We start from the raw sequence: 144,179 nt of genomic DNA, 5'->3' as shown, positions 1-144,179 counted from the left end.
TGAGGTTGCCAGTTTTTCTATTCAGAACCAAAGAATGGTGAGGGAGGTCTTCCATTCAGTGCTACAGAGCTTTGTCTTTGGTCTTATTTTGTTCCACACTTTTATCAGTGCCTTGGATGAAGGTATAAAGAGTATGGATGTCAAATTTGCAGAGGTCATGAAGTTTGGGAGGGACAGTAAAAACAAGATCTTCAAAGAGCCCAAGAAGGTAGAACAATTGACTAAAACAAATAGGATGAAATCAGATAGGAATAATATAAAATCCTATCCTTAAAATCTACACATTCTGAATCTCCAACCACTTTAGTTACACAGTGAGTGCTTTAAAAAAATCTTTAAAATGTCTCTTTTAAACTCTTTTAAAAAATCAATGATCAAGTATAGCTTGGGGAAATATTAGCTAGACAACAAATTTATGTGAAAAAAATACTAGAGGTTTCAGTGAACTACAAACTCAATATAAGTCAGTAGGATATGGCAGCCACCCCCCCCCCCATCTTCATTATAATAACAACTAGCATTTATATAGCACTTTAAGATTGGAAATGTGCTTTACAAATGTTATCTCATTTTATCCTTATGATAAGCTGGAATGTAGGTGCTAGTATCAAATTTTATAGATAAGGAAACTGAGGCAGAGGTTAAATGACTCCCCTACTATCTCATAGCTACTATGTTTATGAGACTGGATTTGAACTCAAGTCTTCCAGATTCCTGTTCCAGCACTCTATTCCCTGATCCACTAATTGTCTAATACAATTTTAGATTGTGTGAATAAAAATAAAGTGCCCAGAACAAGTAAGGTGATGGTCCTGCTGTACTTCCACCATGGTCAGACCACATCTGGAATACTAAGTTACATGCTGGGTGCTACATTTTAAGAGGCAAACTTGGGGGGGGGCAGCTGGGTAGCTCAGTGGGTTGAGAGCCAGACCTAGAGACAGGAGGTCCTGGGTTCAAATCTGGCCTCAGACACTTCCCAGCTGTGTGACCCTGGGCAAGTCACTTGACCCCCATTGCCTAGCCCTTACCACTCTTCTGCCAATTGACTCCAAGACAGAAGGTAAGGGTTTTAATTAAAAAAAAAAAAGAGGCAAACTTGAGTAGGTCGAGAGGAGGGCAACCAGAATAAGGTAATTCAAAACTATACCATTTCTCTAGTGGCTTCCAGAATAAAATGCAAACTCAGTTTGTGATTTAAAGTCATGCACAATATGGACTTTACTTACCTTTCTAGCTTGACTCCATAATACATGGGTTCATGATCATTGTCTTCAAGTATGTGAAAAGTCTGTAATATGGAATAGATTAAATGGAATAAGTTAAAATTTTATTCTGTTTGACTCCAGAGGGTGGACGTAGTAACAATGGATAGGAATTATAGAAGCATATTTAGATTTGATGTCAGGAAAAACTTAACAATTGGAGGTATCCAAAAAATGGAATGGACTTCCTATAAAAGTGGTAAATTCTACTTTCTTGGAGGTCATCAAGTAAAACTGAATGATCATTCTTCAGGTTAAGTCATACAGGGAATTCCTCTCACATATGGGTTTGACTTGATGGCCATCGAGTTCCTTTCCAGTTCTCAAAATCTGTGATGAATTACCAATTCTAGCCAAACTAGCTCACTACCTCTGTCCCCTTTGCTTTGTAATTACATCTCCATCTTTGTCTTTAAACAAACTACTGTCCCCATCTGGGACGAACTTTCAGATTCCTTGTTGACCTTCAATATTCAACCCAGCCACCATGTCTTTTGGGAAACCTTTCCTGATTTCCCCAGGAGTTCGTGTTCTCTTTCTATTTCAGTTTTTCTTACGCTATATTTGTTCCTGCACATCTTGATCTATCTATCCTCTCCTAGCAGAATGTAAGCTCCCTGAGGGCAAGATCTATTTTCTTTTTGTTTATGTATACCGAGGATCTAGCATGGAGCCTTGCACATAGTAGGTAGTCAAAGTTTGTTGAATGGAATTGAATCATCCTCTTCAGGCTACTTTAGCAAAGTCAAGCTTACATCGATCCAGTGTTGTGGTGGAGTTTATAAATGTAGATCATGCTTAAACATCACATAAATATAGCTGGCAAGACTTTTCCAGAAGAATTCTTGAAAATGTCAGTTTCTTTTATTAATTAACTTGACTGTTGGTGCCCCCTTGTGGTGACCTATTACTATGAAAATATAATAAAGAAAGATCAAAATAGAATAATTCAATTCAAATACATTTTGACAGCAGAAATCCCAGTGTAGGCCTAGTTATTCTTATACAGATTCTTGTAACAACCCCCTAAATAGCCTTCCCACTTCCATCTTCCACCCATTCCCACCAACCCTTAACAGTGATGCTAGATTAATTTTCCTACTGCCCAGATTGATTCATATTTCTCTGCTTTTAAAAATTTAAATCAATCAATCACTATTCCCTACTTAAATAAAGCCCATTTATCTTAGGTTAGCATTCAAAGCCCTTTTTAATTTGGTTCCTGTCTACCTCTGCAGCTGTTCTACTCTTCTTACTATAGTCCAGTCAATTTTGACTATTTTCTTTATTCCAAACATTGCTTTTTGTTTCTTTTTTGAAGAGGACCCATGACACCACAGGGTGGTGTCTTGGCTTATGAATGAGTTGGATGGAAGTGAGGCAGAGTTATTCAGAGATTTCATCTCACTTTCTCTTCCAGAGTTATCAAAGTCTAATGGCAGGACAAAAGTCAGGATGACTGGTGATGAGTTGGGATGCAGTGGAGGATCTTGGAGTCTTCTGTGTCTGACCAAGCTTTAAGCATTCCACAGTGCCTTCTTCAGCTGCCTTCATGATTGTTGGAACAAATTGTCCTCATCCACCCATTCTTCCAGGGGAAATCTTCATATGCTTTGATTAGACGTTGCTCTAACTCATCAATAGGTTAGTTACCCTCAACTTGGGTTAGCCCGTTGGTTCTGCCAGGGTGTGGGCACTGTTTGTGTTTTGGGAGAAACACTCCAAAGTTTGTAGCAGGTCTCTAGAATGCAAGGCTCAAAGCTCTATTACTGTCCTGAGGTATGAAAGTCTTTATTGAAAGAAGAAGAGTTTTAGGGTGATGAAATAGCCTCAGGACTGGTGAAAAAGCCTCAGAGCTGATGGAAGAGTCCCACCTTCCCCATCCAAGTGGAATGGCCTCAGGGCTGATGGAGTAGCCCAAGGAGTGGACCAAGGTTTGCATATTTATTGAATATAGTTTTGAATATTGAATATAGATTCAGTAAAATATTGACTATAGATTCAATAGAATATTGAATATAGAATCAATAGAATAGTGAATCTGCCCTGTGTGCTTTGGGGCATTCTAGGCAGAAAACCCCAGCAGAGGAGAAGCCTCACTATCTCCCTGGGATGTCTTTATCTCGGTGCAAAATGTAGGAAGGGTACAGTACAGTGTAAGACCAGCATAACCGATGTAAATGCAGAATGGAACTGTGTGAGACTAGAATAACTCATTAATAATATACAATAGTTAAATGCTTAGCAATACAGATTTTGCAATGTACGCTTAACTAGTGCTAATTGGTGAAAAAATACAAGATTTTGAGTAGCGGGGACCCACTTCTATCAATGCCCATCTCTGTCATGTAGATGCTACCGCATCTTGGAGCCACAGGTGAGATTTGGGTAAAAGGTGGACACCAAAGCTCAAGGAACATCAATGAAAAGGGCTTAGCAAGCCCTCACACCAGAGGTGCTAGTTCTCCCTGTATACCTCTTATGTCTTGCTTTTCTACTTCTTTATCTTTGTTTATTGTGCTTCATCTGTTTGGAATGCCCATCCACTGAAACTCAGCTTAAATATCTGCCACTTCCTTTTTGAAATCTTCTCTTTTATTTTCTGAAGGAGATGGATTCTCTGCCTCCTGACACCTTTCAGCATTTTTCACCTCTCTTATTGCATTTTTTCCTAGGATGATAGGCTAAAAGGGACACCAGAGGCCATCTAATCTAAATTCTCTCATATTGAGGTCCAGATAAGTGAAGGTCACAGAGATAGTAAGCACCATTCTGTACTCCTTCTCAGATATAGTAAGAATCTTAAATCTGAACACTGAAATGTCTCTCATCTGTCTACCCGTTTTTCTATTTTTTAAATGAATATTGCCTAGAGTCATGAGGACTTGAGTTCAAATCCTACCTCAGACACATACTTGCTTTGCAACTGTGGACAAGTCCCTTAACCTCTGTCAGCCTCAATTTCCTTGTCTATAAAATGGGGATAATAATGGCATTTGCCTCCCAGGTTGTTAGGATCAAATGAAATATTCATTGTAATCATTGTAAACAAATAAACATTGTAAACACTTTGTATAGTATTTGGCACATAGTAACCATTATATAAATGTTAGCTGTTATTGTTATTTTCTCTCACCATACAAACAAGCATTTATTAGGTGCTGTGTAATGAGCCAGGCAGTATGCTGGAAGTATGACAAAAATAAAACAATTCCTCCCCTCACTCCATCCAAATATCCCAACAAATTAAAACGATATAAGATAATAGATTATTAAAGTTGGAAGGGACCATGGAGATCATCTATTCCCAAGGCTTGACATGACATAAATTGTTACAGATGTTAGCTATTTCTCCTAACATCTGTATTGTAACTGACTCCTACTTGGAAGACCCTTTGCAAAAATTAAAGGCTATATAAATAAATTATTATTATACTCATCATCTCATTCTTCTCACAATTTGAAATGGTGTGCAAATAGAAATAGTACAGGGACAAATCACTAGATGGATTTTTGTTATATTTAATATTCTACAGACTATTGTACAGGTGGATAAAAGAATTGCTTTTTTTAGTAGTTGGATAAAAATATTAGGAAGTAAGCTAATTCATCCTCTGTAGGCTTTCTGAAAGCATCCTTGGTTTAGCTCCAAAAGCAGATAAGACAACAGGGATGATACTTCTCTTATCCCCCTCCAACATGATTTTTATCTCTTTTGCTTGGTTTCTATATTTTAATAGCTTTTGTTCTGTGTAGCTTGGAGATTATGAATATTTGGCAGGGCAATATCCATTCAATGTTCTTAAGTTTTAAGGAATCAGTGTAAAATCCAGGTGTTTGAAAACAACAATTCAATTTGTAATGATGCCCTGGCTTCTATATAGTTTATTGTTTAAATTCTCTAGCATATTTTGAGCAATGCATTGGTAGTATGATGCAGCAAGGTGGTACAAACTGATAGACTTAGAGTTAGGAAGACCTGGGTTCAAAACTGGCCTCCAACAATTACTAGTTGAGTGTCCCTTTAATTTAATCTTCCTCAAGCCTCAGTTTCTTCAACTATAAAATGGGGATAGTAATAACATCTACTTCCTGGGATTGTTTTGGGATAAAATGAGATGGTAGTCATACAGTACTTTGCAAATCTTAAAAGTATTTGCAAAACTAGCTATTGTTGTTGTTGATCATGTTATTGTTACCTGTCAAGTGCCAAAGGATAGAAAGCCTCTGATGCTTCACTAGGCATTCAGTAAGTTCCCTTCCTTCCTTCCTTCCTTCCTTCCTTCCTTCCTTCCTTCCTTCCTTCCTTCCTTCCTTCCTTCCTTCCTTCCTTCCTTCCTTCCTTCCTTCCTTCCTTCCTTCCTTCCTTCCTTCCTTCCTTCCTTCCTTCCTTCCTTCCTTCCTTCCTTCCTTCCTTCCTTCCTTCCTTCCTTCCTTCCTTCCTTTTTTCCTTCTTTTTCTGTCTCTCTCTGTCTCTGTCTCTCTCTGTCTCTCTCCTCCTTCTCCTCCTCCTCCTCCTCCTAAAGAGAACAGATTTGAACTGAACCTAGGTCCTCCTGTCTCCAAACCTGGTGCTCCCTAGGTGCCCCTAACTTTGGGCTACTTAAGGATAATGTGTTCCTAAATTCTAATAACATTGACCTAATCCTGAATTGCTTTAACAAACCCCTCCATTTCCACAAATTTGCACATGTCAGCCATTTGTTCAATGCAGCTTTGTTCATATTTTGTTTCCTGAGTTCACGTGGATGTCAGCCATAGAGGACCTTTTGATTCCATTCTTGGATCTTAGCCAATTCACAGGCTCCATCTGGAGGCAAATCCCTTTCAGTGCACATTTGATTAATCAAATGGCATAGACATTAACAACCCTCACTATTGTCTGACAAGAAATTTTCCACATTTCCCTTCAAAGTTTCTCTTACATTTTATATCTTTACTTCTCAAATCTTCATACTAAGGTATTTTAAAATGAATCTTCAATTGTTTGCTTTGATCTTTGCTCTATTTTGACTTCTTATACTACCGTAACTTTTAAACTTTTATTTTCATTTGCTATTCAAGGTGATTCTTAATTTCCAATATGTTTTCCAAAACCTTCCACATTTTCTTTTTTCTTTACTTTTACTGGAAGCATAGCATTCAAGTTTTCTATTGAGTGTATCAACTAGATATCGATATCATCTTCCAAAGTCTTTCCTCTTCAATAAGTCTGTCAAACCACTTCTGTGTTATCTGATTCCTGTCCTTGGGGGTATTCCTTGAAAACACTAATGAAATTCTCTTTTATGGCTTTTAGTATGGCAATTTAAACTGTGCATAGACCCTGAAATGTTTTTATATTTTCTGTCAAAAACTGTAAGAGAATGTCCTTGATCATGTTGGTTTCAGTAAATAACTAGCTTTTTAAAAATTGTGCTGCTTTGATATAATTTACCTCACTAATGATATTTATGTCAACCTTGAAAAAATGTTTTTGAAATTCCAGTCTACGTTTGCTCATTCAAAATTTCAAAATCCTTTGAGAAGTCAGTGCTATTTTTGTCATCCATTTTATTACCACATATAATTTCTTGAGCTCCTATTAATTTTTTCCATGACTTTAGGGTCTTAACTTTTCCTTCTTCAGATTTCAATAATTCTTTATTTTTATCTCTTATTTAGTTTAAACAAAGCCTAGGGATGAAGCCATTTTTTTCTGATTAACCTGCACTGATCACTAAGGGTACCATTAACAAAAAGTAATAAGAAGACTTGATCTATACTTTGTTGCATGTTTCCATTTTTGTTGTGATACAGTATTGGAACATAATGAAAGGATTTATATCTTCATTCATCTCATGCTTACTTGTGCTTTGTCCACTATGGTGGTCAGTGCCATCTGCATGGAATCATTTCTAGCAGGAGGTCTACTGGGATTTCTGATCTCTATTTTTCTGGCTTGTATATCTGAAGCAGAAAGAAACACCACTCACTTTGTTGTACTCTTACCAAGCTCATAATCCTAATGGTTTTGATCAGAGCCAACCAACAGCTATATGCCATGCAGCCTATTTCTTAGAATCATAGGAGCAAATTCACCACATTGCGGGGGGAGCAAATCCATTTGGTAGCATTTCCAGAGCCCAATCAGCCAATGTTTCAAGTTGTTATGCCTATAGCTAATGCAGCAGTTTCAGAACCCACCCCACTGTATGTTATGGCATCATGATTGGCATTCTTTACTTTGACTACCTGCTCCCTCACACTATGGACTGAATTTATTGTAATCATCATCATTATCACCATCATTGTTAATAATAACATAATTTATATCCTGCTTTAAGGTTTGCAAAGTACTTTGCATATATTATTTCATTTGATCCTCACAACAATCTGGGAAGTAGGTGCTCTTTATTATCTTCATTTTTATAAGGAGAAACTAGGGCATTTAGAGGTGAAGTGACTTGTTTAAGGTCGTGCAGCTAATAGAATCTTAAGCAAGCCTTGAACTCAGGTCTTCCTCCAAATTAAGCTCTTTCTCCATCATACTACCCAGCTGTTTATTATCATTCTATTTGACTCATCTTTTTGATGGAGTTTAGAAAGAAATGGCCCTCAGACAAGTCACCATCCTACTATTATTCTGTTATGCTTAATGTTTGTTAGACAACTGTGCATAAGGGGTAAAAATTATTGCTCTTTATAATTTAATAAAAGTGCTAGAATCTAAGCTTATTTTCTATAAGGTCATGGAATTGTGAAGATTAAATTAAACCTCTCCCCTGACTGTGAAAATGAAATTAACTTCCCTGCCTATCTTTTTAGATTTAATCACCAAAAGTGTAAACACCCCATTCACACGAGTGGGGGAGGTCTGTGACCCACGTGTGGGATAATGGGTGATAAATCAGAATCAAACTGACTGTCCCCTGGGCAGTCGTAAGTAAAGCTTCAACTATAATTGGTAGACATGAAAGTGGAGAAAGGCACAGGAAGTGACACAAAAGAAAGTATCTTTAAAAGGGAGTTACAACTTCCTGGGGCAACTTTGGCTTTTTCTGGAGTTCTGTGTTCCAGTTGGAGGCTGGTGATGAATCTGCTGACTGGACTTGAGATCTTTCCTGGTGAGAATTTCCTTGAATCTCTCCCTTTGGACTGACCTGTGGTGAGTGAAAAGAGCTGACTCCTTTCCTGGATTTTCTGGAGAGACCTATCCTCTTGAGAGAGATTCCCTGCATCCCCAGGTCCTAGGCTTAAAAACTGAGGTCTCTCTGGCTAAGGACTTAACTCCCCTGCCTGGGTTGAGCCAGGGGTCAGAGCAAAATACTTAGAGCTTAGGCTAGATATCTTACCCTATCCTCTCTCTGATTTCTATATTTTGTAAATAAATTATAAATAAAATCTCTTTGGAATTTCATAAAATTCCTGGCAACCCTATTCTTGAATAATCCAGTCCAACCTTGATATAAAAATCCCTCTTTCTCCCCCTTACAGAATTAATCTTCAGGACAACCCTATAATCAGAAAGAGCAACTTGGATTATATATGTGTATACATGTGTGTCTGTGTATATGTCTGTGTATCATCTTGTTCTCACAAGACTTTGATTTCTTTTGATTGGTTTCTGTATTTTGGGAACATTTTTATTCCATTTAAATTGGAGGTTTTGAATGTTATTAAGGTGACACCTAACAAAAGCATTGTCTTGAGTTTATATGGATCAATGCCAAGTCTAGGCATTGTCAGCATCAGTTTTGTCAGTGATGATGCCCCAGTTCTGGTACGGTTCAAGGTCTCAGGACTCATTTAAGCTTGAAAAAATTATTGAGCCCTTCACCAAAAGCTATTTTTTATGTGGATTATATCCATTCATTTTTTTACTATATGAGAAATTAAAACACAGAATTATTATGAAAATAGTTTTGACCTGGTGGACTCCCTTTAAGTCTCTCTTGGGGATCTCACGGGATCCCTAGAGCATACTTTGAGAACTACTGCTCCAGGATGTTTTGGATCTACATTTGTAGCATGGAGTTCTGTCATCTGTTTATTTATGAAGTATAGATAATGAACTTCTGGTATATAATCCTGGCTTTCTGGTTAGATTTTTCTAGATATATTTTGGGTAGATGTTAAATTTTTGCACTTTGCTATGCTATGTATACAGTTTTGTTACATAATCTCCATCAGTCAATAAGTCCAAATTCCTTATGGACATATAACCTCTTTGTCTTTAATTGCTATCATAATTCCTTCTGTTCCTGTAAACAAATCCTCATAATTCAGCTATTTGTTGAATGCTTCTTTGTTGTGTAAAAAATGGACTCGAATACAGGACTACAATCCCCACAAGCCTTTGCTCCACTTCTCCAGAATGCCTTGTAATCTCACCTGGGCCGAGATCGAGAAGGTATTTAAGTTGATTCAAAGGCTCTCTCGGGTGCTTGGACTTCCGTTTTGGGACAGGCCTGGCTTTTTTCATAATGTAGGTAAGGTTGTGTCTAGGCCACTCTATGGCCTGGACGCGTGTTTCTTATCCTGTATTTTCTTTAATCCTTAATCTTCAATAAACCTCTAAAAAATATAATACTCCTTGCAGAGAGAGAAACTAGTTTCTACCTGCCTCAGTCTCCCCACAGTCTCCCCTAAATTTTAATCTTTACAGTTGATGTATTGTTGGTTGAATTTGTGTTGATGTTGCCCTTGGAAGAAGTTGAGAGATATGTTGGCAAGTGATGTATTTGGAATGATTAATAATAATAATAATAATATCTAGCAATTTCATAGTGCTTTAAAATCTAAAAAGTGATTTACAAATACTATCTCATTCTGTTCTTACAACAACCCTGGGGGGTAGATGCTATTATTAGCCCCAGGATTCAGATGAGGAAATGGAGGACAAGGGAAGTTAAACAACTTATCCAGGATCACAGAGCTTGTACACATCCTAAGGCAAGATTTGAATTTAGTTTTTTTTTAACCCTTATCTTCTGACTTAGGATCAACAAGAAATATTGATTCCAAGACAGAAGAACAGGAAAGGCTAGGCAATTGGAGTTAAGTAGCTCACTCAGGGTCACACAGCTAGGAAGTATCTGAGGTCAAATTTGAACCCAGGACCTCCTGTCTCCTTGCTTGGCTCTCAATCCACTGAGCCATCTAGCTGCTCCTAAATTCAGTTCTTTTTGACTCCAGGTCCAACAGTTTCTAATACTTATTACTTGTGTGGTCTTGGGCAAGTTACTCAATCTCTCTGGACCTCAGTTTCCTTATCTGTAATATGAAAATATTAGATGGTTTTTAAGGTCCTTTCAGGCTCCAGGACTCTGGTTCATAAGAATCTAAGAAGCTAGTTTAGATCAATATTCATTCATTTATTCACTCATTTATTAAACCCTGACCTTCCATCTTAGAATCAATTCAGTGTATTGGTTCCAAGGCAGAAGAGTGGTAAGGGCTAGGCAAAGTAGATCAATATTTAAACAGTTAATATGTAAACTATGAAAATAGAGGTAGAACCCAGGCATTCTTTCTGGCCCTGTACATTTCATGAGAAAAAGAAAAGGGTCGATTTTTTTTAGTTGCTTTCTACTCATGTGCTCGAGCACAGGTTAGGGTTAAAAACAGGATCTATTTCTTGCTAGAAGGTGATTTGGGAGAAGGGCCAATTGTAGCTGTTGCTATGGTCACACACACATCCATTTAGCATGCATCCACAGGGAGGTTGATGGATGCTAGGTCTGACAATCATAGCGCATAACTGAGTTGTAGCTCTGCTCCTAGAATTTGCTGAAAAAGTCTCTCTATGTGCCCCCACACTGATGTCAAACACATGGTCCTCCTCATCTCCTAGTTTTCTACTCTGACTTCACTTTTTGCAAACCTCTTCTTCTTCAATCCATCTCATTATTGACATCTGTATCTCTAGACTCTTTTGCTTTTCTTGAACAAATAAACCTTGATCTTTGATTATTCCTTTGGTTTTTGCCCTCTTCTCCCCTAAATCCTCTCCTTTACCAAGCTTTATCTGTTACACATGTTATATATACACTGGTTGAATTGGGAGAGGGGCATCAGTTAATCTTCCATATTGCTACAAACAAGAGTATTGAGAACAAGGAAGGACATTATGATGCAAACCTGGGGAGGTGGAGGTTCATTTTGACCCCAGGTGGACTAATTGGGATCCAGGTTTCCACTCTCTGGGCAAATGGTGCATAAAACCAGTTTTTTGGTCTTTGCAGGGGAGCTTTTGAGAACTCAGAGGAATTCCTTGTTGACTTTTAAAATAAAACCTGCTAGAAGTTTTTATCTTTCTGGAATGCTTTTAATCTCTTGGGTACTAAGTCAAAGAGGAGTGTTTGAGCCATCAAGTTCTGGGTGATCCATTCCATCAGACCCTAGACCTAGACTCTGGACATTGTATAATTGAAAATCTGTTACCCTAAAAAAGAACTACATTTCTCGGGAGCCCACTGACTTCCTATTGTTATGTACTTCCTATAGACAGGGGTATTAGGTGAGGATGTGGAGGGTCCCGGCTCTTGGGCTTGAAGGCAAGGATGGTAAGTGTGGGGGTTTTGAAATGACTGATTAGCCATGGGCACATGGTCTTTATTTTGTATTCCTTCTATTCCTTTATTTCTAATGATCATTAATAAATATCCTAAAATATATTTTTATTATTGAGTTTCATTTAAATTTTTACATTTTTGGCAACCATGAAGGGATTTCAAAAGTCTGAGACTACTTCATCTCATGAGTATTTTAAAGAAGTACAGAGAGCAAAGGTAAGGATTCCTCAGGCAATTCCAGTGATATGGAGCCATCTGGAGAACAAGTTATTGCGACTCTGAGCTTGCATAGAAGATCTCTCCCCAGCAAATTTATAGGGGAGCCAGGCATCAAGAGGAAAGAATGCTGTATTTCTAGGGGTCCTACAGATACCATTCTAGGGGAAAGCTTTTTAACATTTTGGGGTGTCCCTAACACCCCCACTACATTCACTGAGCCAGTGGAATTGCCATCTGAATCAGGTGTATTCTTTAATACAGACCTGGAAGCCCCAGTGTCCAAAAGATAATCATAATAGCTGTTACCAACCTTTTAGGTAACGTGGGGCTCATCAGTATGTGGGGGAAGTGGATAGGGACAACGAGTAGTAAGACATCAGAGTCCAGAAAATCAAAGGTTGTATCCTCTGATTCCTGTGCCCTAACCCTTACCCTCTTCCCCCGTACACCTTCATAATTTTGGGGAAATTCTTTGGGCTCTCCCCTGAGGGGCATGATAAGGCTTCTTTGGAACTATGAACCAGGTAGACAACAGAGTTGATTAAACAGGGACTTAAAGTCAGAAGAGAGTTCAAATCCTTCCTCAGATACTTGGAGTGTATGAGTGTTTTGGGAAGACTAGCACCTCTGGTGTGAGGGCTTGCTGAGTACTTTTCAGGACTGCTCATTCCCCTTGGGTATCCACTCGCCACCCAATTCTTACTCACAGTCCCCAAAAGCTGTAGCAGGTACAGTGGCCACTGTGAATTTTAAATTACTCTATCCTACTTAGATCTTACCTTATGGGGAAGATAAAGTTGTAATCTCCTGATTGAACAATGAAGATACTTAGCTCTTACCTTATAGTGAAGCTAGAACTTTAATCTGTCTATTTTAAGATCTTAATACAAAAAGGTGTTAAGTAACTATAAAGGTTAAATTAATCACAAAAAAGTTAGGTAACTTGCAAAAGGAGAATTTAACAATGAAGTGTTAAGTAACTCTAAAGATAGAATCTAATCAAAGGAGATGAGAACTAAAGAATGGGCATTTAGATGAGGAGACATAAGAGTAAAAGGCTCACTGGCTCTCTCCAGAGGGACCTTCTGACTCTTTCCCTGGAGAGGTGACTTTGGCTGATCACTTCCTATGAGCAGGCCTGGGCACCAGTTCAATCATGGAACTCGAGCCTGGAGGAGCTACCTCAGACAGCTTCCTTGAGACAGTCATGTGGTGAGTGATAAGATTGACTCCTTTTTCCCTTGGCTCTCAGGAAAGGCCCCCTTGTCCAAGGCCTTGAACTCCTGCCTGGCTCAACCTGAACTGGAGCAGTTTAAATAAACTCTTTTCCTCTTTCTCTTTCTTAATTTCTTTCCTCCATATTAATTAAATTCACCATAAACTTCCAGCTGTCTTGGGTATTTTATTATGGGATTTTCTTGGTGACCAAATTAATTTAGTTTTTAAGTCACAACCCTAAAAATATCTTTAACAGTCTGGCTAATCCACAAAGGGTGTGATGAGAACCCTCAAATTTCTGTGAAATCTCTTTCCTTTCTCTCTTTATTACTTGCTCAAGCCAATCAGGAGATTACAACTTTATCTTCCCCATAAGATAAGGTCTAAGTAGGGTGGAATAATTTAAAATTTACACAAACCCCAGCAAACCATCTTGCAGATGGGCTAACCCAAGTTGAGGGGAACCAACAGGTCTTAAACCTCTTAGTGAATTAAGGGAATGTCTCCCCCAGGCATTCGAAGACTTCCTCTGGTGCCAGGGGCAGATGAGAACAGTTTGTTTCAAAGGCCAAAAAAATGGTGGAAAGAGGAGCTATAGAGTGCTTAGAGCTTGATCAGGCATTAAAGAAGCCAAGATTATCCACTGCATGGGGCAGCTGGGTGGCTCACTGCATTAAGAGCCAAACCCAGATATGGGAGGTCCTGGGTTCAAATTTGATCTCAGACAATTCCTAGCCATGTGATATTGGGCAAGTCACTTAATCCCCTTTGACTCTCCCTTACCATTCTCCTGCCTTAGATCCAATACACAGTATTGATTCTAAGATGGAAGGTAAGTGTTTTTTTTTTTTTTTAAGATTATCCTCTGCATCCATCACCAGTTACTGCTTTTTGTCTTGCTGCAGGACTTTGATGTCTCTGGAAGAGAAAGTGAAGCTGATGACTTGGTACAATTCTGCCTCATTTCAATGCAATTTATGTTCCAGTAAGCAAACATAACTCAGTGATGTCATTTTGGTCCTTTTTGAGTATGAAAGACAATGACTCTGAGCAAGTCAACAAACCTCTTAGTTAATCATTTGTAAAATGGGATTAATATTAGTGCCTGCATCTTAGGGTGGTTGTGAACATCAACCAAGATGATAAAGTGCTGTGCCAAGCTTAAAAAGTGCTAGATAAATATTAGTTGTGATTAATATTATTGTTGTTTGAGGGTAGCAAATTATTTGCTGTTGTATGTTAGCTTCTCTTGCTCTATTTAAAAATAATCTTTGTCTTTTCCTGACCCTCTTTTTTATTACCTTAACTTTTTTTTTGGTTGTGTCTAACTTTGTCACCCCATTTAGGGTTTTCTTGATGAAGATACTAGAAAGGTTTACCATTTCTTTCTCCAGCTCATTTTATAAATGAGGAAACTGAGGCAGAGTTAAATGACTTGCTCAGAGTCTCACAGGTAGTAAGTATCCAAGGCCAGATTTGAACTCAGAAATATGTCTTCCTGACTCCAAACTCATCACTCTCCATTGTGCCACTTGCCTGCCCATTGTAATGCTGTCCCCATTCATAATCTGATTTTCTTTCACTCATCTTAATTCATGGTCAGAAATACTCTTCTCATTACTTCACGTAGCTTCTCTCTCTACTCTTCTTCACCTCCTTCACATGGGTCTTTCCATATTGCTATTTTGTGGGCTCTCCCAAAATATTTATTAGCTAAGAGACTGACCACTCCCTAGGAAATGGACATTGCACAATGTCTAAGAGTCACAAGATCATAATATTTATGGGTGAAAGGTACTTTATAGAGATTATTTGGTCTCATTTTCTCATTTTACAAATGAAGAAACTAAGGTACAAAGAATGAATGAATGAAAAAAGGATTCATTAATCACCTACTTTGTGCCAAGCATTGTAATGAGCCCTGAGGAATACAAGAAGAAAAAGGGAGCTAGCTACTGATCTCAAGGAACTCCAACTGTTTAGGGAGATAACTCATAAGAGAAAGTTTAGAGGCAGGACAGATAGAAATGTCTGCAAGTCCTCATGCAGCAAAGTCCAGGAATGTTCAGGTTGTATCAGGGAAGGAATTTGCCCAATGTCACAGAGGTAACAAGCAGAGCTGGGGTTTGGTCTCAGGTCTCAAATCCAGAGCTCACTCTCATAACTACATAAATTAAACTTGAAGAGTATCTTAGAAGAGAGGAGTCTTGGGAACTATTAGACTAAAGAAAAAACCTACAAATCCATGAGAGCAATAGTTGAACCTTGGAAAAATAAATTCATCTCCCTGGGTCTCATTTTCCTCATCTGCAAAAGAAGAGAATTAGATTGGACTTGTAAACTTTTAAAAAATAATATTTTAATCCTATGTATTTTACGTGTTAAGTTCTATTCTGAGAAGTTGTTCATATATCCCTGGGCATTCCTAGACTGCCAAAGGGGTATGATATAAAAAAAAGAAAATGTACCCCCTAGACTAGGTGATCTTTGAGGTACCTTTTAGCTCTAGACTCCTTGATCCTAAATTATTTATCTGCATATGCAGAGCAACCTTAGTTTCATTTTCTTGAAGTTTTTATTTTAAAACAACAAAGATGTGAGCAAAAGGAGAAAAAATCTTACGACTGCTCTAGAAGTATAAGAAAAGAATGAGGCACAAGCTGTTCTCTCAGGGAGTTGGGTTCCCTTGCCAGGTCCCTTAATTATGGTTCTATTCATTTCTTCAAGTTTAATTTTTCCTAGACTTTGACTAAAAAGCAGATGATGCCTCATAGAGAACTTGGCAGGATTGATTTTTTTTAAAGGAGCCAGTCTTCATGGTCCCAGTCCTGGTTCTGTCAACAACTTGCTATTCAATTTGGAGAGAGTCATTTATGGTTTCTGTGTGACTTTCTCAAACTGGAAAATAAGGATGATGACATCTGCCCTGGACTGAGCTCCTGGGAATGCTGCAAAGGCAGGTGGTACCTTGAATGCACCTGCAACCTTTCAGGAGATTTTCATGATTTCAAAATGACTTGAGGGTCTTAGGGCTGGCTATGGTTCAACTTTCTCTGTAAATCAAGAATTTGTCTCTCTGGTCTACTTTTCTCTTCCAGAGTCATCATTTCCTTTTGGGAGCCTCTGGAATGATTTTCTCTGAAACAGAGATGTCATCAATTCTCGATTATCTGTGCTATGGAGATGAGTAATGATGCAGATAGTTCCAAGGAAAGGGAATTATTTCCCTTTTGTACTGCTAGGTTTTTTTTCCCCTATTGCAGGCTTATTTTACTAATTATGTTTTATTCATGTTGAGATGGAAAAGAACTGAGTATAACAAGTAGGTAAGAATAATGGCCTCAAAGTGAGATGGGTCACAGGAAGCCAGTTAATTAAATATATCTCATATTTTCTACTTCTCTGATTTCTGCTTTAGAATCGTGGCATACCAGAGCAGAAAGGGACCTTAGAGAGAGGTTCATAGATCTGGAGTATGGAGGGACCAATGTCACAGATCATCTCGTCCAGCCATTTTACACATGAAGAAATCAAAGCCCAGGGTGGATTTTAGGTGTTGTTCAGTTGCTGGAGGCCATCATATCCTGACTGGTTGATAAGGTCACGGTCTGAGGAAGGAAGGTCAGCAAAGCAGACCCCCAGAATGAGGGCCCCCCACTGATCCCCCTCTGTGACTTCTCTCCCCAAATTTTCCCCACTAATGGACTTGTTATGATTATTGTTCTCTCCCCAATACAGGAGAAATAATATGAGAGCAAATACTTATAGGATCAATAAACATATACTCTACTTTAAGCCCCCTAGGTTATTACTCTGAAAAGATTGTAGTTACAGAATTAAAGCCTAAAGATTACTGCCCATGACCCCTCCTTTCTCAAGCACAAGACATGCTCCAAGGCCCTACAATAAACACCGGCCAAAAGCTTGAGTACTATAATGAATCTTCTCCTACAGTTACCACACTCCAGTGAATTTGTTGGAACAGGAGCCAAGCAGCATTGCTAGGCACTTTAAAGTAACACAAGAAAAACAGAACTTGTAAATTTGAGGAAAACCCCCAAACTGGTCTGCTTTAAGTTCTCACACCTAGATACGAATATATTTTGTTGTTCATCTCCCAAGCAATTATGATGGATAGTGAAAGCTAACCAAAAGCACAATGATCCTCTCAGCTGGTCAAGGGGTACTAACCTACAAATGGTTGTATTCACATTAATCGTATCTATCACAGAGTGTTGTAGAAACCTAGTAAATGATCACAGAATTCTTTGTTGTAGTAACATCATAAGTGTTGTTTAAGTGATTTGATAATATCCAATCAAATTGTAGAATGCTACATATGTAGAGAATTGATTGTGTGTATGTATCTGAAAACCTATATAATAAACAAACCACAATACTATGGCAGAGCACTGTGTGTGATGCCTGCATATGTGGGTTGAATGCATGGTGTTTCTCATCTTCATTACTTGACCGTGACACCACACCTGGGTAAAGAGACCCTGGGTCCTCAGAGAGGCTGCTGGATGGAGCTCTGTATTCAGTGATGTCAAATTCTTCATGACCTCATGTACCTTAGGAATCCAGTGCTTTTCATGGGGTTTTCTTGGCAGTGATTCTGTAGTTGGTTTTCTATTTCCTTCTCCAGTGGAGTAAGGCAAACAGACTAAGTGACTTGCTCGGGGTCATAGAGCTAGTAAGTGTCTGAGGCTGGATTTTAACTCGCATCTTCCTGACCCCAGACCCACCACTCTATTTTCTGAGTCATTTAGCTACCTCCAAAGTTTTTAGGTACCTCGACCCAAAGATCTAGAAGGGACTTCAGAAGCCACCTCATTAAATCACTTCATTTTACAGATGTGGAAACTGAGGTCCAGGGAGGTTAAATGTCTTGCCCAAAGCTAAACCTCTAAGAAGTGACTTTAACAATCATATTGATGCTCTGCCTGAAAGGATGATTTCAAAGCAACTTGTTCTCATCTGCCTTATTGGTCCTCATCTTCGTATCTTGTCAGTCACTCATCAATACTACCATACTCTGGAGTTTATTTTTACTTGATACTTCACTTGGAAATCTTAAACTTGTTGGTTCCTGTCTCTGATCACAGCATCTCCCATCCCCCAAGTCTTACTAACACCCAGGACTCCTATCCCTTGATCTTTTTTATTTATATTTAGATGTTCTGATCTACGGACCAAGAAGATGCAGTACTTAGCATCCTGGTGGTTATGATTGATTCCTGCTTTCTTTCTTCTTGCTGGCTTACATTCTTGCTGCAGAAATGAACAAATCTGTGTTTGCTTGTCCCTGTGCAAATGAATGCTTTTTAATATAAGCTGAGTCTTTGCTGCTATGTGGAATTTTTTATCCTTTTGTTCATTCCTTAAGAATACTCCACACCTTTCCCCTTCTCCTCAAGCTTCTATCCCTTCTTCCACTTAAGCACTTCTCAGAAGAGCTTGCTTCATGCTTTGATGAGACTAAGTCCCCTTAACTTCTTTTTTTCCATACCTCAACTCATCTTTATCTTTCTTATTGTCTGAGTAAAAGATGCCACTTCTTTTTTTCTAAGGTTGCCTTGGATTCTTCATCACACCCATTCCTGCCCCCTGAATATGAGTTCTGTACTGACTTTTATCTTTGCCATTTTATAGAAACCTCCCTCTCAAATGTCACTAATGATTTTCTTTTTTCCAGTTTAGGAATTCTTTGTTTTTTAAAATTAAAAAAAAATTTAGAATATTTTTCCATGGTTACATGATTCATGCTGTCTCCCTCCCTCCTCTCAGAGCTGACAAGCAATTTTACTGGTTTATACATGTTATTATTACTCAAAACCCATTCATATTTGTAATACTCTTTTTAAAAATCACAACCCCAAATCATATACCCATATAACTGAGTGATAAACCATATGCTTCTCTTTTGCATTTCTATCCCCATAGTTCTTTCTCTAGATGCGGGAAGCATTCTTTCGTTGATTTTCTTTAAGCACCAAATCTTTTCACCGTCCTTATTCTCCTTTATGTCACTGTAACATTTGACATGATTCAAACCTATGCTCAGGTGCCTTCTTGAAACTTCCTCTTAGTCCTCATTATCAATCAATTAATAAACATTTATTAGCAATATAAAACATGCCAACCACTGGGCTATGATGTAGGCATACAAAGAAAAAGAAATTGTTCCTGCCCTCAAGGAGTTTATACTTCATCAAGAGGGATGACATGTAAGTGCAGTCACTTCTGCTGCAATGATTATTTTTGAAAGCATGAATTGGTTTTAACATTATTAATATATTAGGGAACATTTTGAATATAATATGAATTTTGTTTACTTATGTTCAATTTTGTCCTCAAGAAAGTAATAGAACACAGAAAATGACACTAATTTATAACAACTAACAAGCTGCAACTTGCCCAACTTCCATGACCAATCTTTTGAGTTTTTAACAGGTAAAGTGCCATATTTATTGTGTATTTCTAGTGTAGTAGGAGCTATGGTCTGTCTTCTTCCCCCTCTCCTATCTTCTGCCATGGGTGGGTTTTGGCACACGGAGGCTAGGCTGCCCTCTTGCTCTTCACAACTTGACTTTGCCCCAGTCAGATAAGACACTGCTACTATCTATTGTAGTATTTATGTATTTCTTTTTTTTTTTAAACCCTTACCTTCCGTCTTGGAGTCAATACTGTGTATTGGCTCCAAGACAGAAGAACGGTAAGGGCTAGGCAATGGGGGTCAAGTGACTTGCCCAGAGTCACATAGCTGGGAAGTGTCTGAGGCCAGATTTGAACCCAGGACCTCCCATCTCTAGGTCTGGCTCTCAATCCACTGAGCTACCCAGCCGCCCCCTATTTATGTATTTCTTAACCATTTAATATTTATAAAACCATGCTACCATTTTTATTAGGTTCCTATCTTTTTTGTGTCACTTAAGTTTTCAAATGCTACATCCAATCTCATCTTCCCCATAAGCCCTGTGGTTTGTGTTGCTTGATTTTGCATGCCAAGATGATTTGGGGGGAACTCATATGCCTTGTTAAAATGGTACTGTATATATATATATACACACATATATATGTATATATATGCATATATAAAATAAATGCAAGATAATTTGGGAGGGGATGGATAGCAGCTGAAGGGAATCAGGAAAGGTTATATTGGTTCTCCTCTTAGATTGCATTCAACTGGAATTCTCTCATTGGAATCTCATCCTCTTTTCACCTCCTCACTTAAGATGTTCCCCACTATGCATTTCTTGGTCCAATGCTTTTCTTAATGCCTTTTCCCCCCAAGTTTATCTTGCCTCCCTTCCCTACTAATTCTGCTATTTATCAAAGAATCATAAGGTCATAGATCTAGAGTTAAAAGGAACTTGAGAGGTAATCTAGCTCAACCACTTTATTTTACAAATGAAGAAACTGAGGCTTAGGGAGTTGTAAAGTGACCAACTCAAGGTCACATGGGAAGCGTGATAAGAGATTTGAACTCAGTTCCTCAGACTCCAGAGCCAGCATTCTTTCCTTTGCCCCATGCTGCCTCCCTAGGATCTATGGTTTCATTTATTTAGGCACCTGTTCAAAGATGGCAGCCCTTAGCTAGATTGTCTTATGGAGTAATGATGGACTGTGTGTCAAAAAGACCTGGCTTCAAACTTGCCACAGACATTGACTATGTGATTCTGGGCAAATCACTTAACCTCTTTATGATTCTGTGCCTTCACCTATAAAATATGATTATGTTATCTATACCCTTCACAGGGTTGTCGTAAGAACCAAATGAGATAAAGTATTGGGTACACCTTAAGGCAATATATAGATGGAATTTATTAGGCAGATGATTTTCTAATTCTCATTCCTCAGTCCCTACAGCCTGGACCTAATTATCTTTGTTAAATTTTTTTACTGAAATTTTCTATTTTTTTTTACATCATAATCATTTTCAAATGTTTCTTTTCCTGCTCAGAGTATGGGGTCAGGAACACTCCCTAGAAATAACAATTTTTAAAAAGCAGAAAGGGGAAACAAAGTGTAGCAAAACTAAACTTCATATTTGAATTCTCTCTCCCTATATAAATCTTTTGTTCTGTTCAGGCTCTAATCAAACTGAACTATTCTCTGCCCCCCAAAATGGCCTTATACTTTCCCTTCTCCATGGCTTTGATTATATCCTTCTGCCTAGATTGTCATTTCTTAAGCCACTCCTTCATTAAATGTCTCACTAAAAACCTCTAAGCACAGATCTTGTCCATGCAGTCTTGGGCTAGTCCATTTGCTTTTCTTTTTCTCTTCCTTTTTTAAAAAAAATTTCTTACCTCCTGTCTTAAAATAGATACTGAATTTTGGTTCCAAATCATGAGAGCAGTAAGGGCTAAGTATCTGGGGTTAAGTGACTTTCTCAGTATTGTATAGCTAGGAAGTATCTGAGGCCAGATTTGAACCCAGGTCCTCTTCATCCCAGGCCTGGTGCTCTATCCACTGTCTACTTCTTTTTCTAATCTTTATTTTTAAATGGATATTTCAGCTTCTTTATATATTATATTGTAAAAATTAAAATTAATATACAATAACTTAAAATATTATATTTTAAAGGATTTATTAATGATCACTAGAAGTAACAAAATAAAAAGGCAACAAAATAAAACCATGTGCCCATGGCTAATCTACCTGTTCAAACCACTCACTCCACCAATGTCCTGACACAGGAAGGAAAGAGAGCTAGCCAGGAAAGACCACCCTATTTATTGTATTTATGTTAGTACAGAATGATAGGAAGTCAGTGGACTCCTGGGAAATGTAGTTCAAAGGTACAAGATTTCCATTTACACAATATCAGGGTCATCATTGTAGAAAGTAATCATGCGGCAGCTGGGTTGCTGCAGGTTTGGATTCAGGATATCCTGGGTTCATATCCGACTTCAGACACTTTCTAGCTATGTGACCCAGGGCAAATCATTTAACCCCAGTAGTCCTTGCCACTCTTCTGTCTTGGAATTGATACTAAAACAGAAATAAAGGGATTATTTAAAAAGTAATTATAGAAAATCTTGGCAGATCTTTTTCATTTGTTGTATGTTTGTTGTCCTTTCAGTTTCATCTTTAAATGTTCTAGAGATTATCTGGGTCTTTTGGGTCTCACAGAAAGCTTTCTATAAATATATTTTTGCTTCCTACTTCTCATTGTTTTATGAGACAATAATATCTAAGGAGTCATAATCTCCTTTGCAAATCCAGCAGTGGAGGGATGCATCATGAATATAATAGATATAATGGATAATCATGGATATAATTAAGTTCCATCTTTTATAGTATTTACATTTTGTCTTATGGCTGTGTATTTTTCTTACCTTGACTCTTGGCTGGGAGTAACTTAAGGTCAAGGACCATATTTTTTTTTCACCTTTGTATTCTCCATAGCACCTAGTACAATGCCTGAGTGAGTGATTTCTCACATTATGCTTTTACAAATAAGGAAATAGTTTTGGAGAGGTCAAGTGATTTTCCCAAAAATCACACACCCAGCATCAGTAAATACTAGAGTCAGGACTCAAACTCAGAATTTGTGATTCCAAGCATTGCATTTTTCCATCATCCAATGCTGAATCTTAACAGGTTCTTGGTAAATATTTGATGAATGATTAAATAGATGTCTTCCTGATTACACGGAAATTCTTTGAGGGAGGGTAGACCATTTCTTCATTTTTTTCTTCAATTCTTTAGATTCCAAACATGTACTAAGTGCCATATACTAAAAAACAAATGAAAAACACCCTTTAGCTTCTGTTTTAAAATTGACACTAAGTATTGATTCTAAGGTAGAAGAGCTAGGCTATTGGGGTTAAGTGACTTGCCCAGGATCACATAGCTAGGAAGTATCTGAGATCACATTTGAACCCAGGTCCTCCCAACTCTGGGCATGGCTCTTTATCCACTGAGCCACCTCTTGGGCCATATACTTTGTAGGCACTCAGTGGCTATTGTTGTTTATCCTTCGTTTTTGAAGAGGACAAATGATATCATGGGTGATGTCTTGACTTGTGCATGAATTAGCTTTAAGTGAGGCAGAGTTGCACAGTCATAAACCTCACTCTCTCTTCTAGAGTCAAGGAAGTCCAGCAGCAAGATAGGAAGGCTGGTGATGGTCTGGAATGCAGTGAATGATCTTGGCATCTTGGATGTTTGACCAAGATCCAAGTGCTTGTAGGTACTTAGTAAATAGTTCTTGACTGACTAACTGCCTGGATATCCACATATTCTTCAATCCAGCATCACAGTCCTTCTGGCTATTCCTTAAACAAGATATTCCATCTGACAAGCATTATCCCTGGTTTTCCTCCATACTTGGAATACGATCCCTTCCCACCTCTGCTTTCTGGTTTCCCTGACTTCCTTCAAGTCTCTTCTAAGATCCCACTTGCTATAGGAAATTTATCCTGATCCCCTTTCATTCTAATGCAATCCCATTTGTCAATTATTTCCAATTTATCTTGTATATGTATACAAGATAAATATATATATATGTATATATTTCTTGTGTCTCCCATAGGTGGAGAATTCCTTGAGAGCAGGGACTTTCTTTTTATTCCTAAAGTATAGCACAGTACTTAAAACATAGCAGATACTTAATAAATGTGTACTGACTATACTGGTGGACAATGGAAAACCGATTCCAGTGGTAGATTTATCAGCAAGGTTGATTAAAGTTAGGTTTAGGCACAAGTCAACCCTTTGGAGCCAGGCCCTAGAGGACCTCAATTTCCTTAACTATAAAATGAGGTCCCTTCTAGCCCTAAATCTATCCATAGAAATGTTTGGGATATCACAACACAGCTCTCAGAATTTTGACTCTTCCCAAGATATCCAGAAGGGGTCACTAGGTCACTAAGTTTGAAACTAGCTTACAGGCCTGAAAAAATCCCTATTCAGAAGGACTTTTAATTTTTTAAACCTTTCTCTTCCATCTTAGAATCAATACTGTGTATTGGTTCCAAGGCAAAAGAGTGGTAAGGGCTAGGCAATGGGGATTTAGTGATTTGCCCAGTATTATATAGCTAGGAAGTGTCTGAGGCCAGATTTGAACCCAGGACCTCTTATCTCCAGATCTGGCTCTCAATACACTATGCTACCCCCTAGAAGGAATTTAAAAAGAAAAAAAAAATTCTAGAAATAATAATAAAAAAAGGTTTCATACACCTGCTAATCAATAGTCATATAAATGTTTACTATATTCCAGGCTCCCAAGAAAGAGCTGGATCTGCCCATAAGAAATATCATTGTGAACCATGGAAAAATATTTGAAATTAATTAATTAAATAAAAAATTTCAATAAAAAAAGAAATATCATTGTGGCTGCTATATGGAAGAAGAAGAAATGAGCCAGGGAGACCAATTGAGAGACCATTGAAATAGTTCAGAAGAGAGACAATGAGTGTGAGGACAGAAAGGATCAGATGTGAGAATTATTATGGACATAGAAATAAGATTTGGCATCCGATTGAATAAATGGGGTGAGGGAGAGTGAGCAGTTTAGGAAAATGCCAAGGTTATAAACTTGGAGGATTGGGAGAACGTTATTGTTTTGAATAGACACAGAGAAGATGGGTAGAGGGAAAGGTTTTGGGGGAAAGATAATGAGTTCTATTTTGGACACGCTAAGTTTGAACTGTCTTCTAGACATCCAGTTTGACGTGTCCATTAGGCACTTGGTAATATGGGGCTCAGGGGAGAGACTTGAGCTATTTATACTTAGAAGCATTCCCCAAGGAATAATCTATGGGTGTTTCCTTATATTTCTGTCTCAGATAAGACTCCCTCCTATTTGTAAAACCCAAACTCACATTCGCTATCTTTTCCTGCAATGCCTTTGGCCATATGCTATTTTATAGTCTCAGACTGCTTTGATATCAATTACAATCTTCATAATTATTTTAGCACATAGATAAGACCAGAATTATCACTCTTTTATAGCTACAGGTTAAGAGCCCCCCAGATAAGATGGTCTCTAAAGTCCATTTTGGATCTAAATTTATGACATTTTCCAGAAGAAGAAGGAGAAGGGACTTGCCCAAGTTTACAAATGCAAATTGGTAATGGAATTGGGACTAGAGCTGCTAGTCTTTGACCTCTAAGCCAGTGCCATATGTTTATATGTTTAGAAAGAATATCGTGGTCCTGATTCCTATACAAGCAAACCAGCAGCTTTGCACTCCCAGCTGTCAGTCTATTATCTCCCAGATACCTGGAAAAACCTTAAAATAAGGAAGCTAAAGAAAGGTGTGGTCAGGGTGAGATGGGTTGTTATTCTGCTAATGAGTCCTCCATGTAGAAAGGGACACAAGGAGACAGAGGTAGGATGGGAAGGAAGGTGGAAAGAAATTTGGGGTCTGAGAAAGAAGAAATAGAGATAAAAGATGGTCTGGGAATCTTGGAAATTTGGGGAAATTGTTCTATTGGGGAGAGGGTTAATTGATAATTACAAAATTGGATCTCTAATTTTTTTTATCTTCTAAGTGGATGGTTCCATTATAAATGATACATGAAAACAAATTCAGGGTTGGCACTAGAGCACAGTGGCCTACTTCAGTCCCTGAGTCAGATGATAATTAAGAAGAGAGCTCATGCCTCTATGGTGGTGATGCTAGTCTACTCATTCACAAAATCTCTAATATGTTTTTTTTTTAAATTTTATAGTATTTTATTTGATCATTTCCATGCATTTTTCATTAAAGACAAAGATCATTTTCTTTTCCTCCCTCCCACCCCCCGTGGCCGACGCATGATTCCACTGGTATCATATGTGTTCTTGACTCGAACCCATTGCCATGTTGTTAGGATTTGCATCAGTGTTCGCTCAGAGTCTTTCTTCTGTCATGTCCCCTCAGCCAATGTAGTCAGGCAGTTGCTTTTCCTCGGTGTTTCTACTCCCTCAGTTTGTCCTCTGCTTATGGATAGTGTTTTTTTCTCCTTGATCCCTGCAGATTGTGCAGGGGCGTTACACTGCCACTAATGGAGAAGTCCATTACGTTCTCTTGTACCACAGTGTCTCCGTCTCTGTGTACAATGTTCTCCTGGTTCTGCTCCTCTCGCTCTGCATCACTTCCTGGAGGTCGTTCCAGTCTCCATGGAACTCCTCCACTTTATTATTCGTTTTTGCACAATAATATTCCATCACCAACATATACCACAATTTGTTCAGCCATTCCCCAATTGATGGACATCCCCTCGTTTTCCATCTAATATGGTTTAATTGGGGGAAAAGTGAAAAAGTTCACAGCTTTAGAGCTAGAAGGCACCTTAGAGACCATTTGGTCCAGCCCCTTCATTATACAGGTGAATAAACTGAGTCAAGAAGAAGGCTAAGCAACTTTTCTTTATATTAGAGATAGGATTTCAACCCAGGTCCTCTAATTCTAAAGCCTGTGTTCTTTCCATCATTCCCACACTGCCTTTGTCAACCTGGAGAAGATTTCAAGGGGATATAAATGTTGTAATCAAGTATTTGAAAGGCCGTTTCATGAAACGTGGTTTGGGTTTGTCCTACTTGGTCTGGGGTTCAGGAAAAATGGGTGAATGTTGCAGAGGCAGGTTTAGGCTAGAACTTTTTAAAAATTAGAATTCAGAAGAAGTGTGATCTCCCCCTGGTGGCAGTGGGTTTTATATCACAGGAGTACTTCAAATGGACATTGGATAACAGGGATGTACCACAAGGGATTTCATAATAATAAACAATAACAATAGCTAAATTCTTATAGTGCTTTGTGACAGAGGCTGGCTCTCCCAGATTCGCTCATGTCCCTCTTGTCCCCCCCTCCAGTACTCGAGACCAAAGGGTCTCCCCTTGATCTGTTCACTCACGTTTGTTCACAGCTTGGGGAACAGATAATTATTTTAATGTCCACTCAATCAGGATAATACAAAGGAATAACTGGCAGTAAAAAATAGGAAAAGAAAAGTGGGGAAAGGGGTCCCTGTCTATCTAAACCCTTTCCCTTTCCTCCTTGAGTTTGGGGAGAACTCAGGCTTTGGCAGCCTGAGCCCCCTGAGAGAAAGTCAGGTTGACTCCCCCCTGCACAACAGGAGCTGAGGTAAAGTCTGCTCAGGTTTCTCTTCCGAAAGTCCCTTCAATTAGGAAGTGTTGGGGGGAAAGATTTCCAATCAACAGCACGAAAAGTGGGTAACCCTCAGGAGAAAGTCTTTTCCCACTTTCTGTCTTCAGCTTCTCAAGACTGAGAGAGCAACTCCTCTCCCAGCCAGTCTTCTCCTCCTCCAAACTCCCCCTCTCCTGGGCCCCTCCCCCATCAAGGTGATCAGTTTCACACACTCTTCAGCCTGGCACTTTTACTTTAGTGCCAGCCTCTGTCACAGCTTTAAGGTTTGAAGTAGTTCATTTGCTCCTTCCAACAATCCTGGGAAGTAGGTAACAGTGTTGTTATTATTATCCCCATTTTACAGAGGAAGAAACAGAGGCAGACAGATGTTAAGTGACTTGTCCAGGGTCATATAATATCTAAGGTCACATATGAGCTTGGATCTTCCTGACTCGAGGTATAGTGCTCTATCCACTGTGTCACCTGTAATTATATAGGCTGAACCCCACAGAGTCCAAAGTTCTTTCTAAACGTGTGGTTCTGGGATTTTACACCTGTGTATCTGTCTGTTCTCAAGTTTCTATTTTTCACGCTAAAAAAAAAAAAGGTATTTGGAATAAGCAGATTATGCCTAAAAATTTCCTACTCACAATAAAAAATCAGCATGTTGGCCTTACTAATAATGCTTTGTTCTGGTGAATGAGAAGATGTTTAGCACTTTCTTTTTTTAATTGAAAACTTTTATTTAATTAATTAATTTAGAATATTTTCCCATGGTTACATAGCACTTTATTTCTGAGGAGAGTGGCTGACTGAGTGGAAGAGAAAAGTATTACCAGAGATGTGCCAAATGACCCCAAGCTCCCTGCCCAGTAGTGAAATCATTGCTGAAATCCTCCAGCATGGCTTTAGCTATCCGAGGCTCTTGAAGCATTAACTGTAGAACAGGAACAATATTTACATCCATTAATCGATGCACCAGGGACTACGCTAAGTGTTAGGGATCCAAATACCATTCATTAGAGAATCCCTGCTTGCAGGCTCACGGTGTAAAGTAATGGGAGAACTGGGCTAGAATCCAGGTTTACACACAGATACCATAAAGACAAACCCTGAAAATTACCCTGGAGGATTTAATCACAGAATCTTAGTGGTGGAAACAACCTCAGAGGCCATCCAGTCCAACACCTCCTTGAATTAGAATATCCTCTTTACCATAATCCTGAAAGATGGTCATCCAGATTTCATTTGATACCACCAGTGATGGGAAACTCATTACCTCCCAAAGCAGCCCATTCTGTTTTTTCAGTTCAGTCATGTCCAACTCTTCTTGCCCCCAATTTGGGGTTTTCCTTTCTTTTTCTTTTTTTTTTTAACCCTTACCTTCCTTCTTGGAATCAATATGTATTGGCTCCAAGGTAGAAGAGTGGTAAAGGCTAGGCAATGGGGGTTAAGTGACTTGTCCAGGGTCACACAGGTGGGAAGTATCTGAGATCAGATTTGAACCCAGGACCTCCTGTCTCTAGGCCTGGCTCTCAATTCACTGAGCTACCCAGCTGTCCCCCCCCCCCCCAATTTGGGTTCTTTTTGGCAGAGATATTGGAACTGTTTGCCATTTCTTTCTCCAGCTCATTTTATAGATGAGGAAACTGAGGCAAATAGGATTATGTGACTTGCCCAGGGTCACATAGCTATTAAGTGTCTTATGACCAGATTTGAACTTGAGTATCCCTGATTCCAAACTCTCCATTATTCTACTTCTCTGCCCTCTTAGATAGCTCTCATTGTTAGTAAGTTTGTCTTTATATCAAGGCTTTAACAGACATTGAGAAGTTCTACTGATTGATCCTAGTTCTGCCATCTGGGGTAAAAGAAAACCATTCCAACTCCTCTTCCAAGGGCTAAGCCTTCAAATATTTCAAGATGGCGGTGTGCCAGTAAATGTTTAACAATCAGCTTGAGATGGGAGAGGGAATGCACAAAGAATATTCCTTGAAGTTTAACCTGCATGATTAACATTTTCTCCACTACTTTCTTAAGACTTGACAATCAACAAGATAAATAGGGGGGGGGGGGGCGCTGGGTCGCTCAGTGGATTGAGAGTCAGGCCTAGAGATGGGAGGTCCTGGGTTCAAATCTGGCCTCAGACACTTCCCAGCTGTGTGACCCTGGACAAGTCACTTAGCCCTGCTTGCCTCAGTTTCCTCATTTGTAAATGAACCAGAGAAGGAAATGACAGACCACCCCAGTTTCTTGGCCAAGAAAACTCCCAAAAAGGGGTCATGAAGAGTTAGTCATGACAGCAGGAGAGGGGAAAGGAACTCCTCAAATAAATATTCCGTGTTAGCTAAGATTGCTCCTACCAGTTCTAAATCTTTGATCCTAGAAAGAAAAATGAAATTAAAAAATGAGTAGATTATTTATTTACATAGCAAAAAAGATGCTTCCTCTCACAACAGGATTTGTCATAAGTTTATTTTAAATAGTGAGATCTCTTACTGAATTCAGAGTAGAGTTCCATTGACAGATGTTAAACCCAGACCCAGCTTTTCAGGCACGAGGCAGTTCTGTACAGCCAGATCCATCTATTTAAAGCAAATGAAATCAGAGGTTTTTGGTGTGTGGGTTTTTTCCCCTACTAGCATGGGAATTGCATATTCCAGGCCAGAGCAAATTCAAACTGCTCAATAATAAAAGATAAGCAAAGAAATAACCAGCAGACTCAAGGCCACAATTGCTTCTCTGCCCTCACATAATAACAAGAAAACAAAGACTCGTTTCAGAAGGCAGTGCAGCTTCATGCTTTGTGGCAATTTCTGAGTGAGGGATTTCAGGGCAGTGAAGAAAACTCTCTGATCTTCTTAAAAATTTTTTTTGATAGCTTTTTTTTTTTTTGCATTGCCTCAATTTCTTGCCCTTTGAAGAAAACTAAAGCTATTACAAAGGATTTTTTTTTTTTGTAGCATACCAGGCATCTTGGAAATGTAATTGATGTATTGATATTGTATCTTATGTATTCATTTACCAGACTCATGGTCAGGTTACTTATTGATCATGGTATGGACGAATCTGCATTCCAAAGGACAAGAGAATTCCTGAGCAGGGCATTACCGGCCACAGTGTCCTAGCTCACACCTTGTCGGACCACATTTCTTTCCAAGGTGCATTTTGGATTAATCTCCTCCTTTTTGATTTCATGATTGTCAATTCAACCAATGTTAAAACCTATGCCATGTCACGTATTCAATAATTATCTCCCACTCCACATTCCTAAAATCTTCAATAAAAGTTGGGGAACATGTGTGAGGCTCCCTCTTGCCTCTCTTGATCTTCTAACTGTTCTGGATCCTCTTGTCGCTCTAGCTTCTATTGCTCCTCATGTCCACTTGGTTCTCGAAAAGCTATTGCCCCCATACTGCTCATTAATCCTCTGGCTTTCTTGCCCATGAGAAATATTACCGGAGCTCACGACTCCCCACGTGTTTTAATTTGTTGTCTTTGAGTATTTATTCCTGCTTTTCTCCCTGTATCACTATTATCTATTCATCCATTTTCCTTTAGCCTCCATTCTCCTTCTCAGGTCACCACCCACTAGTACACTGGGTAGGGACTGCAGGCAGTTCCATCACTTGGCGCCCAATGTGGGGTCAATGAGCAACCTGACCATGAGTCTGGTAAATGAATACATAAGATACAATATTAATACATCAATTACATTTCCAAGATGCTAATATGCCTGGTAAGCTACATTTTTAGAGGAAAAAAAAACATAGCAAAGTTGAGCAATACATCAAAACTATGCAAAAACATATATAGTATTCCATTCTCATGGAACTGCAGCCACTGGAAAGGAGTGAGGGAGGCGAATCTTCAAATCTGTCTTTGGGGCTTCTTTGTTCTTGATAATTCTGCAATGTTAACAGAGCTATTTCTCACAGTGGTTCTTTCCATTTACATTATGTTATCACTGGGTAGTTTGCTTTCTTGGCTCTGCTTCCTTCTTCAGTTGGAGTAAGTTTTTTCCATATTTCTCCATATTCATCACACTCATTGTTTTTTTTTCAGAACAGTAGTATTTCATATATTCAAGTTCCACAATTTGTTTAGCCATTCCTCAAATGATGGGCAACTACTTTGTTGCCAGTTCTTTGCTACCTACAAAAAAGTGCCATTAAAAATATTTTGGTGCATATTTTTTATCAATGGCCTTTTTTTTTTTTGCCTAGTATAAAATCTCTGGATCTCACTTTATTTGTAAAATTCTAAATTGCTTTCCAGAATGGTGATAAGGGTTCTGAAGAGCACCAACAGTTCGGGATAGAATTAAAACTGTAAATTAACCGGCAGTGCTCCCATTTATATTATGTTGGCTTGGGCCAACTATGAGCCCTGAACATTCCTCCAGCTATTTAAATTGTTCTTTATTTCTTTAGAGAACATGCTGTAATTGAATCTATACAAGTATTTTGTGTATGTTGATAAACTGATCCCCAAATATTTCATGAATTTTGTAGTTATTTTGAATGGGATCTCCCTTTACATTATTACCTCTTAAATTTAGTAATTATATAGGAATGCTGCTGGCTTTGAGGGGTTATTTTGTAGCCTACTGATCTGCCAAAGCTGCTATTTCATTAATATTTCTGTTGATTCGCTGGGGTTTTCTAGGAAAATTCATCAAAAATAACATTTATATGTTACTATGTGTCAGATAGTCTACTATGTGCTTTCCAATTATCTTATTTGATCCTCACAATCACCTTGGGAGGTAGATGCTATTATTATCCCTACTTTAGAGAAGAAGAAACTGAGACAAAGAGAGGTTAACTGATTTGCCCTGGTCACATGGCTAGTGTCTGAAGCTTTTTTGGAATTCAGATTTTCCTTACTCCAGACCCAGCATTCTACTCACTGTGCTATTTCGTGGCTATTAGGAATAGATTTATCTCCCATTTGGCTATTTTAAACTTCTTTTTATTATTTTGTTGCGATTGTTTTTAGAACTATACTAAGTAATAGAATGAACATGCTTGCTTTACACATGAATTTATTAGGAAAAACCCCATTGCATGATGTTTTTGGCTTTAGGTACTTTTTATGATATTTTTCTAAAAAGTTCCTTTATGCCTATAGTTTGTAGGGTTTTGTTTTTTTCATATAAACGAGTACTATATTTTGTCAAAGGCTTTTCCTGCATCTAATGAGATAATCATGTGGTTCTGTATATATAGATATGTATGTATATTTATATTTATATCTCTATCTTCATATATATAATATGTACACACACATATATATATACAATATATAGAATTACTTGTGTTGATTTTTCCCCTCATGTCAAACCATTCTTACCTCACTTATATAAGTCCAACTTGGCCATAATTTCTTGGATTAATCATTATTCTCGATTTTACTTAATTTTTTTGAATTAATATTTGTTAATGATTTGAGGCTATAGTTTTATATTATAGGATTATTTGCCTTATAAAAGAAATCTGGTAGAATGCTTTATTTCTCAGTTTTTTGAGGTAATTTATATAATATTGGTATTCACTATTTTTTAAAAGTTTGATAAGGAACAAAGAATAGTTTATCTACCAGACCTATGGATAAAGGAAGAATTTATAGCCAAATGAGATATAGAGAATAGCCCGATATGTAAAATGGATAACTCTGACAACATTAAATTGAAAAGGTTTTGCATAAATTAAATCAATGCCACCATGAATAGAAGGAAAACAGAAAACTGGGGGGAAATTTGTATAGCAAATATCTGTGATGAAGGCCTCATTTCTTAAATATGTAGAGAATTGAAAGTCAAATCTATAAGAATATGAATCATTCTTCAGTTGATAAGTGGTCAGAGGATATGAACAAGCAGTTCTTAATCGAAGAAATCAAAGCTGTCTATAGTGTTCCAAGTCACTATTGATCAGAGAAATGTGAATTAAAAAATTAAAAGGAAAATGATAAATGTTGGAGGGGATGTAGGAAAATTGGAACATGAATACATTGTTGATGGAGTTGTGAACTGATCTAGCTATTCCAAAGAGTTTGCAATCACGCCCAATGGGCTATCAAACTGTACATACTCTTTGACTTGGCAAGACTACTACTAGATCAAAGAAAGGAGAAAAGGATCTATTTATACTTATATCCTATATACTATATTAGGGGGCAGCTGTGTGGCTCAGTGGATTGAGAGCCAGGCCTAGAGTTGGGAGGTCCTGGGTTCAAATCTGACCCTAGACACTCCCCAGCTGTGTGACCTTGGGCAAGTCACTTAACCAGCATTGCCTAGCCCTTACCACTCTTCTGCCTTGGAACCATTACACAGTGTTAATTCCAAGACAGAAGGTAAGGGTTTAAAAAAAAATATATATATATACATTACATTATATTATATATAAAATATTTATAGCAGCTTTTTTTGTGGTGTCAAAGAATTGAAACTGATGAGAGCATGTTTATCAATTAGGGAACGGCTGAGTTGTGGTATGATTATACTGGAATACTATTTTGCCATAAGAAATGATGAGAAGGGCAATTAAAAAAAAAACCCTTGAAATATATGAACAGATGCAGAGTGAAGTGAACAAAACCAGGAGAACAATCAATATATAGTAACAGTAATATTGTATGATGATGAACAGTGAAGGACTTGGCTATTCTCAGCAATACAATGATGTAAGACAACTCCAAAGGACTCACGATGAAAAGTTCACCAGCATGAATGCATGTTGAAGCAGACCATTTCCCCCTTTTTTTCCTTCATAAATTTTTTTCTTGTATGTGTGATGTCTTCTTTGAAAACATGAAGAATATGGAAATATGTACTTCATGATAGCATGTGTATAACCTATATCAAATTGCTTACCCTCTTGGAGAAGGAAGAGGGGAGAGAGGGAGGGAGAGAATTTTTTTTTTCCAAATTCAAACATACCATTCTTTTATTTTTTTTTTTAAGTTTTGGAAAATTTTATTTAATTAATTAATTTAGATTTTCTTTCCCATGGTTACAAGATTTATGTTCTTTCCCTGACCTCTCCCTAACCCTCCTCCCGTAGCTGACACGCAATTCCTCTGGGTTTTACATGCGTCATTGATCTGGACCTATTTCCATATTATTGATATTTGCACTTGGGTGATCGTTTATAGAGTCTACATCCTGAAACATATCCTTATCAACCCTTGTGATCAAGCAGTTGTTTTCCTTCTGTGTTTTGGCTCCCACAGTTTTTCCTCTGCATGTGGATAGTGTTCTTTCTCATAGGGGAGAGAATTTTGATCATAAAATTGCAGAAAACAAATGTTAAAAATTATTTCAATATGTAATTGGAAAAACAATATAATAAAACATTACTGGAGGGACAAAAAGGTTCGATATACCATGTGTAGTGACACATGTGTAGCCCCTTTCATGTATTATCTTCATCCATTAGACTGTAAACTCCTTGAGAGCAGGGACTGTCTTTTTTCTTATGTGTGTCCCCTAGCACTTGACATAGTTATCTGGTACATAGGCACTTAATAAATGTTTATTGATAGTTGGCTAATATTAAAAATAACAAAAATAAAAATAAATGTTAGGTGGAATTCTATGAATCCATCAGGAACAGATTTTTAAAAAAAAATTTAGTTGTTCCTTTACAGCTACTTTTATTTCCTTTTCCTCAGATTAGACAATTTAAATTCTCTATTTTGTTTTCTATTAATTGGGGTATATTTTTATTAGCATTTATGTCTTGAATGTTCTCAATTTTGTTAACATTTAACTACAAAACAGGTTGTGATCATTCTTTTGCTTTGTTCTTTTTTTTGGTGATTACACCTTCTTCATTTGATTTTCCTATTCTTAAACAGGTTAGAGAAAGGCTTATCAATTTTATCATGTTTTCAAAGAAACCCAGTTTTCAGTTTTATCCTTTCTATTCCAATTTATTTCTCCTCTAATTTTTAATGTCTCATCTCTTGTGCTGCTTTAGGTTCATTTTGTTGGTTTTATAACTTTTAAAAATGCATTCAATTAATTAATTCCTTTTTTATATTATTAATGGATACATACAGGGATATAATTTCTACCCTAAGAACTACTTCAGCTGCATCCCCCAAATTTTGATGTTATTTCATCATTCTTATTTTCTTTCACATAATTCTTGTAATTTTTCCTTTGACGTACCCTTTTGTAGTTATTTCCTTTTAAAATCTCCATTTGGGTCTATGTCTTTTGTGCCTTTGAATTGATTAGTTTTTATTGTGGTCTTATTATAAATGATTTGTTTATTATATCTGTCATCTTACATTCATTTGTAGTATTTTTTGTGTTTCAATAGTTAATTTCTGTAAAAGTGACATGAGGTGTTGAGAAATAAATGTTCTATAGCAAGACTATTTAGAAGTGCCTTGTCTTTTAACTAATTTGTCTAGAAACTCACTAATTTTATATTTCTGTTTTGGTTATCTTCCTTAGTTCCTCGTCCCCCAAACTGAAAGAGTATTAAAGTCTCCTAAAATTATCATGTTTTTATATGTTTTATTTTAGCTAATTTTTTTCCTTATGAATTTAGATGCCATTGCATTTGGAGCATGAGTTTAATATTAATGACAGTGTATTGTTACATGGTCCCCTTTCAGCATAATATAATTTCCTTTTTTATCTATTTACATTGTAAATTTTGCTTTTGCTTTGTGTGATAGCATGATTACAGCTCCTAATTTTTTGGATTTACCTGATGTATAGTAAATTTTATTCCAGTCCCCATTTTTATTCTATGCATGTCATTTCTTTTTAGTGTGTTTCTCATAAGCAGGATATTATAGAATTTTGTTATCTAATCTCCAATAAATCTACTTCAATCCAACTTTGTTCCCATAGGCTTGTTTCCTCTCCCCCAAAACACTGCTCTCTTTTACTTGTCACCTCTTTTCAAAGTTTTGGTGTTTTATTTTATTAATTCTATTTTTTCTTCTTTTTTTATCTATTTATCAAATTCTCCTCTTTTCTCTTCAATTAATTAAAATTCTCTTTCTACTCCTCCCCATTTTCTGGTAGTCTCCAGAAGCTCTAGTTCCCCTTATCTACAGGTTGGATGCTATAGATGGAGACACAATGCTCTATGAGATAGTGGTCTCTCTAAACAGATGCCTGAAGATTACAACTATTTTAAGGTTCCTATCACCATTATGGAATCCATTTCTTCTACCATAGGAGTGTCCTCTTCCCACCTCCAAATTAACATTTTCCTCTTTCCTCCAGTCCTCCCTCTGCTATATCATCCATTATTCTATTATCATTCCTCTCTGAGAGATAATAAAAAATTTCCCTCACTAATTACCATTGATTTGATTGGAGTACATTATACTTTGCCCTCTATCTCCTTACTCCCTCTTTTATGCACCCTTCCAATTTCAGTTTAGTGGCCCCCACCATAAAAACATCAATTCACTTGGAGGCTGGGCAGATATAGGTTTAGACCATGAGCTTCCTTCATCATCATTTCTATCTAAGTTCCACTTTCATTTTTATTCCGGTTTTGTTGTTATTGCTTTCTAGCTCTTTAGCTTTCTCTTTCTAGTCTATTCCTCACCTCCCACTTTCTCTGAGAATAATTTTGTCTCTTACACAGTACTGACCTTTCTTGTATTTTCTGTTTTCTGGGTGTTTGCAAAGGGAATAATTTCTCATGCCTATTTTTTTTGGAGGGGCATGAATTTTTTTAAATGCCTCTATTATAGAACATTCATCTTTTAAGATTAATAATTAGGTTTGCAGAGTAAGCTGCTTTGAATTGTCCTGAGCTCCTTTGCTCTTTAGAACACATTATTCTATTCCTTTCTGTGGTTTCTGGTAAGTGCTGAATACAGTCTTCCATTATTCAAATTCAACCATTTCATCTTTAATGTGAGTGATCTGATTTTCTTCTCTTCTATTATTTCTTACATCAGGGTTTCCAGGCCAGTTCTTTAACCTACAGACTACACAATCTTTGCTAAAAGTGAAGGCAAATAATAGAGGAACCCCAATAGCACCAGAGTAACTCCATTTATGTTGAAATTCCAATCTAATAAATGATACAGATTCCTCACACATTTTCTGAGAACATTTTTTGTTCCTCAAAGAGGTAGATAAGAAAACACTTTAGGTGGCAAATGAATACCTGGAGGAATAATATAACAAATGTTATTAGAGCCAAAGAGGCTCTGCAGATAACAGGTTGTGAAAAGTGTCAAACTTTTGTAATGAGTCAAAGGCTTTACTTGATGAATTTGGGCCTAAGACCAAGGTTACTTTAAGTAGAAAGTGAATGTTCCTATTCATTCTGAAATCTAAGTGCCATTGTGACAGGCAGGCAGGAAGGACTTAGGAAGTCAGAAGGCCATGCTGGTTCTTATAATGAATTTTGGTAGTACTTTTCTGGCTATCTTACAGAACAAACTTATTTATATTGAAGAATCAAATCTGATAATCCCAGGAGAGACCCTGACATTATTATGAATTTCCCAGTTAATCTGAATCCAGGCAAATCCTTAATCTCAAGTAAGCTGGGAAGAGGTAACAGTCCTGACAGGTCAATGAGGGCCCGCTTAGATATTGGCATCAGTGTTGTATGCATGTGGTCCAAAATACTTTAAAAAAAGAAAAAAGAAAAGCAAAATATTTTCCAGGAAAATTTAGTGTTGAGTGAGAATTGAAGTGATCCCAAGTTATAGGGCTGTCCTTGAGCGCACACACACACATTTGCTAGCATTTTGGTTAAAATTCCTTTCTCTGCTTAGCAAGGCAGCCTCTTATGACATGGGCCTCCTGATATATCAAATATCTTTATATGAAAAGCTTCCTTGACTAAAGGGCACCAAACCATTATCTACAATTTCCCTTAAGTAGCTGCTGGATGAAAATGCCTATTGATAAGTATTCATTGAAGATACCATTTCAATTATTCAAAAGGATATTGGGAAGTTCCAAACAGTAGAGTATTTATTTTCCCCCTCATGCTGATTATTGAAACAGAGAGGACTAGAATGAGAATTATAAATTCTACATGAACTCAAAGTTTTAAAAAAAAAGCAAATCCTTCATTTTGGCATTGAGCTAACTTAGAGACAATGGGACAAATCCAAATTACAGTTTTATTCAAGACTACAGCAGGATTTTCCATAAGTTTTAGTGGTTTTTGACAGTGCTACTTTTGAACAGAGTAAAGGAACCCACAAAAACAGTAATATATTAAAACAAATGTACACAGGAAGAAATCAGGCATCCAGATGTATGAGAATCATGCATACAAAAGAGTGGTCTGTGGTTGCTGGGACTGGGGCCTGCTTCAGATCATGTAGTTTTGTTTACCACCTAATACTCTAGAGATCTTCTGCTCATTCTTTCCCACATAATTCACACAAATGTGCAGAGTTTTTAACTTATTAAAATAATGACAAAATTTATCCCCTTTGAAGCCCACACCAAGAAAAAAATTAAAATTGACCATATTAGTGAGCCTAAAGTAGGTTATCAACATTAAGTAATTCTCACTGATCGGGCCCATTCATGGAAAACAGGCAATACCTGGAATCAATGCTGAAGGCAAGAGGTTGTTTCATTATTAAAAATAGCAACACGAAATACCAAGTGAAGGAAGCAACAAGAGTATCAATCTTAATATAAGACATTGATAGGAGATTAAGACAGGATACAATAACATGCTAAACACGCTATCACCATGACATTGACCCAGGAGTGGAAACATGGGTTCTGGGCTCATGATTTCCAATCCCATAATGTTCAAATACTTTTAATAAGAGGAAAAGGGAAAGAATATTGAAAGACAGGAGTGTGAATGAATTGACGCATCTAATCATACAAAGCAAATTCTCAAATTTCAAATGGGAAGAGAGAGTCAATACTAATGCTGAACTACATTGGCTTAGGCAAGGACCAATTTAATTCCATCATAATCTTCAAGGATTTTCAACTGATGGTTAACCCAAACCCATGAATACTGACCTGATGTAAAAGTCCCCTATCCATCATCATCCAAAGGATCAATCCCTGAAGTAATGGTGATAAAGGCAGAGGGAGAGTCAAGTCTCCATAAAAGCTAATCAAGTCAAAAGAATTTTTCCAATACTAGGAGACTACATTAGGTCAAGTGTCTGAAGCAGCATTGAATTCATAGATATAGGTTGGCAGGCAAGTTTTGAATCTGTAGTTTTAAAAAAATTGGCAATTATTTGACATAATAAAATTGCTAGAAGAGGTAAAATGTTTATCAGTATGTGGAATGTTGACTGCTGGTTGCAAAGATTTGCAACCTAGATGAATGAATAACTGCATAGATGTCTTATCAATGAAATTCTTTAAAAAATTTACAAAAACCTAAAGTTTTCATTTAAAAATAACCACATTATGCCACAATGAAACATGGCAAAAAAAGTAGTCGGAGTTCTATCCATGATTCTTCCCAAAGCTAATGGATAAAGTGGTAGAAATTATTTTTTAAAAAGAAAAAAAGAATTTGTTATTGCACTTAAGCACTGACTTCTTACATCTTAACTTACTAATTTAGAAAATCCATGCAGTAAAATTGATAAGATTAAAATACAAAATTCTCATTTGTAAATATTCATTGGCCATTCTATACAGAGTATTTCATGAGGGTGGAATGCAATAGACAATTAATACAGTATCTTTTTTGCTGAGGGGAGGAACCCACCCAACATAGATCATAATTTCAGTTCACAGTAATTGTATTTTTTAAAAAATCTAGCAAAGTCAGTGCAGTTTTTTTTTTCTTTCTGTGCAGTGGTCTGCTCTCCTCCACTCCCATTCCACAACTGAAGTAATACTGGTTTGGAGACCTAGCACAGGTTTGATCATAAGTGTCGGATAAAGTCTGTAGGACTTCGGTAAAGGTATTTCCAAATGGCATAGTAATGTACTGCTGCTGCTGTGGCCACAAAAAGGTGCCAAATGGCATGGGCGAATGGAATGATGCCATCACTTTTGAAGAACACGACTCCTAAGCAATAAATTATGCCTCCGTAGGCAAGTTCTTGTAGCCCATCAGTGTTATTCTGTCAGAGGAAGAAGAAGTTTCAACATTAATTACTATAATTGTAGGAACTATCTGGTATTATTTCAAAGTTACTGAAAGTTTGAATGAAGAGTTCTAGTTTCAGAACTCAGTAAATGTAAAAATGGAGACTTGAATCCGGGACTTCAAGCCCCAGAAGTCCTTACTCCACTTTCCCAGAATGCTTTTAATCTCACTGAATTCTCACCTGGGCTGAGAGCAAATTATTATTTAAAGGAGTTCTCCGCCTACTGAGGTCCTCTTTTCTACTTCTGCTTTGGAGCAGATGCGTCTCTCATGATGTGAGTGAAATTGAATTGGGCCTCTCGGCCCACCTAGCACGTGCCTTTCTTACTTGTATTTTTTAAAATTCTCAACCTTTAATAAAACTCTAAAAATCGAATACTCCTTGCAGAGAGAAACTTATTTCTACCTGCCAGCTTCCCCCCCCCCCCAATTTTTAATCTTTACATAACCCAGGTCTAATCAGTTATCACTTTGCAGTCTTGGTTCTGATCTGATGAAACTCTACTCTGCTTTTGTGCAGCAACTCCAAAGCGATGCTCTCACAATTCACTTCGTGTGTTCTGTGCTCCAGCCAAACTGAACTTCTTGTCATACCTTTCCAAGGTATACTTTATACCTTCCTACCCTCATGCCATTGCTCCCTCTGCTATCTCTGCCTGGGACACCTCCACCTCCTCCTGCTGAATTCCTATAAGCCTTTAAAGTCTAAGTCAAATGCCCGCCCCTCCTCCACTGGTTGGTGACGATTGTTGCCTTCTTGGACCTCACATAATACTGTAGTTGGACCTGGACCTCTCATTTAACCTCTCCCTTCCAAAAGTAAACAAACAAACAAAAAATCCACCTCCCAAAGCCAACCCAAATCCCAAGCCCCTCCAAAAACACACCAAAAGTTGTCATTAACTCATTCTGAGACTCTGAGCTTCATAAAAGCACAAGAGGGTGTCTGATCTAAACTTTATCTCTTCCAGCAGGCTCCACAGGGCTTCCCACACAGGAGACAATAGATACTGCTGAATTGTATTTTGTTCTGAGAAATATATATGCACTGGACAAACTAGTCTCATCAGACACTGGCATCCTGTTTTAAATACGGCACCATGCTCCATGGTTTTGAAAATCCAGCTTCTCTTCTACCACATACAGTAAATAACATGAACAGAACTCTTGTAAATAAGACCTTGGCCTTGGTTCCGACCAGACACCTTACCTACACTCTTCAACTTCACATAGCCTTCTTTCTGGCTAGTCCCCCAAATGGCATACAATAGGATGCCTCCCATGATATTCTGCTAATAGAGTCCATCGCCACCAAAGCAGAGAGTAGGGTGGTCTACTTAGTCCTTAATTTTGATTTAACAAACATAATTGAATATACTAGCTATAGACCCCTAATTCTCAAAGACAGAATACAATTTTTAGAATACACTAACTAGAGGGGCAGCTATGTGTCTCAGTGGATAGAGAGCCAGGACTGGAGACAGGAGATTCTGGGTTCAAAACCTGGCCTAGACACTTTCTAGCTGTGTGACCCTGGGAAAGTCACTTAACCCCAACTGCTTAGCCCTTGCTGCTCCTGTGCCTTGGAGTCAATACTTAGTATTGACTCTAAAACAGAAAGTAAGGGTTTTAAAAATACACTAAAGACCAAAACCATAGAGAATATTTATATTAGTTTTTTTTTTCCTTTTGGGTGAATTCAAAGGCATTACAGAAAACTACACTGAACCTTAGGGTCAGCAATATCAACACCAATTATTGTAATGAATGCAGTGGAAATCTCTGGTTGACAGTTCTATATTCAGATACTGCACATGGAACAGATTATACCAGTTATGATTATAAAGGAAAATTTCTGTTATAAAGATTGCTGCCCTTATGCATGCGGTTTGCCCTAGCTTGGTACTTTAGGTGTCCTAAGAGCTCCTTCAAAGCAGATTCATACCAGATTTCTTTGTTTTTCCCCCCCTTCTAACCTTCAACCTCAAATGATATGTGTTCAGAGAGCCAGATGAATCAAGTACTCCTACAAAGTCAGGAGTTCAAAGAGAAATGCTTTTAGAAAACCCTATAAAAATAGACTCTACACCCTTCTAAAACCACCCCAGCAAAGTGCCCTGAGGAAGGGAAGAGGCAATATGTGCCAGCAGAGTCAAACCACCACCACCCCACTCAGGCCCTGATGGAGACAGCCCAGGACCCTGAACCAATGGGCATTAGCAATAGCACTGCTTTCAGCTCAGTGGCCTCAGCCATCGTCCGGGGCAGGAAGCCCTAGGGAGATGTGGCCTGGTGACTTCCTTCAGATGCGAGAGCCACAGCTACGGGTAACTCAGAAGAGACAGTACATGCTACCACAGCCTTTGGTACTGCAGATTAGTTCAACCTCAGAAATGGATAGGATTTTATTGCTGGAAAAGATACCACAGAAGAGGCATTGAGGAACGACCATGAGATTTTCCCCATCTGTCCTCCAGCCCAATCTTTCCTTTTCTATTTAAATGTCTCCAGTGCTTAATATAGTGCTTTTGCACCTAACAAGAGTTTTTAGTAAATGCTTCCCTTCTTTCACCAGCCCCCCCAACCCTTCCTGTCCCCCAAAACAAACAGAACTTCTACTTTTAAGGTGGCTGAGAAAATTCTGCCTTCGGTGGCAACTGCACTATTTCCTGCGTATTCATGAGGATATACATGACTCAACTGAAGTTACAGGCATGATTTTCCTGATCAGGCCATAACTATGGGGAGAAATGAAAAACTATATTCTGCTCTTTGTGGTGTCAAAAAATTGAAAAATGAGGGGGTGTCCACCGATTGGGGAATGGCTGAACAAATTGTGGTATCTGTTGTTGATGGAATATTATTGTGCTGAAAGGAATAATGAACTGGAGGAATCCCATAGTAATTGGAACAACCTCCAGGAAGTGATGCAGAGTGAAAGGAGCAGATCCAGGAGAGCATTGTACAGAGACTGATACACTGTGTTACAATCAAACGTAATGGACTTCTCTACTAACAGTAATGCAGTGATCCAGGATAATCCAGAGGAATTTATGAGAAAGAATGCTGTCCACATCCAGAGCAAGAACTGCAGGAGCAGAAATACTGTGACATGGAAATCACATTAAAAGACTGATATATATTAATTTAAGGTCACCAAGGAATTCAGCTATGTAATTCCTAAATGAAAACTTAAGTCAGCAGTCAACCTTTTATGGAGTTTTTAATTACTAATAGAAGGAAGAAAGGCATTAGAGGGAGAGAGGGAGAGGGAGAGGGAGAGGGAGAGAGAGAGAGAGAGAGAGGGAAAGAGAAAGGGGAGAGAAGGGAATAGGGCTTAAATACCCCCTCTGCTTAACTGGGCCAAAGGCCCAAGCCCTTAGATAGCTGAGGCAAAGAAAAGAGATCAGTCCCTATCACTCACATGACCAAAATGGAGAAACAGTCTCAAGGCCTCCAGTCCAAGCACCCAGGCTCCAACAACCTCCTTTCCTCCACCCAGCAAGTTCCCAGACTCCTCAGCTCTCCTCTACCTCACTTCCTGTGTCTCCCCTGTGCCAATGGTGGCTCTAGCTTAACTCAGGAACGCCCAGAGGTCTGTCCCCTTTGCACATGTCTGTTGAAGGTCATATTCTCAAATAATTAAATCTTGAGCTTTGCTACAGCCCTTCCTAAATCCTGTTAGGACTGAGTAGGGTGGAGAGAAAAATGGAAGGGGGATAGAAGGCAAATTACTTTCTTTTTTCCCCCTTTTAAAAATGTTATTTAATTGATTTAGAGAATTTTTCCAGGATTACAAAAATCATGTTCTTTCCCTCCTCTCCCCCTAACACCCTCCCATAGCCAATGCACAATTCCACTGGGTTTTACATGTGTCATTGGTCAAGACCTATTTCCATATTATTGATATTTGTACTAGGGTGATCATTTAGGGTTTCTATCCCCAATCATATCCTCGTTGACCCATGTGATCAAGCAGTTGTTTTTCTTCTGCGTTTCTACTCCCACATATCTTCCTCTGAATGTGAATAGTGTTCTTTCTCATAGGTCTCTAAGAATTGTCCTGGATCTCTGCATTGCTGCTAGTAGAGAAGTCTTATGTTTGATTGTACCACAGTGTATCCATCTCTGTGTACAATGTTCTCCTGGTTCTGCTCCTCTCACTCTGCATCAATTCCTGGAGATCATTCCAGTTCACATGGAATTCCTCCAGTTCATTGTTTCTTTGAGAACAATAGTATTCCATCACCAACATATACCACAATTTGTTCAGCCACTCCCTAATCGAAGGTCATCCCCTCATTTTCCAATTTTTTGCCACCACAAAGAGCGCAGCTATGAATATTCTTGGACAAGTCTTTTTCCTTATTATTTCTTTAGGGTACAAACCCAGCAGTGCTATGGCTGGATCAAAGGGCAAACAGTCTTTTAGTGCTCTTTGGGCATAGCTCCAAATTGCCCTCCAGAATAGTTGGATCAATTCACAACTCTACCAGCAATGCATTAATATCCCAATTTTGCCACATCCCCTCCAACATTTAATACTTTGCTGTCATGTTAGCCAATCTGCTAGGTGTGAGGTGGTACCTCAGAGTTGCTTTGATTTGCATTTCTCTGATTATATGAGATTTAGAACATTTTTTCATGTGTTTATTGATAGTTTTGATTTCTTTATCTGAAAACTGCCTATTCATGTCCCTTGCCCATTTGTCAACTGGAGAATGGCTTGTTTTTTGTACAACTGATTTAGCTCTTTGTAAATTTGAGTAATTAGACCTTTGTCAGAGGTTTTTAATTATGAAGATTTTTTTCCCCAATCTGTTGCTTCCCTTTTAATTTTAGTTCCATTGGCTTTGTTTGTACAAAACCTTTTTAATTTAATGTAATCAAAATGATTTATTTTACATTTGTAATTTTTTCTAACTCTTGCTTGGTCTTAAAATATTTCTGGCAGGCAATCACTTTCAATGGAATTGGTTGCACATACACATACACACTTGGTTGTATATAGAAACGTAACTTACCAATAAGGAAACAGAAGGCAAAAAGGAAAAGAAAAAGTGGGGAGTGATAAGTGGGAGGGCAGTGGTTAGAAGCAAAATAGACTTCTGTGTGGGGACAGGATAAAAAGAGAGGGAGGAAAAAATAGAAGAAAATGGAATGGAAGGAAATATGCAATGACAACAAAGAGTTAAAATAAAAAGCTGGAACAGAATCATTGCAGCTAAAGTAAAAAAGGTAGGGGTATCAATCATGATCTCAGACAAAAAAAAAGAAAACAAAGCAAAAACCCAATTAAAAGAGATAATAAGGGAACCTACATTATACTAAAAGGTGCTACAATGACATAATATAAAACATTTTTACAGTAAGCTTCTCTGAATGAAACCTAATTTCTCAAATATATATTGATGTATAGAACTGAGTTAAACTTATAAAATAAGTGCCATTTCCCAACTGACAAATGGTCAAAATGTGTGTATGTGTATATGCGTGCATGTGTGCGCACACATACACACACATGGTATTGGGAGGCAGCTTTCAGAAGAAATCAAACTTATCTACAACTTTGAGGTACCACTTCATACCTATCAGAAATGACAAATATGGAGGTGATGAGGGAAAAAGAGGTACACTAACAAATTGTTAGTGGAGTGGTGAACTGATCCAGCCATTCTGGAGAACAATTTGGAACTATGCCCAAGTGCTATAAAATATATAACCCTTTGACCTAGCAATACTAGGCCTGTATTCCAAAGAGAACAAAGGAAAAGGACCTTTATGCACAAAAATATTTATTACAGGTCTTTTGTGGTGGCAAAGAACTGGAAAGTGAAGTGTTGCCCACCAGTTGGGGAATGTCTGAACAAGTTGTGGCACAAGATTGAGTACTAATGTTTAAGAAATGACAAGGGGGTGGTTTCAGAAAAATCTGGCAAAAACCATATGAACTGATGCAAAATGAAGTACAAAGAACTGGGAGATCATAGTGCTCATAAACAACAGTGTTGTAATGATGATCAGTTGTGAAATACTGGCCTACTCTGATCAATACAATAATCCACGACAATACCAAAGGACTTATGATGAAAAAATGCTATCCATTTTCAGAGAGAGAACTGATGAACTCTGAGTGCAAACTGAAGTAAATTTTTTACTTTCTTCATTTTTCTTCCTTTTCTGGGGAAATATGACTAATATGGAACTACATTTTACATGATTTCATATGTATAACTGATATCATAGCTTATCTTCTCAGTGTATAGGAGAGAGGGTGGGAAGGAGGCAGAGAATTTGGAACTCAATTTTTAAAAAAAATGTTAAAAATTAATTAATTAAAATGTTTTTAAAAATGTAAGTACATAATTTTCTACCTTTTGAAAATCCAGAAAATCTTCAAAAGAAAGTAAATGGAGAACACTACCACCAGGAAGCTATGATGCTTTCTATGAAGCAATTTTATCACTAGTTCAGAAAATCAGTGTTATATCAACTTGGCTCTTGCTTGGTAGAGAAAATGTTTCCTCTAGACTTTTGGACAGCACCTGGGTATATTGCAGGTATATCATGCCAATTTTTTTCCTTTAAAGTTTCTAACTAAGTGGAAATGCCATGCTATATATCAAAGCTTCTGGTTGGAATAAGGATCTTGGCCAAAGGGATCCCCTTATAATTTTTATTTTGAAAAGTAAAATCACAAAGTCACCAAAATAATGATTGAATTGTTTTTCTTACCATTGAGGTTACTACCAATGCAGGAGAAAATCCCATTGTTAGATAGAAAAATAGCTCGACCACTTTATACCTAGAGGAATAAAACAGTTATACTGAGTATGTGTAATTCTATCACACAAAATAAGAGTTTCCATGCTTTTTTCCTCTTCTCCTTTGAAAAAGTATGTAAACTTTTAGCTAGTTAAGTGAAATACAGCATCCTGAAAGGAGTCCAAGAGACCTCAAACTAAAACAATTTCAGCTGATTAACAATGACTTGGCATTTTCTCCCCAAGAATTTTAAAAGGTATCATACTCAAATCCTTACCTGGCAAGCATTTTTTTAAAGCAAATGTTATTAACCGGAATCCATTCTCTTGCTTCCATTACCTGACACTATATTTCATGTTTATCTTTCTGGTCCAACATGGAGTCTTTTGTTAAAGGATAGAGAATGTATGCTTACAAAGACCGAGGAAAGGAATCCTAGCTTTTGGTTGTGGGTTGCAAGAGGTAAAAGAGCAGTTCCATGGAGGAGGAGAAGAGGGCAAAGAAAAGGTACCAGTGGAACAGAGGCTTATCACAAGGTTATAAAAGTTTAGTGTCTCTAAAGAAAACTATTCTATAGTATCTTATTATTTACCAGATTTCCTTATACTTCTACGTGTAGGTAGGACAAGTCTTCCTTATCCCCATTTACAGATGGAAAATAGCAGCTCAGAAGTTAAATGACATGCCTGGAGTCACAAAGATAGTCACTGGTAGAGTTAGGACTCAAATTTAGACCTGTTGCACAAGCCCATATCAATATCAGAATGGCTGAGTTGCCCACTTGGCAGTATTCTTGCTATTCTTTAAAATTATTTCATCCCTCTAGTAATCAGATTCTAGTAGTAGGTAGGAGTTCTTAACTTGGGTTCTGTGAACTTGGTTTAAAAAATATTTTGACATCTGTATTTCAACATAATTTATTTACTTTGCAATCTTCTGTATTTTATGTATTTAAAACATTATTCTGAGAAGTCTACAGGCTTCCCAGATTTCTAAAGGAGTCCCTACGATTATATACTTGTCATCCCATGACAAGAGGGGTATGTAAATGAATTTTAATGGTATAATTCCTAATGTCAGAAAAGATGAATTTCATTCTCTGCCTTATTTCTGAAAAGAGACGCACACTTAATGATAAATTTGAAGTATGTTTGATTTTGAGAGATGTTAGCCAATACAGTATTTTGAAAGATTCTCACAAATGAGAAAGGACTCAAGGATGATAATAGTATTCAAAATAGTGGGGACAACATGGTTTTACCCAAAAGGCTGTGGAGTAGGAGATGAGAATCTCAGGCCATAGATGTTACATGACCTTAGGCTAAGTCTTTTCAACTTTGAGAGGCTGTTTGTTAGCTATAAAATGGTCAAGTTGAACTAACTGGTCTCTAGTTTGGGGTTTTTTTGCTTGCTTATGGAGTGATTTAAGTTTCATTAGGAGCTGAATGAACAACCTCAAAAAACCAATCATGTCTTATAGACTCATGTACCATAGTCAAAATCCTCCCTAATAAATCAACCTTCTTTCCCTCTCTAATATGAGATGACCATCATTCATTTTTAAAAATATACTAGTTCCCCTGCCATACCTGGCTATGCTGTTTTCCTATCTGAAATGGTATACTATCAACTGAAATCTCATTTATTCTTTAGTAAGTACTCCTTTTTTAAAACATTTTTAGTGTTGCCTTTTGTTTTTGTAACAGCCATTTCCTGATATTTCTTTCTTCCTCCATTAAGCCCTCATTTATAACAAAGAAAAACAGATGTGTGACTATGTCTGACAGTGTACTCAATACTTCTAAGGTCCTTTTAAACTCCAACCATCTTACTTTCAATCATATTTTCTTCCATTTCTTCATAAATTCAATAGATCAATATTTCTTGCTCTGAACACAGAGCAAATATTTCCATTCCAGGCATCAGCTATTTTAATTTATTTGTATGTGTATCAATACAGATATTATTATTAAGATAATTTTTCTATAAAAAGAAGAACCTTTGTAACTTTTACACAAATGGATCTAAGCATTTATTTTAAAAAAGTTTACATCCTATTTATGTATTTCTACTATTTTGAAATTTTAAAATAGAAATAGTGAAGTTGTGTACTTAAGGAAGGTCATCTTAAAGTTAAACACAAATGATCAATTTCTTACTTTTCATGGTAGAGAAATACATAAATGGTTCCTCCAGCTGCCATGAGCCAGATAAACCAACGCATATGAGATGCCAGGGGTCCAAGTTCACGGAGATTTAACCTAAAAATGTAGAAATGACAACAAGAGCAGAAGTGATAAATGAATGGGATCAGTGTGTTTTCCTCCTCCTAATCATGAGAGCAGAAAATTAGCTATAAGGAGAGGCAATTGGAGGGAAAAAAAGCTAAATTTAAAAAATGCATTCAACATGAAAGGTGGTTTGGGGGCACTCTAGTCCTAAATATGGATTAAAATTGTGCTAGATTGAATATAGCTGTTTGTAGGTATGCCCCTCCAAATCCATGTAAGTGGGAAGCTGCTACGGCTTCTTTGTTTCTTGGCAATTACAATTGTGAGCAGATGAATAAATTGCATTTGAAACTCGAAGAGCCCTCAATAAAGCCTGTATGTAGATCACAGAGCTATAGTTGCCATTCATTCATTACAAGTATCAAGTGCCCCATATGCTAGGATGAGAGGGGTTGCTCCAACAAGGCATGCAGAAGAGTGATTTCTAGCTCGACATTTTTTTTTTTAACAAGTCTTCATTAAGAGAGTGCTGAACTCAGGCTGATTCTGTAAGCCTCTGACTTTTGTTCCCAATGTGAATTGGGTCCACACAATTTGGGATCATGTTATGAAACCAGAAGGGTTTGTTTTTATAACACTATGTTAGTAGGCCTCCAAGAGGAGTGTGTTGCTATAGCCAGACTCAGAGGCCAACTACTTCTAGAGGGCTACAGCCGTTGATGGAACAGTGAGCTTTAAAGAGATTAAAAACTTTCTTTGTGGGAAGAACAATTTTTTTAATCTGAAAAGGCTTCTTTCAAAACAACAAAGGTCTTATTAGATCTGCACAAAAAAGGACATGAGGGTCAAAAAAGTAGAATACAATTTTTAAAGGTATTTTTGTATAGGAAAAATATTTGTAATATCAGAGCTGCACAGGATTAGTTTGGCAAATGAAGAAAATGGAAGTAGGAACCAAAAGAAAGGTTTGTGTTCTTATGACAGAACAGCATTTGAACACTGAATACTCATTTGAATCTATTTTAATAAGTATACTCTAAGCAGCAGAGGTACATATAAGAAATAGTTTTAAAAAATAAAAGGCAGGATTTACTAAAGCTAGAATGAATATCCTGGCAAGAACAACAACAAAATCCCACCAAATGACAGGCACAAAAAGAAACCAGAAAATGGTATCTTAAATTTAGAAAGTTAGTTTCTTACCATGGCGCATAGGAGGCTGCAATGAAGAAATAGATCACCATTCTATCGCACATATGAAAACAATGCTCCATTGTCCTATCGGATAAGATAAAAATATTGAGGTCTATTTCTTCCCTAGAAATGATGCACAGCAAATTCTGCTCCTAGAATTTTCATTCTCTTTTCTCATGGCAATTGCAAATTTTTTAAAAACAAAACATTAGACAATGCAAATGAAACGGCTTGGAATATTATGTACTTAAAAGCAATCTGGGTAACTTCTCTCATTCAGTGGTCTAGCAAAGAAAGCTGTCCCTTCTGAAGAAAGCTATTTTTCAAGACACCTTTTGTTTTCTCTAAAAGAGGCTTACTTTGGAGATAGAGTCCTTTGTGTCTAACCTACAATAGATGTTCACTAAATACTTGTGTAATTTCTAGACTCCATTCTACTCAGGATCTCTTTGCAGTATCAATTTCTCTGTATGCCCTACAAACAAGTTCTTCAGAAGAACCACGATTTTATTAGTGCCTTCACTGAGTAAACATGTAACCCTTCCATTTCTTAGAATGTCAGTTCATCAGGTGATATGGTCAAGCACTCATCTAGTAGCCAGGTCCATGGTAAGGCAGCTCTTTGAATGGAACTTGGCCAAGCGAACAGGCTTGTGATAAGAAATAAATATACACCTAATAATCCCTCCTTGAGCAGGAAAATGATGTAGCCTCTTAAGAACCTTGTTTCAGCTGCGCTCTATTCATCAAAACAGACTAAACTGGGGGTCATCGATCTAGAACCAGATGGAACTGTTGAGAGCAATGAATCTATTCATCTTGAAACCTCTGAACTCAAGGAAAGAATTTAAATAAAGGATTAATGTGTAAGACTCAACAATTTCAAGTCTGTAGAAGTACTAAGATCTTTCTCCTGCCCAATTAATTGGACCCCAGTGTAAAGAAGCAAATTTCATAAGCTTTTGTTCGATGATCTTTTCCCAATCTGTCCTCTCTTTTCTTCATCCTTCCTTGTTGATATACCACACAGTAACTGAACTGCACAGGATACTCTTTAGTCAAGGTTTCCTATGAAATGGGGCTGCATGTTGGTATTTGAATAAACTTTCAAGAAAAGGCAAAATTCAGGAATTTTAGTACATGAATGATGGTCGTCTTTATTTTGCATTCCTTCCAGCCCATTTCTCCATCCCATGGCAAAGTGGCTCTAAATATTGTGAAGGAAACATCTATAAATCTTTATTGATTCAGAAATAAGAATGTCAAAGTAAGCCTGCTGAAGTAACCACAAGCATTCACTTGTGCCAAGATAATAAATTATTATACTCATTGATTAGCCTCTAGGGCTTTGAGGCAGTATGACCTGAAAAGCCAAGAGAGTTTTTTTCTTTTTACCTTATTAATGACTTTTGTTTTTCTACCTTAGTTATTTCAACATCTCTCCTAATTCTGTTTCTAACCAACCTCTCCTTCTACCCCCCCCCAAACTATTAAGTAAAAACATTCAAAACAAACTGTACCTGACAATGTATATAATATTCTGTCTCAATGTGTCTTGTCTTTCTGCTGGAAAGAAGGATGTATATTATATTTCACTCTCTATCTCTGGGACTTCCATTTCTTTTTAGGATCTTTTCATTTGTGTTTTTGTAGCCCACTGTATTCTCTTGGCTTTTTGTTTATTTTGTTCTACATTAGCTCATAGAAATCTTCTCATGTTCCTCTGAATTCCTCATACTTGTCATTACTTGCTGTGCAATAATATTTAATTACATTTTAGTCTATCATTTTTTCCAGACATTCTCCTGTCAATAGGTACCTCCTTTTTTCTTTCCAGTTTTCTGCTTTCACAAAAATTGTTATGAATATTTTGGTAGACATGGCACTTTTTCTCTATCTTTGACTTTCTTGAGATATGTACTTAATAGTGGAATTGCTGTGTCAAAGGGCATGGACAGTTTATTAACTTTCCTTCTATAATTCCAAACTGATATGCAGAATATTTGGAGGATTTCATAGCTCTAATGGCATATTAATGTGTCTGTCTTTAGTATTAGTTGTTTATATTTTTAGTTATTTTTGCCCATTTTTAAGGTACATCAATTTGTTGGGGTTTTTTTTTTCATTTCTTTTTCCTTTTAGTGATTGCACATGATTATTTATAGTTTGCAATTCTTCTTTGAAGAACTGTACATATCTTTTAACCACTTATCTATTGAGTTATGGCTTGCTGGGGATTTTTTACTTGTAGTTATTGTGAGTACTTTGATCCAACAGAGGAAAAATTAACATAAATCAGTCATTATACATTTATTAGGTGTTCATTATGTGCCAAGCATTCTACTTGGCAATAGGAAAATAGTGAAATAAGGCAGATAGGAAGGGTAGTCACAAAAAACTCTACTGATGGGGCAATTGATACAGAGGGGAGGTAATACTATAGAGTGGAGAGAGCCCTGGACTTGGAATCTGGGGCCTGGGATTTAAATCTTGGTTTTACTACATGCTGATTGTATGCTTGGGAGGCAAATCACTTAACCTTCTCTGGTCTTGTTTTCTCAAATGACAGGATGAACCAGCTGTTCTCTATGGTACCCACCATGAGATTATGAGTAGCTAATAATCTAAAGGTCCTTCCTCTTGGATCCTATGAATTTCCAAATCTACTTTGTTAAAACACTTGAAATTCCTTCTAAAAGGCAATTCAAGCGTCAGCTGTAGGCCCTTTCTTCCCTTGAAGATTTCAAATTCACAATTCCTCCCCTTTTAAGCTTGCTTTAGACTTGGGTTCTTGATGGTTAGTAGAATTCATAACAAAAAATATCTAACTTGGAGGCAATTATTTTGCCTTTAAATGATGCATTTTGCAACAGTTGATTGTTTTAGAATCTTCAGACAAATTCTACAATTAACAGGTAATAATAATATCAACAGCATTTGAAGACTTGCAAAGCACCTGGCACAGGTTCAATAAATGATTATTGATTGATTTATTAACTTTTTAGAACCCAACAACCCTACAAAGCAAACCACAGGTATTATTATTTCCATTATAGAGATGAAGAAACTGAGGCTCAGAAAAGGTAAATGACTTGCCTGAGGTCACATAGCTGATAAATATCAATTTGGCAGCATTTGACCCAGGTCTTCCTGATTACAAGTCCAGCCTTCTTTCTATAGGATTATACTGTTTTCTCATCTTGGTTAGTTATCTTGCTTTAGAGATTCATTTTTTTTAGTAGGGGTTTGGTTTGGCTCTTTGGGGCTAAGAAGTCATTTATAATTATTTTCTTTCTTGCCTACAAAATGACAAATTGCTCTTATCTCTGTCAGCAGATTCAGGGCTATGATACTGTATAAAACATAGATTGAGTAACTGTAGCTACAGTCAAGTAAAATTCATGAAATTCAAATAACCCTTATAATATTTCTTGTAGGGAGGGCTAATTTTCTAAGTAAATGCTGGAACTTAAAATAAAAAATATTGAGATGAGCTTGAAATAAGAAATTCCTAAGATTTCTAGTACTATATCCTGTAAAGTCAATAAAATTTTTTACTTATGGGTACTACGTGCACCAATTTCTGGCAGCTATTTCCTAAGGCAACGTTTCTCAAACTATTTTCTTTGTTTTTTTTTTGTTAAAACTTCTGTGAGAAAACTTCACTGATAAGAAGATTCATTCCACCTCCCAACACACTTCAATTCAATAACACAAACATTAAGTATCTACTATGCAGAAAGCAAGGAATTGGGTGAGATAGAGAACACATTGATACTGACATTATGCAGCCTATAGCAAAATGGCGGGGAGAATGTGAGATATTGACAAATAACTATAGAGTGAGCAAAGAATTATTTGAGGTCTGAGAAGAATATAGTTTCTGACTAGTAGAAGCAACAAGGAAGGTAGGTTTCATGGTGAAGGTGGCATCTGATTTGGATTTTGGGAGCCAATAAGAATGCTGGCTTTTGATTGTTGGGATGAACAGGTACAGACACCAAGTTTGGCTCGTGCATAGGAACCAAGGCGAATGATACAAATCTGAAGAGGAATGATGACTGCAAAAGTGTCTGAAATTTACTTGGAAGGCAAAGGAGGACATCAGTAGGCTCTGAGCAGAGAAGTTATAAGACCAGAATTACCAAAAAAAGAGGTCAATAGTGCAGGTCAAATATGTTGGATGTGAAATATGAATAAGGACTGACCGTGTGATTATATCCAATTCCCAGTGAGGAAACTTCCTGTACCAATGCAGATGAACACTTTCTCTGCAACTTCCATTCTTAGAAAGTTGCCCAGAGTAGGTGACAAACTTGAGACCCACTTGGAAAGATTAATTGAACTAAATTAAAATATAACTGGGAGATGTTTAACAAAATAAAAATTCAATGCAACATAGATCTTGTTAATTTGTGGTTTCCTGTGTCAATAAACAGCTGGCAGGGATCTGTTTTGATGTGAGTTCAACACCATTGACCCAGAGCACTGAGAATTTAAGTGATTTACTAAGGACCACTCAGTCAATATTAGTTGGGAATGGGGCTTAAACCCAGTCTTCATGGCTTTGAAGTCAGCTCTCTATCTATGACCTCTCACTGCTTCTCAGACATGAGACATAAAATTATCTGTCAAAAATATCCATGCAAATTTTTTTATTTGCTAGTATCTAAAATTTGTTTGACCACCTCTTCTGTATCATATCCTTTAGGCCCTTGGAACTAAGGTTTATGAGCTTTACAATACATTTCAAACTCAGGAACGGTGTGCTGTGCCCAGATTAATGTGAAAAACTCTAACCCAACGAAAATCATATCAAGAAATGAAGAATGAGATAGTGTATAAGAATCTGTAAAGAAGGAACATACTTCATTTTCACCTGCATTATAATCTGCCTTGCCACAATATACACATACAAACATACATTTTCAATTCAAAAGAACATGCTATTTGCCCTACCTTAAGTGACTCTTTTTCCATGAAACAATGTGAAATACTGTGGAAACTATGAAGAGGGCACATAGGCCCATTCCATAAATCCATGCTGTGATCTTTTCCCAACAGTCATCCGATAGTCGATGGAGGAGGGCACTGCCCACGATAGCAGGAACAATGAGGAGCTATGAAAACAGCGCATATAAATATGAACTTAGAACTTTATTCCTTTATATCATCCAATGTATATTTACCTCAGAAAAATAAAATGTCAATAAAATACTTCTTTTTTTTGCTTTTAGGTAATTATAATAAAGACTATATAGAGTTGAAGATTTTTTAGCTATTGTCACTAATATTTAATACCTGGCAGTCATGTCAGTTATGAAGTCAAATGCTGTAACCAGATTTGATTTAAAGTTTTTGCATAAAATACTCTAAATGTGATTTTTGTAGTGTTTCATAAGCTTTTTTGTCAGGCTCTAGACATCTCTAGAGTCTAAGTCTTTTTATGTGGCTTTCTCTTAACATAAAGAAGCCCTTCCCTAAAGCTCATTTATATAATACCACTGTAAGACAGACCAGAATCTCAGAGGCAGTAGAAATTCTCCTTTTCTATACTCTCTGATCCCAGAGCCTGATCCTGATTTTTAAAAATATCTATGGCATAAGGGTCCTTTATTTCCTACTCCCCAAAGGAAATAAACACCTTAATATCTGAACTAGAAAAATCTAATCCTGGAGACAAACTATAAAGATTTCCACTGAGTCTCTAACATTTAACTCTCCTTACCTCAGCATCTAAACTTGAAGTACCTCACAGAACAGGAGGTCATACTCCTCCTATGTGGCCTAGAACATTTCCCATTTAATTGAAAAACTTCCTCTTCAACTCTGTTGTGTGGGCAAATTTGCTATAGCAAATTTGTTGTTTCCCTTGTGAAACTCACAGAAGTGACAACAAACCAGGACAAAATGGAGAGTTAAAAAACAAACTTTTAACAATTGTTTGGACTTCATCTTAAACACAAGCTGTACAGTATTTACATTATCTAATGGTCTGTATATTTATACTGGCTTTTTGTACAAAGCTAATGTACAGATACTTCAATTGTTACTATTAAAGCTACATTTTCAAAAAGTCTCAATATCATGATTATTTCAATACATAGATACCTTGATTATGTAAGCATCATTTTTATTGGTTGGTACCATATAAATAAACTACGCCACTCCTTTTTTTCTAGAGTGATTTTGAGTGTTTTTTTTTTGTCAGTATGTTCTATTTGGAGAGGCTAATATATATATATATATATATATATATATATATATATATATATAAATTCAGGGAGAAAAAACTCTAAGCAAACAAGGTCATAAGCTAAGCTTTCATTTTTTTATTTTGGTAGCTCAATTATACTCCAGACTTGAAAAAAATATATCTTCTTAGAGGTTTATCAGCAAATGATTGTCCTCAGAATTAATTATTGTATTTTCAGAATGATTAGAATCATTGTACATTTGTTGGGGAGGGGTGGGAGGCACAGTGGAGAAAGGGCCTGCCTAGCTTTTAACCCATGCTTGCTATGTGTCTCTGGGCAAGCCATTTAACCAAGACAAAAAATTGCAGAACAGTTGCTATATTTGCATGAGTAGAGGAAGTTTCCTCAACCAAGAGCTTCTGACTGTTAGAATAATAGGTCTAGATACCTGTTCCTTGTCCCCAATATAATAGCAGTTTGCACCTCTGTAAAACAAAGGCATTAGACTAGTTGATTTTTTTTTTAAACCCTTACCTTCCGTCTTGGAGTCAATACTGTGTATTGGCTCCAAGGCAGAAGAGTGGTAAGGGCTAGGCAATGGGGGTCAAGTGACTTGCCCAGGGTCACACAGCTGGGAAGTGGCTGAAGCCAGATTTGAACCTAGGACCTCCCGTCTCTAGGACTGGTTCTCAATCCACTGTGCTACCCAGCTGCCCCCTAGACTAGATGATTTTTAAAGTCTCCTCTGGCTCTAAATTGTGCTATCTTTAGTGTGATAGAGACCACATTAAGTCATAAGGCATTTGAAAGTAAGCTTAACATCATAGGCAGGGCAGCATCTCTCTCATTACTGAAAATGTGGCACTGTCTTGAAACAGGGACTGGATTCAAAACTAGAATTATGCTGGAGTGTCATGATCCATGGTATCTGTACTATGAGACCAACTTTAAGGAGAAATCATCTTGTAAAGAAGTCTTTTGGAATCTTAGCATTTTATCTCCTTGATGGAAGACAACACAGATTTATCAGGAACTATATATTCTATTGTGTATAAATAGTATTAAAATCAGATTCCTAATAAAAACATATGTATTTAACTGATATTTTATATTCTATTGTAAAGGACATCCAAGAATAGGCTCAATAGAACTTGCTTTAGATAGCTTAGGCGACCATATCTTAATCTTGGTATTATTACACACAGAAAAGAAGCTTTATGAAGTTTGGCTTGTTCTAAGCAACTAACAAATGACTTAAAAAAATGACTAAACTATTAATGAATAAAAATACTCGATTAAGTAATCCAGTCATAAAAGCTGGCTTACTCAAAGATTATTTAACTTCATGGTTCTGGAGAGGAAGACGGGTGATTATATACTGGAGAAGGAATGAGGGCTAAGAAAACGAGGAGACTAGTATTCGAGTGCATTTCATAGTGTCAAAGAATTTGGTGTTGGAATAGCCCACAGCAGCCATCAAGCTCAATCTATATCCAAACAGGAATCCCAACTAGAACATACAAGACAACTAGGCATCCAGCTTGTGTTCAAAAACTTCAATGAGAAGGAACCTACTATGGACTAAGGTAGCCTGTTCCACTTTTGAATAACTGATCTGGGAGGAGTTTTTTCCAACATTAAACATACTTCTCTTATATCAATTTATGTAAAAACCCTTATATCAAAAATATCTCTTTGGAACTTCAGACTATGGTTCCTGGGTCTCCCCTTTCTGGCCAAACAGAATAAGTTTAATTTCTCCTTCAGCTAACAACACCTGAATAAAACTATTCCTTCCTTCTCTCATTCAATCTTCTTTTCTCCAGGTCAAACATGTCCTAGTTCCTTCAGTTGCTTCTTATATGACATAGATATCATCCTGTGTAAAATTCCTAGAGCTTTGTTATCCACACATCTCACTGATATGGTAGCTGCATTTTCTATGGCAAAATAATTTTAAACCTTTTTTCTATTAGCTATTTCTAAGGTCTTCTTCTAAGAGGGTATATATACACTGTTGGTTTTAGTTTCCAGTCATAAACTAGCCCCTACAGCTTCCCCTCTAATTCCTAGGAGAATAGCAAGACAGTGTCTCACTTAAGCACCAGTACATTTTTATAAGCCCCCATGCCAACACAATGGATGGAATAACTCATTTACTATTTATTTTGGACCCAAAGAGCTTGGATTCATCTTCGGTTTGAAGGTGGGCACTTTGAATGGATTGCTGGGGGGAAAAAAGTCTCCCACTGACTTTTGACATTTTAGGTCAAAAAAGAATTAAGACATTTGAAAAAGATAAAATATTTCATCTCAGTGTTAGAATTCAAACAATTACCTCTATCACTAGGATGCATTATTATTCACCTTATAAAGGCCTTATCAGAGAGAACAAGGCCAAGACATAGTCCATTTAACTGAAAGAACTATAGTTTCTGAGGTGATTCAACACAGACACCCTCGTACGGTAAAGCAAGCATAATTTTCCATTGTCTTCCTTGGCTCACAGGTCACTGAGTATATGTTACAGCTAATATTGGTTACTGGGAAGAATTTAGAGACTGGCTAACCAGCGTACTCACTGCATGTGTGTAGCAGTTAGCTGCATGCTCATAACAGGTAGGTTTATAGCGGCTGTTGGCTGGGGCCCGATGGTTCATGAACCTGGTAAAAACAAACAGATATCAGATTAGGAAAGCAAGCAATGGGGAGGAGCAGGTAGGGAGGCTGTTTAAGTGGCAGACAAAGAGTTGTTGATATGTACATACAAAACCGAAATACTATAAATTATAGTAAAAAGGCAACTAGGTTGTGCTGGACTCTGAATCAGGAAGACTTGAGTTCAAATCTGCCGCAACTGCTTATTAGTTGTCTGACACTGTTAAGTAATCTTAACCTCTCTCAACCTCAGTTTTCTCACCTGTAAAAAGGAGGCAATAAAAGCTCTTCTTTCACAGGGTAGTTGTATCAAACTGAGATAATGCGTAAAGTGTTTTACAAACAGAAGCTAAATGAATGCTATCTATTTTATTTAATACTTGAGGGGAAAACCTTAAAGTAAGGGCAGGTTAAACGGACCTCTCAAGATGTGTAACATACTGTTTGTTTAGATAATTGTACCTTTAGTTCATCTAAAAGAAAAAAAACAAGACCTTGCGGAACAATAATCAAAAGTGTTTGCCTAGACTTACACAAATGCAAAGGTTCCCTCTTAGGTCATTGAGACACAAAAGAAGAAAATGCACTTGAATGGTTTGTTCTCGTGCTCTGAATGGCCAGGTTAGACACCCTTCCATATAAACATCCCCAGGGGTTTTCTACACACTACCTGGTTAGGTCCCCCAAACCCAAGATTGTCAGAGCTGTCCAACTTGTTCCTCAGTGTTGAGTTACAAAGAACATGTTCCTGCCCTGGGCAGCGTCAATAGATGATGCTTTGCTAGCTCAAGCCTAGCACCAGTAAGTCGACTGCGCCCTGCTTTCTGCATGAATGAAGGAGGCAGGTTCCAAAGCTCGGCAGGAGCACTCACTACTTCTCTTTCATGCCATCCTGAGAAGGTTAAGGGTTCCTTCAGACAGGCTTAGCTAACAATTTGAGAAGTTAATCTAGGACACAGCACAGAACCTCTTCTCTCTGGGGCGGGCTGGTGTCTCAATAGATTAACAGGACTCTTCCAATCTAAAAGGAATCCCAGAGGACATCTGAAGGAATCTTACGCGGCCTCGTGTGGCAAAGGAGAGCAGGCCAAATGAGCAGACATTCAGGCTGCCTTCAGCCAGACCTCGCATCTGGGCTCCAGGTTACTGAAAGCAAAGATCCCCTTGGAATCAAGGAGGACAGGTGGGCATAAAAGTAAAGCCTCCAACAGTGAATTCCTCCGTAAACCGCTCACCGGGACAACTGGTTATACTTTGATTCTAACCTACAGGTAACTGAGGGGCTACTCATTTGGCAGCCAGTCAACAAATATTTGTTGAATTGTGTTTATTACTCTGTTTGGAAACTAATTGTTAGAGAACTCCATAGTGAACAGCTGCAAAATTCTTTGAAACTATTCTCTCGTGCACTTGTGTAGACTGCAAGCATCATTTTTGGTCTCCTGATGATCCCTCAAATAATTCTGCTCATTTCCGTCCTGACCCGTGTGTTGCCATACAGGCCTTATGAGGAGAAAGGGAAATAATTACACTCTAGGGGGAAATGCTGTAAAAGCCCCAAAGATCTAACACATCATTCAGTTCAGACATAACGACATATCTCTCAGTAGCACACCCTATGAGGAGCAGTTTTATAGGGCAAATGGCAATGCCTCAGGACGGTTGAGGTTTTAAAGTTGGCAGCTCTCGACCTAGGGTGGGAAAAGCAGGGTTACAACTACCCATCATCAAGACGCAGGCTAACGTGGCAGTGTAGAGTATAGTTAGCCCACAATTCCAACTACAGAAACCCTCACATGGAAACAGACACAAATTCTTCTAAATACAATGAAGCATTATGGATTTACACAAAATGATTTATTTGATCCCCATCTTGGACCATGTATATTAAAAGACCATGAAGCTGGGGCATCGAGATGGCTCAGTGGATGAGTTCCAGGCGCGGAGTTTGGAGGACCTGGATTCCACTTTGAATTCAGATACTTCCTACCTGTGTGACCCTGGGAAAGCCATTTAACCCCATTTGCCTAGCTCTTGCCCTTCTGTCTTAGAGTTGTTACAAAGAGAGAAAGTAAGGGTTTAGAAAAGCAATATGAGGGGGCAGCTGGGTGGCTCAGTGGATTAAGAGCTCGCCCCAGAGACAGCAGGTCCTGAGTTCAAATCTGGCCTCAGACCCTTTCTAGCTGTGTGACTCTGGGCAAGTCACTTAACCCCCATTGCCTAGCTCTTACTGCTCTTCTGTTTTGGAACCGACACATAGTCTTGAATCCAAGATGGAAGGTAAAAAAAAATTTTTTTTAAGAAAAACATGAAGTTTAAGGGGGTATTATTACATCCTGTTCTCTCTCCCCTCCCCCAATACTTTAATAGACTTCACAGATGGGGTATAAGATTATCAGTTACTTTCCTTAAGAACCTGAATTTTTAATCTAGGGTCTTTGAACTTTTTTTTAAAGTGGTTGATAACTGTATTTCAATATATGGTTGTAACCCTACATATTTTATCTTATGCATTTAAATGCATTACTTTGAGAAGGGTTCAATCAGTCTCACCAGATTGCCAAAAAAAGAGAAAGATTAAGAATCCCTGAACTAGAGCATTTCTTTCTCTCTCCTTCAAAAAGTACTTTTTTTGGGGGGGGGGAGGGGGAAGCTGGGTGGCTCAGTGGATTGAGAGCCAGGAGGTCCTAGGTTCAAATGTGACCTCAGACACTTCCCAGCTGTGTGACCCTGGGCAAGTCACTTAACCCCCTTACCACTCTTCTGCCTTGGAGCCAATTGGCTCCAAGACGGAAGGTAAGGTTTTTTTTTCTTCTTTTTAAAAAAGTACTTTTTGGCAGTACAGTGGAACCTTCAATATCATTGCTCTGGACAAAAAGGTTTTGGAAGCAACTGTGTTATAAATTCCCAACTTCCTGACAGAAGTTCCCTATACTTCATTCTGTCCCCCCCCAACATCATACCTAAACAAATAAAAATAGAATTGAATTTATGAACAGAAAACCAGTTATCACACAAAAATAAACATAAAAAAAGGGTTCTCAAGTGTTATGGCAAAAAAAAAAAAAACCACTCTGCTTCTAACATGGATATTGATATATTCTACAAGTTACCTAATATTCAAGCATTAGCAGGAGAAGGATCACCTTCTTGGGGGAGGAAAAACATAACAAATCTGAGTAAATGATGCCCATATAGAATTTAACACTGGCAAAAATGAGTGAGTAGGGAAAATTCTCATACTTCACTTATAAATCTTTCTACACTTTATTTTCCCTGTTCTGTCCCATCTGCCCAAAACAAAGCCCTCCTTCTGCTTTCCCAAAAACCTTTTGTTCCATATTCATCCCTCTTCTCTATTAAACTGTACCTGCTGGAATTAATTTTGCTTGATTATGCATATATATTACAAGAGCTTTGCTGTTTTTTTAAATGGGGAGGTGAGAAAATATTTTGTTCATTGAAAACAAATTAAAGCAAAAAATACTCTGTGTCCTTTTCCTAATCTGTTCTCAGCTAGCTTTGGAAATCTGCTTAAAAACCCCTCCAACAAACCCGATTCATAATGAAGTGAAAAAAGGAGATATAGCATTTATTAGCCTCTGAGAACTAACAACTGCAAATTAAAAAGGGACTCCTGAAGATTATAATGCCTGAATCCAAAGAACATATCTCCTATAATGGAACGGAGGCACTAGGGCAGATTGGTGGAAGGAACTGAAAGGGGGAGGGGAGACCAACCCAGTTCTCTCCAAATTATATTACATAGGCAGCTGCCTAGATGTAATATCATCCCTACCCCTACAGTTAGATATCTGATACACTATGTTTTGAAATAAACACAAAATTAGAGAGGAATCCTATCCATGCCCTTACGGGGGCTGAACAAAAGAGAGGGAGGGTATGATCAACATTTAAGACTGGCAGATTAGTTCTGGTGCTTGGGCTTCTTTTCCCTAAAGTAGGGTATTTTCTGAAAGCAGCTTTGCAAATGGCAAAGGATCTCAAAGGATTAGTAGGAAGAATGTTCTTGCTTCTGAAACTCAGAATACTATACCTTTCTTAAAAGGAAAGTGATACTCCATGACAGTTTTGTTTCTTTAAGTTCAGCAAACTGCATCTCAGTTTAACAAAAGGCACCTCACTTAGGATTTTTTTTTAAAATAGTGTCCTTTAACTGGGTCAAAGGTCTTGAGCACATTAAGTTAGCCTTCACTTCAGTCATCTGTTATGACTTCAACCTATCCCAAGTGTGAGTCCTTCCTTAGTCCCACATATTATTTGTCATTTATATCATAGGACATAATTGAAGGTACATTTCCTCATCAACAACTTCCATCATCATCATCAGGGATTCAAACTATAGATTTGTTCATTTGGGTGATGGTTTAATGGCTGGTATAATTTGACCTCCCTCAAAGGGTTCCATCATGCTACAAGAAAAAAAATGGTATTAATTAGAGTGGTGAAGTGCTTGAGGACGTCTCCAAAAAGCTTTCTTTCTTTCTTTATATTGTTTTTAAACTGTTAAAATAGCTATCTAATATATGTCTGTTGCTAAGAAATGGGCCATACATCTTTTGGGTAAATGTAGCAGAGTCAAATCAATCGCAAATCTCAAAGGAGAGACAGAAAAATGACCTGGAGAACTGGAAGAAAATGCAAATGAGAGGATTGGGGTTGTATGATCCTGGCAAAGATGCCTCAGTATTGGAAGTAAAAGGAATTAAGAAGCGTAATCGTGAGTATACTTAGTGGGCAGCTATAAAGGTGGCTATTCTGGGACCCAATTAGAATGTTTACCTTTATGATTTTTAGCATATCAATTTTAATGCCTCTTGCAAACTGTGATTTGAAATGTCCTCATAGCCCCATTCTGTAAAAGTTAAACAATTCTGGAAGCTGACCCCAAATCACAATAACAACAAAATCTCCATTGTGGACAACCTGCTAAAATGCCTGATGTTTTCTTATTGTGTGCACAACTACAAACCATGGTTTAATGTATACTAATTTGGCCATGGAATGCTTTGGAATTTGACATATATTGAAAAAACTCATAAATGTTAACCTAGGAGGGATAGAATAAAGTAATTTTGGAGTGAAAGAGAAAATTAAGTCCACTTTCTATACTTTGCCCAAATTCCCAGGTATTTGTGATACATAATCTTATTTTAAAAGGAAAAATCTCAGGCATTTTGTCAATAACCTTTTTTTCCAGTTGCAAGGTAGGCTTTGGGTAGGAACACATGAAGAAACTAGTCTAATGTAAGAAATAGTCTCACTGAAAATGCCCCATTCACTACATGCAGCTCTATATTTGACTTCTATTTTATTTTATTTGACTTTATATTATATTTGACATATAAATATCCTGACTACTTCTCCAACTATGAGAAATACCTGCCTTGTCCTCCCCCACTTCCCCTGACTTACCCCTTTCAAAGTATGCACCATAGGCCCTTTGGCATGGTAGTATGTCAACAGGGGAGTCAGGATGGATGCTACTCTCTTTTGTTAAATGGGACTTTTCAGTCATTGTATTCCCCCACACAAAAAACCTCCAGTGAAAAATGGAAGTACATTTTCTATGGAATAACTGAATTGTGGGATATGAAGAAAGCGAGGTTACTACTTAAGATTGAATTTAAAGACCACTGGAAGAAACAGACCTCTGACAAATCTGGAGCTAATAATTTCAATAAAGCGGCAGCTCTTTTCTCGAACAGGAAAACCAAGAGGTATATACATAGAGAAATGCAAAATCAAACTGAATAAGCCACAGGGGCAGAGCAGGCCCATGGATACACTTCCTTTTGTTTCTTTATGTCTCCACACAGGTTTGTTTTCTCAGGTCTTCAGCCCTGACACAGGTTTCTGACTAGAGCAGGGCAGGATGTTTGGTCTTAATTTAGAAGTACTGATAAGAAAGCTCCCTGGAGAGACAAAATTACCAGGTAGTCAGTTGATTGAATACTCCATATCACTAAGAAATTAATGTCTTAATCTGTCATTCTCCTGGCAAATGTGACCAACCTTATTCCTATTCATTTTAGACTCCTAGAGCTTAGGTGGGGGGTAGGAAGAGTCAGGAAGGAAGCTAAAAGCCCTGAATGGCTAAGGAGTATATGAGAACTGACTGGAAAATATCAAAGAGGATTTTTTCCAGAAATAAGTTATGATTTCCCCCAGTTTTTTCTACTCCAAATAAAGCTCAGTGGTCTATAAACTCAAGACATTAACCAAAATTGGTCTTCACTCCAGTGAAATCCTTAAAAGGGCTTGAAATAGCAACTCTCAGAATTCTATTTCTCCAAATTCTCAAAGGACAATCCTTTTTTGCTGCTCAGGCCTGCTAAGTGTATAAAAAAAGGGAAATCTGCGTGATTCAGTCAAATGGCATATGGATGAAGCATGGCAAGAGCCACCGGACAAGTGACCCTTCACCCAGTTAAACTAAAAAGGGAAATCTCTTCTCCTTGCAAGCCCAGCTTCCTTTAGGAAACTATGCGCAAATCCCCCATCTATTTCCAGCTTACCGAAGAAAAAGAGCCTGGAGGCAAAGCCAGGCTCTCTCAGCCTCAGTGGGATCCTAACCAGCTCTTCTGCGAAGGAGCAGCCCTGGCTTTCCCAGGAAGAGCTGGGCTCATCCTTCCCATTTCCTAACCCGAGAGGGCCAGAAAGCAGGTCCCTTATACCGAAATTATCATTTGGCTTCTCAGTGCTTTAGCTCAGTCTGAGGATGCTAAGTAAGCCAAGGCATGCAGTGGCAGCAAAGGCTAGGCAGAACAAATGCTGCAGTAGCCTGCCTCAGTTTACCTCCCCTCCCCCACCTCAACTCTCCCCACTATGAAAGCCGCCCCACAAAGCAACTGGGGATACGACAGAGCTTGGGAAACACCGAAGGCTGAGCAGCCCCGCTTAGCCTTTCTAAAGCTTTACCTCGACTCCATGAGTTGCAGCCACAGGGGAAACGACCTCCTCCTGGGCCCCCAGACCCCAAAGAGAGTCCGGTGGTTATGGATCCAAGGACCAGCCTGGGACTAAGGGTGGGTGAGATTGAGAAAAGGCCGAGAGAGCTGAGGCTAGACCCTGCCCCTGCAGCCTGGGGCTCCCAGGCCATATACGGCGAAAGAACGGGCTCCCTAGCGCCCGCCGTGCGGCTACATAGAGATTAGGCGGGGATTGGGGGGGTGGGGTGGGGGTTGGAGATCTTGGGAGATCCAGGGAGAGCAGAGGGAGCCGCGTTGAAAGCTTTAGGGAGTTGGGGGTTGGAGGGAAAGGAGGAGGAGGAGGAGGAGCGAGAGGAGGAGGAAGAGAAGACGAAGGATTTTCATCTGCCAAGGAGAGTTCCATTGGGGACATCCCAGGCAGAGCTAGTATCCACTCTGACAGATCTCCTGAGGCCGGTTGAGGGTGCCGGGAAGGGATCAATCCTCCTGGGAGATGGGGGAGAGATCGTGAATAGAGGGCTGGGATCCACTCCTAGAGATGGAAGGGGGGAGAGATCCTGGAGCTGGCCAGAGCTGAGATCCGCAACTAGAGATTCACCAGCAGGGGGGTTGGGACAGGACCACCCAGGGGAGAGAACCAGGAGCTGGAGCTGAGATCCACTTCTAGAAATCCACCAGTCTGGGGAAGAGTGGGATCGCCCCCAGGGGAGAGATCTCGAACAGTAAGGAGCCCAGGGGGATCCTAAGGCAGGATGCGGGAGGCGGGGCAGGAATGGGATAAGGCCAGGAGGGAGTCGGTGCTCACCGCTGGAATCGGCTCTTGAACCGCATGGATGCTCCGGACGCCCCAGGGGCTCCGCTTCAACTCTCAGCGTGGCTGCCCCCGCGGGCTCAGGGCCCTCATCTCCCAGGGTTGGACTCAGGCTGCTGTGCTCGCGCGGCCGCCCGTCCCCGTCCCCGTCCCCGCCGGAGACTGCTCTGCCGGGCTGGGGCTCGACAGACAGGGCCGGAGGGAGGGAGACGGGGGCCCGGTCCCGGCAGGCCGGGCGGCGGCTGGGGGAGGCCGCTTAAACCGCCCGAAGCCTCCCGCCTCCGGGGCTCCCCCGCCCCCGGAGCCTCCGGCCCCGCCCTGGAGCCCGGCCCCCCGGAACCTCGGCCCCGCCCACCGTGCGTGTAGCTTACGTCACCGTCCCGCCGGGCCAGTCAGCTCGCCGAGCACCGCGGAGGCAAACCTGTCATTCATTCCGGCTCGGCCCGTAGGTTGGGGGGAGGTGGTGGGGCTCAGAGTGAGAAAGGAGAGAGAGAGCTGGGGAAGATGAGGGGCGGGGCTAAGGGGAAATGGGCGGAGCGAGAAGCGAGGATGGATTAAGAGTTGTGGAAGAGGGTCTGGGCAAAAAGGGACGGGGCGGAACAAAGAGAGAAGATGGAGAAAGATCTGAAGCAGGGAGGGGCGGGGCAATGAATTAGGACGGAGACAAGGCCCGGGGAAGAAGGGCGGGGCTAAGGGAAGGGGCTTGCCTAGAATGGAAGAAAGAGGGGGAGAGGAAGGGTGGCGGCTTATAGGTTCGAAAGAAGGAGGTAGATAAAGAGAGAAGGGGAAAAATGCTGAAATGAGGTCAACATAAGCTAAGAGAATATTAATTAAAGCAAGAAAAGAAGCAAAAGAGGTGGGACTTGCCGAACTGCATCATCACACAAGTAATCAGTTGTGAATAACATAACTACTATCAACAATGGAAGGATCCAAGACAATTCTAAGGGACTCCTGATGAAAAATACTATCCACACACCATAAAGGGAACTGATATAGTCCAAATGCATACCAAAGCATACCATTTCCACTTTATTTTATTGATGAGTATTTTTTTGTATGTGTGATGTGTCATCTTTACATGTGACAAATGTGTAATATATACTGCATGATAGCACATGTATAATCTATGTCCCATTGCTTGCCACCTCAGGGAGGAGGACGAAAGAATTTTAATTGCAAATTGTCAGAAAAATGAATATTAAAATTGTTGCTGTAGGCAAGTAGAAAAACATAATAAAGTCATCAGGGGAAAAATTGTTTTGAAGAAAGGGTTACATAGGCTTCACCAAACTTACAAGGTCCCATGACACAAAAAGGTTAGGAATTCCTGGACTAGATGATTTCTAAGTTCTTTTCTCAGTTAAGATAAAGAGAATTTGAAGGAACTTAGATAAAAAGATCATGGAGAGGCCTGAAAAATGAATAAATTATACAGAACAACAAAACACCCTATATCAAAATATGACTGTATCCTTTCCCCATCTCTCTTACCCCCAAGTCTTCTTACTAATAATTTCACTGAATTTTAGATTAGACACTAGAAGCCTATGTGTTCAATAAAATATACTTGTCTCAGAGCTCTGTTTCCATATTTCTGAGCAAAATGAGCAAGCTAGGGAAAAACTGATTAATTTACATCTGTCCAATCTATTCTACCTTGTCTGCCTTCTTATTTTCCCCTATCCAAATCCCAAAGAATCTACGTCCACTAGTGTTTAATCACTCTACTTTATATTGAGAAAAAGAAGGCTCAGGATCAATGCTTTCCCTCAGTTTTAAATGATTCTCTCCTACCCAGGGTGTGCTAATAAAATTTAAACAACCAGCTCACTTTCTCTCCAAATTTTGTATCCCCAGCACCTAACATATAGTAGGTGTTTAATATCTGTTTATTCATTGAACGAATTGCTACCACTAGAAAGGTATTTCTCCCACCAAAGAACAAAACTTGCAGTCTTCCACTCTCTCTTCTGTTAATATTTCCCTTTCTCATTCTTTTTCTACCATTAACACATGTAGACACATGAATGCAATTAAACTCTACTGTAGTGTGAATGAATTGCAAAGTATAAATTGTATACAAGAGGAAAAATGACACAGTAGAAAGTATTCTAGATTTGAAGTGTGAAGACCTGGATTGATAGCTCTGTCACTTACCTGAATGTGATGTTGATTGGGTTTCTTCTTCTCTTTGGGTCTTAATTTCTGCCTCTATAAAATGAAGGGTTTAAACTAGACCTTTAATTTCCTGTTCAGCTCAAAATCTATGATTCTGGAGGCACCTAGGTGACTCAGTGGATAAAGAGTCAGGCTTAGAGATAGGAGAGCCTGGGTTCAAATCTGACTTCAGACATTTCCTACCGGTGTGATTTTGGGCAAGTCACTTAACCTCCCCCTTCCCTGCCTAATCCTTTCCACTCTTCTGCCTTGGTACCAATATACAGCTTTGATTCTAAGACCAAAGGTAAGAGGTTTTTTTTAAATCCTATGATTCTAGGTGGTACCATGAATATAAAGTGCCAAACCTGGATCTGAAGATCTGAGTTCAAATGATGTTTCAGTTGCTAACTGGACAACCATTGGCATGCCACTTAGCCTCTGTCTGCTTTCAGTTTCCTCATCTGTAAAATAGGGACAATAAGAATATCTACCTCTTAGGATTATTATGAGGATCCAATGAGATATTTTTAAAGCACTTTGTTAACCTTAAAGCACTATTTAAATGCTATTATTATAGTGCTTTGTGAACTTTAAAATGCTATATGAATGCTAGCTATTTTTATTATCCGTCAGTTGAAGTGCTTCACATATGCAATTCTTGTTATTCACCACGCTTGGGTATAAGCAGTGAACAATCTTTTCCAGAGAGACTCTGAGTTGTCATATGCGTTTTATCTGCAGTCCCATTCCCCCAAAGCTCTGAGCTTTAGTGTTAACAATACTTCTGATTAGTCCACTCAACATGCTCCAAATTAATGTACCATGTTGCTCTCTTTTTTGATCTTTGAAAGTTTTCTGTAAGGTACCTTTACTTTGTGCCCCTTTCCTACTGCCTCAGTTTAATTCTATGCAGCTACTCCTAGGCAATGCTATTTTCTTTTTTCCAAACCCTTACTTTTTTAGTAACAACTTTAAGACAGAAGGGCTAGGGCTAGGCGATTGGAGTTAAGTGATCTGTTGAGGGTCATACAGCTAGGAAATATCTGAGGCCAGATTTGAACCAGGTCACCCCAACTCCAGGCTTGATGTGCCAAGCTGCTGTGTCATCTAGCCACCCCCTAGGGAATGCTATTTTCTTTCTAGATATACTGCCAGACTTTTGACATAGTCTTTCTTGAAATCCGTAACTCTAGTTTCTTTTTGATTTTAGTTGGCAGATATTCTGTTTTCCTGACCATTTTCCTCCCTTTCCTCTTATCCCTTCCCCTCACCTTTTTTGTTCTTAAAATGAGAACACTTCCATGTAGCCTAATCAAAGGACATCTTCCCCTTTACTCCTCCTCTTTTTCTGTTGGTCCATCATATTTCCCTCCCAAAAGCCCCATTGAGATATTCACAATACAAAGCTGCTTGTTAATATTAACTCCTTGTCTTGCCTTAGGAAGTCCTAGGAATTTTGATTTAACTTAAAACCTGAAGGAACCTCAGACGTCATCTTTTTCTTTCAAATTAGGAAGCAGAGGCCCAAAGTAGTTTAAGTGACGACTCCAAGGTCATACAGGTAGTCTATGGACTCAAGTCCTGTTTCTGTCACTTAGCAGCACTGATATGAGTTCCTGAGACTCTGTTTCCTTGTCTGTAATATGGCAGGGATAATACTTTTATGTACTCTTCCTCGAATGTGCTTCCATCTCACCTCCACTCCTTACCACTTGAAATCCCAACCCATTCTAGGCTCAGCTCAGGTACCATCTTCCTACATAGGTATTTCCTAACACTCTCCATCTTTCCCTGCACTGTACTCTTCATTTGTTAGTAGTGCCTCCAATTACTTTGTATATATTTATATTCACTTCTCTATATACATGTTGTTTTTCTCTTCCTCAAGGGCAAGGACTATTTTCCTTCTTTCTATCCTACGTAACTCAGAAGATTCTTAATATTTAATATTTTTATTATGCTATACTATTATTATATTCTGTATTTATATTTTATAAACTGAGACCCACCATATAAATGGGAATTATTCTAATGATTATTTATTACAATTGCTATTTTAGATAGTAAAGACTAAATATTTACATGCCATGACAGGTACATTTTATGCTTTCATTTGCTTCTAGAGATAACCCCACAATTCACAATCACAGTAAAGGGACACAGTGTTAGTTTGGATTAGTGTTGGGTGGGTATTCTTCTTCTATCAGGTCACATTAATTCCTGAAGACTATGCCAAGAAATATATTCACACTCAGGGGGAGCCAGGTAACACAGTGGATAGAGTACCAGATCTGCAGTCAAGAGGACTTGGATTCTAATTTGACCTCAGGCACTTCCTAGCTGTTTGACCCTCCCTCCCTCCCTTCCTTCCTCCCTTCCTTCCTTCCTTCCTTCCTTCCTTCCTTCCTTCCTTCCTTCCTTCCTTCCTTCCTTCCTTCCTTCCTTCCTTCCTTCCTTCCTTCCTTCCTTCCTTCTTTCCTTCCTTCCTTCCTTCCTTCCTTCCTTCCTTCCTTCCTTCCTTCCTTCCTTCCTTCCTTCCTTACTTCCTTCCTTCCTTCTTTCCTTCCTTCCTTCCTTCCTTCCTTCCTTCCTTCCTTCCTTCCTTCCTTCCTTCCTTCCTTCCTTCCTTCCTTCCTTCCTTCCTTCCTTCCTTCCTTCCTTCCTTCCTTCCTTCCTTCCTTCCTTCCTTCCTTCCTTCCTTCCTTCCTTCCTTCCTCCCTCCCTCCCTCTCTCTCTCATTCTTTCTCCTTTTTTTGAGGGGGAGAGGAGAGAGAAGACTAAAATGGGACAGAGTAAAATAGGGGGCCTCTGGGAAAATGCTATATATCCAAGAGATGCTTGATAAATTAAAAAAAAAATCCTCACTTGTAAAGTATCTCATGTGTAACAAGTTGCTGTGTTATATTATTTCTATCTCCCAAATGTTTCTTGCATCTGCTCCCTCCTACCATTTGCACACCTGCCTTCAGTTCAGGTCTTTATTACTATTCTTTTGAACTATTGAAATAATCTAAATGGTTTTCCTACTTTGGGCCTCTCTCTATTCGAATTTACCAGGCACAGGACTAATTTTCTCTAAAGAACAGCTCTGACTATGTCATTTTTCAGGCTCAAAAACTTTCAATTGCTTTCCATAATCTACAACAAGAAGTTTTGTATTCAAAACTCTTCCTAATATGACTCCAACTTCATTTCAGCAAGATTAAATAATTCTCCAATCTCCAAATATCTTACACTTTTCTGCTTCTCTGGTTTGGGTTAAGATAGGAGACATCATAGTATAGTAGAAAGAGACACAGATTTGTAATTAGATGACCCATATGGGACTGTTAGCTTGGCTACTTACCCATTTCATGACTTTGGGCCCCTCCTTAGGCATCAGTTTCCTTCTCTATGAAACAAATGTGAGAGTCTAAGATTTCACCTTATATATTCAACAAAGTGGCAATGATGACAAAAGATGCAAATAAACAATATTGGAGGGACCAAAAAAAAAGGAAGACAAGTATACAAATTTACTGCTGATAGAAATACAAATAATAATAATAACTAGCACTTAAATAGTGCTTTAAGTATTGCAAAGTGGTTTACAAAACTCACTTGATACTCACAACAACCCCAGGAAGTAGGTACTATTATTAATCTCCATTTTATAAAGATGAAATTGAGGCTAATGGTGGCTAAGTGGCTTGCCTAGGGCTACAAAGCTAGTGTTTGAGGAATTCTTTGACTTAAGTCTTCCTGACTTCCTGTCTAGTTCTATATTACTGTGCCATCTAGCAAAATTGGACCAACTATTCTAGAAGGCAATTTGAAATTATGCTAAAAATGTGATGAAATTGGAGTAGCTAAATATCTCAGTGGATAGAGGACCAGGCCTGGAATTGGGAGGGTGTGGGTTCAAATATGACCTCGGATACTTCCAAGCTGTGTGACTCTGGGCAAGTCACTTAACCCCAACAGCTTATCCCTTACCACTTTTCTACCTTGGGGCTGATTGATTCTAAGTATTGATTCTAAGATAGAAGGTAAGGTATTTCAAAAACGTGATGAAACTCTTTGAATCACACAGATTCCACAACAAAGTCAAAGAAAGAAAAAGAAAGGCTGTACCTATACCATATTATTCACAAAAATACTCTTTGTAGTAGCAAAGAACTAGAAACAAAGTAAGTTCTCATTAATTAGGGGATGGGTAAACAATTTTACTTCATGAATGTAATAGACTAGGACCATAGCCTGTGAAAGTGAAAAATATGAAAAATTCAGAGAATTATCAGAAGATTTACATGAACTGATGCAGAGTTACATAAGCAAAACCAGGAAAACAATGAATAGAATATAGCAAGGTAAAGAGAAGGAACAAAAAATGGAAATTGCAAGCTCTCTAATTATATTGGCCAAGCTTGACCTGGAGAAGAGCTGAAAAAAAAAATAGAACCCTCTCTTTCTTTTCAGACATAGGGAGATATTGGTGTGGAATATTGTATATTATTTTGCTCAGTAGCTTGTTTTTCTTTTCTTTTACTTTATCCTTTGCTATAAGATGACTACTTTTGCTATAATATTACTTTATTCTTTGCTGGCTGGGTAGAGGAGAGGGAAGGTGTATTAGAAATGGAAGTGATATAAAGGCAGAAGACACTGATAAAATAAGAAAAAAATTTAAAGGAAGGGAGTGAACCAGGGAGCAGGTTAGACCTAGTAATTGCTAAAGAATCCTTCTAACTCTAAATCCACAGTACTCTTATTTTCCACTGGGAAAGCCCTTTCTTTACTTCAGAGTCAAAATTGTATCCCCTGAGGGGCAGCTACATGGCTCAATGGATAGAATGTCAGTTCTTGAGACAGAAGGTTTTGGGGTTCAAACCTGGCCTTAGCTGTTTAATCCTGGCCAAGCTGTTTAACCTCAGTTGCCTAGCCCTTGTGGCTCTTCTGCCTTGGAACCAATTCCTAGTATTGATTGATTCTAAGACATCAGGTTAGGTTTTTTAAAAAAACTGTACCCACTGAACCAGACTGAGTTCAAATGTCACCCCCTTCTCTGAAGTTTTTCTACAAATGAATATAACCTGCTTTTCTTTATAACCTGGTGTTTGTCGATCTTTCGTGGCACTTATTATATCTTCCCTTGTACAGTACCTATTTGTGTTTCTATCTCATCTTACCAACTGGACTTTAAGTTCTTTGAACGAAAGGACTATGTCTTCTTGATCTTTTTATTGCTTAAATGACCTAGAAAGAGGCCAAGTATGTAGGTGCATACACAGTAATTCTTTGTCTCCAAATTATCTGTAAATCTATTAAATTAAATTTGGTAAATTCTTGCTATGAAAAGAATCCCCTGCTAAGTGTTGTGGGAGGTCCCAGAAAAAAGAAGATGATTCCTTTTTCCAGGGACCTTGTGATGTAACTGAGAGAGAGGATATGTCCAAATACAATCCTCTCTCTTCTGTGTATTTCTGTGGCCCTGTTCTCTCCCATTTGCTGCTATCATCCTACAAGTTGGCACCTTAGTTGAAGTTCTTATAAACTCTCACCTGAAAGACTTCTATAGCTTCCTGACTGGTCCTTCTGCCTAAAGATTCCCTTTTCCAGTCCCCCCTCCACATGGCTTTTAAAGGGTCTTCTAAAAGTTCTGGTTTATGTCATTCACCTGTTCCATAAACTCTAGTGATTCCCTAATGCTTGTTCGTCAAATATAAAGTCCTTTGTCTGGCATTTAAAGTCCTTCATAATCTGACCCAAACATATCTTTCCAGCATTATTAGTCATTACTCACCTCCCAGGACTCTATGGTCAAGTCTACCTGGCCTAATTGCTCCGTTTCCCATATGGAATTCCATCTCCTGTCTCCATGGACATTTTTCACCAACTGTCTTCCATGCCTAGCATATACTTTTCTATCACCTTTGTCTTTAAGAATCCTTGATGTCCTTCAAGATTTGGCTCAAGTACCACCTTCTAAATGAAACTTTTGCTGATCCCACTAACTCCTTAATGCTCTTCCTCTCAAAATTATCTACTACCTATTTATATTATGTATATAACATATATAATATATATATTATCTTCCTATTTATATATTTGTCTCCTCCAATAAAATGTAAACTCCTCAAGGTCAAGGATTGCTTCATTTTTGTTTTCATAGCCATGGTGCCTAGTACAATGAGCACATAAAAAACACAGTTAATATAAATGTACTTATTAATTGACCCAAAATTACAAAAATTGATTGCAAAGTAACCTACCAAGAAGGGCTAAAAACAATATTCTGCAAATGGTAGCCATGTATTGGGATAAAGAATAATGGAGAAGTCAGAAGGTAGAGGGGATAATCATAGACAGAGTTTTAATGAGCATTTTTGACGTCAGTGGCAATCACCACAAAAAATGGGAGGCAGAGACTCTGGGAAAACATTCCTTGAATGCAGTACCATATAAGATCATTGCTGGGGGGATTTCAGGAATACACAAAATGAGGGTCAGGTTGGGGAAGAGCCCACCTACACTATGGCCTGGTTGGGGCCAGGGTGGGGGAGCAGGAAGAGGAAGCACACCCTCTAGTAGCTTCCTACTTGCAAGAGCACCAGAGAGTGTCAGAAGCCTCTAGATTTCCACAATCTAGGACAAAGTCTTGTTTGCCTTCTCCATGGTAGTAGCTCTGATCAGAGATGGGAATCAACAAGAAGTGAGCTTTAAAAAGTTTTAGAAAAGATGATGGAAATAGACTGGATGGAAATTCCAAGGTGTGAAGAATGGAAGAATCTTCAGATCAGGGAAAATGTTTTAAGAAAGTCCTTAGGCTTGGAGAATCTAACGTAAACTGGTTACATAGGGAAAATAAAAAGTTGTCCCCTATATCTCTGGTAGAAAGAAGATTAGTGAGGTTTTAAAAAGAAATAAAATAGTGTCCCTAAAATAAATAGGTGAAACCCTTTTAAATTTCTATGCTAGGTATCAACTGGAATATGGGGGGAAACTAGACTATTTTATAGCATGATATTGGTGTTTTGCAAGGTTTGTCCTGTAAGGAACAAGAGAGAAGGAATTGAGTTTGAAAACTGTGGCATCATGTAATCATTGATTTAGAACTTTCCTTAGCCCTCTTTCCCATTTCTTAGTATTCAGAATCTTGAAAGGCCTTTGCGTGCCTTTTTCCTTTGCCCTCTCCTCTAGGTAACCAGGCAATGGGATTAGAATCTATCACAGAAGCTTGACTACCACACCAAATGGATTTTTTTCCCCCTTTACAACTCTGTATTTGCCAGGGGATCAGCTGTAGTGCTGAATAAGAAGGGGAAAATGGGGGTCCTCTCAGTCACAGGCGAAGGAAGGTAGAGGGCTGAGACAAGTGGGAAAGGGAAAAGGGAGGCACAAGAAACAGCACTGTGGGACACACAGGATTGAGTCGCCTACTCTAATCATTCCAGTGAGATGGCGCGCCACCATGATTTCTCATCTGTCATCCCTCTAGTGACTATGCCCTCCAGACCCTGGTTTTGCCATCTAATTATATCATTGTATCCTAAGAACCTCTGGGTCTTGCCAGCCACTCAATTGATGTATCCTTAGAACAAGCTGGACTTTTCATCTGTTACTGTACTTTGTTTTACATATAGAACCCCTGAAAGCAGGGATAACTTCACTTTTCCTGTTTTTAACCCTTGCACTTAGCATGGTGTTTGGCCAATAGAAAATCACAAATTCATTAGGACTGCAAAGGACCTTAGGATCACCAGTTCCAACCCTTTCATTTTATAGATAGGGAAAGAGAGATCTAAATAAGGGAAGTAATTTGCCCAAAGATATACAGAATAAGGACAGCTAGATAGCACAGTGGATAGAGTACCAGGCCTGGAGTCAGGAGTACCTGGGTTCAAATCTGGCCTCAGATACTTCCTCAATATGTAACCCTGAGCAAATCACTTTACCCCAATTGCTTAGCTCTTGCTATTCTTCTATCTTAGAATTAATGCTAAGACAGAAGGTAAGGGTTGGATAAAACCCCAAACACATATATAGGATAATAAGGGGAAGTGTTGAATTTTAAACTCAGGTTCTCTGACTCCAAATCCAGGGACTTTTCCTTTGAACTAAGTAAAGACAGTTTTGGAAGTTGCTAATTTTTTGTACACACATATATTTGGCATTCCGGAGAGATTTTTTTAACCTTTCTACAAAAATGCAGAGTGCACATGTTTGTACCAGTATCCAAATATTGGCTGTACATGAAAAATATTTCTTTTTCTCCTTGTATCAGATGTGGGTAGTAGAAGAGATTCTGGCTAAACACTTATTTACTCATCTATATTTAACTCGGGATATTGTCCATAGTTTAATTCTTATTGTCATGGAATCCTAAAGGTATAAAGGGCCTTAGAGATCATCTAATTGCCTCATTTTCTAGGAAAGGAAACAGACCTAGAAAGAGGAAGGGTCTTGCTTAAGATCACAGGGTTAATTCATAGCAGAATTCAGGCAGAACCCCCTTAGGAAGAATAGATTACTCTTTTGAAGTTCCTACAGAGCACCAATATTAAGGTTTGCTGTCAGCCTCAAAGGGAGGTTAATTGATGGAAATGACCTTGACAAGCACCAACTTGTCAAGAAGGTGGAGTACAAATCTGACTTTAGCTCCTATGGTCTTTCATGCAATTAATGTCTCTAAAATGGACACATGTATGCCAGGCGTCAATCATGGTGCTCACAGAATTATGGAGTATCAGAATGGAAGGACTTTCCAAAAGTCACAGAGATAGGAAAGGGATCAATCAGGATTGAATCTAGGTTCTCTTGCTCCAGGATCAGAGTCCTTTCCATTATACTTTACTGCTATTCAGACAGAGTTATGCTACACTGAGAAAAAACATTTCATAGATGGAGAATGTTGGTCAGCCACAGCCTATAGAATCTTAGTGCAATTCCTGGCTGCTGTATGTAAAAATGGAGATTTGAACCCCAGACTTCAATCCCCAGAAGTCCTTGGTACTTCCCAGAATTCCCTATAATCTCACCTGAGTCTCCACCTGGGCAAGATCACAATTTAGTGTTTAATTGGCTCTCTGCCTTCCAAGAGTCTCTTCCTCTACTGGGACATTGCAACATGTATTAAGTAGGCTGTGAATGGGCTAATCAGCCCTAGGCATGTGGTTTATTATTTTGTATCCTTGATTTCTAAAAATTTTTAATAAACCTCATAAAATATAATACTTTTTATTACCAGAAACTAATTTAACTTTTACATGTATTGGTGCTTAAAGGAAGGCAAGGAATAAGCATTTATATGGTGCCTACTGTATGCCAGGCACTGTGCTGTGATTTTTTTTTTTAACAAATATTATCCCATTTGATCCTCACAGGAACTCTGTGAGGTGTATGCTGTTGTTATTCCCATTTTACAGTTGAGGAAAAGGAGGCAAACACAGGCTAGGTGACTTGCCCAGGGTCACACAACAGCTTAATAAATATGAGGTACTACTGATAATAATCATCTCCTCCCTCCCTGCCATCGAGTTCTGTATGAAGAACGGAAAAAACCCCACATTTAGCATCAGAGAATCCGAGTTCAAATTCCAGCTCTGCTCCATGTTATTCATGAAACTGAGTAAGAGATCTCACTTCTCAGGGGTCTCATTTTCCCCTGGAGGAAAATAGATGGGGAAGTAATATGGATGAAAAGGTCTCAAAGGTCTCTTCCAAACCTTCATACTTAGAGGGAAGTTTTGTATTGGCTTGAATACCTCTAATGAATGGATACTGGAGCACCATGTGGAATCTCACTTCGTTTTTATAACGACACGGTGACCTTTTAGAAAGTCCTGAAATGAGGATAGGGAATATGTTTCTGTCCATGAGTGCGGCTGTGAGGGCTACGCTTGATGCCTAACTCAGTGCCATTTTTATAAATAGAAGTCAAATTATGAGAGGGGAATTGAAATAGGGCAGATGCTCTTCCTTAAAATCAGTTCCATTCTGTTTCACTATGGGCATAATTAAAGTGACCTAGGGACCTGACCTAATTGGAAACTACCCAGCCTTATGATGATGTTAGAGCTTACAGATGACCACAGGGGTCTGTGCTGTAGAACTAGAGGGATAATTAATTTGGACTAATTGAGGGGAAGAATAATGGAATAGCTAAAAGTCTGAATTTCAAAACATGTGTAAGGAAGTGGAGTTTTATTACTCACGAGATTTGGGATCAAACTCTGATTTTGCCTTAAATTAGCTCTGTGACCTCAGGTAAACCACTTTACTTCTCTGAGCTTCAGTTTCTTCCTCCTCTATACAACAAGAGAGTTGGGCTAGCTGCTTTCTAAGGACCCTTACAGTACTTTGGTTTTATGACAGTCTGAGTCATAATTACCAAATTTTAGGGATAACACCACCCAATAAATTCGAATAAAATTCTCTTAAGTAGGAATTTTATGGGTTTGTATTAATGAATAAGTAAACCTCATTTAAAATTATAGCTCATGTTTGCATACCAACAATGCACTTATCTCCTTTAAAAAAATCAAATTTTGTCTTAGTGGTGTCCCATAACTTCTTTTACTGGGGAAGGCAGAGGCTAGTGGATTACTTGAGTTCAGGAATTCCAAGTTGCTGTAAGTTAAGTAAATGAGGTACATGTACTAGGCCCAGTCCTAATATGGCAACCATCTGGAGTTTGGGGTGACCCTCAGGTGGCCTATGGAGAAGGGAACCAAACCATATTGGAAAAATGGAGCAAGTCAAAGCTTTTGGGCTGATCAGCATTGGGATTGCACTATCAGTGGCTGTTGTACTCCCCACACTTGGTAAGATAGGGATATCCTATCAAAAAAGAAAAGAAGGGAAGGGAAGAGTAATGACAGAACAAAGGAATGAAGTAAGGAAGAGAAAGAGAGAAAGAAAGAGAAGGTGGTAAAGAAAGGAGGGGCAAAGGAAGAAGGAAGAAAAAAAGAGAAAGAAAAAAGAGAAAAAGAGGAAGGGATGAAGAAAAACAAGAAAGCAAGAAAGAGGGGGCTGCTAAACATCTTAGTGAATTGAGAGCCAGGAATAGAGATGGAGGTCCTGGCTTCAACTGTGGCCTCAGACACTTCCTAGCTATGTGACTGCCAGGCCTTTACCATTCTTCTGCTTTGGAGCCAATACACAGTATTGATTCTAAGACAAATGGTAAGAGTTTTTTTTTTTAAGGAAAAAATAAAGAAAGAAATGGGAAAAAGATAGGAAGGAAAAAAAGAGAGAAAAAGGCAGGAAGAGAGAGAGAAGGAAAGGCAAGAATAAAGAAAAAAGAGAGAAGGAAGGATAGAAAGAAAGAAAAGTAGCAAAAGAGAGAAAGAAAGAGGAAGGAAAGAAGAAAGAGAAAGAAGGAAGGAAAGAAAGGCAGGAAGGAACGAAGGAAGGAAGGAAAGAGAAAGAAAGAAAGAAAGAAAGAAAGAAAGAAAGAATGAAAGAATGAAAGAAAGAGAGAGAGAGAAAATTTCTTACTTTTTAAACTGGCTGAGGCCTTAGAGGTTAAGGTCACAAAAATGGCAGAGCTAAGGTTTGAACCCACATCCCCCGCTTTAATTCTTATACTCTGTGCACTTTACACCATATTGCTTCAACATCCATCCAAATGTTAAAGACCTTGGGGATATGAAAATTTCTCAACCTCTTTGACTCAAGGAAGGAAAGGGGGTCAGGCCAGGTCTGTGCAGGAAGTGAAATGAGAAATGGAACAAAAGGAGATTGGGAACAGCTGGGACTGAAGCTTCCTGCCTATGGAAAGGCAGCTCAGGGATACATTTTAGCTGATGAGTTAGCAGAGATGTAGAAAAAGCAGATCCAGCCTGCTGATACAGGGGCTGGTGCGGTAAGAATTGATTCATTAGCAAGAGCAAAGGAATATGGGTGTTTGGGGGCAACAACTTTACTCTGCAACTAGAGGCTCTACAGCCTGGTGGTATACCAGGCTGACAACCATTCTGTCTTATCTTTTTTCTACCAACAAGCCCAGATCCCATTATGGCCTCAGTATGGATATGTACATCATGTCTTATTCAGGTGTTCACCCTGAGAATTTATTTATTTAAAAGTGGAGAACTTTTATCAAATTGCCATAAAAGATTCTTTTTATTCATCATGCTAACTTAAGAAACTAAAATGGAACTAAACATTTAAAAGAATGAAGTTAGTTAATTAAGTTAGAATGCAATATACAATTTGTTTATTAGGCAGTGACCTCCTCGAACACTCCCTCCCTGACTGCTGGGCAGTAGCAGTGTTGCCCCAAAGTTCTACGCATGCCCCTGTGCATGGTGCTACTGTTACTGCCAGGACCAGTGCTTGAAGAGAATATAGACGTTCTATGCTTTTTTCCAGCCAAATTATGCAATTTGTTGTTTATTGCATCTATAAAATTCATACTTTAAAACTAAAAGAGACAGATCATTAAATTGCAAAATTATATTTGAAGAAATTTTAGGGTATGTCCAGATTCAGGCCTTTGAACCTTAATAATGTGTTCATATGCATATACACACATATGTCACACACATGCATATATAGTATACATGTACCATAACACATACACATGTGTGCATATATGTGTATATATAAACTTTAAGGTTTATAAAGTGCTTTGCTTATGCTATCTCATTTTATTCCTATAACATCTCCGTGAGGTAGATACAATTTCATCCTGATTCTACAGAGGAAAAATCTAAGACTGAGAAGCTAAGTGACTAGCCCAGGGTCATAAAGATAGTGTCGGAGGTAGGACTTGAACAAAGAATTTTCTGATTCCAAGTACAATGCTGCATCCATGACATTGCCTGTGATTTGCTAAGGATGATGTAGAAGGGACATGATTTAAATAGGGCTTGAACTAGATGCTTTCTGAGATCTCTTTCAATTCTGAGATTATATGAAATTCCTCTTAGGTAGAAAATTGTAAGTTCCTTGAGGACAAGTCTGCATTTATTTTTGCTCCTGTATCAACAGTGTCTAGCATAATATCTGGCACATAGTGCTTAATTAATGCTTGTTGAATGAATAAATGAAAATATTTCTAAAAATGAAAATTTCTTTCTAAGAAGAAATTATTTGGGAATCCATATTAATAACTCTTGCTGGTTTCTTATGAAATTTTATGTCTGATGTGTACACTTGGCTACAGGCAGTTGAGGTTATTTTGGTGGGGTGTAGGGAGGCTGAGGTAGGTGGTAAAAGAGTTTTGACCTAGTAGAAACCAGATAACCCTCAGGACTTGGAGTGAAGAAAGTCTGGATTCAAATTCAGCATCTGGTACTTAGTAGCTATGTGAATATGGGCAAGTCACCTCCTGAAGTCTTAGGCAACTCCCTAAAATTGATCTACTAAGTTATAGTTGATGAAAGGAGTTCTCATCTTCTGTGATGAAGTCACAGAACTTTAATGGTTTGGCATGAGATGGCCTTTACCACTCTCACTGATGGTTTCACTTTCTCAGATGATCCCTCTAGCTCAGAAACCTTTCATTTCCAATCACTAGGGTCACCCTGCCAAAGGTAGCTTGTAGTTTTTTGGACCTTAATTGAATTACTTCTGGGCAGAGTCCCCAGAGGAACAGATGGGCTGGCAAACATCCTCCCTCAGAATCATGTTCAGACACAAGCACACACCTTATGTCATTTACATTATGTTGCAGAATTATCTGGCTAATGAAATATTACACAGCCACTACTGGAAAAACAGGACCAAATAAGCGCTAGAAGATGATGCTTTGACCAGTGTTTACCAGGAAGACTTGTTTCTCTCAAATTGGGAATACCTCAAAAAAGAGAAAGTTTCCATCCATGCTTCAGTCTATTAGTAATGCAGGTCTAGGAAATGTGCTCTGCTTAGATTAGCTAATGACCCACCATTAAAAGAAAAGGCACTTAATGTTGTTTTTCCAGCTGCTGTGAGGAGTTTCACTGAATCATCCCACTTTCCACCATGCCACTAAGGGCATACATCTGAAAGGTGACTGGTTGTGTTGTTGGGAAGACTTTGTGACCTTAGAACAGGGGAGGAAGCTAAGCAGCTTACATGGAGGCAGAACTTGGGACTTTCACCTCATCACACTATGCTAGAAGGAGAGATTATATTTATTGACTTTATATTATTTGGACAAGACCTGCAATTTCATCAAGGAGCTCCTGGGGAGGAAATGCCTACCCTTGCAGAAAGATATCTGATGATTTGAGAGAGTTGCCTGGGAACCCCAAGAAGTTAAATAACTTGCTTTAGTAGGTTTTGTAACAGATATGAGACTAGAACTCAGGTCTTCCAAGTCCAAGACTCCTTCCACTATATTGCCCTGTCTCTCTTGTTCTATAACATACTAGTCCTTGGGAGTAGGTAGTGTTCCTAGAAGTGGGCTTACTTTGTCCAGCTACTCTAGTAACTGTTTAACAAGCATTAAGCACATTTCCAAAGGACTGTATGCTAAAAAAAATTGTTAATTTATGAATATAGTTATTCTTAAATTCATTCATTCCTTCACTGAGTTCACCTAGTGAATACCTATTATGTGCAAGTCTCTGCTGAAGCTGTGCCCATTTCCCACATCATGTTGTGGAGGTAAGTCTGGGCTAACCAGCAAACTACTAACTATCAAATTGAAAGGCATTGAGTTCTTTGAGGTAGCAAAAAATTGAAAATAAGGAGGTGTCTATCGATTGGGGAATGGCTGAACAAATTGTAGTATATGTTGGTGATGGTATACTATTATGCTCAAAGAAACAATGAACTGGAGGAATTCCGTGTGAGCTGGAAAGACTTCCAGGAACTGATGCAGAGTGAAAGGAGCAGAACCAGGAGGACATTGTACACAGAGACTGATACACTGTGGCACAATTGAATGTAATAGACTTTTCTACTAGTAGCAATGCAATGAGTAGCAATCCAGAGGAACTACGAGAAAGAACACTATCCACATCCAGAGGAAGAACTGTGGGAGCAGAAAAGCAGAAGAAAAACATAAGATTGATTACATAGTTCAATATGGATATGATTAGAGTTTTTATGTTAAAAGATCACCCTACTGAAAATATGAATAACATGGAATAGGTTTTGAACAATGATACATGCATAAACCAGTGAAACTCCTTATTGGCTTTGGGAGGGGGCAGGAAAGAGTGGGGCAGAGGGGTGGCATGAATCATGTAACCATGGAAAATATTCTAAATAGAAAATAAATTAAAAAAAATAAAATAAAATGTACATAAAATGAAATGAAAGGCATTGAGTGCAGGTCTCTCTCTCTCTCTTTTTTTATAAACCCTTACCTTCCAACTTGGAGTCAATACTGTGTATTGGCTCCAAGGCAGAAGAGTGGTAAGGGCTAGGCAATGGGGGTCAAGTGACTTGTCCAGGGTCACTGAGTGCAGGTCTCTTGATAGACTTGTGTGCCATCTATGAATCAGTCTCATTAAGTTCAGATGGGTTTATCACCAGCAGGCTCATCTTCCCATTTGTCAGATCCTAGTAGCTAAAGGTTTTATTCTACCTACAGTAAGGTTCTAGTGCTCACTGCAATGAATTAAGAGTTACTCTCTGCCAGGTACTGCATTTTGTCACACAAAGCAGAGAAAGATAACTAAAAACATTCCTATTTCTAGCTTAACTTCTATCTGCTTCAGGTTCCTCAGTTATAAACATGGGATAAAAATTAACGCCTTTCTCACAGAGTTGTTGGGAGGATCAAATAAGAAATATTTGTTCAGTCCAGTGTATACCACACAGTAGGTACATAATAAATGCTCATTCTCTTGCCCTGTTTAAGCAGTGTATAATCTAACGAGGGATAAGCAGAATCATTTTTCCACCCTGGGCTTTCTTCTGTAATAGAACAAACACAGCATTTGTATTCTGGGTTTGAATCTTATCTCAGGTATTTGATGGGTGTCCTTTGAGCAAACCATTTTCCTTTTCTGATTCTCAAGTTCCTCCTTTGTAAAATGAGGGATTAGATAGGATTGACAGTAAGGTTCTGTCTCTTTCTAATGACCCAGATTCAAATCCAGCCTGAGATACTTAACTAGTTGGAGACTCTCTTTCAACAACTATGCAATTTTTTTAGGTTGTGATGATTGGCTCAATAATCAGGAGGCCCACTATGTATCAGGCATTATCCTAGAGACTAGGGCACAAACAAACATGAAATGAGTTCCTGCCCTGAGGGAGTTTTATTTCACTTGGGACATAATGTTTTATTTCAGACAAGTACAAAGCATATACATGTATATATGTACGTATACATATAAATACCCACCCCACACATATGTACACATATACATATACACACACATATATATATATCTACAAATATAAAATGATGCAAAGTGATTTTAAGAAGACTATGTAGTATTACGTTTCACTCAAGCCTTCCTTCTTGATGCCAAGTTACTCCCACTTATAGCCTTTGCCCTTTCTTCCCCATGTAACTTCCTTCTGCTTCTTTTGAATGGGTTGTTCATTAAACCAAAAGGAGGGACCAAATTCATGCTGATAATATAGAGAATTTGAAAATATTTGTGTTATGAATAAAATGATGAAAATGTCCATAGACTTACTCACCTGGTGCCCCTCCTTTCCCCCACAGCTATTGGTTAGCAGAAAATCCCCATACACATCCAAATACTTTTTAGAGTTGTGCTTTTAGTGATAGCAAAGAACTGGCAACCATGTCAGTGCCCATCGTTTGGGGAATGGCTGAACAAACTGTGGTGCGTAAACATAATGGAATGTTACTGTGTGTAAGAAATGATGGATGTTTATGTGAATACGGAGTAACATGGAATGATCTAGGGGAACTGATGCAGAGTGAAGTAAGCAAAGAGAACAATATAAACAATGGAAATGGAAAGAACAAACAAACAAAATCAAAGTGTGATGAATGTTGCAAAATTAGAGAAAACAAACATTACTGGAAAGAAGAGATGTGAGAGGCTATTCCCTCCCCATCCCTTTGCAGACATTCCAAGGCAGAAGAGTGACAAGGCAAGGCAATGGGGTTCAATTGACTTGCCCAGAGTCACACAGTTAGGAATGTGTCTGAGACCAGATATGAACCCAGGACCTCTCATCTCTAAGCCTGGCTCTCAATCCACTAAGCCACCTAGTTGTTCCCCGCATTACACATATTTTAAGGTTTTTTTCCAATGTACTGATCAGTTATACTGTTTTTTGCCACCTATTTTTTTGACTTTTAAAAATACTATTGGTTTTCCAGCTGTGTGACCCTGGGAAAGTCGCTTAAATCCCATTGTCTAGCCCTTACCACCCTTCTGCCTTGGAACCAATACATAGTATTGATTCTAAGATGGAAGGTAAGGACTTAAAAAAATACTATTTGTTATATGGGATAGTTTTATGGGAGGTGGAGGATTTATGGGTCAAATTATGATAATTTAATAAAAAATATCAATAAAAACTTATTTTAAAAAAATTATTAAGTTTTTTCACTGCTGTCTCTAAAGACACAAGATTTGTTGAGCCAATGAAGGCCGCAGGTAAGATGGGGAAAGGGTAAGCACTGGACTTCCTTTCCTAACTTGAGAAGCACAGAACAGATGTCCCTCTCCTCCATCCATACTTGTAGGGCAAATGGAGTTCATGTCAGGGCAAGAGTTGCTATGTCTGTGAAATAAGTAGCAGGAGATTACATCTCCCAGGAATGAGGGAAGGAACTCAGCACTTATGAGTGACAATGCTGGCCCAGAATTAAATTCCACCATACGTGAATCATCAGGAAATTCAAAGTTTAGATAATGTGATGAGACATAGCATTCCCATTCGGGGTTTCATAAAAATATAATTGGCAGCTTCTGCCTCCAAGGGGTTTCCTCTGAGTTGTAAACAGGGCTGGCCTTCAAGGCTCCAAGCTTACAAACTCTGAAAAAGCAAATGTTTAAACACCACATGCTATTAACAGACAGTTCCCTGTGTCCTTAAATGCAGAGGAGATAATAATAATAATAATAACAGTTGGCATTTAGATAATGCTTTAAGACTTTCAAAGTACAATTATTATCTCATTTTATACTCATAACAACCCTGACAGTTAGGTGCTCTCATTCCTACTTTACAAATGAGGAAACTGAGGCAGACAGAGCAAGTGACTAGCCAGTTTTGAATTCAGGTCTTCCTATGTTCAGTATTTTACCCATCTAGTGGCCTATAATTCTCTTCTCCTAAAGTAATTCTTTAGGAGTTATGAATGCCTACCTAGCATAATGTCTTATATGCAGGGGTTACTTAATAAATGCTTGTTTAAGGAGTTTAACAGGGAATTGACATCTGGTGCTAAGTCACCAGCCAGTAATGTTGGCACAGAATATTTTAAGAAATCTTTTTCCTTCAGAGAGTGGGACAAATTTTGGATTGGACAGAAGAATGGCTTTTTGAGTCTCATAAAGACCCAAAGCTTAGCAAACCTCAGGACCCCCATTTCTCCAAAACAGGAAGGGCCAGTCTCATTAGCATGTGACTTTGGAGCTCAAGAGCTATTTTATTTTATATCATTATTAACTTTTTAAATTAAAAAATTCATTTCCATTATTCCATGATTCATGTTTTCTCCCTCCCCTCATTCCTCCCAGAGATGACAAGCAATTCCACTGGGACACACACACACACACACACACACACACACACACACACACACATATATATATATATATACACATATATATAAAATCACTTGGACCCATTTCCATATCATTGATTTTTGTAAAAGGGGAATCCTTTAAAACTAAAACCCCAAATTACATACCTATATAAATAAGTAATAAATCACATGTTTTCTTCTGGATTTCTACTCCCACAGTTTCAAAAGCTATTTTATTAAAGGAAAAAAAGTATCATATTAAAAATCACAGATAATGAATACCAAGTAATTTGTAAAGGAAGAATGAGAGAGTGCCAACAACTGGGTGTGGGTTATTAGGAAAGGCCCTGTGTAGGAAGTAACACTTGAAAAGATCAGAATCTCCCTCTTTAAAAGGAGGAATTCTTTTCTGGTGTCCCAAATGTACTGCTTTGGCAGTAAGGTGAAGCCTATAGATCTGCTCTCAGAATAATGTTTTTAAATCCGTAAAACAAAGTACATATGAATATAAGAGAAATCAGTGATACTGAAAAGCAGTTACAAAGATGTGTCTTTTAAAAGTTTGTACACCTCACACCTAGCAGATTTGTTAATATGACAGCAAAGGAAAGTAATAAATGATGGAGGGGATGCAGCAAAATTGGGACATTAATTCATTGCTGGTGGAGTTGTGAATTGATCCAACCATTCTGGAGGGCAATTTGGAACTATGGCCAAAGGGCGATAAAAGACTGTCTGCCCTTTGATCCAGCCATAGCACTGCTGGGTTTGTACCCCAAAGAGATAATAAGGAAAAAGACTTGTACAAAAATATTCATAGCTGCACTCTTTGTGGTGGCCAAAAATTGGAAAATGAGGGGATGCCCATCAATTGGGGAATGGCTGAACAAATTGTGGTATATGTTGGTGATGGAATACTATTGTGCTCAAAGGAATAATAAAGTGGAGGAATTCCATGGAGACTGGAACGACCTCCAGGAAGTGATGCAGAGCGAGAGGAGCAGAGCCAAGAGAACATTATACAGAGATTGATACACTCTGGTACAATTGAAAGTAATGGACTTCTCTAGTAGCAGCAATGCAATGATCCAGGACAATTCTGAGGGACTTATGAGAAGGGATGCTATCCATATCCAGAGAAAGAACTGTCGGAGTAGAAATGCAGAAGTAAAAGATATGACTGATTACATGGTTCAATGGGGATATAATTGGGGATGTTGACTTTAAATGACCATTCTATTGCAAATAGTAATAATATAGAAATAGGTTTTGAACAATGATACATGTAAAACCCAGTGGAATTGCTCGTTGGTTCCGGGGTGGGGGAGGGAAAGAACATGAATCATGTAACCATGGAAAAATATTCTGAATTAAATAAATAAATAAAATTTTAAATTTTTAAAAGTTTGTAGAACATAGTAGACCCTCTTTAAACTTTAAAAGAACACGATCTATATCAGAGAGAAGATGGATCTGAGTTAGAAAAAAAGTTGATGTAAGTTAGAAAAAAGTTAATGTAAATTTTATTCTTCCCAACACCCATTTGAGCTATTTATTAGGAGGAGAGCAGGAAATAGAACCTCTTTTCAAATAGAAGAAAGCAAAAATATGTAAAGACTTAGCTGGCAAGAATACTCATTAGGGATAACATACCCTTGAATAGGTTTCACATATAATTGTGATTGTTAAGAGGGTGATGATACTTCTATTAATTGTTCTTCTTCCTGCTTTTACCATAAGGCTAGAGGGCTTAAAGAAAAAAGTCAAAGGGAATACAACAGAAGACTTCTAGCTGACTAGGAGGGCTAGGAAGTCCAACTAAGACTATGCTTCTTATGAGCTCTATCAGCTTAGGGTCAAGGATTGTCTGTGGGTTTGAGAAAGAGATTCTAGAATAACAGTGTGGGATGCTTGATCTATGAGAAACAGTCAAGTCTATTGTGTGTCAGACACTGTATTAAGTGTTGGATTCCCCACCTTCCATTCATGCGGGAACATCTTTCTATTAATTGATTTGTTGCTCTTTCATTCTTTCCTCCCTCACTTTCTTTCTCTCCCCATTTCCCTTATCTCTCAACTCTTTCTCCCCATCCCATCTCTCCTCTTTTTTTCTCCAACTACCTCTGTGTGTGTGTCTCTCCCCTCTCTTTCTCCTTCCTTTCTTCTCTGTTTATCTCTCTGCCTCTTTTGCAGAACAGTGCAGATCTGGATGAATTCTGATATGCTAGACATACATATGGTGATACACATATTCTGTCATTTCAATTTATGGAAATGAGTAGTATAATCTTACCCCTCTTCTTTCTTCTCCATAACCCATAAATCCTTCCTTCCTTCCTTCCTTCCTTCCTTCCTTCCTTCCTTTCTTTCTTTCTTCCTTCCTTCCTTCCTTCCTTCCTTCCTTCCTTCCTTCCTTCCTTCCTTTCTTTCTTTCTTTCTTTCTTTCTTTCTTTCTTTCTTTCTTTCTTTCTTTCTTTCTTTCTTTCTTTCTTTCTTTCTTTCTTTCTTTCTTTCTTTCTTTCTTTCTTTCTTTCTTTCTTTCTTTCTTTCTTTCTTTCTTTCTTTCTTTCTTTCTTTCTTTCTTTCTTTCTTTCTTTCTTTCTTTCTTTCTTTCTCTAGTAGATGGTTTGAGAGATAGTATGTTTTAAGTTTGGTATGGTAAAAATCTGGTCTACAAATTCAACTTATTAGTCACTGAGACTTTCAGGGTCAAGTAATGAGTCTTCCCTAGTTGGAGGCCTTGAAGTGGTGCTATTTTACATCTTCCTAGGAAGATGGCCCTGGCAGTCACCAATCTTTTTCTCTCAAATTTTGTATCTTAAATCACTTTTTGGATTTGGATTTGGAATATAGTTACTAAACACTAAAGGATTAAAAAGAGAAGAGAAAAGTTGGAAATGGAAGATACAAGAGAACAAATTTAAATTGGCGTTCTAAAAAGCTAGAAACTTAAAAAAAAAAAAAGCCCTAAACACCTCACTTTCAAAAAGAACTGTTTGATTGTGAAACTGAGTGTTTAAAATGCTGGCAGGACAGAGGACATCTGGTAACCTAACACTTGAGGAGGGAGAGCGAGTTTTCTGAGCACAGCCATCTGCTTGTAGAGGTGGCCCAAGTAAAGACTTTGGATACCAGTATTAAGAAATCTTTCCCTTGCAATCCTACACATCAGATGGAGCAACTTTGCTATTCAGTCTAAAGTTTTCTTTTGGGGCTGTTTGCAGCAACCATTTTTCAATTGAAATTGTATCCTTCCTATGTCTCAAGAAATTATTAACATTTCTTGAAATTCCTCTCCATTAAGAGGCTTGTGTGGGGAAATGCAATTATTCTTTGTAGAACAGTGATATTCAACATTTTCTTAGATGTGGAATAGTTTATATTTATACTGTACAATAAAGTTTGTAAGACACCTCAACATGATCTCATTTGCTCCTCACAACAATACTTAAATGGGGACTTTAATTCAATAGTATAGCCAAAGATGTGTCTCTTATATAAAAAAATTGCATGTTAGGAGTTGAAGTTCTATGGGCTAGAATGAAATCTCTTAGCTTGTTTTTGGGAGGAGATATATATTGGGGTATGGCAATGCATGGAGATGCTAAATATGTGAATTTGAGACTGAAATAAGAATGGTATAACTAAGTCATGAGAACACCAACTGAGGCTGAGAGGAGAGATACTAGATCTATGATGGTGAACCTATGGTATATGTGCCAAAGATGGCATACTGAACACTCTCTGTGGGCATAAGCCCCTCCCCCCTACCCGAATTCATTACTAGAAAGGCAGAAGGACTCAGGTAGAGCTGCTCTCTTCCCCTTCTCCACCATGCCTGATGACATTTTTTCACTTCACCTGCCCAGCAGTCCAATGGGAGTACACAGGGGATGAGGTGGGTGGTTCACAGATAGTAGAGTTAGAGGGGAACAGAGCTTTCAGGCCACTCTCTTTCCCCTTCCTATACTCACTGAGGACATTCCTCATTTTACCCACCCTTCTGCCAGGCAACCCAATCAGAGCACTTTCTCTCTCCCCTCTGTGTGGGGGAGGGGGTAGAGCACAGCACAGGGTCCCTGGGCACAGGTGGGTCATAGCATGTGGTCTCTAAAAAGGTTCACCATCACTGTACTAGATTATTCTAAGACCAATGATGTAGATACTTTTTCTCTCCTCTTTCCAAACTCTCCTTACCCTCCACTTCTGAGAGCATTTCTTTTCCAGAGATTTTCTGTTCCACAAAGTTATTCTTTATGTTCTCATTAAAATCAATGTAGGTTGTATAAAAGGATCAATTCTAATTTTTCCTTAGGTGTGTGCTTCATTGTTTGTGAAAGAAGAGGCTGAAAGAAAATAGGTAGTGGATAGTCTGTGTGGCGTGCAGAGATAAAAGGGATTGTAATTTAAGCCTTTTGATTGTTTGTTGATATTATTGTTCAGTTGTTTCAGATGAGTCTGACTTTGTGATTCCATTTGGAGTTTTCATGGCAAAGATGCTTATATGGCTTTCTATTTCCTTCTCCAGCTCATTTTAAATATGAGGAAACAGAGGCAAACAAGGTTAAGGAACTTGTTCAGAGTCATATAGTTAGTAAGTGTCTGAGGCCAAGATTAGTCTTCCTGACTTGAAGCCTGGTCCTCTATTCACTATACCACTTAGCTGCTCTTCTCTTTCTAAATTACCAGGACTCTCATTTTTTGTGGTGGCAAAAAATTAGAAAATGAGGAGATGCTCTTTGATTGGGGAATGGCTGAATAAATTGTGGTATCTGTAGGTGATGGAATACTCTTGTGCTCAAAGCAATAATGAACTGGAGGAATTCCATGTGAATTGGAACAACCTCCAGGAATTGATGCAGAGTGAAAGGAGCAGAACCAGGAGAACATTATATACAAGAGACCGATACACTGTGGTGCAACTGAATGTAATGATCTTCTCTACTAGCAGCAATCCAATTCTGAGGACGGGACAATTCTGAGGGATTTATGAGAAAGAACACTATCCACATCCAGAGAAAGAACTGTAGGAGTAGAAACACAGAAGAAAAACAACTGCTTGATTACATGGTTCGATGGGGATATGTTTGGGGATATAGACTCTAAACGATCACGCTAGTGCAAATATCAATAGTATGGAAATAGGTCTTGATCAATGATACATGTAAAACCCAGTTGAATTGCACATTGGCTATGGGGGGGTGGGAGGAGGGGAGGGAAAGAACATGAATCATGGAACCATGGAAAAATATTCTAAATTAATTAATTTTATAAACAAACCTTTAAAAAAATGACCAGGACTCTATCTGGAGAAGGAAATGTCAAACTACACCAGAATCTTTGTCAAAAGAATCCCAAAGGAAGTCATGAAGAGTCAGATACCACTGAACAATAGATGACAGTGAGATGGTGCAGTGGATACAGTTCTGGGCCTGGAGTCAAGAAGACTAAATTACTAGGACTCTATCTTGTTTAGGGGCTTGAGCTAAATAAGAAAACATTGCTGATACTTATTTTTAAATTAATTTTATAAGCTCTGACAGAGGACAATCCATGAGAACTCGGACATCATGATCTCCTTCCTTCCAACAAGTCAAAACATTGGCTTTAAGAAAAGAGATTTGGTAAGAAGAGGGATGCATCAGAAAAATTAACTTCCCTCATTATTTCTTTCCGTCCCTCATTGGCCCCTGTCTACTTCTGACCCAGGAGTAGAGTGAAGGTGATGACGATGGGAAACTCATGTCCTCAGGAGGGCCCAAAAGAGGAGTTGGGAAAGAGTGGCTGCAACTACATTTATTTGAGGGACATTGAAGAGGGGGTAGGTAGACTTCTGTTAACCTAAATTCCTCCAATCCCAGATGATGGCTACAATAGAATCATATATCATGAGCTGTAAGGGACCTAGAGTCTATCTGGCCCAAAAGATGAAAGTGATTACTAGGAAAGTTAAGTGACTTGAACAAGCTCATACAGTTAGTAAACCTCAGAGGTGGAATTTGAACCTATGTCTTCCACCTCCAGAGCCAATGTTTTTTTTTTTTCCTAGTCCCTTGAATGTCCCTTGAATATTTAAGTACCTACACTCAGTCAGGAACTGGACCATGTGTTGAGGATAAAAAAGACAACAATAAAACAGGCCCTGCCCTTAAGAAGCTTACATTTTATGGGGGAAGAAAATAGGTTCACAGATCAGAAAATTCAAAATGAATGCAAAGCAAATTTAGGGGTAAAGGGAGGTTATCTTATCCTTATTTCACAAATGAAAAAATGGAGGCTCAGGGGACCCAAGTGATTTTCTCCTGGTGTCACAGTTACTAAGTGTCCTAAGTAAGCTTGATGTGTCTTCCTTATTTTAGGTCCAGCATTCTATACGTGGTGCTATGCTGCTCTTTGACCTCTGCTGTTGGGGGTAGAGGATGTGGTTTGCTAGTTCCTCTTCTAGGTTTCTGTCTTTATTTTGAAAACAAACATACAAACTTTTAATAATGTGGATTCTAATGATGTGTTAAAACTTCCAGGAAAGCAAAGCCCAACATAAAATACCAATAGCCTGACTAACCACTGATCTTCATTGCTAATGGAGAAATTAAGGAGCAAGGCATAGTCTCTGAGGAGGTGATTACTTGAGTTTGAGACCTCTGAGTGCCAATAGGGCTAAAGGCGAACAGGGGTGTCTGCACTAAGTTTGGTACCAGAGTGGGGAGCCCTTGGGAGCAGTGGACTGTGTATATATGCTTTCCCTCAGTAGAATTCAGGTTGCCTAAGTCGGAGTGAAGCAGCCCAGGATGGAAAAGTGGAACAAGTTAAAGTTTTGTGCCAATGCACTTCTAGTCTGGGCGAGATAAGGATATGTAATTAAAAAAAAAAAGCCAATGACACCAAGAGGAATGCATTGACACCAACTCCCTCGGGTTCTTATTACATCATTATTAAATATTCATTCAATGAATGATTTTTATTACCATTAACAAAAGTCACTCCTATTTATTTCTATAGCCCTTTAAAAATTTCAAAGAGTTTCCCTCTCAATAGCAGGGCATATATTGTTCCCCATACCTTCCTCATTTTACAGATGAGAAGACTGAAGCTCAGAGAGGTGCTGATTCTTATCTATGGTCACATAGTAAGTGATCTTTGGAACCCACATCTGAGCCCAGGTCTTCTGACTTCCTTTAGAACTAGTCAGGATATTATGCTAGATGCTATGAAGGATAAAAAGAAGGCTACGGCAGGTTCCCTGACCTGTGGCTTGTAGCCTTGTAGGGTAGATAAAATATGATAAGTAATAATACAAGAGAGCATGAATATATATAATTAAATATGATTTATATTGCATTATGTATACATAATATGTTATAATAAAGTAATATAATATAATGAAGCAATATGAGTAACATATAATATTATATTAAATTATATAATATTATAATGTAATAAGAGATGCAAACTATTCTGAGGGTCATGAAAGGATCACTTTTCACTGAGTTCAAATTCCCAAGATTTCAATTAATATCTGTATAATAATATATTATATTAAGTTGTATAATATATAATATTATAGTGTAATAAGAGATGCAAACTACTCTGAGGGCTGTGAAAGGATCACTTTTCACTGAGTTCAAATTCCCAAGATTTCAATTAATATCTGTATAATATAATATTATATTAAGTTATATAATATATAATGTTATAGTGTAATAAGAGATGCAAACTACTCTGAGGGCTGTGAAAGGTTTACTTTTCACTGAGTTCAATTCCCAAGATTTCAATTAATATCTGTATAATATAATATTATATTAAGTTATATAATATATAATGTTATAGTGTAATAAGAGATGCAAACTACTCTGAGGGCTGTGAAAGGTTCACTTTTCACTGAGTTTAATTCCCAAGATTTCAATTAATATCTGTATAATATAATATTATATTAAGTTATATAATATATAATGTTATAGTGTAATAAGAGATGCAAACTACTCTGAGGGCTGTGAAAGGTTCACTTTTCACTGAGTTCAATTTCCAAGATTTCAATTAATATCTGTATGCAGAGGAGTAAACAGTAAATATTCCTATTTGCCTGGAGCCTACTGGAGACCAGGAGAGATAAGATTGCACATGTTGGAGATCAATTTGAACTCAAAGCCAAGCAATCCAGGTTTTATCGCATAGGTGATATGGAGTTATTGAAGGCTTTTGGAGAGGTGTTGATATGATCAGAGTAGTTAATTAGTAGACAGATCTGATAGTGTCTTACAAGATGGATGGGGTGGAGTAGGAGAACTGGAGATAAGAGAGAGACAGGCTAGGGAGCCATTGCTATGGTCTAAATGGGAGGTAATGAAGCAAAAGCTCTTGTGTAGAGCAATAACAGAATCTAGGGATGGATGCTATGTTGGGGTGAGGAAGTGAGAAGATTTAAAAGTGAAAGTGGCTGGAGGTTTGGAGTCTGACTCCTTCCTCTGCTATGTATAATTTTGTTGTGTTATAACTAGAGCAAGTGACTCATCATATCTTCATTGCTAAATTACTTCATCTGTAAAAAGGAGAGGCTGGACTAGACAATCTTTCAGGCCTTTTTCAGTCCGAAATCTGTGAGCTACAATCCTATGATTCTAAAGTTTTGAGCTTGGTTGTTAAGGCGGTACCATTTAGAAAAGTGTAGAAATCAGAAAGAAGATTTGACTTGAGGATGACAAGTGAGGGGAAAGGTGTTGGTTCATTTGGGGACACTTTGCCTTTGAAGATTTCAAAGAGATGTCTCTTGGAGATCATCTTTAAAATGTGGGTCTGAAACTTGCGAGTTATCTCCTGAATCAGAGTTGGGAATAGAGATTTGAGAGTTACCTGTGTAGAAACCTCAAGAGAGAGACAGGAAGACACAGGACTAGAAGAGGTTTGAGAGGAGAACCTGCAGGATATAAATATTTAAGGGGAAAACAGGAATGAGAACTAAGAGCCTGCAGGGTTGAGAGGAACATTTTATAAGGAGGTATTCCCTGAAATTAGTTGCCATTTCAACAGTATATCATCATATCATAAATGGCATTATATCCTATTATTGTTTGCCCTTTATTTTCAAAGTAGACTAATGACATCATGGGGTGATGTCTTGCCTTGGAAGTGAATTAGGTTGAAGTCAGGCAAAGTTGCCCAAAGTCACCAGCCTCACATTCTTTTCCTGAGTCATCACAGTCCAGGGGCACGACAAAGGTGAGGATAACTAGTGATGGCCTAGGAGGCAGAAGACCTGCTCGTCTTACCAAGGTCATCTCTAGGTGCTCCACAGAGCCTGCATCAGTCACTTTCGTGGCTACTGGAAGAAATTGTTCTCATCCACCCATTCTGCGAAGAGAAGTCTTCACATGCTTGGAGTTGAACCACTCCCCCTCCATGCAGCTCACCAATGATGCCAATTGGTTACCTTCAACCTGGCTTAGTCCACACAGATGGTTTACCAGGGTGTGACCACCATTCATGCTACAGCTTCTTGGAGCCACAAGTGAGAATTAAGTTAAAGGTGAACATCAAAAGAGGATGAGCAGGGGGTAGCTACGTAGCTCAGTGGATTGAGAACCAGGCCTAGAGACAGGAGGTCCTGGGTTCAAGCCCGGTGTCAGACACTTCTCAACTGTGTGACCTTGGGCAAGTCACTTGACTCCCATTGCCTAGCCCTTACTGCTCTTCTGTGTTGGAACCAATACACAATATTGCTTCCAAGATGGAAGATAAGGGTTGAAAAAAAAAAGTAGATGAGCAGCCCTGGAAAGGGCTTAGCCAGCCCTCATACCAGAGGTGCCAGTACTCCCCAAATATCCCCTATATCCCTTATTCATATTTCTCATAGCATTATGTTTTATAGTAAGCACATTATATTGTAATAATTATAATTACTAATTATAATTATATTGCATATTGTTTTGTACTATATTGTGTCCTATCAGATTGTATTATTTCATGTAAGGTTGTGTTATACTGGATTATATTACTGTCATGTCATGTTATATATTATCGTGTCACATATGTATCCTATATTTTCTCATGTTACAATAATGAGTTAATCTTTTTTATAGAGCTTTGCTTACAGAATGCTTTATAAATATTATCTCATTTGATCCTCACAAAAATCCTGGGAAGCAGATAATATTATTATCAATTCTGCTTGACAGATGAAGAAACTGAAGTACAGAGGTCAAGTGATTGGCCAGGTTCACACGACTAGGAAGTGTCTGAAACTGCATTCAAACTCAGGTTTTCCTGATTTTAAGAGAGTTTTTATTAATTTTTCCTTTTTTTTTAAATTTAAGAGGAAAAGGAGCTATAATATTTTTCAGTAAGAGACCCCCTGCTGTGCCACTTGTCAGTTAGTGACAGAAGGGTATGGCCAAGGAGAGTAAGTTGCAGTCCATTGGAAAGGACTTTTTGCCTCTGGGTTTCCTAGGGAGAGGTTGTAATGCTAGCATTCTCTCTGGTTGGAGACAGAAAACTGAATTAAGGCCTTAATAGCCTTATTGATTATTAATAACCTGGGTAGATAAGGTAGATAGATAGTGGTAATATTATTAGATAGTAAGAGTAGGAGAATAGGCGAGGGCTTTGGCCTAGCAGAAGATACTGCCCTCTGAGGCAGATAGATTGAGTTTTTTTAGAGAAATTTAGTTAGGATTGGGATCTGGGGTATAGTTAAAAGCTATTATAAGATTACTTTCACTTTCCTCCTGCCTATTTCCTATCTGTATTTCCTAATAATAAACTAAGTGCTTTCATTTAATAAACTGCTCACTGGCTTTTGTTCAAACTCCCACCCCCCAAAATTTAGCCCTTCACACTGATTACAATTTCAGTGTTCTAGCCAATGGACCACTTACATACACTATTATATCATGTCATGTCATTTTGTTTACTTATGTTATATTTTGTTTTATGCTATTCTTGTTTCCAAATCAGATGAAAGGAGATAACATATAGAAAAGTACTTGTATATTGTTATAAATGCTATATGAAGGTCAGGTATTGAAATTTACCTCACATAGGGGATAGCTGGGTGGCTCAGTAAATGAAAAGCCAGGTCTAGAGATGAGAGGTACTGGGTTCAAATCTGACTTCAGATACTTCTAGCTCTGTGATCCTGGACAAGTCACTTAACACCCCTTGCCCAGCCCTTACCACCCTTCCACCTTGGACCCAATACTGATTATATACAATATAATACAGTACTGATTGTAAGATGTAAGGTAAAGGTTTAAAAAAATTTCCCCTATAATTCTTGTAGAGATGGATATGCAAACACAAAGAGATAGGCAAAGGTATGTTTTAGGGAACATGTTGTAAATACATGATAAATACATGCATTTATTAATTGATGGTTAAAGCTCCTTCTACTCCTCCAGTCAGCCATCTGCCATCTGAGAAGCAGGCTTAGGCCAGGAAATTAGCTATAGGCAGACAGAAAGGATCCTACATTAACATCCTCACTTTACTGAGCTCTAGTATCTATCCTGTGTTTAGACAGTGCCTGTAAGTCTGCTTTGCTACTTTTTGTTGCTATCTAACTAACCAGCAGGTAAGTGGCACAGTGGATAGTGTTGGGCCTTCAGTCAAGAAGACTCTTCTTCATGAGTTCAAATCTGGTCTCAAAAACTTACTAGTGACCCTGGTTAAGTCACTTAACCCTTTTTCCCTCAGTTTCCTCATCTGTAAAATGAGCTGTAAAAGAAAATGGCAAACTACTCTAGTATCTCTGTCAAGAAAATCCCAAATGGGGACACAAAAAGTTGAATGCTACCGAAAATCACTCAACAACTTACATGTGAGATTCTTTTAAGTATTTTCTCTGTTGGAAAACTCTACTTTCCCAAAAGAGATTAAGATGGGGAGAGGAAGGAGAAATGATGGAAAAGTTTGTCCTCCCACTCTGTTTAATACCTTGGATATTCAAATAGAGTTCCTGAGGTAGTTTTTCAATAAGTGGGATGAGGAGTTAGGGATAGGAAGGAAACATGGAAGGAAACATTTAATGCCTAATATGTGCCAGGTGCTGTAACAAGTTCTTTACAGATATTATCTCATTTATTTGGGTCTCCCAGAAAGGCATTATTGTCCTTCTATAATATATGTATTATACACATATATCAAATATAATAGAATAATTCTATTATTATCCCCATTTCATAGCTGAGAAAACTGAGGCAAAGAGAAGTTAAATGATTTGCTCAGTGTCACCGAGGTACTAAGTGCCTTGAGGTCAATTTGAATTGAGGTCTTCCTGACTCCAGACCCAGCACTCTATCCACTGCACACCTAGCTATTTCTTGTTTAAGACTAAGTGGGAATAGACTACAAGATCTAAGGATAATTTAACTGTTTTTAAAGTAGCTTTGTCTATTTCAAGATCTATTAGGCCTTTGCTAAACTGGAACAGTGTGGTAGGGAGCTTGTTTGGAGATAGTGATCTCTGTAATGTGACCCTTCTTATTGCAAAAGTCTGGAGTGTTCTGATCTGGGCACTCAACACTGGAAAATGAAGATTCTTATCAGGTTTTTTTTTTCTCCTTTATAATGCGATGCTTCAGAGTAAATTCCAGCTGAGTAGAGCAGGAAGCTATATCTACTTCTTAGGAATTAAATGAGATATCATGCCTGGTATTTTTGAGTCTTTATGCAGGAGGGCAGGTGAGAGTCAGAGAATGTTGAAATTAGAAGGAAAAGGAACCTAGGAAGCACTTACTATGTGCCAGGTACCATGTCAAGCATTCCACACATTATTTCATTTGATCTTCACAACAATGTTGGGTAGTAGATGCTATTACTATCCTCATTTTATATTTTTAGAAAACTGAGGCAGACAGGTTAAATAATTTGCTTAAAGTCACCCAGCTGTTTAGTATCTGAGGTTGGATTTGAACTCTGGTCTTCCTGCCTCCAGGTTCTATTCACTTTATCATGTAGCTACCTCTAACGGTCCTTGGAGATCATCTGATCTAATTTCATTTTATAGTCAGGGAAACTGAAATGCAAAAAGAAGAAATGACTTGACCAAAATCATACAGTTCATTAGGATTCAAAGTGAGACAAAAGCCAGCATTTGCAGATTCTCAAGACTCAAGATGAGAAAAATCATGAAACATAGCTAAACCAAGACAACATCAATGGAATAAGCCTTTGTAAAGTACTATATGTAAAACACTATGCTTGGGACATAAAGGCAAAAATGAGAGACTCTTTTCCCTTAAAGGGCTTATTTTCTGTACAATGAAGAGAGTACCAAAAAAATAATAGAGTGGAGGATGTTCATAAGGACTGAGGGAATACCTCATTGTTGTGAGACAAGTTCTTGGTAAATTGTGAAGTATTACGTAACTGTGACTTATTTGTAATCCATCCTTCCATCTTCTCCTCCTATATGATGTTTCATGAAAAAATGTTTGTATTGCCTTTGGCTGTTCTGTTTCTATTTGGCAAGAAGATTGTTTGTTGGTTGAAATTATTTCTATGCATGCCAATTTCCTTCACCTCCTTTACTGGTTGAACCTCTTTAAGAAATGAGGTCAGATTCAATGTCTTTACCTTGTCTGTTTCCCATTAAAAAAACCCCAAAACAAAATAACTTGTTTTATTTGTTTTGGATGAAAGCTATGATTTAGTCAATTTGAGGAACTCTTGATAAGGCAAATATCTCTAGCTATTCCTTGTAGGAGAGAAGGTCCCTGAAGCTCAGAACTTGTTCTATAATTTATGGTCTTTGAGAGATGCCTGGGGTCCTGAGAAGTTAAATGGCTTGGGTGATACAACAAATATGTAGTAGAAGTAAAATTTGACACCAGGTCTTCCTGACTCCAAGGCCAACTTTCTAGTCACCAAGCCAAGGTGACTAAAAATAAAAGCTAACATTTATGTCACACCTTCAATTTTGCAAAGTGACATATATGAGGGAAAGGATAGGAGATAATATTAGAAAGATAAATTAGGGTCAGATTGTAGAAGGATTTGGAGGCTACACTAAAGAATCTTGACTTCATTTGGTAGGCAATGAGGAGTTGAAAGCTTTTTTTTTTTTTTAACTCTTACCTTCTGTCTTAGAATCAATACTGGGTATTGGTTCCAAGGCAGAAGAGCAGTAAGAGCTAGGCAATGGGGGTCAAGTGACTTGTCCAGGGTCACACAAGACACAGCTAGGATGTGTCTGAGGCCAGAAGAAGGAGAGGCATGTCTGGGGTCTTTCCTACAATTTTGGTCTGAAGGAAGGCGAGGAGGGCCTGCCCTTTTGGTGCTTTTAGGGATGTGGAAGAGAGCAGCAGGTATCCTAGCTTTATAAAAATATTGCATGCAATTATGGGAATATGCCTGACCTGACCTATTATGTATATTGCCCAATTCTATAGAGAGAGAGCGTTAGATTAGGTTCACATTAGCTCTCTTTCTTCTCCAAGAGCTATATTTATTATGGAAGTACTCACTAGAATCAATAATACCTGACCCAGCAGTTAGCTGTTTAGAAGGTGATTAAGATTCTATGTCTGGGACCAAGGTTGCAAAACTCAGTTGGTAATCTATTTCCTAGAAAGCTAATTCTGTATTTGTGTCTCTGTCCTGAGTGAGCTCAGGAAGATACTTGAACTCTGAATGCTGACTTCCAAAAATTCCAACAAGCTTAAACATAACACCTCCCAAGAGATAACATAAATATCATGAACATAAATAAATAGCTTTGTGGTAGTCAGGGTACTATCATCTAACAGAAAAGATAGGAAGCAAATCACCTTCATTCTTCTCTTGGCCCTGTTCCTGATTTTCCAAACTTTAGAATACCTCTAGACTGACAGTTTCATCCTACAACTTCTAACACCCAAGGCCTCCTTGCCCTGGAACATGCAACTGGTCTGTGATCCTCACATCCTGTAAAATCAATCTACAGAGGCTATCTTCATCCATCTGTGAGTTTCTCTGAGGGCCTCCATTTTGTGGAGAAGCTTGGGCTGGGTCACTTTTAATTCCCTTTCAGGCTCTAATCTTGGCTTTCTAGACTTAAAATCACAGGCCACCTATAATCTTGCCTAGTTAGTTGGTCAGTTTTCTATTCAATTTGATGTAATCCAATTCATTTCAATCCAATCCAATTTTGTTCCATTCCATTCAATGTGACAAGACACAGGATAATGTAGAGAACATTGGACTGTTTGGAATTTAGGCTCTAAGGCAAAAATGATGAAATGATGGAAGAATCAAAGAATCTTTGAGTTTCATGGGATTTCAGAAGTCATCTAGATAAAATAAAAGAAGACTGAAAAGGTAGGAATGAGTCAAAAATGCCAAACAGAGGAGTTTATTTTTGATCCTAGGGATTATGAGTATTCATTAGAGTTTATTGAGTAGAGGGAAAACATGGCCATATCTGAATAGGCTGAAGGGAGGATTAATTGGTTTGGAGAGAGACTTGAAGCAGGGAGACCAATTAAAGCAACAGTCCAGGCAAGAGTTGATGAGGCTGGTGCTTGTGAGACTAAAGAGAAAGGCGCAAGTCAGAGAAATGTGGAGATCTGACAACTGATACTGGGCTAAGTGGGCTAAGTGAGAGTGAGAAATTGGTCTTAGGAACCCTACGTGGCTCCTTGAAAGGATATCTAAGACAAAAGTCCAATACATATCCAAATCTGCAAAAAAAATTAAATAAATAAAATAAAATAAAAAGAAACAGAGTAGGCACTGATTAACTGAGGTACAGTTTAAAAAACCTGTGGCATGAATGTAATAGAAAATTATTGTGCTACCAAAAATGATAAATAGGAATTCTTTCTTGACCTTGTCACTTGCATTGAATGGAATGGAATAGAACTAGATTGGATTGTTGTTATTCAGTCATTTTTCAGTCTAGTCTGGCTCTTTGTGATTCCATTTGGGTTTTCTTGGCAGAGAGCCTGGAGTGATTTACCATTTCCTTCTCTAGCTCATTTTATAGATGAGGAAACTGAGGAAGACAGAAGTAAGTGATTTGCCTAGGGTCATACAGCTAGTAAGTGTCTGAGGTCAGATTTGAATTCAAGAAGATGAGTCTTCCTACTTCCAGGCCCATCACTCTACCACTGGATTGTATTGGAGTCCACCAAATTAAATGGGAAACTGACCAACTAACTAGGTAAAACGGTAGGTGGCATGTGGTTTTAAAGTGCCAAAAGTATGAAACATGGGGAGATTGTTTTGAATTGAATCTAAGTGAAATGAACAGAGCTAAGGAACAACAGAAATAATAATTATGACAAGGTAAATTAAACAATCAGTAAAAGGAAGTCAAATGCAGAGCAACTGAAAAAAAAAACAATAATATTCTGGGGATCAGATCATGAACTATGCCTTCCTTTCTTATTTTTGAAGAGAGCTGAGTTTAAAGTGTTGTGCACATTGCCAACTACTGTCATTTTATGAAGCATTTTGACTTAGTTCTTTTTTTCTTTTTACAAAGGAGAGACAAATCTGGAGGGGAAAGATGTGGGTATGTGGCAGGAGGGATTCCAGAAATGATGGTAAATAAAATCAAAAGGCATGAACAAAACTTATTTTGAAAAAACATACATATAGAAATAATTCATCATGGAATCCACTATTATAACTGAAAAATAGATGGGGCATCTTTTCTGACTGTAAAGGGTATATAGGACTGACTTTCTGTGAAACCTATGGTAAACAATGAAATTGTATTTTACTTGTATCAAATATTGATGCATTTTCTAAAGCAATGGTGAGACTAATCTACAAGTTCCTGTATTGTATTCTAAAATAGGACTTGCTCATTATTTAATCATTTGAGTTCAATCAGACACCATTACAATTCCTGGTGGTAATTTGTGATAGGGGATTTCCTGTGGTAAAGAGGATTGCAAGATGGACAAAAAAGGATTTAAATACAATGTCATCCTGGCACATGAACTCACATGCTAAGAGATTACATTCACGGGGTTGGGAAAGAGAAAGAGATAGAGAAAGGATCAGGAAAGCAAGCAGCCTTCAGATAAATGAGTATTATTAGTAAATAGGAATATATAATTCTTTCCCAGTCTCACATATGAAGTTTATGAATAAGTCCATTTCTGAAAAACCCATTTGAAAGGCCCACAGGATTTTATTATAAAGTAGAATGGAACATATTTTTATACTGCTAATCCAAATAACACATTGACACCCATTGACTTCTTGTTACTACTATGCACAAGTCAATGTTTCTAGATCAATGATGGCACCTTTTAGAGACCGAGTACCTAAACTGCAACCCTTATGCTGTGTGAGCCCCCTTCCCCTTACTCCTGACAGGAGAGGGAGGAAGTGCTTTCATTTGGCTGCTGGGCAGAGGTGCAGGTGGTGTGAGAGATATCCTCAGGTGTTTGTGGAAAGGGGGAAGGGAGCAGCCTCCTCCAGCAGCTCCAGTTGTCAAAGGATTGCCAACATGAGTCTAAATTGTATATTTCATTCATAAGATCAAAGATATTTAGCTGGAAGTAAACTTAGAGGCCATCCAGTCCAATGCTCTCAATCTAGCAGAGAAAACGGAGGCCAAAGAGGTTAAGTAACTTACCCAAGACCATATAACTAGTAAGGGACAAAAAAAAAAGCTAATAATAGTAAATACTTATATAGAGTTTTAAGGTTTGCAAAGTATTTTATTTAATGTCATCTCACTTGATCCTGACAATAACCTTGTAAGGCAGATGCTGTTGTTAACTCAATTTTTACAAATGAGGAAACTAAGTTTAAAAGAAATAAATGAATTTGGTTAGGATCACATAGCTAGTGCCTGTAAAATGGAGATTTGAACCCCAGACTTCAATCCCCAGAAGTCCTTGGTACTTTCCAGAATTCCCTATAATCTCACCTAAGTCCCCACCTGGGCGAGATCACAATTTGTATTTAAACTGGCTGTAATGCCTACTTAAGTGGTCTCTTCCTCTACTTGGAGATGTCAAGATGAAGTGAGTAAGATGTGAATGGGCTAATCAGTCCTAGGCACGTGAGTTTATAATTTTGTATCCTTGATTTCTAATAATCTTTAATAAACCTCATAAAATATAACTTTTTATTACTAGAGACTAATTTAACTTTTACAGTTAATGACAACCACGAAGGGACCATGGGAGGGGGTAGGGGGGAGAATGAGGGGAAGGAAGAGACTTTCCAAACAGGAAGTTGATTACAAGCATGGTGTATTTCACAAGATATCTTTTGAGTACAGATTCTGTTACTTATCTCACCTGGGATTCAGGGGAAAAATTCAGCTCCCTGCAACCCTGGCCCAATTTGAGATTCCAAAAACCCACCCTCACTATGGGGGAGCATCTCAGTGGCTCATTGGATTGAGAGCCAGGCCTAGAGATGGGAGGTCCTGGGTTAAAATCTGGCCTCAGACACTTCCTAGCTGTGTGGCCCTGGGCAAGTCACTTGAACCCCATTGCCTACCCCTTACCAATCTTCTGTCTTCTGACAATAGACATCTAAATGGATAAAAACCAAGGAACTTTAAAGAGACTGGAGGCTATATTTTTAAGGCTTTTTGGACTCCAATGTTTTATAAAAATCTATTTTATTGCATTTTGCTGATTCTTTTGTTTAAGATTTAAATTTGTTGATTTTAAGTTCATATATTAATGCATTCAATACTATTCTGTTACACTGAATCATTTTAATGTACTAAGTTTTAACTACTATTATATTCTGTTGCTTTTCCCCTTTAACTATACTGAACAAATATTATTGAATAAGCCCATATATAAAAACAGCCTTTTCTATTTATGAATTTGTAAATTATCACCTAAAAGATGGAAAGACTTCATAAAAAACTGGTTACAATTGTATAACAACCTTTGGAAAATTCAATGAGCTAAATATCTCAAGTTGATTTTAAGGGGTCTTTTAGACATGACTTTTATATATTTTTCCAATAACTCTGGTCATTTTGCTTGCCCCTAATAGGAGGTAAGGCCCATTTTAGTAGCTGAAGTGAAATACAATTATAATCCCCACCTCCCACATTTATAAAAATGTGAATGGATGGGACATCACAGTCTCATACCAAAGGAGCTGGGAAGTTAATCCCAGGGCATGGTAGCCCTAGATGACTCTCAAAAGAGGAGCATCTCTCATTTATAACTCTTCAGCTCACTTTACCCAACATCAACTGTACAGAGTTTGGGGGTTTTCCTAGACTCCTCTTCCACATTTTTTTTTATTTTGCAGAACTTTTCTTCTTTTTATTTATTTATTTATTTTTTTAAATATTATTTTATTTGGTAGTTTTCATACATTATTCACTGGAAACAAAGATCGTTTTCTTTTCCTCCCCTCCCCTCCCCCCCCCCCCCTTTCCCTCTCCCATAGCCGACGCATGATTCCACTGGTTATCACATGTGTTCTTGACTCGAACCCATTTCCCTGTTGTTGGAATTTGCATTATAGTGTTCATTTAGAGTCTCTCCTCAGTCTTATCTCCTCCAACCCTGTAGTCAAGCAGTTGCTTTTCAGCGGTGTTTTTACTCCCACAGTTTATCCTCTGCTTGTGGGTAGTATTTTTTTTTTAGATTCCTGCAGATTGTTCAGGGAAATTGCATTGATACTAATGGAGAAGTCCATCACCTTCGATTGTACCACAATGTATCAGTCTCTGTGTATAATGTTTTCCTGTTTCTGCTCCTTTCGCTCTGCATCACTTCCTGGAGGTTGTTCCAGTCTCCATGGAATTCCTCCACTTTATTATTCCTTTTAGCACAATAGTATTCCATCACCAACATATACCACAATATGTTCAGCCATTCCCCAATTGAAGGGCATCCCCTCATTTTCCAATTTTTGGCCTCCACAAAGAGCGCAGCTATGAATATTTTTGTACAAGTCTTTTTGTCCATTATCTCTTTGGGGTACAAGCCCAGCAGTGCTATGGCTGGATTAAAGGGCAGGCAGTCTTTTATCGCCCTTTGGACATAGTTCCAAATTGCCCTCCAGAATGGTTGGATCAATTCACAACTCCACCAGCAATGAATTAATGTCCCCACTTTGCCACATCCCCTCCAGCATTCATTACTTTGCATAGCTGTCATGTTAGCCAATCTGCTAGGTGTGAGATGATACCTCAGAGTTGTTTTGATTTGCATCTCTCTGATTATAAGAGATGTAGAGCACTTTTTCATGTGCTTATTAATAGTTTTGATTTCTTTGGCTGAGAATTGCCTGTTCATGTCCCTTGCCCATTTGTCAATTGGAGAATGGCTTGATTTTTTGTACCATTGATTTAGTTCTTTATAAATTTTAGTAATTAAACCTTTGTCAGAGGTTTTTATGAAGATTGTTTCCCAATTTGTTGCTACCCTTCTGATTTTGGTTACATTGGTTTTGTTTGTACAAAAACTTTTTAATTTGATGTAATCCAGATTATTTATTTTGCATTTTGTAACTCTTTCTAATTCTTGCTTGGTTTTGAAGTCTTTCCCTTCCCAAAGGTCTGACATGTATACTATTCTGTGTTCGCCTAATTTTCTTATAGTTTCCTTCTTAATGTTCAAGTCATTCATCCATTTTGAATTTATCTTGGTGTAGGGTGTGAGGTGTTGATCTAAGCCTAATCTTTCCCACACTGTCCTCCAATTTTCCCAACAGTTTTTATGAAATAGTGGATTTTTGTCCCAAAAGCTGGGATCTTTGGGTTTGTCATATACTGTCTTGCTGAGGTCGCTTGCCCCCAGTCTATTCCACTGATCCTCCTTTCTGTCTCTTAGCCAGTACCAAATTGTTTTGATGACCGCTGCTTTATAATATAGTCTGAGATCTGGGACTGCAAGACCCCCTTCCTTTGTATTTTTTTTCATTAATTCCCTGGATATCCTTGATCTTTTGTTCTTCCAAATGAACTTTGTTATATTTTTTTCTAAATCAGTAAAAAAAATTTTTGGAAGTTCCATGGGTATGGCACTAAATAGATAGATGAGTTTGGGTAGGATGTTCATTTTTATTATATTGGCTCGTCCTACCCATGAGCAGTTAATGTTCTTCCAATTGTTCAAGTCTAGTTTTAGTTGTGTGGAAAGTGTTTTGTAGTTGTGTTCATATAGATCCTGTGTTTGTCTCGGGAGATAGATTCCTAAGTATTTTATTTTGTCTTGGGTAATTTTGAATGGGATTTCTCTTTCTAGTTCTTGCTGCTGAGCTGTGTTGGAATTATATAGAAATGCTGATGACTTATGTGGGTTTATTTTGTATCCTGCAACTTTGCTAAAGTTGTTGATTATTTCAATTAGCTTTTTGGTTGAGTCTCTAGGATTCTTTAAGTAGACCATCATGTCATCTGCAAAGAGTGATAATTTGGTCTCCTCCTTGCCTATTTTGATGCCTTCAATTTCTTTTTCTTCTCTAATTGCTACTGCTAGTGTTTCTAATACAATGTCAAATAATAGAGGTGATAATGGGCATCCTTGTTTCACTCCTGATCTTAATGGGAATGGATTTAGTTTATCCCCATTGCAGATGATATTAGCTGATGGTTTTAGATATATACTGTTTATTATTTTTAGGAATGACCCTTCTATTCCTATGCTTTCTAGTGTTTTTAGTAGGAATGGGTGTTGTATTTTATCAAAGGCTTTTTCTGCATCTATTGAGATAATCATGTGATTCTTGTTGGTTTGCTTGTTGATGTGGTCAATTATGTGGATAGTTTTCCTAATGTTGAACCAGCCCTGCATCCCTGGTATAAATCCTACTTGATCATGGTGGATGACCCTTCTAATCACTTGCTGGAGTCTTTTTGCTAGTATCCTATTTAAGATTTTTGCATCTATATTCATTAGGGAGATTGGTCTATAATTTTCTTTCTCTGTTTTTGGCCTGCCTGGTTTTGGAATCAGTACCATGCTTCTGTCATAAAAGGAGTTTGGTAGGACTCCCTCTTTGCTTATTATGTCAAATAGTTTGTATAGTATTGGGATTAACTTTTCTCTGAATGTTTGATAGAATTCGCTGGTGAATCCATCAGGCCCTGGGGATTTTTTCTTAGGAAGTTCTGTGATGGCCTGTTGGATTTCTTTTTCTGATATGGAATTATTTAAGAAAACTATTTCTTCTTCTGTTAGTCTAGGCAATTTATATTTTTGTAAATATTCATCCTCTTCCACATTTTTTAAAATGATATCTAGATTTCTTGATGATGTTCTAGACCCAAATAAGTTTTACATTGAAAATATGTTTACCAAAGTTGAAAGATTTGCCAAGTTTGTAAAAATTGTGACAAATATCCATCAGTTCATAGGCTTTTAAAAATGCCATACAGCAACTTATGTGAAATGTGATAGTGGGTTTGTTTGCTATTGTAATTAATTGGGCTATTGAGAATTTTGGGAATATTGATACCTACATATTTGTGCTACTGTTCTTTATAAAAAAACAAAACAAAACTGTTTCCTTGTGAAATTCATTTGCCCATACTCACAGTGGATCATGGCCAGGTATGAAGAAGAAATGGATCTCATTTTTGGTGAGAAAACCTTGTATTCTATATTTTCTTAGCTGACACAGTGTATCAATGGTTATAAGCTATATTTTTGAATTTTAAAACTCTTTTATTATTATATTTTCTTGCATGTGTAATATACTATTTCAGTTTTTTATTTTTTCTCTCCTTTTTATATTTGAAGCACACACCACCAGTATTAAGATTTTCTTTAACTTTCTTGATTTAGCAGTGATATAAGTTTAAAATTTATTTTCTATAATGTCAATGCATGCCCCAAAAGCTTGAGACTGTAAAAATGATGCCACTAATTGTTTTAAAAAATTATGGGACTTTGCTTAATGATTCTGTCTGATTCCAGGGCAAGATATACAAAAGAACCATTGCACAGGGCCAAAGAAGCACAAAGTTAAACCTGGATTGTGCCAAAAGAGTATATTGGTCAAAAAAAAAAAAAGAAACCAATCCAGGAAGTATTGATGCACTTCTAAGTCAATACAAAGGACTTGAACCTAGTGTGAAGACTCGAGGTTGCGACACTTAACATACGTTAAGACATAGGTCTTCCTTGTATCCACACTCTTTGTGAAAATACTTTCAGATGAATATCTCAAATTTGTCTCCTACCTGGCTCCTATAATCTAGTCCTTTTTATATCTTTCATAGCATGGCAACTTTCTGTAGTTTTGGCTACTGACTGGGTAAATGCATCATTGCTTATATCATTTTAATTGGGCTCTGATTCAAGGACCTGTTATAGATTTATTTTTCCTTTATTTAGAATTTTTACACATAAGACTTTGATGGTCTATATTTCATCCAGAAATTATCTTTTTTATTTAGATTTTAAAAAATGTTTTTTGATTTCTCTTGCCAATTGATTCATATACCTCATAACTCAGCCATGCATCCCTAAGTGATCCCTGTGTTGTTCAATCACCCTCTTCAGGGGGGTAATGTAAAATTATTATTATTCTAAATTGCAAAGTTTAAATTCCTTTTGAGAGTAATTTAGGTTAAGAAACATGCTACCTCTCCAAATCCAGAAACCAAACTGTTTGGAGAAGACACCATGAAGATGCCTCCACAGACCACAAGCTGCACAAGAAAGATCAAGAATGAGTTTTGGGTGTGGGGTTTGAATGCATTTGTTTTGTATGTATACTTTCATGCCAAAGGGGACTGCCCCCTAACTGTTTTTTTTGTCAATGCATCTAGCAATCATTGGTTTTGTTCTCTTTTCCTCTCATCCTCAAATTATTGTAATTTCAAAGTTGGTATGTTTACAAGGCCCAGCAGAGAGACTAGTCTTCCTCAGGCCTCAGGGGGGTAATGTAAAATGGAGATTTGAACCCCAGACTTCAATCCCCAGAAGTCCTTGGTACTTCCCAGAATTTCCTATAATCTCACCTGAGTCCCCACCTGGGCAAGATCACAATTTGTATTTAAACTGGCTGTAACGTCTACTTGGGTGCTCTCTTCCTCTACTTGGAGATGGCAAGATGTAGTGAGTAAGATGTGAATGGGCTAATCAGTCCTAGGCATGTGAGTTTATTATTTTGTATCCTTGATTTCTAATAATCTTTAATAAACCTCATAAAATATAACTTTTTATTACTAGAGGAGGATTCCAAGTCCAGCACTTAACAGATTGTACAATATTGGAATTTGAACCAAAGTCCTTTGATTCCCAAACTGGTGCTCTTTCCACTGTAAAATGTTATCTTCTAAATGGTTATGCTTATATTTTTAAATGGTATATTTTCTTCTCTTTTCTCTCTATCCACCTTTAGGCCTGACAGCTTAATTTAATCACTTCATTTAAAGGCAAAAAAGCTATTCCTATTATTTGGCTTTAAAATATACATTTTTGAGACAGCTAGGTGGCACAGTAGATAGAGCACCAGTCCTGGAGTTAAGAGGACCTGGGTTCAAATTTGACCTCAGACACTTCCTAGTTGTGGGACCCTGGGCAAGTCACATCCCCAATTTCCAAGCCTTTCCCCTTCTGTTTTAGTCATTCCTAAACTAGAAAGTAGGGAGTTAAAAAAAAAAAAACCTAATAAAATGTACATTTTCAGCCAACTTATGGAAGCCCTGGGTGAGAAGACGTGGGTAGATTGTGATCTTTGGATCACCAATATACTAATGAGAACATTGGGTATTATTAGGGAGTTTGGTATTGGAATGCAGATTAAAATCTCCAACCTTAATAAGATTTGTATAGCCTTTTCATAGTCTTTTCTTCTTATCCCCATCTTGCCCATTTTTTTCCTCCTACTTTCTTAACCTATCAAAATCAAGTCAATGAGCCATACACATATAACAAATTGGCCAATTAGCTGTTATCTGAAGTTGGCATTCCATTTCTCTTCTCTGTATCTCTGCAAGAGTTGTCCCCCATGCTTGAAGTATTTTTCTTTTGCACTATTTTTTTTTCTCTTGGAATATTAGGTTCCCAATCTGAGGGACAGGGAGAATGATGGTACCACTTGACAATAATAGAGAAGTTAGAAAGTGAAGAAGATTCTTGGAAAAAGAAAATGAGTTCAGTTTTGGACATGTTAAGTTAAAGAAATTTGTAGGACATCTTGTTGGAGATGGCCAATAGGCAGTTGGAGATTTGAGACTGGATATCAATAGAAAGATGCTTTGCAAACCTTAGGATGAAATAGTTTGTTGTTGTTCAGTCATGTCTGACTCTTCATGACCTTGTATATAACTATCCAAGGGATTTTCTTGGGAAGGATACCGGAGTGACTTGCTATTTCCTTCTCTATTGGATGTAGTGAATCCTTTTTTGATGAGAAATAAATACTAGCTATTGAAGAACTGAGAGTTGAAGTCACTTATGCAAGGGCAATTAAACAAGAAACAAGACTAAAGTTATTAGGCCACGTGCCAGGGATTGTGCTGGGTACAATGGAAAACTAAGAGAAAAAGAGTCTCTGACCTCAAATAGCTTGCAAATTCTATTGAAGGTGGCAACATCTACATATATAAAGATATAGAAAAAATAAACAAAATAAAGCTAAAGTACTTGGGGGTGGGGATTCTTTGCTGGTTATAAGTTAGCTGGTTGATTCATACATATCGGGGAAACAAGTTGTATGTTGTTGGTTATGGCTTTTTATCACTTTCAAAACATCAGCAATTGGCCAATCTCTCTCTCTCTCTCTCTCTCTCATTTTTGTCATTAGTTACATGAAAATTATTTGTAGCCAGAAATTTATTGAGAACCACATCATAGAGTTAAGTGACTTGCCCAGGGTTGCACATCTAGTGAGTGTCTGATTTGACACTCAGGATTTGAACTGGATTTGAACTCAGGCTGGATTTGAACTCAGGAAGATGAATCTTTCCAATTTCTGTAGGCTATCTCATGGAACTCTCACTTGTAATACCAAGAAAAAACAAACAAACAAACAAAAAATAGCTGAATAAATCTAATAGGCAAAATGTTGGATTTGTTCATTTGTTCTGACAACAAATGCATTATTCTGCTCCTGTAATCCTCACCTCTCTTCCAAAGAAGGGAAATGTGTTTCATAGTTCAGTCTTAGGAACCAAGATTGGTTATTGCAATTAATCTGGGTTTGGATGTCTTTTAGTGTTCTTCCCTCTTATGGTTCAGTAGGCAACATGTATATTGTTCTCCTAGTTCTGATTTATTCATTCTAGGCCAGTCCATGCAGTTCTTATATTCACAATTTCTAACTATAAAGTAAAATGTTAACATAGTCATATACCACAATTTGTTCAACTATTCCACATCTTAAGGCACTTACACTTTGTTTCCAGTGGTTTGTATTCAGGTCCCAAAGCTTCCCTTTCCAATTTTAACCAACTCCTTCTTCTTTTAATCTATTCCCTCAATCCTAAACATGAGCATCAGAACCTCAGAATATACTTTTTCAGATGCAACTGAAAATTGAACTGGGCCAAAGCAAATAATATTAACAAGTTACCTATGTTATAGAAAGAGGAAATACCAGTTTCCTAAATATATAGTGCTTGTATCACAAGTGGATCTATGACGCCGTCATTTTATCTTCTAACCAATTTAGTTAGAAAAGAATTCATGTACTAGGACAGGTAGGTGATGGAGTGGATTGAGCATTAAGGGTGGAGTCAGGAGGATCTGGGTTCAAATGTGATCACAGATGCTTCCTAGTTGTGTGATTTTGGGCAAGTCTCTTAACTCTATTTGCCTAGCCTTTGCCCTTCTGTCTTAGAATTGTTCCTAAGACCTAAGGTAAGGGTTTAAAAAAAAAAAGAGTAAATTCATGTATTAAATAAAACACTAGTAAATATAAGTTGGATCAGAGGATGAAAGATTTAGTTAGAACTAAAAGTGTCTTAGAAGTCACCTAGTCAGATTATTTAATTTTTTTTAATTTAAAAAATTTTTATTGGTTAATTAATTTAGAATATTTTTCTATGGCTACACAATTCATGTTCTTCCCCTCCCTCCTCCTTCTCCCCTCCCAGAGCTGATAAGCAATTCCACTGGGTTATACATGTATTATTGATATTTGCAATAGAGTGATCATTTAGAGTCTACATACCCAATTATATCTCTATCGAACTATGTGATCAATCCTATGTTTTTCTTCTGTGTTTCTGCTCCCACAGTTCTTCTCTGGATGTGGACAGTGCTCTTTCTCATAAGTCACTCAGAATTGTCCTGGATCTTTGCATTGCTACTGGTAAGAGAAGTCCATTATGTTCCACAGTGTATCAGTCTCTGTGTATAAGGTTCTCCTGGTTCTGCTCCTCTCACTCTGCATCAATTCCTGGAGGTCTTTCCAGTTCACATGGAATACCTCCAGTTCGTTATTCCTTTCAGCACAATAATATTCCATCACCAACAGATACCACAATTTGTTCAGCCATTCCCCAATTGATGGACATCCCCTCATTTTCCAGTTTTTTGCCACTACAAAGAGCGCAGCTATGAATATTTTTATACATGTCTTTTTTCTTTTTTATCAGATTATTTTAAAGAGGAGAAAACTGAGGTTCATAGAGGTTAAGGGACTTATCTAGTAGCATAAAGATGATAAGTGACTGACCAAGGATTTGAAATCTGGTCCTATAATTCTAAAGTCATCCTCCTTTCCATTGGTCTTATAACTCCAAATCACCCTTCTTTCCACTGTACCCTGTAGCCTAGCCATGGATGGGTGTAGGGGAATTCAAATGATTCTGAAAGTGTGTCAGACAGGTTTTGTGGGGCAGGCAGGTAAAACTTTTGAGTGAAAATGAGGGGTATGAATAACCTTTGTTTTTTTATTTGCATGAGTGCTCCCTTCTTCTCTGGAAAATTAAGATCTAACCTGTTTTTAAGGCAGCCAGATGGTGAAATGGATAGAGTGCCAGGTCTGGGTCAGGAAAACTCATTTTCCTGACTTCAAATGTGGCCCCAGACACTTATTCACTGTATGACTCTAAGTAAGTAAGTCACTTAACCCTGTTTGCCTCAGTTTCCTCATCTGTAAAATAAGCCAAAGAAGGAAATGGCAAACCACTCCAGTATCTTTGCCAAGAAAACCTCCCCAAAAAGGGGTCATGAAGAATCAGACATGACTGAAAACAATAACAATAACAAACCTGTCATTACCTGTATTTGTGAGTTTTCTTTATTTGCTTACGTTGCCTGTAGTCTAGTCATTTCAAGTTCTGGAGGTCTGGGGGTGAGAACAATAATTGAGAAAAGACAACCACATGCTAGAGGCTTCATTTTTATCAGCGGGTGGGGGCTTTAGGTGTGTGTTTTGTTTTCTTCTTTGTCGGGAGCTCCCAGTGAGGAAACTCTATCAACATCTATTCTACAACAGATAGTTTGAGAGAGCTGCCTGGGGGCACTAGGTTTACAGTAGCTTTCCCTGGGTCACATGGCCTGTATATGTCAGAAACTGACTTGAGCTGATTCTCTATCCACTAAGTCATCCTCAGTTAACATTTCCCGGAGTCATCTGGAGGGCTAGGTATGGGTAGAGTGGGTCTTTCAAAGCCGCTCTTCCAACAAAAGGAATCTTTTGTAAGCTACAGGGCGGCTACTCTCAATTCCTTAGTAGCTGCTGCTTATGGTGAGTGAGCTCAGGTACCTCATTTTAAGTAGATAAAGAGAACAAATATTTAATTTTGGATTGGATCTGAGCGATAAGCTCCCATTGGCGATTTATTCTTCCTTCTCTCGAAGCTTGTTTACTTGCAAAACCATAAAACAAACAAGTGCTTAGATTGAGGCCAAAGAGTCAGTAGCTCCACTTAACAACGGAGGTTTCGCTCCCTCTTGGACAAAACATAGGGTCACACTCTTTCCCTAACAAAGTTAGAGTTGTGGAGCTTCCTGGCAACTCCAAGGGCAGTCAACAACTTTAAGGTAAAGGACTTTAGTGGAAAGTCAAGGTCTTTCACATCTCTTATTGCAAGTCCGAGACAAAAGCAAATTTATTTTGGACCCTTCTTTTGGGCATTAAAAACATCCCAAGGCAATTGCCAGGATTGAATTCCTTTTCCCATCTCCTATTTGAGAGAAGAAATATTATGGAAAATTCGAATTCCTAGATGTAGTGGGATTAAATAACTCATCCCTTAAGACAGGCTGACACTTGGGCATTGACAGCAGTATGTGGAAAGAGTTAGAAAGGACTGAGTATATCTGTTTTTTTGATCTATCCATTTATCCATTTTACCTATTGTAAAAATGGAGATTTGAATCCCAGACTTCAATCCCCAGAAGTCTTTCATTTCTAATAATCTTTAATAAATCTCTAAAAATATGATACTTTTAGTAGAGAAACTAGTTTAATTTTAACACTACATACCTTCTATCAGGTTTCTATCACCAATCTTCATTCATCTATATAGCTCTCTTTGTATCTATCCTTTCATTTATCTACCTACCATCTATTAAATTTCTATCACCTAGCTATCTGTCCATCTATCATCTACCTCCATCTCCATATTTATTCATCTATTTATCAATCTACCTATCATCTATGTAATTTTTATTACCTATCTAACCATTCATCTACACATCTATATCCATATTTATCCATCTACCTAAGATCTATGTAATTTTCTATCACCTAACTAACCATTCATATCTTTCTCTGTCTCTCTCTCCATTCATCCGTTTGTCCGTCCATCCGTCTGTCTATCTATCTTCTATATATCATATTTTTCAAAGCTGCCCCCCTTCAAAAAAAGAAGCCAAGGAAGCATGGGTAAACTATCTGGTAGCTACTATAGTTTTCTTTGTAACTATTATTTATCACCTGTGAGTTCAGGGGTTTTATTTTAGAGTAGAGAAAAAGAAGAAATATTTGAGTGTTGATTATATATATTACATATATTTGCAGGCATATATATATATATATGTGTATTATATTTGTGTAATTTTTGTTGTTGTTTAGTCATTTCAGTTGGGTCCAACTCTTTGTGACCCCATTTGGGGTTTTCCTGGCAAAGATATTGGAGTAATTTTCCATTTCCTTCTCTAGCTCATTTTACAGATGATAAAACTGAGTCAAGGAGAGTTAAATAATTTGCTTAGGGTCACACAACTACTAAGTTCCTGAGGCTGGATTTGAATCCACAAAGATGAGGCTTCTTGTTTCCAGACCTGATACTCTATCCACTGTGCCACCAAGCTGCCTGTCTAGCACATAGTAGGTTATTAAGAAATTCTTGTTGACTTGAAGAATGGATCTTTTAATTGGGGGTGGTGGTTAGATATGTAGTCTCTGACTATGGAATAAAGAGTTACTAGTCTTGGAAACCTGAAGCTGATCTCCAAAACTCTAAAACAGTTGAATTAATGAACTGGCCACTGACAATGTAAAGACTTAGTCTGTTACTGATTCTTTTTTCTTTTTCTTTCTTTCTTTTTTCCACTGCTGATTCTTTGGAGAGGAGCTATGTGCAAGGCAGCGGTTATCTCTGCTCTGATTGTGACTCAGTGATGGTTAGCTAGTACTAATCCTGCCATCTGGCCTGGCAAGAGATATTGATCTGTCTCTATGGGAGGGCACTCATTCAGGAGTCAGCAAGGCAAAGTGAGCATCTGTTGTGTATAGAGCCCTGGACTCATTGATGTGAACAGATAATGAGATACTTGGGGGGAAAAAAAAAACAACCACCAAAAAACAAACTAGAGGGTTTTTTTCCCCCTTTCACCTGACCAGTCTTTGAAAGAAAGAGCCTTTTATTCTCTAATTTCAATACTCTCTAGTTCTTCTCATGGCTGAGACATTTGATGAAATATGCCAAGCCACTGGGTCTTTCAAATCCCAAGAGACTCCTAAAGATGGCCCAATGAAGAAAATCTCAAGGACCCCTTTGTTGTTAGGACTTTGAGACAAATTATTACTCTCTTTAGCCATAGAGGCACACAGAGGAGAGGTAGTAGAAAAATATTCCTTTTAGTTGGCTCTGAACTAGATCACTTAAATTTCATTCTTTGTTGGTTTTATCATCCTAATGATATTAGGCCTGGGATAACAACAACAACAACAAAAAGGACATTTCAGGGGCAGCTAAACAGGCCTGGAGCTGGGAGAACTTGGGTTCAAATATGGTCTCAGACCCTTCCTAGCTGTGTGATCCTGGGCAACTCACTTAACCCCAATTAACAGCTCTTCTGCCTTGGAAATGATACTTGGTGTTGATTCTAAGATAAAGGCAAGGGTTAAAAAAATACACATCCTCTGAGTATGCCCTTACTTATTGGGGGAGGCAGGGTTTGGGAACCCTAATGCATTCTAGTCTCTAGAGGATCATGGGCAGCTTACTTCACCTCTGTGGGTCTCAAGTTATTTTCTTTTTCTTTCTTTCGTAAATGATGGGATCTCTTTATCTCATCATACAGGAACCACTCATGGAAAAAGCCTTCTAAGGTTGGTTTGGGAGCCTTAAACTGCTCCATTTCCAATCTTGGCCAATGTACCAGGAAACCTGGTTTTCTTGTACTTCCATGCTAATAGCAAACCAATGTGAATAATTTAGCTTGCAGTTTAGAGTTCAAGAGATCTGCCAGTCTCAGCCTTCTGGGCAGCAGGGATTACAGGCATGTGCCACCATGGTTTCCTTAGGTAAAAAGGGCAAGTTTGGACTAAATGATCTTTCTTGTTCCTTGACATTCTATTCCTCTGTGTCTTCTTGGATTTGATTCCCTAAATGTTATGATTTTACAAAGGTTTCCTCATCACAGAGGGAGTTAGAGGAAGGAATGGGATTTAAACCCATGGAACCTCTGATCTTTCCTTTTGTTTTTTCCACCACAATCTCTGAAGAAATCAATTGGAATTTGAAACCAAAGACAATCAGGAGCTTACTCTATTGCCTATGAAGTGATGCCTATATCCCAGAAATATTTCTTACCTCTTAGTAACCACTTAGTTTCCTTTTTTGTAACTCTCCATTTCTTCCTTCTCTTCTCCTTCTCCTCCTCTTCCCCCTTTCCTTCCTTGTCTTCCTCCTTTTATTCCCCCCTTCTTTAAACCCTTAACTTTTGTCTTAAAAATCATACAATGAATTGGTTCCAAAGCAGAACAGTAAGGACAATCAGAGTTAAATAACTTGCTCAGGGTCAGACCACTAGGAAGTGTCTGAATCCAAATTTGAATCCATGACCTCCCATCTATCCTGTCACTTATCCACTGAACCACCTACCTGTCCCTATAACTCTCTATTTTCCACCAGCAGCTCTGTTTGTTTCTATTCTAGGGAACAAGCCACTCCTAGGATAAAGTAATCACCAGAAATCTTATCACCTGCTGATTGATTCAGGTTTTAATACTTAATGACTCAAATCCCTCAATTGCCTCTCCTCTCTTAGTAGAGGACTGGAGGGTGGACTAATAAGTCCCTCCTAAAGCTTTCCTTTATAGAAGGATCTGATCTGAGCTCTGACAAAGGCCTAATTTCTCAAATTTATGGGGAACTAAGGACATTGTACAAGAAACCAAGCCATTCTCCAATTGACAAATGGTCAAGGGACATAAATAGGCAGTTTTCAGATGAAGAAATCAAAGCTATCAATAATCGAATGAAAAAATGTTCTAAATCCTTCCTGATTAGAGAAATGCAAATCAAAACAACTCTGAGGTACAACTTTACACCTAGCAGAGCGACCAATATGACAGTAAAGGAAAATAATAGATGCCGGAGGGAATGTGGCAAAATTGGGACATTAATTCATTGCTGGTGGAGTTGTGAATTGATCCAACCATTCTGGAAGCCAATTTGGAGCTATGCCCAAAGGGCTTTAAAAGACTGCCTGCCCTTTGATCCAGCTATAGCACTGCTGGGTTTGTACCCCAAAGAGATCATAAGGAAAAAGACTTGTACAAGAATATTCATAGCTGCGCTCTTTGTGGCGGCAAAAAACTGGAAAATGAGGGGATGCCCTTCAATTGGGGAATGGCTGAACAAATTGTGGTATCTGTTGGTGATGGAATACTATTGTGCTCAAAGGAACAATGAACTGGAGGAATTCCATGGGGACTGGAACAACCTCCAGGAATTGATGCAGAGTGAGAGGAGCAGAACCAGGAAAACATTGTGGAACAATCCAATATAATGAATTTTGCCTCTAGTAGCAATGCAATAAGGCAGGACACTCCTGAAGGACTTATGGGAAAGAATGCTAACTAACCACAATGAAAGAAAGAACTAGGGGGGTAGAAATGCAAAAGAAAAACAGATGATGCCACTTATTGCATGTATATATGGGGATGTGATTTGGCGCTTAAGCTTTAAAAGATCGCTCTATAGCAAAAATGAATAATATGGAAATAAGTATGAAGGGTTAAAATTTGTACAACCCAGTGGAATTGCTTCTCAGCTCTGGGAGGGGGGGAGGTAAAGAATGTGAATCATAGAAACATGGAAAAATATTAAAAGAAAATAAAAAAAAGAAGGATCAGATCTGAACTTTCCAGGTACTTCTCCATTCCCTGCCCCCCCCCCTCTTTTAAACTCTTACCTTCTGTTTTAGAATTGAAACTTTCCAAGGCAGAAGAGAGTAAAGGTTAAGGCAATGGGATTAAATGACTTGTCCAGGGTCACACAGCTAGGAAGAATATGAGGTCAGATTTGAACCCAGGTCCTCTCAAGTTCATGTCTGGAGTTCAGTCTACTGTGCTACTTAACTGTTTCTAGTAACTCTCCAGCTTTTACCAGCTTGGTGAGTATCATGCCTTCCCTGGTCCTTACATTCCTTTCCAGCTTTTCAGCTTCCTTGTGTAAATTATCTTCTTAGACTGCAAACTCCTGGATGGCAGGGATTAACATTTTTTTTTAAATTTGAATCACCAATGCTTACTACAATACCTGGTACAACTTAGGTGTTTAACAAATATTTGTTGAATTGATTTAGGGGCTTACTAGATGGATGTCAGAAGACCCTGGAGAGCTGAATTTTTAAGGTTAGATCCTCACTGCTATTCATGCTCCAGGAGCCCCTACACATGCCGTTACTCCAATCCAGTTTCTTCATTAATTTCAGCCATCTGCACAGTATATAGGGAGAGGGACAAAACGGAGACTCTTCCAACACACATCTCCATGGCAAAAGCAGAATCACGTGCTTCTGCTTGAACAGAAAACAACTGGCTCAAAGCCTCATTGTCAGCATCAACAGCATCAACTGACTGAGTGACCTGAGTCAGAAGACATAGGATTAAAGGCTCCCAGAATCACAGATTTAGAGTTAGATGGGATACTGTGTCATCTAATCCAATCCCTGAATTTTACAGAGGAGGAAAATAAAGCCAAGAGAGATGGTTTGCCCAAAGTCACAGGATGGACAGAATGAGATTTGAGTTTTTGGACTCCAAATCTATCATCCATCCTCCTCTCTCACCCTGCATCTCAAAGGTCATTATTGTTGAGTCAATTAATCTTTTAGATTTCTTGCTGTTAGAGCTATCTGATTCTTTGTGACTCCATTTGGGGGTTTCTTAGCAAAGATGCTGGGGCGGTTTGCCCTTTCCTTCTCCAGCTTATTTTGCAGATGAGGAAACTGAAGCAGAGTTAAATGACTTGCCCAAGGTCACATAGCTAATAAGCACTTGAGACTGGATTTGAACTCAGGTCTTCCTAACTATAGACCTGGTACTCTATCTATTCTGGTCATCTAATTGCCCCCCACAGGAAAAGATTGCACAGGATATTATTAGAACCAAAAGAGACAAGAGAGCTCACCTGATCTAAATCCTTCATTATTTTAAAGGAGGAAATAGGTCTAGAGGGATGCAGTGACTTGCCTAAGGCTCTGTCACCAAAGATGGTGACTATTTTTTGTTCTCTACCCTAATGAGATTTGATTCTTGTCTCAAGGCAATAACTAAGTTAATTAACCTCAACAATTAGCTCTAATGCAGTGGGATATACAGTAACAAAAGGGAAAAATGAGGACACCAGGGAGCTATGATTGGGTCCTCTGAGACAGAATACAGAACAGCAGCTTTCCACTGCCAGAAACTACTTCAGACTAATTCTTTTAAAAGGCCCCAAACCAAAGCCCAATCACTTTTTGAGTAGCAAGAGTCTGGATGGGCTGGAATAAATATGAACACCTAGCCCATTTTACATGTCATTACCTGTGCTTGCAACTTCTTTGTATATAGTACCTGGAATTTGGTTATTTCTGGGCGTGAGGACATCAGTAGAGAGAATAGAACTACATGTTATAAGGTGGTGTTTTTTTAAATTGTTTTTTGTGAGGATCAGTTGCGGATCTATATTTCATTTACATAGGGCATGGCTGGAACAGGGTGGAGAGAGCACTGAACTTGGAAATACGAAGACTCACCTTCATAAGTTCAAATCTGGCCTCATACTTCTTAGCTCTGTGACCCTGGATAAGTCACTTAGTTTCCTCAGTTTCCTCATCTGTAAAATGAGCTAGAAAAGGAAATGGAAAATTGTTCCAGTATCTTTGCCAAGAAAAACCCCAAATGGGGGCACAGTCAGACATAATTGAACTCAAGACATACCCAACCCTAATTTGATAAACTTCAATGTTTTACTATTGCCTTCAGGAGCAAACACAAAAAACCCCTCATAACCTAGCCCTCTCCTATTTTTCCAGACTTCTTACACACTTCTCCCCAACACATACTCTTGGATCCAATGAAATCGGCTTCCTGGATGTTTCAAGAACAAAATACTCAACTCTTCACTTTGGGTATCATTTGGGTGAGCAGTCAGACAAGTAGAAGGAGAACCAAGAGAGAACAGTGTCATAGAAAACAAGAGGCAAGAGGATCCTGGATAAAGGCATTGCTTGTTCTGTCCTGTCAAAAGCTTCAGATGAGAAAGAAGATGAGAACATTGGATACAGTAGTTTAGAGGTTGTTGGTAACTTTGGATAGAGCAGTTTCCGTTCAGTAGTTTGGTGTATAATTAGAATTTTGCTCCCCAGGGACTTGCTCTCCCAACATACGTATCTATGTAACATACTAATGTAGGGAAGATATGAATTTTGAGTAGCTCCACCCTTGCTCTTCTCCCAGAAATGTGGCTAGGTCAGTTGGATGAGTGCCAAAGCAGGAGAATTTTTCTCATATGGCTTTACTCAGGGTTTTACTTTTGTTCTTGTATTTCTTCTACTTCAAATGATTACTAATACATCTTCTAAAAATAGAATACTTGGAGTTATTGGATATTAATTTAAATCTTACATTGGTAAAAAACCTTTCTGCAGAGGGTAGACAGTGTAGAGAAATAAGTAGGTAGCAAGGAGATAGAGTCAATAAGGATAACTTTCTAGGAGTTTGGCTATGAAAAACAGAAGAAATACGAGATGACCACTTAAGAAGATAGAAGGTTCAATTGATTTTTTTTTAAGGGATAAAGTAAATCTGACTATTTTTGTAGGCAGAAAAGAAGTCATTGAAAAAAGAAAGATTTAAAGTGAGAGAAAACAAAAGAGGGAATGATTGATGGCACAAGTTCTTGGAAGAGATAAGAGTGGCTGAAATCACTGGTTCAAAGAAAGAAGGTTGACCTTGGTAACAAGAACAACAAGAAAGACTACATTTTTCTCAGAGCCTGGAACAAAGTTTATCTAAAAATGTACTGTTCCAGAAGATAGTGAACTCATCTTCAGTGAAGATATTCTAGAAACAGATGAATGACCATGTAAAGGGGGACAAGGGAAAACTCAAGGTAGTCAGATTTGCTTCTCACATATTTTAGCTTGATTTTTTTTGTCCTCTACCCAGGCCTATAACCTTGAGGAAGATGTATTGAATCCATATCCTGCTAACTTTTCTTCCTTTTATACAAAAAGGTCTTATGTTTTGGTGTTTCTTTCCTCTCTCTTACTTCCCCTTCCTAGCTTCTGTGAACATACCCTATATTTAAGATTTTCGTCATTGTTCAGTAGTTTCAGTCACATCCAACTCTGTGATCCCATTTAGGGTTTTCTCTCTATGATTCCATCTAGGGTTTTCTTGGCAAAGACACTGGAGTGGTTTGCCATTTCCTTTTCCAGCTCATTTTACAGATGAGGAAATTGAAGGAAACAGGGTTGAGCGCTTTGCCCAAGGCCACCCAGCTAGGAAGTGTCTAAGGCCAGATTTGAATGCAACAAGAGTCTTCCTGACTCCAGGCCTGGGACTCTATCCACTGCACCATCTAGTTGTTTACATATTTTGGATTTACCCAGTTGTCTCTGTCATTAGAATATACCCTCCTTGAAGTCAGGGATTATGGTTTTGATTTTTTTTTTTTTTGATCCCCAGAGATTAGCACAGATCAGGTCATGTAGTCACTTCTTTCTAGAGAATATTTCTGAGCATATTAACTGTCTAAACTACAAATTCAGTGTGATACAACAGCTAAAAAAACCCTTATGCTATCTTCTTGTTGTTTTTGATCCTTATTTTTTTGAATTGAAAAATTTTATTTAATTAATTTATTTGGAATATTTTCCATGATTACATGATTCATGTTCTTTCCCTCCCTTCTCCAACCCCCCCCCCCCATAGCCAACAAGCAATTCCACTGGGTTTTTACATGTGTCATTGTTGATCCTTATTAAAAAAATCTTTACCTGCTGTGTTAGAATTAATACTGAATATTAATTCCAAAGCAGGAGTGGCAAGGGCTAGACAATTGAGTTGAAGTGACTTGCCTAGGATCACACAGGTAGGAAGTGTCTGAGGCCTGATTGATCCTCCTGACTCCAGGTCTAGTGCTCTATCCACAGAGCCACTGAGTTACCTGATCCTTCATTTCAGAAGAGAACGGATGCCATCATAGGGACGTCTTGACTTGCATGAATTGGATTTAAGTGAGGTAGAATTGTATAAAGCCATTAGTCTCTGTATTCAGTGGATCAGAGGGTCCAAGACAAGGAAGGGATAATCTTGCTGTACCCTGTTCTGGTTGGACCATCCAGATATCCGAAATATTTTGTTTAGTTCTGGGTGTCACATTTTGGGAGGGACATTGACTAGCAGGACAGGGTTCGGACAAGTGGGTTGGTTCCTTAAGTCTAAACCTTACAGGACTATTATGAGGGAGAGGAATGAATCAGTCAGTTAACATGCATTTCTTAAGAACCTTGTGCCAGGCATCATGCTAAGCCTTGGGAATATAGAAGAACAAAAGGCAGTCCCTGCCCTGAAGGACCACAAAGTCTAATGGGGGCAACAAAATGAAAATGATTATGCACAAACAAGATAGAGTCAGGATAAATTGGAGATAATCTGCAGAGAGAAGGCAAGATTAGAGGATTAGATTTGTTCTGCCTGATTGCTGAGAGCAGGACTCAGAGCAAGAGGTACAAGATGCAAAGGATGCAAAGGATCTTAGCTACCCAAATGTAGCTTTTACTTACAAAAAAGGGGTACAGTGGTGTGGTCCAGTGGATAAGGTACTGGGCCCGGTGTCAGGGATACCTAAATTCAAATCTGGTTTCAGATATTTATTAGCTGTGTGACCCTCTGGGCAAGTGACTTAATAACCTTGTTTGTCTTTAAAAAAATAATTTCTATGATTTCTTTTTTAAAAAAAGCTCCATTTATGGCAAAAGCTTCTTAATATTTAGGGTAGTTCCAAAGAGACAGGGTTCCCTCAGTACATAGAGGGTTCTCTTCACTGGAGGTCTTTAAGCAAAGGCTGAAGAAATACTTGATGGGGAGGTGATGGAGGTAATTTCCTCTACAGGTCCAGATTTGACTGGATCACTTGTGAGGTTCCTTCCTGAGACTGTAATAAGATGATATTTAAGGTCCTTTCTAGCTAGGTGGTGCAGTAAATAGAGTTCAAATCCAGGCTTAAACACTTAGCTGGGTGACCCTGGACAAGTTACTTAACCCTGTTTGCCTCAGTTTCCTCATCTGTCAAAAGAGATAGAGAAGGAACTGGAAAACCACTCTAGTATCTCTGCCAAGAAAACCCCAAATGAAGTAAAAAAAGAGTCAGACATGACTGAAACAACTGAACAACAACCAGCGTTAAATCCTCTGATGCTCAGATTAAAGGACAATGCTGTAGATGAGTTTGCTTACTGATGCGAGCCTGAGCTAGTTGCCTTCTACGACTCTAAACTCTAAAATTCCCAAGATCCTAAATTTTTAGAAGGGGGAGGAAGAGAAAACACAGTTGATTGCGCCACTTAATAGCACCCATTTGACCAGTCAGCCCATTATGCAACAGAATTTGCTTTTTTGCTGGGTTCTTACCATGGGAAATGAGGGGCTCTGATGAAAACAAGTTCAGTGATGGAAACAATCATTTAGAAAAGTAAAAACCACGTTGGGCAAATTGCTTCTCCTAAGGGTAATAACTTCCACCTCTTGCCTCTAATAGATGGCCCCAGTGTATGTCATTACCTTTTGAAAATGAAGCAAAGGACTTCTGAGAACAAAGCCAGAGATGTGAAGGGTTTCAGCCAAGTCCAGCCCCCCAGAGAAACCCCCCAACAAAGATGAAACAGAGAGACAGACTGATGAGGTGAAGATTCAATGAAACCCCAGATAAACATTTATTAGCTCTTCCCTCTAGGCCAGCTCTGCACAAAATAGCTAGAAGCCTATGGACATTCTGATTGGGGAAGGGGGTGTCCTTTCAGTGGATCATGAATCCGGGGTGATCCCTATTAAGTGGGGGCCTTATGCCAGTGTAATATTCAGGTCTGGACCCGTGGCAAGGAGCAGAGTCTGCTGGTCAGCGACTGTGCTAGCAGAGGGAGAGACTGAGGACCCCAGACATTTTCCATGCCAGGGCTTTCCAGGAGGGATGAAGGTGGTCCAGTCTTCTGATAGACAGATGGAATATGTCAGAGTTACACCAAGGGACAGAATTAATACCCAGTACATGACTGTATAAAAAGATAGAGACAGGGCAGAGGCCGGTGTGCAAGTCAGGTCACTGGAAAGGTAGAAAGGGAAGCAAAGGTAGAAAAGGGAGCTCTTGGTTCAAACCCCTATTTCTAAGGCATATCTAGAAGATATGAAGCCAAATCCAGCCTTGGACACTTATTAATTATGACCTGGGGTGAGTCACAACTGTTGTCTGCCTCAGTTTCCACAACTATAAACTCTGGCTCAGAATAACACCTACTTCCCGGGGTTGTTTGTTAAAGGAAATAAACATTATCAAATGAAATCATTCTAGTTCTTATTAGGAAACAGTTGGAAAGAGTACTGAACCCAGAGTCAGTAAGATCTGAGTTCTTAATCCTATCTTTGGTATTTATGAACTGTTATCCTGGGCAAGTTAATTAAGCCTTCTCAGCCTCATTTCCCTCGTCTGTCAAATGGGGATAACAATAGCATCTACTTCCTAGGATTGTTGTTATGACCAAATTCCACCTGTAACTGTTGGAAGGTATGTAAGGAAAAAAGACTGTGATGACTGAGTAGTCCAGGAAGTTCAAATCAAACTCTCGTGTATTCTAATCTTTATCATTTTGTTGCTTTCTACAGTATGAATTTAAGGTTATCTAACCCCAAAGTGTAAAATAGGTGACCTATCCCACAACTTTCCCAAGTGTGGCTGAATCAGATTAAAATATAAGTGGGATAAAATTTCCCAAAACTAACTAATTAATTAACTAGCTAACTAACTAACTAACTAACTAAAATATAAGTGGGAAATATTCAGCAAAATTAGTGAAAATACAATAGAACATAGATTATGTTTACATGTGGTTTTCTAAGTCAACATGCTGCCATTGGGATCAGTAAGTATTGTTTAGTGGCCATTTCTATTTGAGTCTGACACTACCAATATGATCTAAACCCCTCATTTTTATAGATAAGGCAACTGAGGCCAAAAATTGAAATTACTTGTCCTAGGTTGCACAAATTGTTCATGAAAGAGCTGGGACATAAATACTAATCACTTGAACTTAAGTCAAATACTCTTTCCATTACATTACAAAGGTTTTCTTTGTTGTTCAGTCAGTGACCCCATCTGGGGTTTTCTTAGCAAAGATAACTAGAGCAGTTAGTCATTTTATTCTCCAGTTCACTTTACCCATGAGGAAACTGAGACAAACAGAGTGAAGTGACTTTGCCCAGCGTTATGTAGTTTGTTAGTATTTGAGGCTGGATTTGATCTTAGGAAGATGAATCTTCCTGACTTTAGGTCCAGCACTTTGTTGACTGCACCACCTAGCTGCTCAGCATATTAGAGAGAAGATTTTGATATTTAGTTGAGTTATACTAGCCCAGGGGTTGGCAAATGGACCCCTGGATTAGATGTTAATTCTAAAGTTCTGAGATTTGATGATGCTACGAGAACCTGAAGAATTCCAGGGCACATTTTTGGGTGATATTATGGTCAGTCTACCAGATTATCCCTCTTTGTCTCGTGTCAACTGGCTTATTTATAATATTCTGAACTTGGCATTCCATCTCCTTTTCATGTCTTTTCTCAGAATGTCCCCCTAAATCTGTAATATGCTTTCTCCTGGCCTGTCTCTTCATTTCATTAAATTAACTCAGGGTTCAGTTCATGTGCCATCTTCCATGGATAGCCTTTCCTGATTTCCCTAGTTATTATTTGCTTTCTCTCTCCCTCCTTAAAAAGCTCATGCATATTCTTATTTCATTATAAATTCTATACCCTCAGTTAAACTATAAGCACCCTGAGGTCATAGACTAGGTTTGTTTGTATCTTTAGCACCCAGCACAGTGCCTTGTATGCTGTTGGACCTTAACTGATGCTTAATGGTTTGGATTTATTGGTTTGGGACTGCATGAAAAAATGAGAGCCACTGAAGGGGAAAATTACAGGTTATTTCTTTCCTAGGAAAAATATAGATGAGAGAAAAGTTCCTTTCTGCTTAGAATTTTAGATTTAAAACTAGGAAGAGAACCTTGAAGCCCATTGAGTTAAATTCCATTAGATTGTGGGGGCAGTAAAGTAAGATGGTGACTAAATATCTTAGGCAGGATTTGAACACAGGTGTCTGACTTCTGACATAGTTTTTATCCGCAGCAGCAGCATTAAGAATGGCCTAGATAGGGAACCTAGCTAGTTGGCCAAAACAACCATACCGCATGAAATGAACCAGTTAGCAGCAGCTGATATGGAGCCAACAGAAGAAAGATCAAGATAAACCCCAGAAGGCAACAACAAGATGGATTTTTAAGTTCCCATTCTAGTTCAACCAAGGTCACAAAGCTTCCTTTGGGAGATGAATTCTTTTGTGCCAATCGATTGCAGAGGAATAACCCAGTTTTGCTTGGACATCCTTCTTGACCTTCAGCAGTGCTACAGGAATTTTTATCTTGTAAGTCAACACAGGACAAAGAGTCTGAGGAAGTAACAGTTGGAGACAGTTCCCACTCCTATTGAGTTAGCAGTATTTGATTGTAGGAAAATCCTGCTAAGGAAACTGATCCTATCCAAATAGATGGATAATGACAGTTTGTAATATTAGAGACTTTCCTCGATGCTGAGAAGTTAAGTGGGGAGGAGTGGGGGAGAGAAGGGAATATGGTCTCCTGGGGCAGCTAGGTGGCATGATGAATAGGTTTACTACATGCCAGGTACTATGCATTTGAGTTTAAGATATCCTTGGGACATAGGTGCTGTTATTATCTCAGTTTTACAGTTGGGAAACTGAGGAAAATAGACGTTTAAGTGCCTTGCCCAGGGTCACACAGCTGATAAGTATCCATGACTAGCATCATTGATTTAAAGCATAAGGAAAACTTATAGTTCATTGAGTCCAAGTTTTTCATTTTACAGATAAGGAAACTGAGGCACAGTGTTGTCTTGGTGACTTGTCCCAGGGTCACACAGCTAGTGAGTATCTGAGGTACAGTTTGAACCTAGGTTTTCCTGACTATCTGCTAGAGTCCAATGTTCTATCCACTACTACTATAAGCTAGCCCAAGGTTACAGAGCTTGTATTGGTGACAGATAGGCTATTGTAGGGAAGAATGTTTAGAGAGCTGGCCTTGGAGTTAGCCAAAGTGTTTTCTAAACTGTTATACCCAGAAAGGAATATAATACTCCTGATGTCATCTGATCAGAGCACAGGTCAACAGCTCCTTGTTTCAGAAAGGGCTTTCTCCCTTAGATGGCATTCATTAGTTTTTTGGATTGTTGACTCACATTTCAAGAGTCCATTGAAACTCGGATCTCTTTAGATAAATTGCTGCTCTGCCATTAATTCCCCTAAATTAATTCCCATAAATTTAGTTAATATGCAAAGGATTTTCTGCAAATTGAATTTAAATGAGCAAAATAGGAAACATATATGTCATTGTCATCAGTATAATTAAAAATAATTTACTGCTTGTCTACTATATTCAAGCAGTCAAGAAACATTTATTAAGCATGAACTCTGTGCCAGACAGTTAGGGCATTGTGGTGAGAGATGGGCCTCAAAGTCTGGGAACACAGATATACATTTGCATGTCTGAACATATATGTTTCTGTGTGTACATATATACATGCACACCCATCTATATATGTACATATATGTACAGTTTCCCTTCCACACAGAAGGGAGTAGGGGCATGGTGCCTCCATGATCTGGAAAATCTTTGTAAAAATTTGTATCCCTCTCTTTGTACCAGCAAAGAAGTCTGAATCTTTTCATTTCTATTTAAGGTGTTTTTATAGTATCATTTTGTAAAATTTGGGCTATTTGTATATTGGCTAAATAGTTTCAAATTTTTTCTGTGTCCTGCTGGCCTTCATGTGTCATCTGTGTCTTCCACAAAACTCTCTCAAAATTCACATTTAATTTCTTTTATCAACCCATGATATATCAAAATCATGATGGGGAAAGTTACAACATGGCAGGGATGCCTGTATTTATAAACACACAGATTTATATATTAAGTATATTATCTATATTTATATTTGTTGTTATTCAGTCATTTCTGATTCTTTGTGACCCTGTGGACCAGACTTGCCATGGGGTTTTCTTGGCAAAGATACTAGAATGGTTTGCCATTTCCTTCTCCAGGAGATGAATAAATTTCTCCAGTTAGTATGTGTCTGAGACTGGATTTGAACTCAATTCTTCTTGACTCCAGGCTTAGTGCTGTATCCACTGTACCACCTAGCTGCCTTAGCGAACAGAGGTTTAGTGACTTCCCCAGGGTCACAGTTAGTAAATATCTAAGAACAGATTTGAACTCAGGTCTTCCTGATTCCAGGTCTAGCATTCTATCCCCTGAGCCATCTAGCTGCCCTGATTTTTATCATCTGTATTAAATACGTTTCTATATACACCCAGGTAGAAAGGTAACTGTCAAGCATAAGTGATTTCCTTTGTAACCACAGCATATTTTTATTATAAGCACTTACAATCAGGATTCTGAGAAGAGGTCTATAAGCTTTGCTAGCCTGTTCAAAGGGTCCATTATCCACACAACCAGGATTTAAGACAGTATTTTATGGAGCAGGTAAAAATCCGTATTGCTAGAGACAGTTGTCTCACTCAAAATTCTATTAAGAGAGAAAATCACAGATCTGAACCCTCTCCTCTCCCTCCCCATCTCCTTCTCCCTTTCCCCCCTTCCACTAGTGTTAGGAGTTCAAATCTGCCCTTGCCCTCAAGGAACTTAAATTACATTATAGAGGGGAAGACCACATGCCTAGACCTTCATCTAGCCTGATAGAGTTTATTAGTAACACCATTTAAAAAGTTTTATGGTTTATAAAACTTTTCCCTCAAAGTAACTGTATAATGATACCATTTCCATTTTCCAGGGAAGGGAGATCTGCTGGTCTTTGTGTGTCATTTGTGGCTCCCCCCAAATTCCCATTTAATTTCTTATGCCAACCCATGATATATTTACCCAGCATCCCACAACTAGTAAAAATCAGAGCTTGGACTTCAACTCACATATCTTCATTGTCTTGTCTTGTCCGAGCTTGTTTGCTTAAGTAGGGTTGGTCCTGGCTAGAACTTGGCTAGGAGACTGCCAAGGAATACCAGGTGCTATGAGCTTTGGCATTAAAGGTGAAGTTCAATGGAATGAACACAGACTTGAGAGTTAGAGCAAGCAGTTCTTTATAGGCCTGTCTCTGATGTTTATTCCCCGTGAGACCTCTGGGGAAAAATTCCTTAGCCTCTTCGGGTCTTGATTTCCTCATCTGAAAAATGGGGGAAGGATGCTGGGCTGGATGGCCTGAGAAACTCTTTCCAGTTCTTGATGCAGATGACTCTAAGTCCCAGGGCTCTTTGCTCCAGCCTGTGCCACATTTTATTCTCTAACCTGGGAACTGATGGTCTGACTGTACTAAAAATGGCTGAGAAAGACTTTGGAAGAGTTGAGCAGGAATGAAATTACAGAGGGCATTCCAGGAGGAGGAAACAGCATAATTACCTACTAGAGGCAGAAGAGCACAGATTATCTTTAGGGAAGATGAGTCATTCAATTAATTTGGAAGAAGAGCTTCTGTGGGGGAGTAGTGGGATAAGTAGGTACAGTGGATAGAATGCTGGGCTTTGAGTCAGGAAGACCAGAATTTGAATCTTGCCTCAGATATCTCCTAGTCTGTGTGACACTGAGTAAATTTAACTTCCTTGGATCTCACTTTTCTCAGGGGTGAAATGAGGATTATAATCATACAGGGTTGTCCTGAGGCTCAAATAAAAAAAAAGTATTTTACAAATCTTAAAATTTTATAGGTATAGTTTAAAAAAAATTCCTTATCTTCAGTCTTAGTATCAATTCTAAGACAGAAGACCAGTAAACTAAGCAATTAGCGTTAAGTGATCTGCCCAGGGTCATACAGCTAGGAAGTTTCTGAGGCTAGATGTGAACTCAGATCTTCCTGATTTCAGACCTGCTGCTCTATCTTCCCCTTATGGCTAACTATAATTATAAAATTGGAAAGTTGGAACGATATTATAGAAGCTAAGTGGCACAATAGAAAGAGTGATAGACCTGGAAACAGAAAGACCTGTTTGACCCTATGGCTGCTTCAGTTTCCTTATCTGTAAAATGGGGATGATAAAAGCATTTAACATTTCAGTGTTCTTGTGGGGATAAAATGAAACATTTGTTAGGTGCTAAGAAAGTTGAAAGCAGTAAGTGCTTAATAAAATCTTGCTTCTTTCCCCCAATGTTGGCAATTATTATTATTATTATGGGGTTTGGAGTACCAGGTTGAAGAATTTGGACAAGACTTGGTAGACAATATGGCATATCAAAGGCTTTTGCACTGAGGAATAATGAGAATAATCAGACATGTCCTTAAGGAAGATTAATTTAGCTGTCCTGTGCACAATGGATTAGAGGGGACAGAAGCTGTCAGCAGAGAGATTAGTAAGGAGGCTGGAAAGAATGAAGACTGGGCCATAGTGGAAAGAACAAAAAGGAAGGAGAGGATAAACTTATGGAACACAGATGGGGAAGATTAAGGTAGTTTGTGACTGATTGGAGTTGCTGGGGGAGAGGAAGATGTTTGAAGGAAAGTTCTCTCTCTGGTTTCGAGCCCAGGGAAATAGGAGAATGGAGGCACCAATAATAGAAAAAGGAAAGTCAGGAGGATATCCTGGTTGGGGAGATGAAGAGACATGTTGAATTTGAGGTCTTAGTAAGATGTCCAAGTAAAAATGGCCAACAGGCATTTGGAAACTGAGGAGTACAGCTTGGCAGAGGCTACTACCCTGAATTATGCATATATAACCTTGTGAAACTTCCATTTATGTGTTCTTAATTTCTTTTAAAGAGCAACTAGGTGGTAGAGTGGAAAGATCCTTGGGTCTAGAGTCAGGGAGATACTTACCAGAAGTGTGATCTTGGAGAAGTCATCTAACCTGGTTTGCCTCATTTTCCTCACCTGTAAAGTGGTCTGGAGAAAGAAATGACAAACATTCTGCTATCTTTGCCAAGAAAACCTCACAGAGTTGGACATGCCCGAGAAGTGACTAAAAACAATGTCTTGCAAAGGAGATCCTCACGCCAATGGAAAGATTGGCTTTCCCCCACACCCTTTGCCCCCCTTTTTTCTTTTCCCTTCATCAATAACTCTCCAGTGGGCCCTTTTATCTCAAAATCAACATATTCAAGATAGAACTGTGTCACCCTAACTCTTCTAAACATCATCATTTCTGTCTAGTACAAGACTACCTTCCTATTTGGAAGACACTTATTTGGTGATTACCCAAGTTCAAACTGTCAGTCATCCATTCACCTCTCTTTGTTTTTCCTTACCACATCCTTTTTGTTGCCAAAGGCTGTGCAACCTACCTCCACAGGCTAGTTTACATTTGTCTCCCTTTCTCAGGTAGTCATCATCCTGGTTCAGGTCCTCCTTACATCTCACCAAGATAACTAGCTGTAAGACTTGCCCAATTGTTCTTCCCTGTTGCATGGCTACCAAATTGGTGTAATCGAGACACAGTTCTGATTTCATCATTCTCTTTCTTAGAAACCTTTGATGGCTCCCTACGGTCTCTAGATGGAACTACAAACTCTTATCTTTGGCATTTAAAGCTAAAAAAAAAAGAGAGAGAGAGAAGGATTTTGCTCTTACATATGAGAATATTTCTTTGATGGTTAATCCTGTGGACACTAGCCTGTCTTGGTAGTATACTTGAAGATTATTATATTACAGCCTTGATGGACTATTTAAAGCTTAACTTTCCTGGACCTCAGTTTTGTAACTGATAAAATGGAGAGAAGATTTGTGGTACCTACCTTATTGTGTTGGTGTTGGGATTAGATATGAAGATATATATATATATATATATATATATATATATATATATATGAGGAGCTTGGCATACTTTAAAGGGCTTTGAAAAATCTTTTCTCGCTTCCTTTTCTTCTTGTCCTCTTTGCTCAAGTTCTTTTTCTTGTGTATTATTGTTTTGGAGATATTACTCCTCCTTTTCCTCCTCCTCCTCCTCCTCCTCCTCCTCCTCCTCCTCCTCCTCCTCCTCCTTCTCCTCCTTTTTCTCCTCCCCCTTCCCCTCCTCCTCTATCTTCTCCATGCCTTCTCCTCCTCTTTGTAACATTGTTTTTGTATTTAAAATTTTTTCAGTCCTTTTCTTCCCTCCCCACACCATTTGAACATTGTTTTAAAGATTATTTTTTTATTATGAGCTTGACGTTCATCAACAAATACAAACATTTTCCTTTATGCAGGACAGAAAAGAGTACTGTATGTGAGTGTGAATCTACCATGGAGACATTTTTAAAAAGGTATATATCAAGTTTAATATGGAAATACCAATGGTCCCCTTCTTGTATCTGTGTAATATCATCGCTCAGTCAGAATTAGTGGACACAGAAAAACAAGGCAAAGGTCTTTCCATATTCTTTCTAATTCCACTCCTGTGCTGGCTCTGGCTATGTCTTGTTTTGTTCTTCTTGTTCTTACTGACTATAAGAGTCTTAGAAATCTTATGTTGTGTGGGCTTGAGGGTATGTCACAACCACTTTAAAGTGTTGGAACTAAAGCCATTGATAGCTAAAGGACACAATCTATCAAAACACACATACTATCTAAGGGACACACTCAAGCTGTACCAGGGACACAGAGGGGGCCTGAAAGCAGAATAGTGACAGAGAAGACCCACTCGTGGGGAGCAGCCCGGGATGCAGGGAATATGGAGTTTTGTAAACTTTGAGGTCCCCACATTGCCTACAAGAAGGTGATAATGCAACGATCATGTTCAAGTTGACATACAATAAAGCACATACATTGATAGGCATACATATCACACATGTTCACTCATATAGTTCAGAATATAACATATAAATACGCCCCAGGTATAATGTACATGCCTGTGTGTATATATGCATTGCATAAAGCCATATAAAGATGTGTTCACACATGCACATGTCTACCCACATGTACACACAATACATATTCACACACATAACATATATGTATGTTCATATACAAGTATGTGTATACATATGTATAGTAGGCAGCTAGGTGGTACAGTGGATAGAATGCCAGACCTAGAATTAGGAAGCCCTGAAATGAAATCTGATCTCAAATTGTGTGATCCTAGGCAAATTCCTTAACCTGTTTACCTCAGTTTATTCATCTATAAAATGAACTGGAAAAGGAAATGGCAAACCTCTCTAGTTTGCTAAGAAAATCCCAAATGGCATCATAAGGAATTGGACATGATTGAAACTTCTGAACAACAAAAATTACATGCACATACATGCCTATACTCATTATTATTACACATGAGCACAATTTACAATAAAGCACACACATCATCTGGACACATGTATGTATTTGTGTGTATGTGCACATTCATGTGCAAAATAACCACGTAAATAATGCATTTATAGGCATACATATATATATATAGTGTGTAGATGATAAATGCTCACACTATATGAGTTTTTAGGTATACAGATGTATATGTGCATTGTCTCTCTTCCTCTATAGAAATACATATGGACACACATATTAGCACATATTACACCCTGCCTCTAGTCCTTCTCCCTCCATTGTACCTAAACATGGAGGGAGACAAGAGGATGCAGTACCTTAATCATCAAAATCCAGCTCCATAAGTGTTCGGTATCATTCTTACTCATGGTATGGTAGAAAGAGCGCAGAGCTAGTCACGGGGTGTCCAGGGTTCTAATTCTCTCTCAGGCACTAGCCCATGTGGGAGGCAGAGCAGTACAATGGGAAACACAGAAGTCTGGAAGTCACGGACCCCTTGGTCCATAGCTCACCCCTGACACTCCCTGTATCATCTCAAATACGTTACTTCACTTCTTTGGTCCTCAGTTTCCTTATTCATAATACAAGAGATTGGGACTAGATGGCCCCTGAAGTCTCCTCCATTTCTAGAGCTATAATCCCAATGATCCAATTTTGATCACCCTGGGCCTCGCTATCCAGATTTGCAGACTGAAGGATGTTAGACTAGAAGTTTCTTTAGGATGTCTCCAGATTAAAATTCTACAAATCGATGGCCCCCATTTTTTTTTAATGGAAAGATACAGAGACTACTACCTATAATAATAATTTAAAAAAATCTTAGAAATGGTCATGAGATGTTTGATAATCCCCAACTGGAAAAAGGGTCAAATTTTAAATTTTATTTTATTTTTTTAAAACCCTCACCTTCCGCGTTGGAGTCAATACTATTTTGGCCCCAAGGCAGAAGAGTGGTAAGGGCTAGGCAATGGGGGTCAAGTGACTTGACCAGGGTCACACAGCTGGGAAGTGTCTGAGGCTAGATTTGAACCCAGGACCTCCCATCTCTAGGCCTGGCTCTCCATCCACTGAGCCACCCAGTTGCCCCTGAAAAGAGTCAAATTTGCCTGATATCTCTCTAAAAACAATAATGTAGAGGACAATCTTAGGATGTAGCATTGTTACGGGGAAGCTTTTATGACTTTGCTCCTCAGCTTCCAAATACATTGCTCTAGAGACCCAGTGAAGCCTCAGGTGTAGCCCAGGGCACTTAAACCTCTAAAATCTAGACAAGCCACTTAACCCCCATTGCCTAGCCTTATCGCTCTTCTGCCTTAGAACCAAAATCCAGTATTGATTCTAACATGGAAGGTAAAGATGAAAAAAAACCACACAAGCAAAACCTCTAAAATCTAGAGTGGTTGGAGAAGGTTTTCTGGACCAAATCTGCATAATGTATCTCCCACAACCCACCACGAGGGACTGGATTGAGACGTAAATTTGTAAACTGATCAGTCTGAGAACACGTGGCTTTTTACCAACAGTATGGAAGATGTCTGAGGTCAGAGACAATTTTCTGTTTTCTTTTTCTATCTCCAGCACCTAGCACAGAGTCTGGCTGGCACACACACACACTACATATGTGTATATGTTATATATTCATCTCTATGTTTTTCTATCATTGATATCTATTGTTTTAAGTTATCTGAAATTCACTTCCATAGGACTAGAAGAAAAATATTTTCCCGAAAAATAAGGGCTGTTTGTGAGGCCCCCAATAAATCCGTTGAGACTCATTTAGCAAAGGACACCCGTGGTATGGTAAATTCAGCATTTCATACATCTGGGACCGATAAGCTGAGTTAATGCACCTCTCCAAATATGAAATCCATGCATCATCACATGCCTATGTGGGGACCATTTGTCTTCTGTTTATTCTCCTCGAGAGGAAGGTGAAACAATCACTGATGTGAAGAAATGGCAACCTGGGGATAGATACTTAGAATGTCAGATGGAAAAGGGGTTACATAACAGGGCACGGGCGTGCATCTGGCACCAAGAAAGGTCTAACTCATTCCCCCGACCTCACTTGACTGTCACCGTGTATTCAGTGTGGGGCTCCCTAATTAGCAATGATGCTGCCAGACATCAGGAGTTTTCTAGGACAAATTCTAAAGCTCATTTTTGCTTTCATGCTTCATCTTAAAATGCCAGCCTGAGAAGAGAGCTAAAAGGACAGGGAAAAGGAAAGGAGGAATGACAAGATTCCAGGGCTGGACGGGTCTGATAGCAGAGTCCAAACTCCACATTTTCCTGAGGAAGAAAAAGGTCCAGAGGGAAGAAGTGGTTCAAGGTCCCAGAGCCAGTTGGGGGTAGAGGTGGTAAATGAACCTTCTCACCGGAGCCAGAGACCTTTCCAGCACACCTTGTTGTCTGTGCCATGTTTTCCTTTGAGAGGGGAGCACTATAGTATAGGAGAACAAGCCCTGATCCTAGACTTGGAGGACTCTGGTTCTAATTCCACCTCTGCTCTAATCTTCTCTTGATTCTCAGTTTCCTTATCTGTAAATTGAAGGAGTTGGATCAGATGGCTCAGTTTCCTTATCTGTAAATTGAAGGAGTTGGATCAGATGGCTCAGTTTCCTTATCTGTAAATTGAAGGAGTTGGATCAGATGGCCTCTGAGCTCCTTTCTAGATTTGTGATCCCTTAAGTCACAGAATGGGACTGTGGAGAAGATTGTGGTGTTACCTAGATGCTGATTCTGCCACAGAAGGGGGAAAACCATCTTTTTGTATGGGAATGGAAGAATGAAAGGGAAACACAAAAGAACCAGGGCCAAATCATTTTGAGTTGTCAATAATGTTGCAGTTTTTCCAGATAACTTCCTCGCTCTTCTTCTGGACAAATGTATCTTTGTGTCTCCAACATCAGCACATTGAAACATAGCTGGGCAGTCATAAGTATAGGATTTTATCCTGGCTAGCTCATTTGAGAAATATTTGTCCGTTTATCTATTTCTTAGCAAGGGGCAGTAAGCAGACCTTTGGTCAGTCATCTAACATTTATGATTTGTGTGCTGTGTGAGGCAATGCACTAACCACTGGGGATACAACGAAACAAAACAACAAAAAACCAGTCTCTGCTTTTAAGAAACTCACGATTTCACGGGAGAAACAATTATATACAACCAAAATTTTGCAGAAGACATTTGGGTAGCCTCAGAGACAAGGTACTAAGATTAAGGAGGAATGGGAAAAGCTTCTTGCAGGAGGTGGGCTTTAGCTGAGACTCAAAGGAATCATAAAATTCCAGATGCCAAGATGAGGAGGGAAAAAATTCAAGGCAAGGGGGACAGCCTGTGAAGATGTGTGGGGTTGGGAGGTAGAGGGTCTTACTTGAGAAACTGTAAGGAGGTCATTGTCACTGGATGGCATTAAGCAGTCTAATTCTCTCTCAACCTTCTTCTTATAATTTAATGACATAGTAGGGCTCAGTAAATAAATGTCAGTTCTGCCCGAGTTTAAATCTGGCCTCAGACACTTCATAGTTGGGTGACCATGGGCAAGTCATTTAATTCTATTTACCTCAGTTTCTTCATCTGTAAAATGAGCTGGAGAAGGAAATGGCAAACCATTCCAGTATCTTTGCCAAGAAAACCCCAAATGGGATCATGAAGAGTCATTGGACACAACTGAAAACGATTCAATAGCAAAGTTTTACAAAGGGAGTGAAAATTATGGGCCAGACTTGCCTAATTTTCCCTATGTGCATAATCCTAAAATGGGTTTTACTCCTCACTAACTTTGAGAGCTTGAACAAATCATTTCCCCAATTTGGGCTAAAGGTTTCTCTTCTATCAAATAAGGGGACTGGATTTTTAAGTTACCTTCTGAAACTAATGTTTTATGATTCTTAATCTATGGAGTCAAAGAGCTTGTTTTACTTTTATTTTTAAAATTATTTTTATTTGCTGTTGTTCAGTCATGTCTGACTCTTTGTGATCCCATAGACCATAGCATTCCAGGTCCTTCTATCCTCCACTCTTTCTCAGTCTGTCCAAAAGAATATTTATTGTTTTTGCGACGTTTTGACTCTGGTATTTGACCTTTCAGTGAATAGTCTGACTTCATTCTTTAAGGACTGAACAATTTGATCTCCTTGTTGTCCAAGAGACTCTCAAAAGTCTTCTTTAGCACCACTGAAAGCATTGATTCTGTAGTATTCAGCTTTCTTTATAGTCCAACTGTCAAAACCGTGCATTAATATTGGAAAAACCATAGCTTTGACTAAATAGCTTGACCTTTGGCAAGGTGCTAGCTCTACTTTTTAGTATGCTGTCCAAATTTGTCATAACTTTTCTTCCAAAGAAGTATTTCATGAACTGTTTCCCAATTACATGTAAAAATATTTTAAATAATCTTTTAAAACAATTTGAATTCCAGATTCTCTCCCTTTCTCTCAACCCTCCTGTCTTCTTGAGAAGGCAAGTAATTTGATGTTAATTATATATATAAAGACATACAAAACATATTTCCATATTAGCCATGTTGTGGAAGAAAACACAAACAAAAAACAATAAAAATAAAGTTAAAAATATGCTTCAATCTACATTCATGTGCTAAAACTTTAAAAAAAATTATAGCCCTTCGTAATCCTGTGTTATATGCATTTAAGAACATTACTCTGAGAAGGGATTTACAGGTATTACCATATTGTCAAAGGAGACCATGCCACAAAAAAAGGTTAAGAACTCCTAGTCTGGATGCTCCATTTGTTATTGTTGGTTGTTCTTGTTCTTGTATGTTCTCGTGTCTGCATTGATTTTATTACGGTATAGATAGATGTATTCTGAATTAGAATTGTCAGAAGAACTTTAAAAAATTATCTTCCTCTCTGGAAGCAGGAAGATAGATCAGGTGACCTTTTAGTTCCTTTCTAGACCTAAGAAATGAGCAACATGTTTCATGACACTTTGTATACCCTTTTGGCAAGAAATCCCTATCATTCTCAAAATATAATCTTTGCCCTTGAAATAGCAAGAAAACTATCGCTCATAAATTCTCAGGAAAGATAGAGACACTTAGATTATTTCTGGTAAACAACCTGGATTCCAAATTCCAATGCCACATTCCCATCTAGACACTTGTTGGAAATTATAATTTTCTCTTTTCTCTTTCTCTTAAGACCATCAGTTGCTCTTCTTTCTCTGTCTCGCTTCAGGTCCTCCTGTTTTCTCCAAGTTCTCGGTCTTATTCTGCCTGACTAATTTAGTGTAAGCAATGGCCACCAGAGTTGGACATGCCCAGTCTTAGATCCGTTGAAGAGCTCAGCACAAAGCTGGTATTTTAATTAAAATAATGGCTGGGTACAATGGAGCCATGACCATAAATTAAATGGATGGGGATTAATTTTCCTTACCCTGGGAGATTGTAACCTAGCCAAGATCTTTCTTAGTCCTGGCCTTGAAAACGCTTATCTGGAACACTGTGACAACACAATGATGACCAAAGTTCAGATGAACTGTTGCAACAGATGTATATTAAGCAAATGTTGTCTTGTTTCACCTCTGACACTAACCTCTAGCTTGCCCAGGCATGATGATATCACACAGAATCAGGCTGCCTTTGAAAAAATTCAATAACATTGACCAGTACATGGAAATAGCTTCTGATCAAGGACACAAGTAATACCCAATGAAATTGCATGTTGGTTGCAGCAGGAAGAGTGGGTGGAGGGGAGGGAGGGAAATGATGTGATTATTGTAACCAAGGAATAATGTTCTAAATTGACTAAATAAGTTAATTCAAATGGGAAAAAAAAACATTGACCTGTGTCTGATGGTCAAAATATTAGGGACTTTTGCTTATTCCCAACAATTCTGATTATTATTCTATTAACTCTATCAAGGAAGGAAGGGAATAAACATTTACTAAATTCCTACTATCTGTTAGGTGCTTTACAGATATGGTCTCATAAGTACCCTCAATGGTAAGTGCTATTTTTATATCCATTTTAGAACTGAGGAAACCGAGACAGACAAAAACCAAGACAGACTTGCCCAGGGTCACACAGCTAGTAAGTGTCTGAAGCTGAATCCGAACTGAGATTTTCCTATCTGGATGCCCAGTTCTTTGTCCATTGTCCATTTAGTTGCTTCAGCAACAAGTACTTAATTCTTATTCTTGGCTAAATTTGTTTAGTACAAGATTTTTCCTTTTCTTGAAAAGAATTATAGAACTGAAAGGCACCTCAGGGGTCAACTTGTACCAGAAAGAGAATCTTCTTTGCAGTAGCCAAGATAAGTGGTCATCAATGGTAAAGCAACATCTACTCGCTCCCTGAGATAGCCCATTCCACTTTGGACAGCTCTTATTGTTAGGGGGAGTTAAATAGCCCAGTGGATAGAACTCTGGCCCTACAATCAGTAAGACCTGAATTCAATTTCTGCCTTAGACACAAGCTGTGTGACCCTGGAGAGGTAATTTAACCTCTTTTTACCCCACTTTCCTTTTTTATAAAATGGGGATAATAATAACCATTCCCCAGGGTTGTTTGAAGTATTAAAGAGATTATACTTCTAAAGAACTTTGTAAACATTAAAGTGATATATAAATGCTAGCTATTATTATAATTGTTTCCTCTTACCCAGAGTGCAAAGCTCTCTGTCCACAATTTCTACCCATAATAAAAATGAGAATAATGGCTAGCATTTATGTAGCACTTTATAGATATGATCTTATTTTATCCTGTCAACAATCTTGGGAAGTAGATGCTATTATTATCCCCATTGTACAAATGAGGAAATTAAGGCAAAAAAAAAGGCTGAAAAACTTGTCCAGCATTGCACAGGCAGAAAGTATCTAAGATGGGGCTTTAATTCAGGTTTTCCTAACTCCAAGTCCAGTGCTCTTTCCACAGTAATTTAAGTGGACCCATTATGAAACCCCTCATTTTATAGATGAAAAATCCAAGGGCCAGAAAAATAGTTCCATTTCACATTCATCCAATGCAAGCTATTTCTTTCCATAAAACTTACTTTTAT

At 38.3% G+C, this 144,179-nt stretch overlaps 1 protein-coding gene across 9 annotated transcripts; it reads right to left on the bottom strand.

Moving 5' to 3' along the window:
* Window positions 1-29,516: 29,516 nt before the first annotated feature.
* On the bottom strand, window positions 29,517-135,775 carry MMD (monocyte to macrophage differentiation associated). Of its 9 annotated transcripts, XM_056816556.1 has the most exons (11): window positions 135,656-135,775; window positions 134,742-134,807; window positions 123,331-123,422; window positions 116,128-116,194; window positions 72,767-72,811; window positions 59,418-59,499; window positions 55,598-55,758; window positions 50,648-50,722; window positions 49,373-49,474; window positions 47,184-47,253; window positions 38,462-40,422 (listed from the first exon to the last, which is right to left on the bottom strand). In XM_056816556.1, exons 6-11 carry the CDS (start codon window positions 59,493-59,495, stop codon window positions 40,222-40,224), a joined length of 687 nt encoding a protein of 228 aa, XP_056672534.1. In that variant the 5' UTR covers window positions 59,496-59,499; window positions 72,767-72,811; window positions 116,128-116,194; window positions 123,331-123,422; window positions 134,742-134,807; window positions 135,656-135,775; the 3' UTR covers window positions 38,462-40,221. The 9 variants fall into 9 exon arrangements, with proteins under 9 accessions (XP_056672538.1, XP_056672534.1, XP_056672535.1 ...); XM_056816557.1 differs by lacking the exon at window positions 116,128-116,194; XM_056816558.1 differs by lacking the exons at window positions 116,128-116,194; window positions 123,331-123,422; window positions 135,656-135,775 and having other exon boundaries at window positions 134,742-134,796.
* Window positions 135,776-144,179: the final 8,404 nt, after the last annotated feature.

This window comes from Monodelphis domestica, chromosome 2 (assembly GCF_027887165.1).
Source record: "Monodelphis domestica isolate mMonDom1 chromosome 2, mMonDom1.pri, whole genome shotgun sequence".
In the NCBI taxonomy this organism is placed as follows: domain Eukaryota; kingdom Metazoa; phylum Chordata; class Mammalia; order Didelphimorphia; family Didelphidae; genus Monodelphis; species Monodelphis domestica.
Note: the sequence above shows the minus strand (reverse complement) of the source record. Positions and strands in the feature narration are given on the sequence as shown.

Excerpts from the sequence above, each read along its gene's own strand:
- MMD (XM_001363417.4), bottom strand. The coding sequence starts at position 67,277 with ATGCGGTTCAAGAGCCGATTCCAGCG. Across the intron at positions 49,475-50,647 it reads GCAGCCTCCTATGCGCCATG|GTTAAATCTCCGTGAACTTG; the intron begins GTAAGAAACTAA and ends CTACATTTTTAG. Across the intron at positions 40,423-47,183 it reads CATTGGTAGTAACCTCAATG|AATAACACTGATGGGCTACA; the intron begins GTAAGAAAAACA and ends TTCCTCTGACAG.